Source organism: Xiphophorus couchianus, chromosome 4 (genome assembly GCF_001444195.1).
Source record: "Xiphophorus couchianus chromosome 4, X_couchianus-1.0, whole genome shotgun sequence".
Classification (NCBI taxonomy): Eukaryota; Metazoa; Chordata; class Actinopteri; order Cyprinodontiformes; family Poeciliidae; genus Xiphophorus; species Xiphophorus couchianus.
The window spans coordinates 20,033,776-20,168,272 of NC_040231.1; the positions used below are offsets into that span (position 1 = coordinate 20,033,776).

The following is a 134,497-nucleotide window of genomic DNA, read 5'->3' on the forward strand; positions in this document are numbered from 1 at the left end:
TCTTTATTTATTTTTTATTTATAAAACTTGTAAAATGAGAATGTACAATCAGTCCTGATGCTCCTGTAGCACATTTCTAAGCTGTAAGAAAGGAACTTTGATGAAATAAAGCTAAATTCTTATCTTCCACCATCTGTTTGCTGTACTTTCTGGCTTTCACAATATTCTCCATCACACGGAGTATTCACGCAGCGACCATCACAAAACTGTTGCAAACTATTGTTTCCTTTATGTCTTGAAACAAAATCAGAAATTTAGATACCTTTAACCAAACTTCACCAACCATTTTTAGTGCTTTGACAAAAGCATTTTAACACATAAAAAAAACAAAGAGGCTACTGCATTCATGGTTGACAAAAACGTTGGAAGTCATAAAACTGCATGTGCTTATCTACTGAGTAACACAAAAAGATCCCAACAATGCAACAAGCTCCCATGGCAAGGTCTGGGTCATCCTGGCCAAAGTAATGCGTAAATGTATTCATTTAAAGGCAAGTTTCAAGGAACTGAATCTGAAAACAAGGTCCAGGTTCCTCATTTATCAGCATGTTGCTCTTGTTTAGCATGTAATGTGCACTGCATGTCTTTATCTCTCAGGCCACAAGGAACATAAAGAGTTACATCCTTTAAAAACCAAACTTTGTGGTGAAAAGTTATCACAGTAGCAAAGTTGAGTAACAAACCAGTTTAACACTCTTCAAAAGTAATATGTCCAATTTATATACTGATAATATTTTAGATAGTTTAGACTGTTAAATACTTGTGAAATAAAAGAAAATCTGCAAAGTAACATGATTGAAGGAGTAAATTAAAAAGACTCTTGTTGTAACTGTATGACATCTATAAAATCATGTTCCAAAACCCCTCAAATGCCAAGAGTAAAAAAAAATTTACTTATCCGATTAATATAAAATCATGATCATTTTTTATGACATTTGTTGCTCACAGCAAAAAAAAAAAACAGTTCTGATCACAAATAATCTGAAAATAGCAACTGGATCTAGAGTTTTGTTTGTCTTCCCTCATCTCAGAGAAAATGATTAGCAACAATCCTTCTTTCAGTGTTATCAACAGCAAATATTTTGCTTTATGCTCCATGTTTATTCTCAGATGAAAATAGATCAAGAAAGGAATTCAAATTTGCCACTATATTGTATAAAATATTGTGCATGCTGCAAAACTATAAACAATATTGGTTTATGTTTCACAAATATCTCATGTGAACTTGAAGAAATGTTCCTTCCAGGTGCACATAAAATGAAAAGAAATACATTTGCATCATCTTTTATTAATTCTAGAAGTTAGCACCATCATAATTTGCAACACTCACTACTTTTGCACATTACAACTACACTCAACTACAGCTAGCTTAAACATCTGAGTTTTAGCTTTCAAGCTAAATCCAGTTCAGTCTTTAGTCCTATCTCTCAGGTTACATTCAGTTTTTATCATCTTTATTGTTTTATTAATAACCACTTCAAGTTACCAAAGATGCTTGCCAGGGGATAGCCATCAGGCATTTTTAAAAAATAATTTTTCTTTCTATTCACTCTGGGTAATGAGAACCAGTTGTATTTGTCCACTAAACACAGTTTGATTCTCTTTTGTTTTACCTCGTCTCACTATTCCAGAGATTAACAATTAGTTTGACTCAAATGTCCTGAAATACCTCTTGGTTTCAGTCATCGCTGCTGATTCCAAAGTCTGACAGTTTCCTTGTGTTAAAACTGTCTATGTCATACTCGGTATCTCCCTGTCTACTGTCATAGAGATCATACTAATCATCATGGGAAACATTCACACAGTCAGCAGCACAGTTGCTTTAGGCAACACCATTATTCCATCCATCCATCCATTTTCTGTACACCCTCTCCCCTAGTAGGGTCGGGAGGCGCTGGTGCCTATCTCCAGCTAACGTTCCGGACGAGAGGCGGGGTTCACCCTGGACAGGTCGCCAGTCTGTCGCAGGCAACACCATTATTACTTTTTGTATTTATTATTTTAACTGTCTTTACTCTCATGGCCAATGTCAAAAATGCCACTGACTCTACTTTTACCATTGAACAAAGTCAAGATTCTCTAGTTGATGTTAATTTCTACATAATCTCTAAATGCTACAACTCTTTTGTTCCATTTGGCAACTTGCCCAGAATAAGCTTAAAAGTGTTAAGCCACAACAAACCCCAGCCCTGGAATTAACTCCTGCTCTTTATCCGTACCACTAACATGGTAAACATGAAGACTGGTTTGTTTCATATTTTTACTTTCTCTTGATCAAGTGTGTTGAAATGTTGTCTTGTTCTAACAAGTCTTAAAACTAAGTGTTTAGAATAGTCAAAAGTAAAACGTCCTCTTACTGTTATTATTTCTGTTATTTCCAAGAGAGACCAACTTTTTTCAAAATGAAAGACACGGAGGAATTCAGTAAACAGCAAATACTGAATCAGCAGATACAATACAATTTCTTGGTACAAAAGTGAAAATAGTCTAGGAGTGTAGGGAGTTTGAGAAAATAACAGTACAAGCCTGAAAACCAGAAATGTTTGTGATCTTAGGAGCTTCAGTCAACACTTGATAAAAAAAAGTCTATGATTTGAGCAAGAAAAAGACTTAGACCGTTTCTGGATAGTTTTGGTGTATATAAATGCAATTTGAGTCTTTCTCATGCAAAAAAAGGAAAAAAATTACAAAATAACATTTTTGGATATTTTTGGAATCAGTTTATGCTCAAGAAAGCAGTCTTAGATCATTTGAGCTTTGCAATGTGGTGGATTACCCTGCTGGAACTGTCCATGCAGAAGAGGAGTAGAGTATGGGATGGGCATGGTCAGCAACATTACCCAGGTAGTCTGGGACATGGAGTAATGTGCCATTGGTAAGGGGCCATCGTGTATGAAGAAACTATCCCCCACACTATTACACCACCACTAACTTTCCTCCCTGTTATGTTGCTGTAGTTAAACTTCTGGAAGTCGACTCAACCAGTCCTTACTGCCATGTCATTGACTATTTTGCAACGGAGCGTAACAAGCAATTGAGCAGTTGTAGCTAATTTGTTCCTAATGTGTCAACATTTTCTTAACCAAGATCTCTAAAAAAAAATGTTCATCCGATATACTGCACATGTGTTGCATCTCCACAAAGCTCTACAAAAACCTCTATCTATCTTTTAAAGCTCAGAAACATGTAACATTTTAAAACTCCTGTGATAGGAATTTTAAAATGTTAAAACTCCTATAATAAACTCCTACTATAGGAGTTTTAAAATGCTGTGCTTTACAGCTAACTACTCCCCAAATTCATCTGGTTTGCTAATTAGAAATGACTGATAAACTGAGCTAATGTTACACCCATGTTCAGCAACCTTCACAGATGCCACGTAACATTTTCTTCTGTTATTGGCTCAATGTTGATATGACTTTTTATTTTATTTTTGTTTCATGCTTGTATTAAGCATGAAACAAGCCAGAATCTAAGTTTTGGATCAACTAAAAATAGTCATGATGGAAATAGTGCTGGTCTAGCAGTAGCAGCAGCAGCAGCAGCAGCAGCAGCAGCAGCAGCAGCAGCAGCAGCAGCAGCAGCAGCAGCAGCAGCAGCAGCTCTCTGTGTATTAATACAGTCGGAAAATGCTGCTGTATCAGTTATGCTCAGCCAGCTGTGATTAAGACGGCCCAGTGAAGGGGTTTGGCCACACTCTGTGTGGTTTTAACAGCTCTCCAAACAGCGAACTCTAACCAAGATGATCTCTCTACAGTTGAGTTGAAAAAAAAAAAAAAACTCAACAAAAACGCTTTTTCGCATCATATAAACATAAATGCTTATATATAAACTCATCTTTATCTAACACACATGCTGCTGAATTATGCAATGATCATTCATCTCCCTTTTCTCTGTATGTTTAAAAATACTTTGTCTTTTGTGCATAGAGGAGAACTCTGCAGATCAAAATAACTTCAGTATTTTAAACATACAGTAAGTAATCTATTCACTGCTCTGTCTTATCACAAAGCTGCATTCTTCCTCTTGAACAAGCAGCCCTAATAATACACATTCAGATTTGTGTCGAATGTTTACTGTACTATTCAACTGGTAGTTTAGCATAAAGGATATGTGTGTTTATTTTCAGCTGTTACAGTGGCCTCCTGTGACACTTGTCAAAGACACACCTAACCATAATGTCAACCAGACATTCTGACCAGAGTTTAACAGAGCGTATTGCACATAAGCATGCTGATAGATGAAAAACGAACCATCTTTTATCAATTTGCTAGTATGACAGAAGAGCTGTGCAGTTCCTCTTGTGGATGGTTCCAAACAGTGACTTCTCTGTGAACTGCTGCAACACTATAATCCTAATCTTCATTCACAGCTCAGAGTGGTTTCAGCACAGAGACTGTACCTTCATCTTATCTTCCAGCTGTGCATGGGGATATGTTGTGGCTCTGCAGAGAACGGTGTGGGGTCCCGGCTTATATTTTTTATTTTTTCTAAATTAAAGAATTTTAAGAAGTCTGTTGGTGCAACAAGACTGCAGAATTGAGAAAAAACCCTTAACAAGAGGAGGGGACTAGAAAATGTGTTATGCATATTTTAATGTATTTCTTTGAGGTTGTGTGTGGGCGTGTGCATTTTTAGTGCATCTGACTCAGGCAGTCCATTTTTAAAGTCTAATTCAACAAATTACCATCTTGTGTCTTCTTTCTCCCATTTGGACCCACTAGACATGATACAAGTTATTCTTATAGGGTGTTGAGGAGGATGAATAGGATGAATGGTCACAGAAATGTCCAGATAGTAAGGAGATATATTTTATATAAAAACTTTGTTTTACTTTGTTTTGTCTTTATTTTTTGTTCACCTGGTTCCTATTTGGGCTTAATGACTCCTTTAAAGCCTGGCATGTTGAAAACTTTGATGACACCTGAATAATTTTTAATTGCCACCTGTTGGCTTTTAGAGTCACATAGCCACATTTAATTAAACTAAGCTATAAGTGGAAAACAGAAAATTACTTTCACTATGCAGTTCTCAAAGTACCAATGAAAAACTCGCCTGGCTTCCCCAAACAGAGGCATAGTTGGTGCAAATTGACCAAAACTACAAAGGTATGAAATGGCAAAATAATCAATCTACTTAAAATGTCCCTTCTGTTTACAATACTAAGCAGTGGGTTTCATTTTTGTTCTGTTTGTTTCAGGTCTGCAATCAGAATCCAAACGCATGATGGCTTACCATGACACACATGCCACCCAGTTAACAGACAATGGACAGTATCACACCATAATAAATCATTACTAAGGCACTGACATGAAGCTTTTCTATGCATGGGAAGGAATACTGCTTTCAAGTTTGTCCAATAGTCAGAACTCGTGTCATTTAACTAATTTTATGTGTAGGAACACGCAGCAACATTGAATGAAAATCTCAGGGGTGCTTCTCTGTCTCCAACTTTCCTAACCAGAATTCCCACTTTAGCGGGCATTCATGTTTTTTTTCCCCACTGGGAACCTCAAAGATATTATTTCTAGTTTCAAAGACATTGCACCCCAACTCTCAGTTTCTGGAATGAATCTCAAAGCTTCTTCCTGCTTAGCTGGGGGTCTCCTGTGCTAGCAACAGGAAGGAGACCCTTTAGATTTGCTGCACAAGTTAACAACAACTTAATCGGTGAAGCAGATAAGGATTTACATTGAAATTTTTAATTTTAAAATTTGGCCTTTGGAGGATGTGTTTTGGTAAATCTAATTTTAGACTTCCTGTATTAGCTTTTGCTAACAGTATAAAATGTTTCTGACAGAGGTTTAAACCCTTACAACTGAATAACAAGCTTTCTTTAAGCTCCCACGACACTAAAAACTGTCTATTGTGTTCAAAATACATGAACATACATAGATGTCCTGATATTGTGCATCAAAATATCAAACACTGTTTAAAATTAATGTGCAGAGTGTAAGTTTAACAAGTTAAATATATTCACACAGTAGTTCACAGTAGGCTGTTTATCACCTGTGAAGCAGACCTTTGAGTGAGAAACTGTCGCTGAGGAGAGTCCTTGATGATGATTGGCCACTGAGGGAGGGGACAGTATATTCTTCACTGATAAATGTGAAGCTTCATGATCTTCTCTGACAAATCATCAATAGCCAGGAACCTGTAGCAGGCACACTTGAATGCTCCCACCCACCGACATTTTACAGAAGTTAAAAGTTCCTTTTTCATTTCACCGGCAAACAACAACGAGGCCTCGTTCAGTTTGGTCTTTGCCTGACAGAGCAGCAGGCCTACGAGCGCGGCTAAGGTCACAAGCTTCTGCTATACAACAAGAGTGAGGGAGACATTTTTTTTTTGGAGTTGGTTTTTGTTGAGTGAGAGGAAATTTTGAAACATTGTGCAATGGTGCCACAAAAGTTTTGAAAGGTTGTGAGAGCGTTTTTGCCAGCAAAGCGTCTGAGAGTCGGGTTGCTGAAGAAGAGGTCTCCATGTTGCATCCATACAGAATGGAGAGCTATCTCATCCCTCCTGTAAGTATATTTCTTTCTTTCTTTTTTCGTTATCGAAAACCTCAGTAGTCTTAGGTTGTGACAAGTGAAGCAGTTCTGGTTCAGTCTGATTTAAACCAGCTTTGACAAAGACTGAAAAATCTATTTCATAAACATGAAAATGGATATTAGATTTTTTTCATATTAGTTGACTTATTGTGGTCTCTGCTTCAAGTTGAGTGAAAGACACAAATTGTAAGAGTCTTTTATACTACAGGCGACATGAAAATGAAACTCAAAAGTTCGAGGGAGTTTCAGAACTACAAGGGCAAAAAAGAGAAAAAAAGACTCTCACAATTATTCATGATTACATTTAATTTATAGTCATTTTTTCTCATTTCATTTAAATAAAGGCAGCTGCATTGTTTATGTGAAGATTTCACAAAACATAAGTCTTGTTTAATTAAGTTTATAGATTGATGTTTTGTAGGAACACGCCGGGTTTAGAATTAAATACCACTAGAGGAGTAACAAAAATGTGTTTTCTTTCCCTATGTTTCTGAAAACAGTTTTTTCTCTTTCCATATGTTCTTTCAGCACACAGAAGAAATGTACGAGTCTGACATCTACAGACATCCAATTGCAGAATATTATAATCAATATGTATTAGATCCTGATATCCAGGCAGGTGAGTTTTAGTTCAACATCAATATTTAAAACGGTGACATTATAGTCAAACTGAAAAAAAAATCCCATCTGAAGCTGAAACAAATACATATGAATTTTTATTTATAATTATTAATCCAATGAAGGCAGATGGTTTCCAACAAATTGGTCTTACTGTTCAGAAGATCTTATTTTTCTTTTTTACTTTGCCAAGTTAATCGTCCAGATGTTTTATATTTTAAGTCCATGACCCAAGGCGGTAACACAAACTTTTTTGGTTTATTGTACATAAAAAGAAAGCAGCGTGTGCAGCTGGAGCGCACCACATTAGGGTGTATGGAAACACAGGAAACAGATGCCTTTTCTTTCGGCCGCTACAGCTACAGACATAGAACAACTTTCGCCCCTTGGGGGTTTTGTTAATACATGAGAGGGTGCTTTACTTTCTCTTGAAATCAACTGTTTTGAATGTTGCACCAAAACAACTGAATTTGGGTGCAAGTGGGAGGTAAAAAATGTCTGATGTGGGCGTTGGATAAAGTTTAAAAACGATCCTGGAACAGCATCAGGTAATGGAAAATGCTCATGTGGATGTAGTAGTGAAAGAGTGGCTTTAAAGTTTTGCTTGAAGTTAGCTTAATTCAAATACCTTGTACTGTATTTGATCAACTTGTTTGTGTTGCAGCCCACTCTTTCTATTTTTAAATTTGTTAGAGTTCACACTTTAGAAGCATGAAACAGGTCCAATTCAACAATTGCACTTTCAAAGTGTAGGCCTTGTTGTTAAGTCCAACAAGCAGTATGTCTTAGCAGGGTTTAGTGCAACTCTATTGCTTCTAATGGGGTATTTTTAAATGTGCTCAACCCGACATCTACATGAGTGCCTCTGCTTTATCGACTTTTGTCGAGGGCATTAGTTGGGCGTGGAGGTGGGACTCTAAATTAGTATCTGGGGGTTGCCGTCAGTCAGAAGACAAGCTGAACATGTTGAGAACCACATCAGACACAGTGTGAAACAGAAAAAGACTTCTGCTGCCACCATTATCACTTTTTGCCATTGCCTTTGTTTAGATCACTGGGACTACCATTCGCACCCGCATGTGCACCCCGTCGAGTTTGACAACCTCCAAGAGAGCAACTTCACAGAGCTGCAGAGTGTCCAAGCTCTGCATCCACCTGGGCTCATACGACACGATGCCCTGCGGTTCGACCCAGAGAACCTCCTCGACCCGAACCTAGCCCCACATTCACATGTGCTGCAGCAACCAGTGAGTTTTCCTTGTCACCCAACAACTTGAGCAACACATTTTAGTTGTGTCGTCGTGAGGTGGAACCACAATATTAGCTCTTTTTGAGGTGATGACTACAAATGAGGAAAAGTTTTCCTCAGGAGGACGACTTTGACTGGTCTTAACGTTTACTTGCCACGGCTCTATCTGTGAGATAACAGAGAAATTATCAGTGAACAGAAATCTTATGTTTGCTATACACTTCTATCCTTGTACCACTAAACACCCTTGTTTTCTTATAGCTTAGAGTTTGGATTAAAATCACATGGGGAAAAAAAAGACAGATTTGAAGCAGCAGAGTCTGCTTTCAGGACGCGGAGCTAAAATCAGGAAGTGAATCTTTGGGTTACAAGAAACACTTCAATTTTAGTCTTCTTACTCTTTTTAATCAGTTCAAAAACAGCGTTTTCTCTGAATAGATAATGTCGACTCAGCTATGCTCTTTTCGCTTCGACCTCTTTTTGTGAGCCATTGAGCTATAACAGAGGCCTAAGGTTTTTGGATAACATTTCAGCTCAGCATTTTCAACAAATAAACATCCTAAGTCTGAAACGATTTCACTTCTGCACTGCGTATTTGCAGCATTTTACAAGCTACTTTTCCCTTTAATATAGCAGATGATTAGTAAAAACAACCTGCACTGTATCTCTGTGTCAAAATGTACTACAAAAGTTATACTTTATGTCAGAGTTAGCAGATTAGGGCTGGAAATTTTAAGGAATTTTACAAACAATTTGCAAAGGGCAGAGAGCATGTGTGCGTTCGGTAGATTTTGTAAGTTTCACTGGAAATGCAAAGAGTTCTTCCAGTGTTTAATGTTAAGACAATGTGTGTTTATTTAAGGGACGGGAAAATGAAAGGTGTCACTTCAGTAATAAAAATGTCATATAAAAATACAATGTGAAAACCACTGTTCCATTGCAGCTCCGTTGTCCTCCTTTGACTGTGTAGTTTGTTTTTTTTTAACAGAATGTTATTAATAGATTGACAAGCTTTACCCAGCTAGGTACACAGATACCGACGTGTGCACACATCACAGCTCATGCAGAGAAAAGTTTGTGCCAAAGTCTTTAACTCTCAGTGAGAAATACATAATAGAAACCCAACACAGTTTGGTATTTTTGTCCGCTGTTGGAGGTATGGTGTGAAATACTGCGTCTGTTACAAAGCAATGTAACTTCACCCTGAACACAGTCTAAAAAATATATTAAATCTTACAATCTTAAAGATTTAAAAATGGAAAACGTTGACATAATTACAGAGAACTTCATCAAATAGATACTATGTAAAATATAATGTGAATCTGAAATTACAAATGATTTTTTAAATTATTGTAAACAGGGATAATCTAACATTTTCTATACTTTAAAAGTATTAGAGAGTGACCTGAAACATGTTACATGTTTTAACAAAAATTGGCTAACAATGGAGATAGTGATTCAGATTAGGAATTTAAAATATGGTCCGTCATTTATTCATTTATTCATGTAGAGTTATCCTGTGTGCTTCCAAAGTGTGATGGTATGTGGGGCACCATATCTGTTAGAGATGGATAATACATGTTGGTTCTGTAGTAACAAAAGCTGCAATCCAGATAAGATTTGTTGTGTAACAGGAAGATCTTTCTTATTTAGGCAAGACAATGCAACCAACAGATATTACAACAGTGTGGCTTCTTAGAAAGACAAACTGGATTATTGTTGTTGCCATGACAAGACTGTGTACATTTTAAAAGGAAAAAAAGGATATCTGAATCTTTAGAGACATTATACATTACTGAACATAATTTTTAAGTCTGTGTATAATACAAAAATAGGAATAAGTCCCATAGCAAAGATAGTTTAGTTATTTTTAGGCATTTTTTATGACAAGTGAGTTTATAAGTGAATTGTACTGATGTGAGACTCTTTGATTCTCATATAGGTAGCCTTCTTCTCTCGAACTGTATATCCGCCCCGTGTATCCCAACGCAGCTCTGATGATGAGGACCATGGAGGAAGGAGTCCCCCGCTTGAAGTGTCAGATGAAGAGTGCTTCAGAGATCGAGTCCCTTACGTCACATCAGCAGAGCTCGGTAAGGATTCATACTTCCTTTTCATCTACAGTGACGTGTTCTCAAAAAGCCATTCATAAGTCTTAATTGTCTGCAAGTCAGAATTTGCATGTAGAAAGATTTGCTCTTAAAATAGCAAAGCCGTCTCTCTCTCTGTAATAAAGCAAATTTGAATGGAGCAATTTGCATTAAAAAAATCCCCAATATTAAATTATTTCTATTTAAACTGCACACTTTTTAGGGCGGTGTTCAATTCTCAAAACCCACTGTTATTTGTGACATGGAGATGGCATGAAACAAACACATAGGTGCAAGGAAATATTGAATGAAAAAATTAAATATTACCCCGCAGGGAAGTCTATAGCAGGGGGGCAGAATGGAGAAGTGCAGAGCAAGCAAGCGAATGCACAACCAGGACACCATCCTCTCCCCTTTTATAAAGTGTAGACGTCACATTTAAAACATCTAAATACATAGTAGAAACAACTTTCTGTGTTCCTGTTACACACAAGAGCTTGAGTCTTATCAGGACCCTGAGTTTACAGAGGGCAAATATTTTTCCTCTTTGAACACCTCTGCACCTGCTTGTGGTTGAAGCAAGGGCAACTCTGAACAGTGACGCATAGGTCCAGGTCGTTCATCTCTGCTGGACTTGATGAGAGTGTTTGCATTCACATGCCTGTATTCACTGCACTCTGCTCTGCTATGGCAATAGCCCACAGTAGAAGGACCGAACTTGGTATTTGAGAGGCGGTTTAGTTTTTCATTTTGCAGGTTTATTGTTTATATTTTTGTATAGCACATTGATCTGCTTTTATTATTAAGGATGCTTTATAAATAAGATTTATTGGTTGATTGATTCATTCTTTGATTCACTGGATCTACATCCATCCAGTCGCACTAAGAAATGTAAAGATTGGTTGGCAACTTGGGTTAAGTACTTTGGCTTTACTTTGGCTAGACAGAAATGACAATTGGCAGGAAAGAGAGCTGAAATCCAACGCACAACCTTTTGATTGCAAGATGACTACTTGCCTCATCTCTTAACTCTGAAGATGTTTCATATCTTATTAAAACGACTTAAATTCTGAACATGGGTTGGAGGTCTCAGGCTTATGCAACTTTGCAGACAGGATAATTGCACCAATATGATCACTGAATTTTGATACTTGTTTCCTTTGTTTAGAACTGAAGTCTCGAAAATAAGAAGTGAAACATCTTTAAGTAACTTAAGGAAGGGGTCCAATTGCCTTTTATTTAAACTCTTGGAGCAACCGTCACAGCTTGGTGAACTTTCACCCATCAGCCGAGCCTACATGTTACCATTTCCAGGTTGTTCAGGCATCAGGAATTTTGCTGTGTTATTGTTATTTATGATTGATCAAGTAATAGCATGTTTGTGTTAATCTTAATAAACTTGACCAACAAAGTAAGAAGGGAACAGACAAAAAGCTTTCTTATCTTATTTGTTTCTGACCTATGTTGAGTATTTACTCAGCTTTTTGTTCTGCTGACAACTTAAGCAAATTTTGTAGAATGGACTATTGGTTGCACAGCTGTTTTTGACAGTGCTGGTTTTCCATGTTTAACTGAGGAAACAATAAAACTACAGTATGTGACTACATATTTATTGTAGATTACAGGAATTACATTATATTTATACATATACATTATAAGTGTTTCAATGTTAGAATGTTTGGGGGATAATTTTCTCCATTCAGCATAAATGTGACTGTCACCTGTGTGTTTGATTTTGGTTAAATCCGCCACTGTGTCTGTCAGCAATATTTTTGTCAAGCTATTTGAACATATTCGTATTTATATAAAAATATAATAAATGTATATACGGAGAGAGAGAGAGAGAGAGAGAGAGGGAGTTGGTTTTAGCTGTGTTTAAGTTGAGGATTGTTTAACCACTGCAGTTTATTAAAATATTGTGGTGGCAGTTTCTATCTGAACTAGTCAAAGGAACAAAAGAGTAAGAGGAGAATGGGTGTTTGTGATTTGAAAATGTGATGAGATGTGTCATTGACACATGTGCTTAGTAACCAGTGGTTTTTTCATAAACACATGACCGAAATATTGAGACAAGTCGTTCTTCTTAATGTATTTAGGCAAAAGATTAAAAGTAATAATGCAACACCATGCTATTTCCAAAGGTAACAAAAAGAAGATCCGTCTGTACCAGTTCCTGTTGGACCTTCTAAAGAATGGAGACATGAAGGACAGTATCTGGTGGGTGGACAGAGACAAGGGGACATTTCAGTTTTCCTCTAAACACAAAGAGGCCCTCGCACATCGCTGGGGAATCCAGAAGGGAAACCGGAAAAAAATGACATATCAGAAGATGGCTCGCGCCTTGCGCAATTATGGCAAAACAGGCGAGGTGAAAAAAATCAAGAAAAAGCTGACGTACCAGTTTAGCGATGAGGTTCTCGGGAAGAGTCATCTGGAGAGAAAACCTTACATGTAGACTGTAAAGATTGTTTCTGGTGTATCTGTTGGATAGCATTATAGAAATGAAAAAGATGATGCTGTACGGTACCAGTCTGGTACTTATCCTAGCCATCCCGCTTTCATGATCTCCTGACTCGTTCTTTGAGAATATGTGGAGGGAAACCACTTGCTGAGCGTTTCAAAGAGACCTTTAGAGGCCAAACTCAGTGAAATGCATCAAATAAGAAGCATAAAAAGGGTTGTTTTAACAAAATGAAATAATTAATTTGACAATTGGGGGTAGCTTCTAAGTGAAGTGTTAAAAAAACACAAAATAAATTACATAAATGATTAAAATACAACTTCATAAACAAAAGCAACCAAAGCTATTAAAAATACATTTTGTTCCTTTTCTTTCCTTCATATTTCCTGTAATGCATTTTTTTCCTGTATTTGCCTTTTTATTTAAGAATACTTAAGGTTAATTGAGGTTTATTGAGGATCCTACGGTTAAGTCGTAAAACAAATTTTATGTCTGCAGCTAATTTGTTTATCTTATGACAGTCTCTGTCCTTCTTTACTGTCTGAATGTTATTAGGTTGTAGTTTTGTGCTTTAATAAGAGCAGCATCAACTTGAGTAGCAGAAGACCATTACATTTTGTTGGGCCTTGCTCATTTTCTCCACTTTCTGTGACTCTTCTCGTTTTTCATATGAACAAGTTCTCTTAGTTGTGTAAATTTACTGTGTTTATGTAGCCTCTTTATATAAGAAGGTTAGTATTTAAACAGCCTGGAGGCAAAGAGAGGAATATGTGTAAAGATATCCTCTGTATTCAGGTAATATTGTGCCTTGTTATATTCCAATAATTGTATAAACTGTACTGAAAATTGCTTGTAAAGAATAAATTGTGCATTAATTATTGTGTGTGTTGTTCTATTTGCAAAGATTACATGGAGGCAACTTCAGCAAACATTTGAAGCTTGAAAAGAAGAAGAAGAGATCAAATGTGAAGTTAAAGAGTGCTAAGTTGTTCAGATGAACTTTATTATCTATCATTACATCTTAAAGATAACAGCTAGACAGCTAAACTTTAAGGAACTTTGAGGTTAATGGAGGCCTGAGGAGGTGAAGTGTCTTGTCACTTAATGGTTACTATAACTGAATCCTAACAAACTGCAGGCATCGGCTTTCCGCTCGTGGCTGGTGTGACGACTCTGCAGTGACGCGTCTGATTTCTTCATGTCTGTCGCTGCAGTGACAAACTTTACGTCTGTGTCCAATTATTGTCTCTTTGTTTAGAGAAAGTGTTTCATTGAAGACATTAAAAGAGAGTAGATTATGTTTTACTGAATTCTCTTGAGATATGTTGTGTTTATTTCTTTACATAAACAGGAAATATACATTTTACAGTTTTATTTGTAGTATATTTAAAACCAGTAACAGAATTCACCTGGAAGGAATGACTAAATATTACAGACCTCAAAGAAATAATATTCTGTTTTAAAAAGGACTTACCAATTTTGTTAACATGTGCAGAGCAGTGTGCAACTATAAACCAACTCCAGGCTTCTTGAGAGCCAACAGCTCCCCACAATGGTCAGCTTGCATCCAATACTAAGAGATGAGAGCACTGAATGAAACATGACACAATAAAATGCAGTGTAGTGAGCTGGTCCACTTATTGAGCTGTTATACGTGTTGAAGGCATGTTTTGACCTGTATACACAGCTGTGCAAAACTTTTAAAACAACTCATCTCTTTTTTTTTTCAACATTCATGTAATTATTTTAATGTTTATATTATGTTAGTCTGTAGTTCTTTAAGGTTTCTAATGTTTAACACATTTTCAACTACAACCTCATTGGGTGTCAGTCACCTGGTTGGTGCCCAAATCTGTCAAACTGATTTATAAGAACTGATTTTTATGTGACACAACTAACAAAAACTATTAATTTCAGAAATTCGCTGTGTAATAAACCAACCAAAGCTCCAAGAAAAAACTCTGAATGGCCTTTAGAAATGAAAAACAATCAAATATAAAAAGAACAATCCATAATTATTAGTTCTATGAAAATAAAAATATGTTTAAAGTCTTAAGATGAGTTGATGTTTTCATTTATTAGCATCATGTCTCACTAATATTTGTTTTAAATATCTATTTGGAAGATATTTATTTGAAGTGCAAAAAAATCCATGCTTAGAAATAAGTTTGTTTTCACAAAATCACTGATGCCACAACGAAAACTAGCCTGAACATGTACAGAAGGATTACAGCATTGTTTTTTTCACGACTAAAGCATGCCAAACATTAATGTTTCTTATTTAGCAATGATGGACAAAGGTAAATTGTTTCATATAAGATTATTAACAGTGATTACTCACATGAAATGACATTTAAATGAATGTTAACATCACTGGTACAGAAAACCTGACAAAAGTCCAAGTCCAGCTTCCTGTCGCATTTAATCTGCCCCAAATGTCTTGAGAGGCTTCAGTAGCAACAAATATACGACCACACAACGCTACTGTCAAAGAAGTCACTGTTATAGCAGGGATTTCCCCAGCAGGTGCGCTTTTGTGGTGCGTTCAAGTACAATGGATTTAAGAAAAAATCTCCAAAAAGTAAAAAAAAATTTTTATCAAAATTTGGCATGAATTAATGAATTCATAATCTACAACAACAAATTTAAATGATTTATAGTAATCCTACTATACTTTGCTTATTTCCTCTTCAATCCAAATTTCCATTGAATTTTATTCTACCCCTTTTTGAAATATTTGAATATACTCTACATTGTTAAAACAATATTTATGTTTTTTGTTTGTTTTTCATTATTGAAACATACTGAATTTACTTATCCATGACTGAACTGAGGTACATGATTTTTGTGTACTGATTACACCTCTTGTCTTGTCAGAAGATCTTTACCCACCTCTGTAGCAGAATAGCGATTCACCATCAAATACTTGTTCAATTTGTAGCTAAAGTTTTACACCTGAGCTTCCAGTGAAATTTAGTGGTGGGTCCAGACATAATCCACAGTCAAAAAGAAACAACGCACCACCTTCCAAGTCTCCTTGTCAGAGGTAGATGGTGACAGGGTGCAGCACAAAACCTTCTCTTAAATTCTTTGTTCTAATTATATCCCCTGTGCTACATCCCTTCCTCACACTCTCAAGGCCTATCATTCAGCAGAGGTGGCGCGGAAAGGATAGTCGAAATATAGCTCAAGGTCAGACATGACCAGGGTTGGGTGGGAGCCAGGTCATTGCTCTGATGGAGAAACAGTGGGTGTTTTTTTTTTCTTCTTCATACTCTGTTAGGTCTGAGGTGGAAAATGGCTGAAGGAGTGGGCTGGGTTTGGAAACAAGACCACTATTAAAGGCTGAGGCTTGACCCCGGGAGCAAACTGAGTAGCACTGCAGAAGAGAGAGGATATCGTTCAGGATGCCAGAACCGGCCAAAAAACCAGGTATGTTTCTCCATTTAGCCGCTTAATGAGACACTCAACTTATAATAACTTAATGTCTTACCTCACATTGCGTCTGCTATTGTTACAGTCACACCAAATGTACGTTGTTTTTTTTAAGAAATTAAACAAGAAAGGAAAATTATTTCAATGCGCTAAAAATTTAGAAAGTATTTGTGTGAATTGGATAAAGAATGAGACAAATATAAAACTGCATCATAAGTAAAAAATAAAAGCTTGACATGAGTTCAAACTTAAAGTCACTGACAATATACAGAGTTAACAACAGCTGTAACTTCTACATTATAATTTTAGTTTTGCTAATTACATTTGTTTTTTTGTTTCATAATTCATACTGCTGGTTTTAAGATTTAACAATGCCCAGGTGGGAGCCAAAAGAAGCACACTTTTGCAATAATGTGCGCCATGTTCAAAGTGCTTTCAGCAGGAAGCGACTCGGTCACTTCAGGAACTCTTGTCAACGCGCTCCAAGGTGGAGGCTTTGTATGAGATGAACTCCACACTTGTCACATTTCTGACATGGCTGCATACACAAAATGATCCAGAGATCCACAATCCCCAACAGGATTCCAGCCTGACAAATGATAGCCACAGTTTCCCCTTTGAGGGTGAGGATGAGCTGCTTGTTTGTGCTATCGGATGGCACAGTGGTGTCCAAATGGCTCACTTGTGTGTGGTAAGACCTGCAGTGTGAAGGATTTGAGCAGCACAGAAACTGTTTGGATCATCTTGAGCCTGTAGTTAGACTAATAGCTGTTATTAACACCCTGTGGTCTGTGTGATGCAGAAATCATTTGACAAGCAAAGCTAAATAAGGAATCCACCTGCTATTATTTTTTTTAACAATATTTATTCAGCTTCTATTATGCTAAAGAAATACACCCACATTTACAAACTTAGGGAACATATTGACATTTTTCCCATGACCACAATAACTTAAAGTGTCTGTTTGTGATGTGAATAACAAGGTTGCTTAAATTTTTTCTATTAGTTTTAGCTTACTGAAAGGTCTCTCCCCAATAAAAAAATATACATGAAGCAATCCAGACTTCTTAAAAAATGCTATTCAGTTGCATTTTATTCAAGCTGCAGTATATAACTTTATTTAAAAATGTGTTTTCTCCATATTTGTTAAAGCTGGCACCATATCGTGACAGTTTGTTACGAGACAGATAATCTGTGAAAAGATCAATCTCCTCCCTGAACTACTATTACTGGTTAAAGTAACCAGTAGATTGATCTATTTTTTTGAAAGCCTGACTTTATTATTTTTCTAGGCAGCATAGTAACAGCCACAGTCGTTCTTGTCTTCCACTGACTGCTGCTGAACACCATCACCGTCAAGCGTGCTAAGCAGGAACGAACCAGTTCATGCAGATCCACAGGGGTGTTCAGGGCAAATATGGATGTGTGCTTTTTGGACTCGGAGGAGCAACATTTGATTTGTACTGCTAAAAGCTATTTTAGAAAGCACAATATGATTAATTTTGTAATTGACAGGGCCCAATGTTTTTTTTTATTTCTATGAAAAAAATAAAATAAAATAAATAAATTGTGGAGGGCCCCCTGTCGGTCAGGGGCCCTTGGAATTGTCATAACCTTTCTCCCCTATATGGCGCCCCTGTAAACCCCCACTCTCTGTGTCTCAGTCATTGTGACTGCTTTGTTTCTTTCAGATTGCCTCAGGGCAGCTGTGGCTACTTGTAGTAGCTGACCTTCAGCATGTGAATGGGTGGAAGTCTGACCAAACATAGTGAGAAGGACTTTCTAGTCCTCTGGACTAGGAAAAGAGTTATACAAGTCAATGCCATATTCCATTTATTTAACCCTGAACAGGGATAATTGAAAACACAGCTGAAGACTACTAAGGCATTTATTATATTTACAAAAACAAAAAACTGTATGAATTTAAAATTAATTCAGATTCTTTAAAACACTATTATTTTATGTTAATCTGAAATTATTTTTCCTGTGTATAACTTAGAAAAAAAAAAACTAAAATCCCCCATCTGCAAATATGAAAAATAGGGAATTAATCTGCATATGATGGGGTCTCATAGCAAGTTAATAAACAGAAATAGCTTTAAGAATGCCTGGTCAAAGTGCATTACAATGAAATTCATGGAAAGATAACATGCAGTGGAAAGTATTTTGACAACCCCTGTGGAAACCAAACTAGACATCCTTGAACATGGGTTGTGTTAAGAGTCTTCTTAAGAAGTGTGGCTTTCTATGTGACATGCGAGTAACAAAACAGCGACACAGGGAGAACATATGACGCAAGTTACCTCAAATATGGAGAGTAAATGTGGTGTGTTGTACAATCCAAAGCCATTATTGCACAGTTTATAAGATGCCTTTATGCAAGCATGTGGATCTGTGGAACACACCAGTCAAATTTATGACATTTGTCAGGTTGGAGATATTTTGAAAAATCAAAGACTGCACTATGGTGTGTAGTGGTTTGCACTACTCCATTACAGAAAGATCCACCCAACCATCCATTCATCCATTGGAGTTTAGGTTCCTACTTTTTAGATAATAACACCCTTGTAATATGTTGTGATGGCTGAAAACCATCAAAAATAATTACTGTTTTAATATGCCTTGCTGGAAAATTACAGTCTTATACGGTTGTATTTTATTTATTTTTTAAATTAATTTGTTAGTCTGATTTTATTATTTTTGCATTAATTTTAGTACCACATTATACTCCTATGCTGAATTGTCCCACATTTAAATCTGTAAATAGCATCTGTATCTATGTAACACATACATGCAGCTCAGGATTCCAGGCACACCATGCTGTGTGTTAAACACCTCCACCGTCAGAGGTTTCAGTCGCACTATTTTTAGACCCCTTTTAAAGACGACAACTGTTTGCCAGCAACAACTTTTCCAAACAGGGACAAAGCAGGAACTTTAACAGATGGCGTATTACGCAGGCACAGCTAGAAGACCTTTACAAGGAAATATCATGGTCAGGGTATCGTTCTTTCTGTAGGTCGTTAAAGACACTTAGTCTTGCCATTTTTTCTCTCACATCAGTTTTTTGAACATCTTGTGTTTCTGATATTTCAGAGCTTCCTATTTTTGATTTATGACACAATCAAAAGTATTTTAGCCCATAGACTTAAGAGACACCTTTATTTTCACCCTCAATCTGAAAATAATGTTGGTCAGCATAATTTAACATCAACTGCATTTCTTTTTATATCAGTTGGTGATTTCAGGGGCATCATTCTTGGGTATTTCATTTTAAAAATCTTCACATCTTCTTTGAGAGAGTTAGAATAAAGGGTCCGTTTTTTCTGCTGGGTGCTTGTGTTGCAATAGTTGGATTTCTGAAATGTGGGACGGAAATCAAGAAGGTTTATACATGTGTGGGTGTATGTGCAAGGAGAATGAATTAGTTCTTTTAAATAGGAATAAATAAGGAGGAACTAATATGAAAACTGGACATGAAACTAGCACAACACAGGCAAAGATAACAATGTAGAAATCTGACAAAGAGAAATGCTGCAACAAATCTAAAGAGAAATTTAAGACAAAAGACGACAGATGTAAGCACAGTGCAGAAATGGCAAGTAAATAAGATGAACGTTTCATTTCATTCTTCAGCACTAAAGCAAGAAAGACCAAATTTTTTGCATCAACAACGCCCCTTTGTTGGACACCACACATGAATAAAAAAAAGTTCTGTCCATGTGATATTTTGAGAACAAGCTGCAAGAATGACTAAACCAGGACCATCAGAACAAAATTAAATTAGGAGTGGACATCGTTACAACACGAGCAAGGCAGCAAGAAGAGAGATAATTTTGTTCTTGTAGCCCAGGGAGAGAGAATCTTACTTTGCAGAGCATGTACATGTGTTTAAATATGTGCAACCTTTTACTAGTAACCCAAAATAAACCCTAAAGTGTACAGGCAGATTTGGGTCACTTTAATAGGATGTAACATTGATGTATTGTTTTTAACAACTAGACATGCACATTTTTTATTTTGTTGTTTATAATGAGTCCTTTTGTTTATTAGCGCCTATGATGGCTCCGAAGCTTTTAATCTCAGCTTTCCCCTGCGAAAAGAGATCAACATAAGAGGAAGCTCCATATCTCTTTGGCATTGACACTATGATTGATTAATCACCACTCAGCAAAAGAACGAAGAACTGAATTCCCTAATCAAAAAGATCACACTCACTTTTCTACGCTTCAGTGAGTGTACTTTGACTCCAATGTTTTTAGTTTCAGCATTTGCCAAGAAACCAAAGACTCAGGAGGCAGAGGAAGGCTCCTGTGTGGTTTTTGAAGCTGAGACAGAGAAGTCTGAAGCTAAAGTAAAATGGCAGTGCAACTCAAAGGACATTGCCAGCAGCAATAAATATGCAATCACAGCCGCTGGAAACAAGCACTCCCTCACCATAAAAGACATCACCATGGAAGATGCCAATGTCTATGCTGTGATTGCTGGTGGTTCAAAGGTCAAGTTTGAGCTGCGGGTCGCATCAAAGCCAGGTGGGAGACTTTGATGCTGCAGCTGTGCATTTGAGGTCTCTGATCACTCATCCACAGCTCGTGTAGCCGTCACTGAGCACAAAGCACAGCACTCAATTTAGAAAACCACTGAGGCAGTAAACACTTGATGCACTGCATGCGCTTGATGTTACCATGATTCTAAATCCTCTGATCAAATTTCTGAAACAGCCTGATGTGTTTTTTGTTGTCGTTGTTGTTGTCAGTTTGTTGGCTTTTGAAGAGTTAGTAGAACATGTTGAGAAATTAACGTTTTCTCCCACTAAAGGTTTTCAACCAATAAATTAAAAGCCAACCTTTGATCAGAGTGAAAGCTACAAATTTTCAAAAAATCAGTAGCTTAAAGTCTATGTTTATAACTAGGAGAAAAATGGAGCAGCATTCACTTGTTGAAAAAACTAAAACATTCAAAAATAGAAGCTTTTCTTTACGCCATAATGAAAGAATTAATTTGCCATTTTGAGAAACAAGTTAGACCTAAAGTTAAAACAGTACTTCTTTAACACTCCACACGTTTTTAAATAGTTGATTATCCTTCTTCATTGTACATAAAATCACAAATTTCAACGTGAAGAAACCAGATGTGCAAGTAATAATAGTTTTTTCCTCCAGATGAAAGTAATAAACTAATGATGAGTGTTTTCTTCACGTTACTCGGTTGTTCATTAAAATATCTGCGGTTTGAGGAAATGCTCCTAATGTGTTTATTTTCCCCATTTGTTTAGAAATTCCTTAAACGTACCAAACAGTCCTTTAACGAGTGCCAATTGTGTTTCATTTCTTCCAGGATATTAGCACTGCATTTTCCCAGGTTTTGCTTGCACAACAAATTTGGAAGTGTTATTTCAAGTCCTAGGGAGTTGAATTCAACACTTTGAAAGTGTCTATATTGGTCCACTCTTGATTGTGTTAAAGTAACACTTTTGAAAGTGTTATTTGTGATAGAGTTGGAGCAACACTCTCGGCAGTTGAAACTTGACACACATCAGTGTTGATTTACTTAACACTAGTGTGTAATGTCAAAAGTTAACACTACGAATGTGTTAATCTAACAGAAATGTTAAATATAGATCATCATAGAAATCTGAATTTTAAACTACTACTGGTCGGGTGTGCTGTGGTGGTGTAGGGGTTAAGCACAACCCACATATGGAGGCCTTAGTCCTCAACATGGGGTCGCAGGTTCGCTTCCTGGCCTTTGAGGCATGTTTTCCCCCCTTCTCTCATTACCCATTTTACTGCCAATTCACTATCAAATAAAAGGCACTAGAGCCAATAAAACCTTTAACAAAAAATACTATTAGCAGTCAATAATCCCCAAATTCACTTTAAAAAACATTAGATGTCACTTGAATCTACAAAAACACCAACACAAGTTGCAGTTTGAATCTACTTGTATGTCAAAACAAGAACATCATCAAACAGCACTGACAGCAATATACAGCAAATGTCATACAGTATGGCAACTTGCCATGTTTTCTTTCCCACACATTTCAAAAAACTTCTTACTATAAGGACTGTAATAAACTAAGCCCTTAATTGGTAGAACATAAAACGAATTGTATTATGCATTTAAATGATCATACTAAAGACTGTCCACTCTGCCAGACAAAATAAAAGCAAGCACCTCAAGTGTCGTGCAAAAATCCCATCAGTGTTGAAAACTGTAGGTGAAGAAGTTGCAGAGGAATTCATGGTACTTTACACTGAAGGTGATGTGTGCTTTGAAAGTTCATCGAAAGATGGTCTTGTGATCTCTTATGGCAAAGTGTCTTTGGTGCTGCTCTTGTTTTCACCAACATACAGGAGGAAGGGATGTCCTGGTTGTCGTTCCCTCGCAGTTCTGTACTGATCAGTTATGCGGCATTATTGAATACTATAAGCCTTTCTCACGGTGGCCGTAGACCCTGTACTTTTGCGCAAACGGAAAATTAATGCATCCATAAAAAATAATCAAAAACATGATAATCTTAACATGTAACTTACCTTGTTATGATAAGCTCCAGACAAGACGCCATACTGCTGTCCCCGCTCCTCGGGCAAACATGTGACGTCACAGATACGTCACAATTGTGGGAGCAACTCTGTCTGGTGTTGATTTAAATTTAACTCTCCGGAATAGCAATAACTCTTTAGGAAAACTAACACTCATGTCGTTGAATTAGACTAAACAAGTGTTGAATTAACACTGTAGTGCTGTGTAGTGTCACTGACTAACATTGCACCAGTGGACTGTCACTGTGACGTACTTAGGATGTTTATATTTTATAATGTAAACGCAAATGTTTTGAAGAAAACCAGCTAAAAGGCAGCAGCTGTCCACTGTCCGCACTGCCGCCACGCTCACTCTTCTATCACGGTGACCTGGACGCGGACACAGGCACATTATTTCCTCATGAGTAACCAGCACTCAACAGGCCCTGAGCACTGTCAGAGAGGCCACTGATAACATGTGGAAAAGTTAGCCTGCCACTTAGATATGATAAGACAAAAGAAATATTTAGAATTAAAATTTTTAGCCTAGCATATTTGCCAAATAAATACTAACTTCCCAGGCAGAAATTTTACTTTCACTGCTTTTTTTCTCTTGTGTTTGCTATTGATGCCACCAAAAATAAAATCAACACAGAGGTTCCAGCTGAGGCTCCTGCTGGTGAACCTGGGAAAGCTGACCAGGCTCCTGTTCCACCTCCTGCAGCTTCCACGCAGGGAGAAACCTCTGCTCCAACACCTGATGCTCACCCAGCTGAGGGTAAGTTACTGTGTACCATCATCAGGCTTCCATTGCATTTTACATTGAAACATTTGTACAACAGAAAATCTCTTTACACTGAAACAATGTAAAGAGATTTTCTTCACATTTGAGTGCAAAAAATGAGTGTTTAATTGTCTGCAGCATATATATATAATTTGTTTGTTTATTTTCAGCAACTTTAACATCTGTAACTGTTTCTTAAAATATAGACTGAATTAGCCGACATTAAATGCAGATCTTTGTCATGAGGTTTGTTCATTTTTTACTTTCTTTCACTTTGTTTTTAATTAACTTGACCTCGGTTTGGATTGGATTTTTCTTTAGATGCGCACCATCCAGACACCAGACAGGACTTGACTGGACTCTTTACAGAGAAACCTCAGTGTGGAGAAGTCACTGTGGGTGAGTGGATTGGATGTACCAGACATTGTTTTGAAGGAAATCTTAATTCAGTGCTTCATGGTTTTAGTTTTACCAAGTAGAAAAAGTTCAATATGGTGAAGAAAAACAGAAATAGACAGATGCTGGTCTCTCATTACAGTGTTACCAATGTTTCAGTCCAATTACTGAATCAGAAATGCTAAGTTAAATTGCTGTAAAAGAGACAGACCATTGTTGTATTTCTAATTCGTTGAAAAACAATATAACATAATATGAACTCAAACTTCTCATTATTTTTCATTTCCTCTTCTTTTCTTTTCCACATCTTCACCCATATTTTTGAAGCAGCTTTAAGAAATGACAGAATACATTACTATAAGTAGAAATAATAATTTAGAAAAATGCAACAATGCTGCTAACTTTCAGAACTTCGTCATTGCTGTATGTGTATTTCTTGTACGAAGGTGAAAATATCACATTTGTGGCTAAAGTAAATGCTGACTCACTTCTGAAGAAACCCAGTGTGAAATGGTTCAAAGGGAAGTGGATGGACTTGGCCAGCAAGTGTGGAAAACACCTGCAGCTGAAGGAAACTTACGACCGCAACACCAAGGTGAACAGAAGGCATACTACAAAACATGTTGATTGTTCATCATTTTAGTGTTGATTGGTTGTATTTGTTAACATTTATTAGCCATAAGAATTTGTAGAAAACAAGCATAAAACTATTAGAGGCAACCTATTTGTAAATTCTGTACTTTTTTTTTTTTTTTTTTGCCAAAGTTAGGCAAGCTCTTTCTTCAGACACCTGTGCTAATCACATGTTGAACTGCATATGGGATTCTTTGTATTAACAAAGCAAAGTTGCAAAGTTTTTGGTTGTTTTATTGCGTGATATAGTTCAGTGTTTGTGTTCTTGAACCTTGTATCGTCATTATCTGTCGTTTCAGGTGTACACATTTGAGATGCAAATCGTTGCTGCTAAGCCTAACTTTGCTGGAGGTTACAGATGTGAAGTTTCATCCAAGGACAAGTTTGACAGCTGCAACTTTGACCTTGCCGTACATGGTGAGTGTTGCGTATACTTTGCTTTCGATGTATTATGATTAAAGATGTTTCAGGACAGCTGATCAGTTTGGGATCTGCTCTTGTTTCAGAGGCCCGAGCTCCTGAAGGTCTGGACATAAGAGCGGCTTTTAGACGCACGTAAGTGACTCGGAGTACATAAAAAGTTTTTATTTACATCAAATTATATAGCTTGAATTAAGGATCTGCTGATCTTTTGCTGAATTTGAGCTAATATTGTCTTCTAATGTTGTTTGAAAGAAATCATTTGATATTTTACTTCTAATTTGAAAAATCATAAACTTTAAAGTCAAACACAAAATATCTTAGTTAGAGGTTAATTCCTACTACTGATGTTATGCTAAAGAGACAAGACAAAAGTAAATTGATGTCTTACTAAACTATAAATGCTTTTGCTGGCTAAATGGAAACATGTTTATGTCTTATCAATGTATTATTCGATGTAAGAGAAAAAGAAGAATTTTGGCTTGAAGAGTAACACTGATTTTAAAGAAAATAAAGTTTCCTTTAAAAACTTCATTTTAAAGGAAAAATGAAGGTTTTTTTAAGGAAAATAACCAATATTATGGTTGTCTAACCAGAAATTACTTCAGTGTCAAAAAGCCCTTGCATAGGTGCTAGAAGGAATAGCTTTCTGCATGACTTTGTAGTTGTACTTGAAATCAAAGCCTAGCAGTAAAAAAATAATAATTTTCTCGACAGAATTCAAGTTAAGTAGTGCAAGTACTGAGTATAAAAATGCATTGGATTAATATTATAGTATGTGTGGTAAATATCTGTGAAAAATGCTAACTTATCAGGAGTGAAGGCGGTAAGAAGAGAAGTGGAACAGCAACAAGGTAGTAGAGATTTGGTGCAACCATGGAGGCTCGTTGTCAAATTCTAAAGACTTGGATTGTTTAAAAACAGAGAAATTTGCATCAGGAATAGAGGCTTTCGCTCTCTTTCCTGGACTCATTATTCTCTGCGTTCAAGCCAAACAATCCAGTGTTTTGGATTTCACAGCCGCCAGTTGACAGAGTTTTGAGACTGACCACAGGAGGAAGATCAACAGAGAGCTAAACCCAGAAGTTAAATACCAAAATTAACATGGTGTTAACCTTTAACTTCATGATTTGGTGTTCCAACCATTAAATAGCTGGCAGCAGCATATGTCAGCTTCTTCTGATCCCCTCCTGAGTCTCAATCAAAACAGCCGAGCCAGCTGCCCAAGCAGCCATGTGGCTGAGTGAGATTTGACGGTGGTGTTATTGTACTGAAAGTGCAGGATGTGCTAAGACATTCAGGCTTTTCAGCAGCAGACCACCTCCTGGGGGGGTTGCCTCACAGAGGAAGTGCAGCTACAGTGTGTTGTAACTTCACCACACAGAGCAGAGACTCACCTTCACATGCTGTCGGATCAGAGATTGGAGATTATCTCGTCTATGTCCGTTTTTATCTTTCATCCCACTGATAAGAAACAAACACACGCGCTACGGTTGCCTGCTTTGCTTCACGACTGTTTTGTTTTGTCATTGCTTGGGTTATGGCTGCAGCTTGGTGAGATGGTTTTGTGCTTTTAGGATATGTAGAAGGTCTTGCTACATATCGCATCTTTATGTCATGTTTTTCTCCCTACCACCTTTTTTCCTTTCTTCGCTAGGTACCATGTGACCTCCCAAAGGAACAATCACCTACTGCAAGACATGACCAAATTATGAGTTGTTAGCAGCTGATGCTGATGAGTAAAGACAGGGTTCCTTCACATTTTCCATTTTTAAATTCCAGCTGTTTACTGACTCATTTTAAAGCCTCCAAGATCGTGCAGAAAAGCCCATTTATAAACCCAAACAGCATGCATGTAAGATAGCAATATTTCAAGGTTGTCTTGTTTTGATCATGTTTCATATTTAATATCTTGTGATATAGAAATATTCATATCTCAAGCTTATTTAGCAGTGATAAGATTCTTATCTTTCCTTGACCTCCTTTCTCATGAGCTTATTAATTTGAGATAACTACATCTTAGGCTTTTTGTCGTTATAGTCGTTTAACAGTTCAGTTACCTCCAGATTACAAAACACCAGCTTGTTTTGTCCTGACAATAGTTTTCCTATCACAGTAACATGGCATAAAACAATTTAATGCTTTTTTTTTTTTTTGTTACCACAGTTCACTTATTCAATTATCTGGAGTTGTCACACAGAAAGTTTCATTATCACACAATACTGAGACCCCCAACTTCATTTGGTCATGGAAACAGTTTTCATCATACTATTATGTTAAAACACAGAGACCTTTAATTTGGCAATTGCCCCTCATTCATTTAAATATTCAGCTCTTCATCTTGTTATTTATATGAAGTTTCAAAATCTCATTTTATCAAGATAATTGTATCTCAAACTTTAGTAACAGTATCATGATTTTTAATTATCTTGAGGTAACATGACCTCATTTTGAACCAATGTTGAGAAAACTAGTGTTTAAGGGTTTTGTTGTTTTAACGGTTTAAGTTTTTTTCTTTAAGATAAGAAGAATCTTACATTTTTTTGCCACTCTAACTGTTCTATTGTATTGTTATTTTGAAATATCACAGCTAAAATTCACTCTTGAAGAAATGGATCATTATATTTATATCTACCCAGAAATCAATACATTGAGCTTGGCAGTTGGTTCAGTCTTCAGGAGGAAAATGTTTCCCATTGAAGTTCAAACAAGTTGCTATATGTTATTTCATTCTTTTCCATACTTATCCAGACTGGTAAAAGTTTAAAAGTATACTCTATACTTTGTCATTCTTCTGAAGCCTTTTCAAACTATTAAATTGGGAGAGACTTGTGACTGCAAAACCAACACCAAAACCGTTGTGTGCATCTCTGATAGAGCAAAACCACACAAGCCATTTTTAATTTTGCATAAAGCAAATGGAATATAAAGTGTTTAATTAGAAGGAAACATCTGCAGTGACACGTTTCTGTTCTTTGGAGAATCTAAATGATTAAGCCATATGCTAAACTGTTGATGCTTTTTGATGTCTGCAGTAGCACAGATGGCAAAGACGATTCAGGAGAGCTGGACTTCAGTGCCTTATTAAAAAAGAGGTGAGGAAATCAACATTTTAAAAAGTTCTACTCAGAACAATGATGACTTTTTTCGCTTTCATAAAAATGCCTGTTTTTTTTTTTTATTTATTTTTTATTCTTTCTGGGTGATCCTCTGTCCACAGAGAGTAAGTAATTTCTATAATTGCAAACTATATAACAGTAATCTATAGGAAACAAACTTCTGATCACTAATAACAATTTCACTTAATCTTTCTACTGAAAGTCAGTCTATATATACAGTATATATATATATATATATATATATATATATATATATAACTTCTTAACCTTATATTATCATAAAAATGAAATCATTGCAAAAAAAAAGCAAATATTAAACCTACTTGTTGCATGGCGTTAGCATGTGTTCCGACTCATGTTATTTGATTCTAAATGTGTGCAGTTTGCTGAAGTGGAAAGAGAATCCCTTCATTCCTAATTACATAATATCTGTATTTTTCTTAGTTGTCAGAATGCTGCTTTTGTTTTAAAATATTATTCTCTGCATGAGGGAGAGCCTGCTGACATGTTCACAGGTTGGGAATTGTATTTTTTTTTTTTTCATAAAAATAATTGATTCAGAAACCACTGCAGAAAAAAAGAAATTACTTTTGAAGATGGGATCATTTCTTAAGATTGTGTGAGCTTCATCCTGTGGTGTGAAAAACTACTACTTTATCTACTTTTATTTCAGTCTTTAGAGACTTGATTTGGACCAGAGGTGAAAGATTTGGGATTTGACTCCCCATACATTTGAGAATTATTTTAGCTTGGGAAACAATTACTTCTTCTGGTAATTAATTCTGGTAAATGTGATTTTCTTCTTAAACAAATTACTCTTAATCAGTCTTTGGCTGCTGCTGTTGGTATCACTGAGTATCTGGCTAAATATGCTACCCTGGTGGATAGGTGGATAGTCTTGCAGATGTCATTATCTTGAGACCTGGAGAAGGATGACATTTGGTCTAGTAAAGAGCACAATAACTCCATAGCATATCAGAACCAGCTGATTCAAGGTTATGCTATGCTTGGTGCACAAAACACAACACTGCACTGGAGTTGACTGTCTTGTGCAGCTGGAACCTTTTCATGTAATGTTTGCCAGCCCTCACATTCCCATCACTTCCAACTCTGTGCCACTGTGACAACGGTTAATTCCATGATTCGACCACCCATGTAAAGCTGTAATGGGATCCATGTCTGGGTTTAGTGACCTTCACTCACTACTGAGTGACAAACTCTTGAGAAACACCTTGATAAAACTCCAATCACTTTTGATGCCATCATTTCTGCCCTCTGGTGCTTCTTCTCAACATGTCAGCTCCTTGTAAACAGCAATCATGTTTAAATTTTTCTATTTTTTCTAAGTTTTTAGCATATTTTTTTAACCATAATATTTTTAAATATTGTAGATGATTTATTGTTTTAATGTATTTTGGACAAAAATTTGTACAACTTAGATTAACAAAAGCAGCCCTACTGGCACATATCTAATTAGTCTTTTCAGTTGTAGGTTTTTGTTCGTGATTTACGTTTCAAAGTCTTTGCTTCATGCCTGATTTTAACAACATTATCCGATTGTCTCAGGTCCATCAAACCGGCACACATGAACACAGATCCTGATGTTGACGTGTGGGACATCCTCAGTCATGCTCCCCCCTCAGAATTTGAAAAGATTGCTTTCCAGTACGGCATCACCGACCTGAGAGGGATGCTCAAGAGGCTTAAGAAGATGAAGAAGGAAGAAAAGAAGAGTGAAGGTCAGTATGCTGGGATTAAAACAGGCATTACTTCATCTGAACCTGCAAAAACTTGAAAGGCTGATTTTCATTTGCTATTTATATTTAGCATTCCTCAAAAAGCTGGATCCTGCATATCAGGTGTTAAAGGGCCATAAAATAAAGCTGGGAGTTGAGGTTGCCAATGAAGATGTGGAGGTGAAGTGGTTAAAAAATGGACAAGAAATCCAAAAGTCTGGAAGGTTTGAACTTGCATATAATAAGGACGTTCTGCACCCATGCATCACTATGTACTGTACTTAACTATGAATGTTCACTTCTCTCCTCTGCATCTGGATCATGATAACTTATCCTTTCATTACATCTTCAGCAAGTAAGTATCTTCTGAGTTTTGTTGAAAAATTTATATAGAGCAATGCCATCTTTTTGTGCTATGAAAATATTCTTGGTTTTCCAAAGGTATATCTTTGAGTGCGTTGGAAACATGCGCTACCTTACCATTAACCACTGCTCCTTAGCAGATGATGCAGCTTACACATGTGTCATTGGAGAGGAGAAATGCACAACAGAGCTCTTTGTTAAAGGTAATAAATAGTCAGAGGCAGTTTGGACCAAACCAACTTACAATTAACTTCATGTTTCTCATTTGTTTTGTCTTTAGAGCCTCCTGTTACAATTGTAAAAAATCTGGAGGATCAGATGGTGATGAAGGGTGAGCGGGTAGAGTTAGAGTGCGAAGTATCAGAAGAAGGAGCCAATGTGAAATGGTGAGATGTTTTTCTCTACACTACAGTTTTAGTAGTTAGTGGTTTGGCTTTGTGCTAATGATTCATGGCTAAAAAGTAAAAAAAAAAAAAGAAGTTGTAAACAACCATGTTAAACATAATTGCCAAAATGAAATCTGTTTTCCCACTAAAGGTGTACTGATAAAAACCACATTAGTCAAAAGCAGATGGAAATGTTTCCACAGTCATATCAGATGGAATTTACTTCAGTATGCCTTATTTTTATTGACTCTTAAACATTTGATTACATGTTTACCAATATCCTAATAACTTAGATCCCTTAAATCAGTGTTTCCCAACCCCGGTCCTCAAGGCACACTGTCCTACATGTTTTAGAGGTTTCCCTGCTTTAATGTGCCTGATTCAACTGATTGCAGTTCAACAAACGCCTGTTAATCAGTCATCAATTGAAATCAGCTGGACTGAAGCAAAGAAATACCTAAAACATGCAGGGCAGTGTGTCTTGAGGACCAGGGTTGGGAAACACTGCCTTAAACAACTTTAATAAACAATAAATGTCAGAGGTCTTGAGTTAAAATGGCTCCATTGTAAATGGGTAAAAGAAAACAAAACACTGAAGAAGATCAAAAATACCTCAAACACATGGATTGACATTATCAATGAATGGTGATGTATTTCTTGTCTAGGGAGAAAGACGGGGTTGAACTAACCAGAGATGAATCCCTGAAATATCGCTTCAAGAAAGATGGCTGCAAGCATGTGCTGATCATTAACGAAGCCACCAAAGAAGACGGTGGACACTACAAGGTCAAAACAAATGGAGGAGAGTCTGTAGCTGAACTGCTGGTGCAAGGTCAGTGTCATAGATTGGCTGTTTCTTCTGTCAGTGATGAATTGTCCAAATACACATCCCATCATAGCTAGCCAGTAGTTGCGCAGCCTTGTCATTCTTGGCAGGTTGACTTTGTGTAGCTTGCGTAGATCAGCACAGGTTCCAGCACCAGGAGTATGTCAGCTAAAGTTAGAAGATGTACATGTGAACATCTGAAAGGCAGAGCTCCATTTAGTACGTGCTGGTTCTCTTTCTCGGTTTCTCAACTCTCGGTGAGCTGTTTGATTGGAAGTGAAAAGGAAGAATGTGACCTCATTTATGGCATTATTTACTGACATTTTATCAGTAAATAAAATGTCAGTGATTCAGTCAGTGATTCAGATGTTACGTTTCCATCCTACATTAAAAAATGTTTGAGACAGTTTAAGCCTCTATATACAAATATACTCCATCTAGTTCCACCCATGACTTCAGTTCATCTCTTAAGGTACATGTCCTCCTTTTAAACTTAAAACAACTTTGAATACACGCATGGCTTCATAAATATTTTCACATTTTTGTTTTTCTTAAAGTCAAATTTTAGTCCAGTTGTTGCACTGCGGATAGGTTTCCCTTTATATTCCTGTCTTAAATCTGTTTTGATCTCCCAGGAGTTTCTGTGTATAATTTGAAGCCCAGTAGCTGCTCCTGCTGTTTATATCCCTTGTTAATTAAACTCTAACCTGCCAAGAATGACCAGCTGCAACACTGAGACAGGGATCAACACTTCAGTCCATGGCAGAGTTTCTAGTATAGCGCCATTCCTACCATATCTGCTTATTCTGCCTGGGCAGTGTGCTGACTAGCGTAGCCTTTGAATTTCACAGTGGACAATATTTCCAATGCATATTTTCTTATGATTTAATATAGAAATAATCTAGTTCTCCTGCATGTGTTTTTCAGGAGATACCCATTTTATTTTTCTTCACAAGTCATACACACTTCCTCTTTTGTTTCCGTCGCATTGCTGTATTATAGAAAACGATGCTTCACACTGGACCTTTATTATCACACCACTCCTCAAATGGTGCCCCTGTAACTTTTTCCATCGAAGTGTAAAGGCATTGATGATTTTCCTTCTGAGCTCCTTGAACTTGTGTTTTGTTTTTTTTCTGACTCCGCAGAGAAAGAACTGGAGATCTACCAGAGCATTGCGGACCTCACGGTAAAGGCAAAGGATCAGGCGGTGTTCAAATGCGAAGTGTCGGATGAGAATGTGAAGGGAACTTGGTACAAGAACGGTGTTGAAGTCAAACCCAATGCCAGGACAAACATCTCCCATATTGGAAGGTGATGACACTAAATTTGCTAAATTATGCTTGTAAGGTAACATGTACATGTTATGTAGATCTCATGTTCAGTGACATGATTTTCTAAATGTTTAAACACACAGAATACACAAACTGACCATTGATGAAGTGAAACCTGAAGATGAGGGAGACTATACTTTTGTGCCAGACGGCTATGCTTTCAACCTTTCTGCTAAACTCAATTTCTTGGGTAATAATTATTTCTTAAGCTTGGAAATTTTAAAGTCATCATTTGATCCTCACAAGCAAAATGTTTAAAGAATTTTTCCTTTATATTTGATCTTTCAGAGGTGAAGATTGATTTTGTGCCTCGCCAAGGTACACAATTGCAACCTTATACTCTTGCAGAAAAATAAAAGTCAGACCCCATTATAACCATATGCATTACTTTTGAAGATCCTCCTAAGATCCACCTTGACTGCATGGGCCGCACTTCTGATTCAACAATCATAGTGGTGGCTGGAAACAAACTGCGTCTGGATGTCCCCATCACTGGAGATCCTTCTCCGACAGTGATCTGGACCAAAGGAGAGAAGGTAAAAGAGATGTAACACCTGGTGTTGTTAATATTCTGACAGGAGCCATCTGTCCAGAGAGCTGTAGGTAAGATCTGGCATCTGAGGCCTGCTGAGAAAGTTTGTCATTCTACAATCCTGCAATTTAAGATGCAAACAAGAAAGCCCAAGCAGGTTCTAACATATTTATTATAAGCTCAAAGGATGCTAATCACTTTTAAAAACCGTTGTATTTTCATATATTCATTTTTGCAACAAGCATGCTGTGCCCCACTAATGTCAGGGAAACTAACGCATTGGCAGTAATCTTAGGTGAATCAGCGGTTTCCCACCCTCAGTTATCAGCTTTTACTGCTTTGCTGTCCTTAACTGTAGGCTAGCTCTGTAAAACCTGATGGGGAAGAAAACGCAGGGCTCTCAGCCTGTTGGACCCTAAATGATGGAGAGGTAAGTGCATGATTACACTATATATATATATATATATATATATATATATATATATATATATATTGTTTTGACTTATTTGGTACAAGTCTGCATGATGCCAGCATTGAGCTTGAATAGTCTATTTGAAGAAAAGAAAGGAGTCAAATTTCCAAAAATGTTTCAATGCAAGAAAGATGTTAGTTATGAGAAAAGCCATTACTTGTGACTTAGTTAACCTTTTATGTTTATATTTCATTAAAACCAATTTTAAATTTGACACCAGGCTCCTCACAATCTAAGGTGAATATTTGTCATCAGTTAAGAAAAAAAAACTTTTTTTTCATACAACTATATATTTGTCATGTTTTTTATGTTGAATAAGTCATCCCCTTTATGTACTGTAGATTTTAAATGTGAAAATGATTTTCATATCTTGACTTTAATTCTAATTTGTTGTGTTCATCAAGATGGTTGAATGATTTTTCTATTTTGTACATATGATCAATAAAAGTACTTGTGATGATGCTAAATTGGAAATATAAAAAGTTGAAAAAGCAAAGTTAAAACTGAGCCTTGTGGGCTGCCATAGATAATTTCTTATTTTCAATTATAAAAAAAAATATTTATTCAAAAATCATAATATGTCATGTGAAGTATAATGAAAGCAGGGTAAAATCTGGACTGGTTCAGCAATAAGTAATAAAAAAAACTTCTTAATATTATTTCAGTCTTTGCTTTTGTGGTTTAAGCTGTTTACAGCATAGCTTTTTTGAAAATTGGATTCCTGTATATATAAATTAATATAACTAATTTACAGACACAGGAAGAAAATGGCATAATCATTGTAAACAGCTAGCTTTGAAAATGCTATAAAATTGTACTAAGACCCTAAAAAACTAATGTTTCAACACTACCAATTTGCTGTTTAACTATGAAAAATATTATAAAATAAATTTAAAATATAGATGGTATTTTTATGTTCTTGTTCAGTTTTATGCACCAGTCAAAGAGCATGATACTAACAGCATGCATTATCTTTGATCAAGGTAAGCTTGTGTACTGAAGCCTCTCAGACAAAGATGACAGGAGACTGAGCAGTAAGTATGTTTTGCATAGTGGCTTTAAAAAGTATCAAAATTGAAAAAGAATTTTCAATTTTATTTTATATTCGTTAAATACCTTAAAACCCTAACTTAACACAGATTCCTGTTGTCCAACATTGATCTAAAGAAGTCGGTGAATGGAAAGTTTGATGAAGAGCTTTTTGTTTGTTTTTACTTCATTTCATCAGGTTCATCATGACACGACTGGAAAATGTTAGAAAAAGAATCAAATAAACTACTAACATAAATACTCTAAAGCTGTGCTGAAATTAGTTTTAGAATATGAAAGTTGGGTTGCACCATGGTACAGTTGTTAGCAATGTTGCCTTGCAGCAAAAAGCTACTGGTTTTGAATCCAATCCTGGCCTCTTTCTGGATGGAGTTTGCATGTGTGGGTTCTTTTTGGGTCCTCTCACTCCATACCAAAAACGTGACTGCTAGGTTGACTGATCCAAGTTGTCCTAATTTGCCCTGGGATGGCCTGTCAACCAGACCATATCCTGCCTCTTGCCCAAATACTACTGGCAAAAGTGCCCCTCCTGCACCTCCCCAACCCACACCTGCAATGATAAGTAAGTATAGATGATTGAATTGCAAAGTCACTTTACCAAGTGGCTCACCTCAGTGTCTATCTCTTTGACAATATCCAAAAATCCTTACGTAAGCACAATCGCCTCAGCTCAGGCAAGTTATAGTTAGTTGTTTGCCAACTGTTTTACATAAAAGTATTATACCACAACGTCAGGCCTGGGTTTTTGCAAAATGAGTTGACTCATTTTTAATGATTAGGTCATCACAGAAGGAGATGGCAGGGTCCATGTGGAATCCACCAAAGGACACTGCATCTTCACTATCGAGGGTGCCGAGAGACAGGATGAGGGGATCTACTCTGTCGTTGTTCGAAACCCAGCAGGGGAAGACACAGCTGATATCAGTGTCAAGGTTGTTGGTAAGACAAAGACACTCTGCTCATTGATAAAGATAAAATGAACTTTTACAACAAACATGTTCTAACTACATTACTGTCTTACCACATAGATGTTCCAGATCCTCCCCAGGCTCCTAAAATCCTCAGCGTTGGGGAGGATTCCTGCATTGTTCAGTGGGAGCCCCCTCTTTTCAATGGCGGAGATCCAATCATTGGTAACAACACTACTAAATTGTTGAAATTTGCCAATTTATGTAACCAATTTTATTCCATGTCATTTCAATACATTTTGGAAAAATAGACTTCCATGATATGCCTTTTTTTCTCCTGAGATTCAGAAGAAAAAAAGGTTTTGGTATTTTGTGGTTTTTTTCTTCATACTTTAAGTATTAAGGTTGAAAGAAACGTAATGAATTTTTTTGTCATAAAAAAATTATTTGGAGTTTATCAAATGTCTCTTATACTGGTCTTGCTTACATACAATTTGTCTTTACTTAATGAGCTTTTAAAACCGGTCAATTCCATTCATTTTCATTTTCTAAATGCTTAAAACAGATTCCTACTTTTTAAAATTGATGTTTTAAAGAAATTGCACGAAGAAGTGCTTCATAACTAATAGACTCTTTGCACCTACAGCACTGACGTCACATCCGCATGAGCGAAATGTGGCTTTCTTGCTTCCGCTTTGGTCTTTCCTACCATGACATCTAGGAAAGACAAAATTGTATTTCAGACGCAAATAAAGCAATACCATAAACATTGTTGTCTTCCAAATATAATGGGCTCTTAAGTTTTCATGGATTTCCAAGTGATCCTGAATTAAGAAGACGGTGGCTTGTAAATATTAGTAGCGACAAGTTAAAGCTAACGCCACACAGCAAAGTTTACAACCTTCACTCCGGATTAACTTCTTCAGCCTAAAACGACCGCGGGGAGACGGATGGTAAATAAATGAGCCGTCCCTGTGTTATTTCCATAGAATCACTTCTGTATTCAGCCCAAAAGAGCGAGTGTATGGGAATGAGTGAGCAGACCAGGTTCAGACAGCCGAGCAACTGATCCGCCTGTACACCCTGCTGTAAACACCAACCTATTTGAGGTCTTCATAAGGAGCATGCAAAAGTAATACAACTAAATAACACGGACATTTTTTTCTAAAAGCAACAACTTTGAACCTGCACACTCAGCTGAACTAGAACTCTGACACCAGAGCTGCCCCACTTTTAAGCTGTGGGGCTTGTTGTGCTTCCTCATGCTTCAGAAACAAAAAGCCCGAACCGTGGTCTCTGACACTAACGACAACAAACACAATTTCAGCAATATACATCAAAATAAAGACAAAGTAAGGTAAAAACATTTTCGGAAGACAATTCATAGAATGAATGAAAATGTTTAGATACTTAAATAGCACATTTTTATAATAAAAATGTTTGAGAATATTGCCTACTACTAGCATAAGCTAAAGTTAATGTTAGCCACAAAGTTTAAAGAAAGTAAACCTCACCTTCGTATCCGTGAATGTATAACGAGGCATCTTAAAACCTTTCTCCAGCTTGTTTGTTGGGGCTGTGGTTCCTGCCTTACAAAAACGTTGTGCATCGATAATTGTTAGCTTGGGCAAGCACCTAGTGTAAAATGCCATTTTCAATAGACCGGAAGTGACCGGGCCGCTTATCCCCGAACACGGAAGCAGACGTGGAAAGAGTGTTTTTGCTCAAAAAATGGGTGTAGTAAAATGTTTTATATGCTTTATATTGCATGTACATAGGCAGGAATATAATGTGCTGCTCTTGAATGCTAAGGTTATGTCGTGGAAAGGAAGAAACTGAGGAGCTACAGGTGGATGCGACTGAACTTTGACCCATACCCTGAAACAACCTTTGAGGCCAGGCGCATGATTGAAGGCATGGCATACGAGATGCGAGTCTATGCCGTCAACAACATTGGCATGTCTCATCACAGTCCAGCCTCCCAACCATTCGTGCCAGTGGGTGAGTGTTTTTAGGAATCTCACACCAAGTAATTTTCTTTTTATTCATACATAAATTACCTCATATGTTTACTAAATGTTAGTTGTTGGAAGTCTGTCATAAAGACAATTTGATTAAGACAGGAGGAACAAAAGAGATTTCTTCAAATGTCATACAATGATTTTAGAAATCTTGTGTCTTGCTGCAGCAATATTTGCTGTGGTTAGATCAGACTCAGTTTAGTCTGATCTAACTAAACTGAGTTGGATCAGACTAACTCTGATCTAACTGAGTTAGTTAACTAATCTAACTGATTAGTTTGATAACCACAGAGTGGTTACTCTATACCAGGGGTCTCAAACTCCAGGTCTCGAGGGCTGCAGTCCTGCAGTTTTTAGATGTGCCACAGGTACAAAACACTGGAATGAAATGACTTAATAGATAGATAGATAGATAGATAGCATTTATTGTCATTGAACAGAATTCAACGAAATTTCCATTGCAGCTCCCGTGCAAAAGGTCAAATATATACAGTATAAATAAGCAAACACACAATAATAATAATAACAATATATACAACTAAATTAACTAAAGGCACTCAACCACACCAAAGAAGTAGCAGCAGGTCCAATTATGGCAAAGTACAGATGATGCAACAGTGCAAAGTGCAGAACAATATGGCTGTGTGGGGGTGGGGGATATGTATGTGTGACTGCGAGGTTATGATATGTGTGGGAGGGGGGGACGGCAGGGAGTAATGGCTCTGACGGCTGTGGGGAAGAAACTGTTTCTCAGTCTATTTGTTGTAGTCCGTATATTCCTGTACCGCTTGCCTGATGGCAGCGGCACAAACAGTCTGTGGCCCGGGTGGCTGGAATCCATCGCTATGGATCCAGCTCTCTTCTTGACAATGACCTCCTCCTTGTGTAGATCAGTTTTCCAGAGCCTTAATGACCTAATTATTCTGTTCAGGTGTGGTGCAGCAGAGGCATATCTAAAATTTGCCTGACTGCGGCCCTCGAGGACTGGAGTTTGAGACCCCTGCTTTATACCCAAAAGAGGAATTAACACTGTGTAATGCTAACATTTCTGTGACTAATGCTAAAAGAACCACTAAAATCATGAAGCTTTAACATGCACATGATTCATCTTACTCTCTGTTCCTCCTGAAATCCCTTATTTTGATAATTTGAGTCATCATGGTGTATATGTTTATGTTTGCACAGTATGGACAGTTAAAGACTCTTTATTTTACAAGACAGATTCAACCGGGGGCTTGTGGTTGAAAGGCTGTCTATATCTAGAGCAGTGCTGTTTACAATCATACCTATCAAAACATTGCTGAAATCTTAATTTAATAGTTTTGCTATGTGTAGTCTGAGTAACTCCTTATTCAGAATCAGTCCAAGATTATTTTGCTTTCTAAAGTAAAGACAGCAAAAAGACTAAAGGAACTGTTAGAGACAATGAGAAGACGAACTCAAAAAACAGACAACGAAACACACAACATGCTTGATAAGCCGCCATACAGTCACTGGAAAAATGATAAAACTTCAGCTTCCCAAGGTAGCAGAGAAGAAACCAGTGGAGGATTTGATGCTTGTGGAAGCAGAAGAAGAAACCAACAGAGCCAAGAGCTCTTTAACTCCTGCAGCCAGGAGATTATCACCAACAGCACCCCCTGCAGAGTTAGCCTTCAGTCTGGAGGTGGGAGATCCAGCTGACAATGAGAAGCCAGCAGGAGGGAGTGCAAGTTTTCCTGCAGGGAAGGAAACAGTGGTCTCCAAGGTATCTGCTGCAGACAACATGTTTGCAGAAGGAATTATTATCTTTAGGTGTAGTTTTGTCTTGTTGCTTTTATATTCAACCTGCCAAACAATGCAGGAGTGTTTGTGTTTTAAAATCCAGATGATAGTGATATTAAAATGTTAGCTGAACTACAAGAAAATTCTTTCCATCTGAGTTTTATAGCTGATGGTGCCGGTTAAGGTTGTTATGAATCGTAACTGATTTGATTATGTATCGAGTAGTGCATAAAAACAGGTTTCAGGTCATTGTAACTCCATTTGCCTGTCTAGACTGGCTCAGCTGACAGAACAATAACACTTTGAAAAACAAAAGAATCAGTTGATGCCTTATGACCAGCTTCCAGAAACATGCAAAGCTCAATTTAGCAATCCATCACATGCTTTGTCTGTTTCCCTATCAATAATGCACTTTCACCTTTTGAGTTTTGCCCAAATAAGAGGCCAAGCTGTTTCAAAGGGATGTAACAGTGGTTTGCTTTTGGCACCTCTGCAGTTAGAGCATTGCGTGGTTGTAACCAATAAACCAAGGTCTTTTTATGCACATCAAAATCATGTCATTTTATCCCCACTAGACGCGTAGCACAGCAAGCACTTAGACCTCAGTCTGACAGTGAACTGCAGGTCAGACAGAGAGCTCATATTTCTCTGCATGAAAGAAGGCGCCACTCACAGGCTTACAGGGTAACAGACTGTTAGATAACTGGTGTCCCACTTAAAAACAGGCTGGCTGATTCCACCCGCTGTGTGTAACCAGTGACTCGTTAACAGAGATGAAAATCATGCAAGTCAGTCGACACTATGACTTTCACAGGTGCCCCTTTTTAAGGGGTTTTAACTTTACACATGTAAAGACATCAATGGCCACGTCTGGTGTAACTTTATGTAGATTCAAGCTGCCTCATTTGCTCTCATTTTTACTTGCATTTGTCTCTCTGATCACATTTAGTTTGAACATAAAAATCAATATCCAAAAACGTCTGCAACATCAAAATCATAAGACACCAAAAAGAAGAAATAATGATGATGCATTTGCATCATCAGCAATGGAGTTTGTTCTCCAGTGCTGCCATTTATTCATTAGAATTACTGAAACAAATGTACACTTTGTGTTGCATGCTCACCTGGTTACACGCGCATGTTAAGGCAACACGTTAGTCTTTAGTTCTCCTGTTCATTTTGATGTGAATAAAAAAATTCCAATAAATTCAAGGGAGATTCAGACATTCATACATGGCTGAATGCTCTGCAGGCATGTTAGTGGCGTCAATCAAACTCATCCACTTGTTTAGGTGTTCATTTAGTACCTATTGCTTTAATTCGTTAACCACCTAAGCAGGCTCTTTATCTACCCTCTGCCGCTCTCTCAGCCCCTACTAGCGAGCCCATCGGTCTGCACGTTGAAGACATCAGCGACACTTCTATCACACTGAAGTGGCGAGCTCCGGAGAGGATCGGCGCTGCTAAGCTCGAGGGCTATGGGGTCGAGTACTGCAAGGAAGGCAGTAAGTGCTGCCACCTGCATGCTTCTGATAAGGGCAGCTTATTTTAGAGTTTATCTCCCGAATGGAATACTTGCAGCAAAATGGCGCGTGAGCTGCACAACTTGTTCAGCTCATGTTCATAAATAAATAATGCAAACATGACAATTATGCGACTTTGACTTGTATTCCTCTATGGTGGCAGCTGATGAATGGATTCCAGCCAACCAGGGTCTTACAGAGAGATCATCGATGACTATCAAGAACCTGACCACAGGAGACAAACTGCTGTTCAGAGTGAGGGCCTACAACATGGCAGGGCCCAGTTCTCCGGCAGTTCTGGCACAGCCTGTGACTATCAGGGAGATCATGCGTGAGTATTTCTACAGTGGATTCTTATGACGTCCCTGCTAAGCTTATTCAGTTTCTCATTTTGCTTTATGTAAGCGGAGCAACCAGGAATCTGTGAGGTGTTTTGAGTTCTCCAGGGACACATTTAATCATTCCCAAAGTTTTCCAAAGCTACAGTGTTTGTTTTTTTTCTGCTCAGTTTCAGTTTATTTATACAGCTATGGATAAATTTGCCGAACACAGCCTTCCATCCGATTTGATATTTTTATTGTGACTTACCAGACCTTTTCCTTTTTAATTAACTACTTGACTAATTTCAGATATTTTTTTCTTGATTTTAATCTCATTGGTTAGTTGGACCTTTGGAAAAACAAATGTACCAGTCTGATAGACATAAAAAATACAGTGCACAATATTACAAATGAGATATAAGGAGTATTCTTTTAGTGTTGAAGGACAATATCCATAATCAATAATGAAGGTTGTTTTTTTTTTACTGTAGGAAGTACAATTTAGTTTTTCAGCTTTTACTCCCATGTATTCAAACAGATGATTGAGATTACTGATGTGTTAAAATTAGGTAAAGACTAAACAGTAATGACAAGAGTTTATTAAATCACCAGTGAAGTGACTGTTTTAGGGTATTTGTCTATTTTCAAGACATGCCGAGTTAAAGGTCCTCCTATGAGCCTCACAGGTTTCCTAAAAATGTCCGACTGCCCACTTTGGTCTTTTGTTTTCAACAGAGCGCCCAAAGATTTGGCTTCCACGAAATCTCCGGCAAACCCTCATCAAGAAAGTTGGAGAAACTGTTAACATTATGATCCCGTTCCAGGTGATTTACATTTAAATTTTACTATTATGTTCAAAAAACAGTAAATACCTCCCCACCCAGACAGCTAGTAAATATTATTATTAAAGACAATAGGAGTCATTGTCTAGTGTTATGATAAATTCTAGAGTCTAGATATCAATCAATCAATCAAATTTTATTTGTATAGCACATTTCAGCAGCAAGACATTTCAAAGTGCTTTACATCATTACAAACACAGAATCACAATGCAATATAGAATCAATAATCAAAACAAAGCATTAAGTCAAGTTCCATCCATAAATTTGTAATTGATTACATTTCAAATACAATTCTAAACAGGTGGGTTTTTAGTTGAGATTTAAAAGAAGTCAGTGTTTCAGCTGTTTTACAGTTTTCTGGAAGTTTGTTCCAAATTTGTGGTGCATAGATGCTGAAAGCTGCTTCTCCTCATTTGGTTCTGGTTCTGGGGATGCAGAGCAGGCCAGAACCGGAAGACCTGAGAGGTCTGGAAGGTTCATACAACAACAGCAGATCTTTAATGTATTGTGGTGCTAAGCTGTTCAGTGATTTATAAACTAACAACAGTATTTTAAAGTCTATTCTTTGAGCTACAGGGAGCCGGTGGAGGGACTTTAAAACTGGTGTTATGTGCTCTATCTTCCTGGTTTTAGTGAGAATGCGAGCAGCAGCATTCTGGATCAGCTGCAGCTGTTTGATTGATTTGTTGGACAGACCTGTGAAGACGCTGTTGCAATAATCAATACGAGTGAAGATGAACGCGTGGATGAGTTTCTCTAGATCTGGCTGAGACATTAGTCCTTTAATTCTGGAAATGTTCTTCAGGTGATAGAAGGCCGACTTTGTAACTGTCTTTATGTGGCTCTGGAGGTTCAGGTCAGAGTCCATCACTACTCCCAGGTTTTGGGCCTGATCGCTGGTTTTCAGTTGTAATAACTGAAGCTGTGCATTGACTCTAGATCTATAACTCTAGATCGTTCCTCTTTAGGTCCAAAAATAATAACTTCAGTTTTGTTTCTGTTCAACAGGAGAAAGTTTTGGCACATCCACACATTTATCTGTTCTAAGCATCTGTTCAGTGATTGGATGGGCTCTGAGTCACCTGGTGACATCGTAATGTAGAGCTGTGTCATCTGCATAGTTATGGTAGCTAATATTATTTCCTGTTATAACCTGAGCTAGTGGGAGCATATAAATATTGAATAAAAGGGGTCCTAGGATTGAACCTTGGGGTACCCCACATGTGACCTTTGACCTCTTTGATGAAAAGTTTTCAATTGAAACAAAGAAATTCCTGTTCTTTATGTAGGATTTAAACCAGTTAAGCACTGGACCGGAGAGTCCGACCCAACTCTCCAGTCGATTCAGTAATATGTCATGGTCAACAGTGTCAAAAGCTGCACTGAGGTCCAACAGAACCAGCACTGTGGTTCTGCCACAGTCCGTATTTATATGGATGTCATTGAACACTTTCACAAGGGCGGTCTCTGTGGTGTGGTGAGCACGAAAACCAGACTGGAAGGAGTCAAAGAGGTTGGTTATCGTTAGGAAGCTAGTTAATTGTTTACACACAGCGTTTTCAATAACTTTGCTGATGAATGGGAGGTTGGAGATCGGCCTGTAATTCTGCAGTAGTTATTTGTCCAGATTGTTCTTTTCTATAAGTGGTTTGATTACTGCTGTTTTCAAAGCCTGGGGGAAAACGCCTGATGAGAGCGATGAGTTTACTATTTGGATCAGGTCATCAGCAATAACAGGCAGGACTTTCTTAAAGAAATGTGTGGGTAAAACATCCAGACAGCAGGAACTGGAGCTTAGTTGACTTATAATTTCCTCTAAGGTTTTAAAATTAAGTAGTTGAAATTGGGTCATTTTTCCTGTATTTGTTTTGTTTGGGCACAGCATTGGTACTGACTTTATAGTGGATGTACAGATTAATCCTCTGATTTTTTGAATTTTCTCTGAAAAGAAGCTGGAAAACTGGTTGCAGGCGGCAATGCATTGGAATTCAGGTGGTAACGTCGCAGGAGGGTTTGTGATTCTGTCAACTGTTGCAAATAAAGCTCGAGCATTGTTAATGTTTTTGTTTATGACATCTGCAAAGAAAGCCTCTCTTGCATGTTTTAGTGTTAAATGATAGTTACGTAGTCTTTCCTTATATATGTCACAATGAACGTGGAGTTGAGTTTTACGCCATTTTCGTTCTGCCCTGCGGCAGAGTTGTCTTGCAGATCTAACTGTTTGTGTATATCTCCATGGAGATTTCTTCCTACCAGACACAACCTTCATTTTAATTGGGGCAATGGAATCAATAATATCTGAGACTTTAGACTGAAAATCATTTACCAACTTATCTACATCATTACAGCTTAAGGGTTAGGAAGAAGAGTAGATTTGATTAAAAGTTTCTGCTGTGTTTTCAGTGAGAGAACGTTTTGTGATGGTTGCTGTTTGTCCAAGTGGGTTAAAAGATAAAGAACTTTCAAAAATAACAGCGAAGTGATCCGACAGGGTGACATCAGTTACAGAGACATTGGAAATATTCACACCCTTACTGATAACCAGGTCCAGTGTGTGTCCTTGAGTGTGTGTTGCTTGTTTGACATGTTGTGTTAGACCAAAAGTCTCTAAAATATTAGCGAGCTTTTTTGCCCCTCTGTCTTGGGGGTTGTCAACATGAATGTTGAAATCACCAACGATTATTAAACAATCATAATCAATACATATAAGAGATAGAAGTTCATTCAAGTCAGTAAAGAAATTTTCCACAAAAGTTGGAGTTTTGTATAGAGTTACAGTCAAAGTTCGTTTGCGGCCTTTAACCTCAATTCCAAGATACTCAAAAGAGGTGAAATGACCCAAAGAGATTTTACTACAATTTATGGTATTCTTAAAAATTGAAGCCACGCCTCCTCCTTTTTTGTGTTTTCTATTCTCATTGAAGAAATTGTAGTTAGGAGGCGCAGATTCAATTAGTACGATCGATTCATTATTATCATTCAACCATGTTTCTGTCAGAAACATAACATCGATATTATGCTCAGTGATGAAATCATTAATTAATAGAGCTTTAGCACAGAGAGATCTGGTATTTAAAAGAGCTAGTTTAAGTGACTTGGAGGCCAAGAAATCTTCAGTCTGGGGTTCTTTTAGGCAGGGGATCAGTCTGATGTTTGAATTAGGTCCCCTATATTTTATGTTTCTGTTTCTTGTAAATTTTCTTGTAGTGATCCGGACAGGTAATGTCCTGTTCTGCAGTGCCGAGGGGCCAGACACATTCTGGAGCAAGAAGGGTGTAAAGATAAAGTCTTTATGTAATATAATATAAGATATATATATATAATAGTAACATGTGCATGTAGGCGTGGGGTGAACAATGACTTGTTACACATGTATTGCACATTAGTGTGTGGGACACATTATGTTTCATGTTATATGTGATGAATATTAAAATTGCACATTGTGAACTTTACATTTTAAAGTGGTGTACATTAATTCATCTGAGCACTGAGATAAAAAAGTCCCTGAATTCGGTGGCCCCTGCTGGAGGCTTGCAAGAAAGGTTGCAGGCTGATTGCAGTCTTTCATGATGCGTTCTGTCTTTATGAGACAGCTGGGTGGTGTAATTGTCCCAGATTGCTGAGAGAAATGTCCCAGTGATCGTCTGAGCTCGCTTCCTTCCATTTTCCAGAGCTCTCTTCTCCTGAGCAGAGCAGCTATCACACCAGGATGTGATACACCTCGTGATGGTTCAGTCCTCAGAACACATATAGAAACTCCCTTCATTCTTTAATAGTTGCAACAAAACAATGTTTTAGATCCAATTTTTAATCCTTGCACTAGACTAGTATTTTGTTTTAACAAAACAACTATCAAATATTAGGAGTCATTATTTTGTCAGCCTTTGTTAAACAGTATTGTAGTGGTAATGCTTAATTAAGTGTCATTTAAAGCTTTACATCGCTGCATTTTGAGCTCAGTCTTGTCTTTGTCTGCAGGGTAAACCCAGGCCAAAGGTTACGTGGAGTAAAGACGGAGAACCTCTGGAGCCCTCAATCGCAAGCGTGAGGAACAGCGATTTCGATTCCATCCTCTTCATCCGAAAGACGGAGAGAAAGCACTCTGGCCAGTACGATCTCACAGTGCAGATTGAGAATGTGGAAGACACAGCAAAAGTCATGCTGCAGATTGTTGGTGAGTTAGTTAATGGACAGCATCTAAAGTTTAGCTGGACTGAATTTCTGTAATTATTTCTTAGTCATTATAAAACGATACTATCCCTGTAGATCTCCCGGGGCCACCACAGGTCCTGAAGATTGTTGATGTGTGGGGGTTTAATGTGGCACTGGAATGGAAGCAACCAAAGGACAATGGCAACTGTGAAATAAGTGGCTACACTGTTCAGAAAGCTGACAAGAAGACCATGGTGAGAATCTATGCTCTTTGTTATATTGACCAGGTTGAAAACATCAGAGTAAAGTTGAAATGAATATTTTATTGTATTGCAATTAGATCTACAAAGCATAAAGCTTAGTACATCATTTTTGTGTATTGCTTACTCACATAATGTTTTCCTGTTATTTAAAATGTAATTTACTTAAAATGACATTTAAAATGTCATTTCTTTATTTGTTTGTTTGTTTGTCATAAAGGATATCACTGGTCTCGCAGCGCCACCTGTTTATTAATATGATAAAATGTACAATAATTGTGGATGTTTAAAATCTAGCTCACATCAGCGTGCCGTGGTGGCGTAGCGGTTAGCGCGACCCATATTTGGAGGCCTTGAGTCCTCGACGCGGCCGTCGCGGGTTCGACTCCCGGACCCGACGACATTTGCCGCATGTCTTCCCCCCTCTCCTTCCCCGTTTCCTGTCAGCCTACTATCATATAAGGGACACTAGAGCCCACAAAAGACCCCCTGGTGGGGTAAAAATAAAAATAAAAAATCTAGCTCACATGTAATTGTGACAAACACCTTCAATAGTGGAAAAACAAATACTAAAAGGAATGGTCATATTACTAAGACACCTAACACAAACAAAACTAACAAGTATTCTGTAGTATGGCTTTTGGTATGTTTTTATTAGAAAAAAAACATTTTAAAAAAACACAAGTAAAGTAGCAACAGCCCCTTGAAAAAGAGAAAGGACAGACTGACACTCAAATACTATTTAAATAGAAAAACTACCACTTACTTCCTTACAGTAAGAGGACAAGAGAGAGAGAGAGATTTATTCTTCAATTATCCAATGCCGAACATGCTGTCCACTATGTCCACCAGTAATGATGAACCAGTTGGCAAAGATCTCCTTCTGCCACCGTCCTCCACCTCAAGCTGCCAAGAACAATGTTACCCAGGAATGCCCTAATCTTATCCTCTCAGCCTTGACCCGGTCTAGATAGCCTGTGCAGTGACGCAGAGACATTGTTCGCCAGCCAGCATGGCGGTCAGCTCTTGTTTCACCGCAGTCATTATTAGATCAAATTAATTTTACTTCCAACACAATGAGCTTTTAGGTGGTGGTCATCGTGTTACCAATAAGTCTACCTGGTTCATGTTAGAGAGAAAAGCACTGAGGTCAAATGTGCTTTAAGGTTGCCTCATATCCTGTTTCAATCCTGCATCTAAGAAATAGCCTGTACCAAAACGCCTTCGGTTTCTGCAACAATATGAAGACAAGTGGAAGTTTTTCCCACATTTTTCATTAGAGTTAAGATATATTTTTGTCTTCTTCCGATTTCTCTTACTTTTGTAAGTTCAGTAGAAGAACAAAAAACATTTGAAATAATACATCCCTAAAATTGCACATGTAAAGGACAGACAGATAAGAAGTGATGTTTTGGACCTATTTAGTTTTATCAAATCGCATTGAAGCATTTTATGTGCTTCACATAAAGGAGTGGTTTACAGTCCATGATCACTACAGACGAACACACTGCGTGGCGTCCGACCTCATCATGGGGAATGAGTACATCTTCCGCGTGTTTTCCATCAACCTGGTGGGCCTCAGCCTGGAGCCACTCACCACAAAGGACAGTGTGTTCATCCAGAAATCAGGTCGGCTCTGTCTTAGAACTCGGGGAAAATGATAGGAAGTACAAGAAGAATGCAATAGAAGAAAAAAGTTACCTAATCTTTGTGTGTCTCAGCAGGTATTGACTACAAATCTCCCGCATACAGGGAGCATGACTTCTCAGAGGCTCCCAAGTTCACACATCCTTTAGTGAACCGGTCGATAATAGCAGGATACAACGCCACTCTCAGCTGTGCTGTGCGAGGAATACCAAAGGTATGTGTCTTCAAATTAGTTCACAAAAACTCAGGTTCTGTAATTGACTAAAAAGGATGTTGGTAATTTAATTTAATTTATTGCTTGAGCTTAAGGACACAGCAGAAATAATCTCTGGGTGCTTAATGAGACAATTAGATTCAATGTATATACATATGAAAAAAAACTGCAATTAATTTTGATTCAGTCAAATTCACTTTAAATAAAATCCTGTCAAACACAAATCTAAATCAAATCCAATCAATAACAAATTAATTCAGTACGTAGCAATTAGTAAAGAGCAGTTCATCTAAGGAAATCAGCAGCCACATTATATTGGTGCTAAGCTGTGAGGAAAGAAAATATACAAACGCACAGAGTGAGGCGTATTTTTTTATGGATAGAAAAACAACAACAGCAAAAAAATTACAAAAATATTGTCATTTTAGATTCAGGACACTGAAGTCAATTTAGTGAGGACACATATCTATTCTGTCCAGCATAAGTAGCTTAAGGCCTAGTTCGTACCCGCTAGTCTGTAAATTTCATTTTCTGTACCAATCCAGTAGGGTTTGCTAGGGATTTCTACGGTTATCTGGTCCAAATACTTCATCTTCCACAGCTTCCTGTTAAAGAAGTGATTAAAATATTTTACAAACATTTAGTTTTGACATTGAAACACCAAAACTATGCAATTCAGGGCACGGATAAACTGTGAAGACCAAACAATTCTTATTCAAAATGACTTATACTCGCAACAGAAAAATATATCTTAACAAATGGAATTAATAATAGATTAACAAATTATGATCACTTTAATTAAAACAAATTTACAACCAAGCATAATCTGTAGTTAGATTGAACCAATGATGGCTCAACCAATAATATTGTTAAATATAAGTGTAAAAATATCACATAACTGTTATGTTTTGTTCTGCCTCATTAGCCCAAAGTGACCTGGTACAAAAACAAAATGGACATCTCCAATGAAGCCAAGTATCGGATGCTGTCTAAGCAAGGTATTCTGACGCTGGAGATCCGTAAGCCATGTCCCTTCGACGGCGGCGTGTACATGTGCAAAGCTGTCAACGACAAGGGCGAGGATGTGGTGGAGTGCAAACTGGAGGTCCGACGTAAGTGGCATGCTGGTTGCCATCCATGTAAAGGTAACCCGTTTTTTTTACAGAGTAATAAACGGGTCCAGAAAATAAATGATTTATAGTCATATATGAATTATTAGAGTATCTGCAACATCCTGTCTCAAATTTCCATATTACCAAAAACATGATTAAAGTTTTTGCAGGTCTTCTTGTGAGAAAACTTACAGACTTGCAAAAAATTAATTCAGAAAATTAGGACTTTATATTTTAAAAAATAATAATATGGAACAGTGAAATTTATCTGTAGAGGCAAGGTGAATATCCTCAAATGTACTATACTAAATATACCAATTGAATAGAGTTAGTTAATTTTACTCCAAATCACCAAAAGTAACTTAATGCAGGTTTAATTTGTAAATTTCCATTCTTTTTTAACACAAAGGGGCAAAGAAACAATCAGTTTAAATTGCTGATTGTTCAGTTTTGCAGTTTTCTTTGTAATTTAATATATTGCTAATATATTTTAATGAGTTAATGCATATTTATTTCTGATTTGCAGCTCAGATTGCTAAAGAAGAAAAGAAAGAGGCCCAGTGAATGAGAGTTTTGTCTTTGAATGAAGAGGCGATGAATCGATCTTCAGCAGGATGACGGCTTAGAACCACAAGATGCTTAAGTTACATCCCTGAAAGTGCTTAATCAATAACATCTGTCTTTTTTCATCTGCTGACATTTTGGGTTTCTTTCAGTGACAGAATTGGCGCACTAATGTGTTATTTTGAAAGTACGTCATAGTTTTATCGGAGTAGTTGCTGCTCTATTCAAGCTACAAGGATTGCGATTTCTGTGTTTGAAAAGTATATTTGACAGATAATAAATATAAAGTGTTGGATGATGATGTATGGAGCAGTTTGTGGATAAAACCATACAAAAATCCAACTTGACTGCTGTTTTACTTAGTTGTGATTGAACGTTTCACCTTGCATAAAGGAATTTTGGGCACTTGCAAATCATCAGTGAACGTGTGAGGTGTTCTCCTTACGGTGCACAGCAGGATGTGTGTGATGGAAAGAATGATCTGGGACGTCTCCCAATGAAAACATTTGTCAGCAAAATGAAACACATGCTGTCTTTCGGCTTTTACAAGCTGGGGCAAGTTATTCATCTGATGCTGTGAATGTAAATATTTCCTGCCTTGATGTACAGCTGCAAAAGATCCACTGAACTTTCCACACGTCTCTCTGGCCACATAAAGGGCCAACAGTGCCTCTGTGTCTGTCAGGTGTTTTGACACTTAACCAGGTCTTACAAATTATATGTGCAAAGGACAGCAAGGTACTGAGAAAAGTTTGATTTATCAAATTAGTACCGAACATTACGTTTCTACTCATCATTAAGACAGAGAAAGATGGCAGCAATGGTAGGTTAGCATGACCACGCAAATGCTTTGAACCACAGCCAGAAACAGCAGTACTGTGACACCATGCAAGTAGGAATGTTCTTATTACAATACTTTTTTCAGATGCTGACAGATGTAAGACATAAAGCTGGTAATCCAAAAGTTTCAATGTGACCGAACAGGGTTTTTTAAAATCATGTTCTAAAAAACATGATTTTTTTACAGTTCAAATACTGTAAAAAATGTTTCAGTTCACTGCAGCCAAAGCATTTATTTATTCCAAGCCTGAATTCTTTTGCATACATATTTACTTTTTATTTCTCTACATGCAATTTTTTATTTATTTTTTTCCAAAATAGAAATCTACCTAAAAAAATAACAATAAACCAACACATTTGATATATAGACCACAGAACACAGAAGCCATATTTTTCAGGAGAGTAAAACACTAAAGCAATATTCATATTTAATATTAAATAATTTACAGTATTTTTCCGACTATAAGCCGCTACTTTTTCCCCACGTTTTGAACCATGCGGCTCCGGGTGTGGCTTTAATATGTACGTTTCCAGTTTTTTTTAATAAAAACTTTGTAGATGCAGCTTATAAGATGCGCTCTGTAGTCTGGAAAACACTGTAATATTTAATATTGTCAATATTAAAAACAACTAAACATGCTCACTTCAATACTGTTTTGCCTCAAAAGGTGCCAGAAGGTAAAAAGTATTTTTTTTTTAAATCAATAAACAATCATGTGACTCTTTCCTTTCTTGTTAAGTATCATTAACTGTTACTGTTGTAGTTTCCTGTATTTGCTGGCTGTGCTGCAGTACCAACACTAGCTTGTATGCAAGCTGAAACAAGTGGATATTTAACTACAGCAAACATATTTTATTATAATCTCTTTTTTACAGTGTACAAGTCTATATTGCTACCTGGTTGTGTTGTTTTTGCTGTCACTGAAATGTCTAAAATGCAACCGTTGAGATCTAAATTAGATTATGGTTTTTTCTTAAATCAAAGCCAAAACGTTAGCATAAAAATGTTATATTTTCTACTCCTCTGTTGATCAAAATGGATTCCTCTTTCAGCCACCACAAGGGGGAACTGCAGCCCCTGTAGCCACCCTTCCTGTGCTGATGGTGAGAACTGGGATTCAATCTCAGGAAAACAAACACCTGGTATGATTCATTTAGAGATATTTACCTACTTTACTCAGTTATCTTTTGATTGACCATGAAAACAGAGCAAGTCAGTAAAGATGCAGATATATATTTGTGGAAACAAAAAGCTTTTTTCCAGTGTCAAAGGATAACAGGTGTGATTCTCCCAACTGGCTGATCTCAGTACTGCTGACAATACAGAAATTGAGAAAAATTTGTGATTTTTAAAAAAAGAGCTTAACATTTTTCTTATTTCATTTTTTTAATCTCTTGTTTCCTTGCATTACTTTTTTATGTAGAAAAACTAAAGTTAGAGTCTGCAGTTTGAGAAGTTGAATTTGGCCAAAAAGTATGTTTTTTTTTTGTTTGTTTAACTTTAGAAACCGAATTTCTAAAGTAAAACTTACTCCTAGGAATGCAAGGAATAGATATATTGGCCATGTGCTATAATTAACAGTTCAATTCCACACAACAGTGTAATGAAAAAATTAACGAGTATATTTCATATTTAAATATTTAAAACTGAATGAGCATAAAATAAGATCCATGTTTTTTTGTTTTTTTCAATTTTATTCATTCACAATTTAAAGAATTCATTTACCTATTTGAAAAGAAAAAACACAGGGAGATTTGACACAAAACTACAAGTAAGATTCAAATTGAACAGAAATAATGTAAAATATTTCAGCTAATATATATTCTGTAATTTTGTATCTATGAGAGAAAAAAAAAGGTCATATTTAAAATTTGGTTAAGAAACAGGAAAAAAAAAATCACAGTATACAGTACATAGATTCCTCCCACAACTTGTACATTACTAAAATGATGCACAGCCAAGGTTAACATCATAAAGCTGAGGATGCAAACAGTGAAAAAAAAAACACTCTCTTTTACAAAGCACTGCTGGCAGCCTCAACAACCGAGGAGGTAGCTTCCTTAGCAAGCATCCCATTCTTGAGTTTCCTTTTCAAATAATTTACATTAAAAATATATATATTAAAAAAAATAAACCACTGACAGATTCGTACATTTTCAGTAGACAGGAGATCAGATGGCAAAACCAAACCAGACATTTTGGTTGATGCAAGAATCAATGTGTCTTGTTGTAAGATGTGTCTATAATAATCAAATTCAACGCAGACTGGAGCCTAAAGAAGACGTGAGAACGTCTCGGTGCTGGAGGAGAGCAGTTCCCTACATTGCCTGAATTCCTGAGCACTCACATGGCGTGCGCTTGTGGATACATGCTCCGAGGGTGTAACCACCTCAATGCGTGCAGTCATGCTTGAGCACACTAAACATCCGTCAGACTCTGTCACACCCAGTCTCAACCAGGTAAGGATGAAAAGACATCTACATTTATTCACTTTGTAATACAATAATGCTCTTTTTGTCACATACATAAAAAAACTAATTAAGGATACAGTAAGAAATCACCGATAATGGAACTTGACAGGAGAATAAATATGTTATCTCATACCATATTTTACCATTTCTTACCATAATGTATGCATTTCAAGCCACAAAAAAATGTGGATATATGTAGGAGCAGTTTTCCATATCTTCTTGCTGACTCAGCTGGTTGCCAGTCGTTAACCAGCACAGAAAGTTAATCTCATTCGTGAGTTTAACTTGGATGGAGACTTAATTAAACTGAATTGTACCATAACTGGCAAGGATTATTTAACGAGGCTCAAAATAGACAGAAAATACAGTCTATGCAACACTATTTCATTACATAGTCTGGAAATAGAAAAAAAACAAAAAAAAAAACAGAATGACAAAAACCAGGGGAAAAAGTTCAGTTTTAAAGAAGATGAGATTTTCCTAATTTGACCTAATGAAAGACAGGAATAAAAAGAGAGGCGCTGTTTTGGTGAATGCTTGGATTATAAAGACTTATTATTCAGAGGCCACCACAAATCCGCCTCCACCCAAACACTACTGTCTGCTTAAACAATAAATAACACGTGTCAAAGCGACAACACACAGTTGTTAAAACAGTGATATCTGCTACTTTTATCACATTCTTAGTATGAGAAGGTTAAAGCAAAATACTTTTTTTTTTCTTACAGACTGACCTCTACCATTCCTGCGCCGGTGTGCGACAATCACGTGCTCATTGGCTAGTAGTTATCGATGCTAAATCATTCAACTCTCACAAGGTGAAAGTCACCAGGGTTCCAACACACTGATTGTTTAAGAGACTCAACTTTCCAGCGTTCTTTTATATGTAATATTGAATTTCACTGAAAAAAGGGAAATGTAGGAAAAGAGACAAAGGAGGAAAGGAGAATGTCATAAGGTGACAATAAAGGAAGAACATAAGGAAGAAAAGAAGGGCGGTATAAGACAATAAAAGGAAGGGAAAAAAAAGAAACTGAGGATAGATATGGAACAAAAAGTAAAGACTGAGACTGAAGGACATAAGTGTGTAGGGAAGGAAATGACACAACGAAGAAAAGATGGACACAAAGTGGGAAGGATATAAGAAAGAACTCAATTTTTAGAAAATGGGAAAGAGAAGTCTGAAAACACAATTACTTTTCTTATTTTGGTTTTCCAATCTCATCTCAACCTGGAAAATGTGTCGGAACCCTGGATCACCTTAAACATTCACACATACACGCACACACACACACACAAGAAAACCCTAAAAAAATCTAACAATGATTATTACATTTGCTACATTTATATATAAAATCATCAAATTAAAAAAATAAACTTGCTGTGGAAACATGTTAAAATTTGATGCATGATACATTAACAAAGCTTATCAGTACAGAACATACACAAAAAATCATTACATCTTTGACCCCCTTTAGCTTGCGTCGTTATCATCATCATCATCATCATGTCAGTTGATCGTAAGAGGCAGGCAGGCACCGGTGGTCAGATTTTCTTTAGTTGAGCAGTTTGTAACATGAAGTACTCAGTTCATTTCATCTAGAAATGATCTTTCAGCTGGAAATTCCCTTTCAATGATTGGTTGCATCTTTGCTAACAGTAATTACAAACATAAGTGCTTGATGAATTGCAAAGGTAGTTGGCACATTTTCTGTTCTGACATATATATATGTATCTGACATACATATTTATATATAAAAATTACATAATCTTGAAGAATCTAAATTCACATGACAGACATATCTGTGCACATTGACGTACTGGAGCAATGAGGCATCCTTAGTCTTTGACTCGAGGTATGTTGTATGAGTAGTGTACAAGAGGAAGTCCTCTGCTTTGGCAGAAGCAGGCTCTGCCGCAGGCTTGAACCTGGTCTGAACTGTCTGAAACAAAAGAGTCCCCCTCATCAGCGTACTCGGACTGAGCAGAGGGCGTGTCGCTGTCTGCCCAGAACCCCTCGGAGCGCGGGCATATCGCGGCTCCAGCCAGAAGGGTGGGACAGCTGTGAGACTTCACTAAATGTCTGCAGACCGACGAGGCTGAGGGGGAAGAGCAGGTCCGGGCACGCAGGGCTGCCTCGCACTGTTCGCACACAGTCTCTCCACAAAGCTGAGAGTACACACCACAGTCAAAGCCCAGGTGGGAGAAGGATCCCTCGTCTGTGAGCTCAGACCCTCCACCGCCATCGTCGCAGCCGCTTTCAGTGCCGGCCTTCACCTCTTGTGTCAAACCCATGTGACCGCGCAGCCTTAACCAGTCCTCTTTGAAGGCTGGGCTGAAAAACACATACAACACCGGGTTCAGGCACGCGGGGAGGGGGAAGAAAATGAGGGTGACGGACTTGGCAATTTCTGGGCCACCAGCTGTAGAGCCGGTCAGGAGAGGGGCGAAGGAAAAAGCTGCGACGGGACAGAAGAAGATGCAGTTGGTGAAGATGAGCCAGGCGACATGACGGAGGGCGCCGGTCTGCTCTGGGTCCGCCAGCTCCACCCTGCCGAGGTGGCAGTAGAGCTGGGTGTAAACTGCAGCTGTGAAGAGGTAAGCCAGGGCGTTGAGCAGGACCAGAGTGACAGTGACACTGAGAGCCGGACTCTCCCCACCAGCGAACGGCAGGCAGAGAGGAGAAGACGACTGGTCCCTGAAGGTCAGAAGAGGCAGACATGCTCCGGCCGCCGCCAGCAACCCCAGCAGCCCCGCAGCCAGGCCAAAGCATTGGTAACCTCTGAAACACCTGCGATGGCTGCTGCCGTTCCTCCTGGGCGACATCAGCACTTTTCCTATGATCATCCGGACCGCCATGCTGCGCTCCACAGCTGCCAACGCCAGCAGCAACACCGACCACTCCGAAGAGAACACAGCAAGAGCTCCGGTGATCTGACAGCCGGGACCCATCTCCCACCACGCGCCGAACTCAGCGAAGGATCCCCACGTTGCCGCATCGAGCACGGTCAGAATGCCGACATACAGGCCAGTGAGCAGGTTGGCCAGGGCCAGCAAACCCATTAGCAGCCTGGCTGGTGACAAAGACGGAGTCAGGTAGTGGGAATAACCAGCGGCTTGATGAGCGGGCGAGAAGGTGGTCACCAGCACCAGGCTGTTGAAGACCAGCGACACCAGGCAGATAAACCACACTGTCAGACGAATCATCCAGTTCCCTAAGAGGTGCTCACAAGGCTTGAAGGCTCCTGAACACAGAAACAGTTTAGTGTTTAGAAATGAAAATGTAATAAGATAATTTAGGACTATCTAAGAATTCTTCAGCATTGTTTCATTAACACAGAGACAAGATTAGAGATGCTTGACTGTTTACCTGGCGAAGGTGAACAATGCATTATCATTGAGACCTGCTCACCATCTTCTACACCTACAATGGCACAAAAGTAGAGATAAAAAAGAATGATCAGACTATGTGAATGTGTATAATCAGCAGAGATGAACACAAATCAAGTTTTCTAAGTGCAAGTCAAATCCCAAGTCTTTCGCCCCAATTCAGAGTGACGTTTCAAGTTTCTAATGGCTTGAAATGAACATTTTCTAATCAAATCCACATTTAGTGCAGCTCCAACTTTGCATTGATGCTGTAGGTGAATAACTAAAACATTTTTCCTTAAAACTAAATTACCATGATAATTTATTTTAAGATTTATAAACAGTTGTCTCTTAATTATCTGATGTTTAATTTACCATCCAAAAAACTAACTTATATTATTTTGAAATTTGTTCCAATGCAAAATTTACACCATCTAAGACAAATTACAGAAATAAATTAAAACCCGTTCACGTTGAATTTATAAATTTATCATAAACAACGCTGTGTTTTGGTATCTTAATAATGACCAAGTTAACACCTGTTTATTCATGTCTTCATTTTGTCCAGTGTATCATAAAATATTGCATTAAATATAGTTTGGATGGTTTCCTTCTGACTCTGAGCCTGAGAATTGTTTTATAATACTGCGGAGTCTTATTTTCTAAATTCAGCTTTAAAATCTTTGTTGTTAACTTGTGCTGTCTCTCATAGAGGATGGATTCACGTGGTTTAGTTTAACTAATTCTCTATCTATAAATTAACAACAAAGGTGTCACGTCAGCTATTTATTTCTAAAAAGATGAGTGTCCATTCCCACCTGTGGATTTCTTCATGTCTGTTTGCTCAGAAGACCTCGTCACTGAGTCGCACCCAATAAACGCGCAGCATTGGTAGGCATAAGGGACAGAGATGGACCTGCAAACAATAATTTAAAATAAGGTTTTTAAGAGTCTGTTGTTGATTTGGGCACATCATCGTTAAAAATACTCCTAAAAAGATTATTAGAAGTGTGTGGCTCAGCAAATATTTGGGCTTTCTGATTGTTTTCATCCAAATATTTGGATGTTTTCCTAAAATAGCAACAAATATGCAGAAAACAGATTTGCCTGACTTCCTCATTAAATGTTAACACACAGTTGGATTCTGCTTTGCTGTCTCTTTGCATGCAATTTCTCATTTGTTTCCAGTGTATCAGCTAAAGTAAACAACAACAGAGCACTCAGTGTGAGTTTATGCAGTGCAGTCTGTATTACTCCTTTGGAGTGCTTGCGCTTTTGTGATACAATTTGTCCAAGTCCTAAAAAACACTCTTGCTACCTTAACCTTGGAAAAACACACATATCATTACGAAACACATTTCACAGGCTGATAAGGTTTCCTTTCATTAAATGTTAATGTTTCCATTTATAGATTTGTTATTCGGTTTTCTTTCTTCCTTTTCCCCTTTGTGGTTTGGTTTTATCACTTTTCAATAACTAGTAACTCAACATTTTATGTTACAATGTATATTTCAAGAAATCAAATACAATACCTTGCAGAAGTCAGTTAATACCTCTTCAACTTTTTTCCATTTTCTTATGCAACAAGCACAAACATTAACATATTTTTTGTGCTCTACCAACACAAAGTAGGGCATAATCATAAGGAGGAGAAAAAAATATTTTTTACACAAACGGAAATCTGAAAGGTCCTTTCCCTGATTCAATAATTTAATGAACAACCTTTTGAAGCAGTAACAACTCAAAGTCCATCTCCACCAGCTTTCAGAAACTGAAATTTTATTATTTTCTTAGGAAAATCATATTAATCCAAGCTCACAGAGGGCATCAAAAGAAATATGATTACAGGTTTAGGCCATTGTTGCACATGAACATGCTTTGAACAAAGTCATTCCATAGTAGTTCTGGTTGTTTGTCTTAGGAACGATTAGAAGGTAAATCTTTGCCCATGTATCAAAACTTTTGTAGCCTAAAAAAATGGTTTTCTAATTGCTCTCTCTTTAGTTTCATCCATCTTCCCATAAACTTAGTCTGCCAAATCATATGTTCGTATATTTGAAGTTATACCACAGTCTTTTTATTCTGAGATGATGAATTGAGCAGAGCTCTGCGAGACGCTCAAAAAACACTGAGGTGTAAGTTTATATTAAATTTAACCTGAAATGTCACAGTTCCACAGTCAATTCTGTCCTGGATGCTTTAAGCGCAAAAGGAAACACGAGTTCATTGTCACCTGAGTTTTGGCAGGTTTTTTGCAGGAAGAACATTTTTCATCTGTGGGTTTCCTGAAAGTTTCAGCTGAATGACGGCGCTCAGTCCAGTTGTCGGAATCACAGACAGGGAGTTCATACTCAGATCTCTGCAGAATCATTTGAATAAATCCAGTTAATGTTTATGAGACATTTGCAAAATGGACAAATCCATGCAGGAGATTTGTAAGAAGGTTGTACTCACAAGTTGGTGAGTCCAGTGAGACTGAGGAAAGCATCTTTGTGGATAACTCGAATTTCGTTTCTACTCAGGTCTCTATAAATTATCGTATTACAAGAAAACACAAAAACATGGAGTAAACTGTTTGTTTCCTTGAACTTAGTTTTTGTTATTCCGTGTCTTAAAGCACTTACAGCAAACGGAGCGCTGAGAGATCCTGAAAAGTATCTCTGTCAATTTGTTGAATGTGATTGTGCTGGAAGCTTCTGCAGATTTCAAGAAGAATTTTTGACATTTACTTTAGGAATCATTTATTGTAACAACTAATGGTATATTTACAAAAAAATTCAACTCACATCTCCTGCAGCCGGCTGCAGCCCTGGAAGGACGGTAACTGCTTCACCTCATTGTAGGACAGGTCACTGTTTAAAAGAAAAACCCAGAAACCTCAATAACAAGAAAACCATCAACTGGGGGGAAATAATTATATAAACTGCTTATACCTCAGAGCGAGGAGTCTGCAAATTTTAGTAAGTTAAGTTTTATCTTTTTAAGATGAACATGATTAAAATTTTACAGCATTAATTATGAAATAAACTTAACAATATACATATTTTTTTGTAATTCACTTGCTTAACAGCCTAAGTACCATAAATATAATGTTACCTAACTTTCTATAATGGTTTGAAAGTTTCATGATAGTTACTGACAACAAGCTTCAAATAAGATTCTTCATTACAACCCAAACCTCTTCAAATAGACACTTTCCTGTAATGATGGAACAGAATACCGTAATGTAAAAATAATAGCTGAATTTTGAATTGTATGTACATTTAATCTCAAACCAGTTTAGTCAGTTTAAGAAGCAGAATCATTCCTTAGGTTTGTTGGGAAGGCAGAAAGTCTGGAATTAAATTCATTTCAAGTGCTTCCCTGCATCATGGGGTTTGTAGTTCAGATATAGGATTACACGTTACATGTTCAGCCAGAACTACAAAATACAACATAAGGGCATTTCTCAAAAAAGATCACGAGAGAATGGGAAAAAATGGGCGTATTTCAAATCTTTAAGGCTTAAAAAAAGATCTATGACTTTAAGGCCTTACAGAAGTCATGTAGAAAATATGCTGCAGTTAGAAGATATGCTATCACAATTTTTACTGTCACTTAAATGTTCTTTTTGGTCTCTCACTCCATTAGATAGGTATAAAATAACACACTGTGCAATTAAACCCAAACTTTTCTAATAAGCATAAATACTTTTTGACCAGATATAAACCAAAATGTCATAGTAGCAACATTCAACTTGTGATGATACAGAGTATAAAAAATACATTAGTTAGTAAAAGGTGATTAATTCAGACCACCTTACTATTCAGCATTGCTGCTGCGACCAGATCAACATCGGCATTTAAGACAATCTGAAGCATCAAGCTAAAGCGAACAGGAGGAAATCAGAGGATGAAGCCCTGAAAGCCAGACTGGATGATGTCATTTACACTGACAATAGAAATACTCAGAAATTAATGGACCCCCTGCTGTCAGTCTGAGACGTATTTATAAAGTAGCGCTTCACAATATCAGCAAAACATGTACTTGCAATACTATTACTGATATTACAATGACAATGTTGATTACAATTAATCATCACAATGTCACCTCCACTCTGTCAGAATCAGCAACTAATACTAAACACCACCATTTGCATTGAGGACAATCCAAAAGGTCAAATTTATTACTAGCAAAAGTTTCATGCATCATCACCCTGAGTTATAATATACCAGTTTTTTGCAATTGTAATATTTCAGACACTAATACTGAAATGGTGGCCGTAATTGTATACATTTTCCAGTTCTAAAGAAGCGCATAATACTGTAACTGGAAAAGTCTCTTACAGTGTCTGAAGGAATTTGAGATCTTCACACAGATCAGCAGGTATGGATGATATCTTGGTACCTGAGAGGGTCCTAAAGATAAAAAGAAAGAAATAAACAAACAAACAAAAATCACACTATTTACTTGCATCTGAAACACAAATAAGCAGCAAAGAATAAAATGTTATATTACTCACAGACTATCCAGATTGTTAGTCCATGTGAGGATGGGGAAGTCCTTCATCAAACTGGCACCACGCAACATTCTGCAAAATGCTTAGAATTAATACTGGAATGTTTCTTGTAAAAACTGTGGTACATGTTGATGGAGATGACAGATAGATGCTATAAACCAAATATAATTAGCTTAGGATCTGTTTTGACAACAGCTGACTTGAAGAGGTCACACAGATAGTAACTCGTGGTTCATAGTCAAACTTACAGAGAGCGCAGGTCTGAGAGATTTTGGAAAGCTGAAGCTCCCACATATGACAGAGGGTTGTCATAAAAGTGTCTGAAACGAGATCAAAATAAGAGAGAAGAGCACAATGAGTATGGCACCATCTTCTGGACATTTGTTCTGTGCCTTAAACTTGTCTCCTTTAAAGATAAAACCACATGTAGACTATTCCTTTGTGTGAGTTTGACCTTACATGGTTCGCAGCATGGGGTTGTTATGAAAGGCCCTTTCTGGAATGGCAGCAATATCATTGCTGTGAAACCCACTGCAGAACAAAAGTCAAGGGACAGCAATTAGATGCTTATCACCACTGTCAGGTTAACGTGACAAAGACAATATAACGGAAAAGGACAAAATTAATATGATAAAGCAGTGAGCATAGTTAGTTCCATCAAATTAAGAAGAAGCAGAACAGAAGAAGCCAGAAAATATTATTTTAAAAATGAAAATAAATAAATAAGTGATTTTTCAACTGTTAGGTAAAGAAGCTTAAAGTAAAGCCTTCAAACTAACAGTCTGGAAGTTGAAATTTGTCTTTTTTTATATGAAATTAAGAAGCAAAATGTTGTTCGAAATATTCACATAATAAATGAATTACTTGTTCACTTGCAGATTTCTTTCATTTTGGGTTTTTTTTGTTCATCTTCTCAAATTTATAGCTCAAATACTCAAATAGTTGTATTTTTTAAGACATCCAACACAGCAAAAAGGATTAGTTATAGCTTTAATAGCTCTTATCTTAAATTGGTATATACTTACAGTTCTTTCAGTTTGGGCAAAGCCTCTATTGCTTTAGGAAACTCCTTCAAGTTGTTAAAATTAAGATCTCTAAACAGAGAGAGACAGAGAGATTTGAGTCACAGTGTTAGATTACTGCAATTAGTTTGTGTCTATGTAAAAATTATGGATTGCCTTTAAGGCAGTTTTAATCAAACTTAAGTAAAATGTGGGGGAAGGAAGAACCTATTAGATTTAAACAGTTTCAGATGGATTTCTTTAATTATCATAACAGGGATCATAACTATAGCTTTCATGAACACATCCCCTTTGTTCAATAATACATTTATACATAAACTGATTCCAAAATGTGTCTTGTTAAGCTTTTTATTGAATTATGAAAATAAGTACAAATAGAAATGTGCTTTCAAAAATCTGCTGTCAAAGTGTTTAAAAAAAGTCTCAAATGTTTCCAATGGCAGCCTCCAAAATGTCACGTATGAATCATCTTACAAAGCTACAAAATGTCTACGTGGTGGAATTAATTTTATTCGATACATTATATTTTATACACAGCCTGATGGTAACATAACGCATTTTTTCCAATATAATGAAACAATTGGTGAAAGTGTGAAATGATCACCATGTACAAAACATATCACAGACATTTTATTTTATTAGGATGTTAGACGATTTCTTAAAAAGGAAAATTGCCTTTAAATCTCCAATGTTCAAGAAATGAGCAACAACAGTTGAATTTCATATTTATCAGCTGACCATTCAGAGAAGATTAATGTCTTTGTCACTAGGTAAGGCTGTGAGCCAGTAGGAAGTGAACAGTTGGGAGGGAAATTTTGATAAGCATCATGTACTTTGCTCTATTTATCCTAGAGCAATTAAAGGAGGAAGTGGACACAATGATGTCTGAGGACTGTAGCAGAGATGGGTGGGGGAGCTGTTGGCACATACAAACAAGCGTCCAAAAACCCAAACTGACTCAAACTGATACATAAACACATGCAGGCATGCAAGTATACATCTGCACACACACATAAACAAAATGCAAAGTAACTGTGGACTTACAGTGTCTCCAGGTTCACCAATCCAACGAAACAGTTGGCTCCTATCTCCGTAATTCGGTTGTTATGAAGATGCCTAGAAAAGAAAAATAAGTTGCATCTCTGAGATATTCAACAAGACTTAATAAACTGAACATTTAGCACAAATATTTTTTATGCAGAGCAGGGTCAGTAAATGAAGCGTCTGTACTGTATTCGTACTCCACAGCAGAGCTGAACTCACTAATAAATTCAGGTCATTTCTTCCTGTTTATTCTGGTATGTTTATACAAACCTTCACCAGTACCACTCAGTGTGCATGGGTGCTTGGATGTTTGTGTTTGTCCAAATGTGGAACAGCAATAACAACTTTGGTGAAATCACACAGAATCTAATGCAAGCTCCCAATGTGGACGGTGCCGTTTTTCTCATTTCCTCAAATCATTATAGATGCTCTGACATGGATCCATCAACCTCCCAGGTTACATGTGTCACATAAGTGGAGAATGTAGGTGTTTTAACTGCCAAACGTCTTTGAATGAGATCCTGCAGTCTCACTTAAAAACTGTCCGTCCGGTCTGGTCCCTCTGTTTTGAGCTGATGATAGTTCTGCTGTTGTATTTGTGCCAACTCTCAGAGTAATGTTAATAGTTTGGAATGGCCCATTCTCTGATAGGGAATCTATAGGAGATGTCAAAAGGCCCCAAAGACTTGGAGTTCATCATCAAAGATAAATTGGGAGAACGAAAAAGCAAAAAGCTGGTCAGCTGATTTTGATTTCTGTAATGCCAAGAACACATTTCCACTGGCTATTATTAATAAGGGAACAAACCATTTTTTACATGCGACTTTAATATTATATATACCTCTGGAAAAAATTAAGAGACCACTTAAAATGATCAGTTTCCCTGATTTTACGTTTTATAGGTATATGATTGAGTAAAATGAACATTGTTCTTTTAATCTATGAATTACTGACATGTCTCCAAAAGTCCAAGCAAAAATTTTGTATTTATTTGCAAATGAGAAATGGTCAAAATAACGAAAACGATGCAGTGTTTTCAGACCTCAAATAATGCAAAGAAAACAAGTTCATATTTTTTTAGAAAAAAAACAATACTGATGTTTTAACTCAGGAAGAGTTCAGAAATCAATATTTGGTGGAATAACCATGAAGTTTTCAATGGGGTTCAGTCAAGTGGACTCTAATTTTATTTTCTAGAGCCAGATATGTCTGTCTCATTTGCAATCGGAAATAAACATCTTAGTTTAACAAAAAGCCAAATCTACCTCTGCCAGGGGCATAAGTAAGTAGAATTATTATTAACCGAGGTTCATAAAATGATCAGTCATTTTATGAACACTGACCTGTATTTATACTGCAGGTTAACCAATGATAAACAAAGCCAAAGTGTACTTGATCTAATGAACAAATTTAACAACTTATGCTGAAGACACCAATGTAAATAGCAAATTGCACTTCATGATCTGATGGTTACTCTGCTCTGTACACACCCTTCGCTATGGTAAACTCTCCAAAGAAACGAGTGAATCACATTGTAAACATTCAACGCCGCAGTGTAAAACCATATCCTAAACCACAATCAGACCCGAAGCTTAATAAGACTTACAGCACAACTAGACTAGTCAGATTTCCAAAGGCGTTGTCTGGTATATACAAGATCCGGTTGAGTGCCAGAGTCAGAGCTTGAAGATTTGACTGGTGTCTCAAGGAACTGACAGGGACTTCTGTCAGGTGATTGTCATCCAGCCACAGGTGGCGCAACTGTTGGAGACCTTCGAAGCTGTCGTCAGGAACGGTTGTAATGTGGTTGGCATCCAGGCGGCTACAGATCCAGAAAAAAAATTAGTGGATCAATCCCATGTATATGAAACTATACAGATATTAATGTTTTCAATGTCTTTAGTTCCCACATGATGAAATAAATGTATCGATTTTTTATTGAAGGGTTTCATTTTACAATTTCTGAAGTGCTCAGACTCACTGACACACATGTTGTCAATTTCCTTTGAGAACAGAAGCTTAGAATACAACAACAACCTTGATGTTTCTAAATATAATTTGCTGAATTAAAATAAACATAATACGATTCCATAAAACTTACGATGCTCATGTTTAAACGTTTTAATCAGAATGACCACAATCACAGAGCTGACTAATTATTACAGGGGTAAATGCAGGTTTAATATACGTGTCATTTAAATGTCTTTGAAAGTATTTCATTATTTTTTAGATGTGGTTTGTATGGTTGTAAGTATTCTGTTGAAGCTGCTGCTTTAAACAAACATCTCCGCGCCACTGTCAGGAAAAATATGACTGATACCAAACAACACTTCTAGATTGTACACTTGGACACTGCCAGTGTGCTGTGATTGCAGTTGATGGATTACAAAATAGCCACAGTAGTAAAACATTAGAAAGCATTAATCTGTACCTCCAACTGCTTATGAGCAAGCACTGTCAAATGTAAGGAGAGTAAAAGTCATGATGCAATCTAAGTTATAGGCAGACCTGTCCACTTCTTTCTTCTAATAATCAAAACCAAATTATGTCCACTGCAGAATCTCAACATAAAATAACACAAAATGTAAATTAAACTTACATAAGAGATAGGAGATGTGGAATTCTTACATTTGACAGAGATTTCAGATGGACAAACATTTCCCTTGAGATGATTGAAAAAAAATAAAGTTGTCTTTGTTTAACCTCTATGAGCGTTCTTTTCACTTGAACCAAGCAGTTTTGTCCTAGAATCTTCCCTGAATGCAAGTCTCACCCTCCCTCAAAATTCCTCAAGTATCTGCGCTGGAAGGAAAACAATCTTGATTGACATTTAGCTATCTAAGGCTTATTACTAACCAAGTCTTTTCTTTAGCATAGCATATTTCTTTAGCAACAGAACTTAAAAGTATGAATGAAAAAAAGATATCTGTTATAGACATGAAAAGGTAATTTAAAGGATACAGGAGATGTAAAGTGCAGGGGGAGGAAAAAACAAGAGTGATGGGTGAAAACTGAATTTTCAGCACATTTCGACAGCTGAACTCATTACTCCAAGTCCCTGTCAAGCTCAAAGGCACATTGTGGAGGGAGGCAACAGATACAAAGCTAAGACCTTCAAACTGTATCAAATATGAAGGCAAGTGGGGGAGGAAGCTTTGAACGATAACATTTTACACGCAGAAACAAGATGAAATACACAATCTTCTAAAAAAGAAAAACAGGACAAACTGAAAATGAGCAAAAATAATGCCTGAGTACACAAAGGTTATTGTTAAGAAGAGGAAAGTTGTCACATATAATCTAGCCTTCTCATAACAAGTGAGGGCATTTTGTGATGCAGTAGTTATATACAAGAATGTAAAACCAAAATTCAACATGATTAAGACAGTCTCAAATTACGATATTTGCCCCTCAATTGGATATTTCAAGTAAAAAAAAAACACCTCTTACAATAATCCCCAAGACTTGGTGATTATTTGTTTAGTATGTGAAATAAATGCAGACTACAGAACAGAATAGTCATTCAGGCAGATAACAAGTCAGAGTGTTGGAATGAATACTAGCAATAAAACCCTAACAAGGTCAGTGCAAACATTTTGGAATTTGGGAGGTAAAATGTTTATTATTGCGATGACACACGTCTGTAACATGTTATCTTGACTGTTAGCAGATAATCAGACGGAGTTTTGAATTAGATTTGTATAATCAACACTGAATAGAAAGCAAAGCTGAAGTGCTGGGGGAATTAAAGAGATTTATCTGTTGCTGCAGTGCTCATTTCAATGGTGTGAACTGCACATGCACTCTGATTAGAGCGCTCTGTACTTGACTTTAACTTTTCACATAACATGTACCAATTTATTTATTTTTTTTTACTGTGACAGCAGAGACACATAAACACATATGATGAAGATGCATATAAAACCTTAGTTCTGCTTTTGGAATAGCCTTGGATACTTGTGGTATTGTGTATACTTGTGGTATTACTGCTGGACAGGAAGCTCCACCCAAATATAAAGGTTTTGCAAAAGAAAACACCCATAAATAATTATGAAAACACATATGTGCATATATGTGTGTGTTCATACTGAAGACTTACAGAGACTGGAGCGAGTGAAGGCTTTTCAACGCTGCATTGGGGACAGATTTAAGTTGATTATTTTGCAGCATCCTGAAAGGAAAAAAAAACAAAAAACGATTCAAATGTCAACCAATGTCACACATCTAAAGCTTAATCAATGAACACAGGCAGGTGCAATCCAATTCAGTTGGTGAAGAAAACTGGACTACGACTTATTTATTTCTGTTGATATAAAATCAACAGAAATGCCCTTTGTGTATCTTTTAGGACATACAATGTGTGCACAACTAGTCTGATGCAACCTGGCTGATGAAGCACTAAAATTAAAGCAGTTCTTGTATTCACTGTTCTGTTGGTGCTGCCTCAGAAATTTTGGGCCGAGATGAACAAAATGCATGCTACACCAAACTTCACCGTTTACACTCAGCCTGTCATGCGGAAAACTTTATATTGCCATATTTGTAAGTCTGTATGCAGATGTTTGTGTACATTGGCAGGGAGGGAGCATGCTTACAGGACTTTGAGCTGATGCAGACCAGACAGGGCGTCAGGGTGGATGAATGTCAGGTCATTCCCAGCAAGTCGTCTGGATGAGATAATGAGTCAAAATTATATTTAATTATTAAGCTTGTACACATTTCAAAAGTACTCAAAAACATTCACTATACTTTATCTCTTTGTATTGAAACTGTAAAGTACAACAGATTTTTAAATTAATCATCGCTTTAGTTTTAAAACTCCACATGCCCCGGGCAGCTTAGGTTCCACCTCTCAAGCTGATTATGAAACTCAAAGTGACAAAGACATGTACCTTTGTCATGGACTGTCGTCACTTCTTCTATCGCCCAACACAGATTAGACCTGCCTATGGATAACTATTTCGTTAGATCCCCTTTTTTAGTAACTGCAACTTCAACAACCAGTGGTCCTTTCACAAAAACATTGAAAAAATAGTTAATCCCTCTTAGGGTTACACAACCTATATTCCAATGAAACTGTTATTATCAAACAGCTGCTTCAGTGCGTGTCAAAATTATTTAAGAGAGGGGACACCTCCCTTTCCTGCTGGGAACAGGAAGTAAATAGGAAACCTGGGTGTAAATAAGCATGGGACAAGCTGACTGGGACATGGAGCCCAAGTACACTATCTTGCCTGAGAGATTAGCAGGAGATTTATCGCCATGCAACATGAGTCAGACCAGGCTGAATTCCCAGCAACAAGAGCTGCTATGTGTGAAGCTGAGAACCAGAACTGACTATGTTAGAGCACCAGTAGGTGTGAGAGATTATGCAACCCTGGCCTGGAGTTTGTTGAGAGTGCTACCTATCTATTCGTGGATATTCAAATGGGGAGTTTTTTTAGTTTTTTTTTTACTTTGGTTTAGCACCACAGGCAAATAAACTGTGAGACTGCATCCTTTTAGAAAGTGTGTCTGTTGGACAACTTCATACTTTAGGAGGTACTAAGACATGTTGCTTGACTGTATGCAATATATATAAAAACTAAGGGTTTGAAAAAAACAAGAATGTGACTGATATCACAGGGAAGCAGAAACCTTTACCGTTTTTATTCCAGCAGCCCAAGTCAAATCAAGTTGGGGTTGAAAATAATGATCATTTCTATTAAGTATAGAAAAGTACAGCCGTCTTATTTTTTTATTATATTAGTTAGTTTGTAGGTACTTTTAAGACATATTTAAAACAACAAGGTAGCATGCAATTATTTCACTCAAAACATATATTCACTTTTGTTCTTCTATTCCAATAAAACATTTGAGATGTTTTGCCATCTTGCTTTGTAGGTGATAAATAAAATAAAATAATATAAAACACAATAAAATTAACTAAAATAAAATAAAACAAATATAAAATAGAATAAAAATGGCATCTAAAATGGCCAGTGGCTGCCTCTTATGACACTGGCTCAACTCAGAATATCTGCACATCATTAGTAGGTGGAAATGTAATTTAATCCCTCGTGTATTTTGCATTTGAGATATTTGTTATGAAAATAGTCAAGGTTTCTGAAAACCAACATGATGTAATGACATCTTAGTTACCCAAAGTCCCTGATAAATATTTGCTATTAATTTATGCTTACAGGGAAGCTATTAATTTAGATCATAAAATTCAAATCAAACAACTGCCAACACCAGGATATTAAAATACAGTGGCTGCCACTCCAAGTTAAAATGTATGAATAGTCAGTATCTTCGAAAAACATTTAGGAAAAAATTTGATTGAAAACCAAATTAATCAAAATAATAATCTTCAAAAAGACAGTAAAATGAACCAAGTTTTATTTGGTAACTGCAAATAAGAACAAAGGATTTGACAAATGTTTCGGTTTGGCTACCGGTTTCACAACCGAAAGTGCTTCTCTCCTTTAACCTTTCAGGTGATTTATCACCTGTTGCTCCAGGGCTTCGACAGCTGTCACGAAGAAGAGACACACTCTTCTAGTTGTGCAACACTACTCCAACAAGTCTACCTTACACTGTAAATTAAATGACAAAGTTTAAACTTTTTCTTTGGTACATCATTATACATAAAAACCAAACTCCACCTCACACACATACACTCTCGATATGTTTCTACATGTTCAAGACAGTTTTTGTACCGCCTGTTAAACAGGTGACACAAATGATGAAGTGAACAGTATGACTTCAATTCTTATGTGCATTTTTGCCAAATGAACACATCTCATTTCAGATACATACCTGCCCTGGTTTGAGTCAGTTTAATGTACATATAGTTCATAATGTTTCTTTACTACTTGCAAAAATATTCACAACTTTTCAACTTATTCCACACTTTTATGTTATAAGATAAATTTACTTTAGTTTTACTTTGTGGTGTAATAGCGAAGTAGAAGAAAAGCCAATAGATGGTTTTGAAAGTTTTTAGATAGTAAAATTTTAAAGAAATAAGGCGTGCATTTGTACTGCGCCCCTGGAGTCAATATTTTAAATTCAATCACCTTTGCACTTGCAGAGACTGACATTTTACCCATTCAATCAGAATTATGGCTGCATCTTTAGGTACTTGTACTGGAAGAACGCCAGCCTCAACTTAAATTTTTCAGCTGCTCAAACAGGCTTTTTCTATATTTAGTTCCCTCCATATTCCCATCAGCTCAGACCAGCTTCAACTTCCCTTCTGAAGAGAATCATCGCAGCAGCATGATACTGCCAAGACCAAGTGTGGGGAAAGTGTGTTCATGGTTAAACTACATGCAACAGTTTTGGTCTCACCTGACTAGAGCTCCTACATGTTACTTATGTCCCTTCCATCTCGTATGACTAGCTTCAAACTGGATTTCTTCTGGTTGTCTTGGTGATAAAATATTGTATTATGCCAGAAAATATTTTAAAAAACCTTTGCCCTTTATTGCTTAAACTCCTTGATTATGTACTAATTTGTTTTGGAGTGTCAGATAAAACCCCAACAAAATACATTAACATTATTAAATTGTAATGTGATAAAACTATAGGTTCAGAGTTCAAAATGTATGAAGACTGTTGAAAGGCATGGTATGTAGATAAGATAATCCAATTTAAAAAACTGTCAGTTTATGTTATATTCAAACAGAGCAAAATATTCTTCAGTACAATGAAAATTTACCCATATTAAAAGTTTTCTGGAATATAATGCATTTCAAATATAGAAAGAAAAATGCTAATTGTTGCAGATCACAGTACATTACTAAAACTGCAGAATCATAAGCAGTCCAATGTTAAAAAATATAATTCTATTTTTTTGTTTATAAATGATGCCAGAGCATATCACAATATCATCTGCTCAGACTGGTACTTGTGAAATGAAGTTGTGATTGCTACATGGATAGGATTATCAATTGCAGGTTACCATTAAGAATATAAACAAACTGCAAAAGGAGACAGACAATATCTCTGTCATCAAGTCTGTTGATCTTCTGGGCATTCAGCAAAAGAGGTTGCGTGACTAAAAAGGAGGAATATTTTTTTTCTCGCTTGCTTCCCTGTCTCAGGATGGCCTGCACTCTGTTTTCCCCCTCTTTCTGTCAGCTCACCCTGTTTTCGCCCTGAGGGCCAATGCTCCGGTTCATTGACAATGCTGAAGACCTGAAGCAAAAAAGTACTCCAAAGTTTACAGAGACAAGTCTTCTGATTTGTTCTCAGAGAAACAAAGGTTACACAAACACACAAATTAACTAAGGGTTTATGTCAATCAAACAGACCATCAGTTTTGATGAGTTAGGACAAGACACTCGTCGTGGAGAGATCAGGCGAGGTTTTAAGTCCTGTTGCGATGGAAACCATTGTTTTGCCCTTTTCCTTCCTGCCTTGCATTCCTCTGCACAATGCGATGAAAACTAAATTGCTTCTCAACAAAGAAAATTGGATTGGTGTAAGAAAAAGAAGCGGGTGAAGCTTCAGCCAGCTGAAAGATGCACAAGAGCTGAAAAAACATCTTAACAAAGGCCAAGTGGAGCAGGAACCTCTGGAGAATTTTAATTCATTGGTCATTTTGTCTTCAGAGAGCTGCATGTTACCTGATATCAGGCAGACTGATTTTTATCTTTGACTCACAGCAGAACTAAGCCAGACACTGAAGTATTTAAAGAGCAAAGAAAAAACATCCACCAAGATCAGATTTATGCCCATTCAACGAGGTCCATGCGCACAGATGTTTTTGTTTCTACCCTCATAATTCCTTAAAAGCAAAAATCCACATCGGATGTCACATGACTGTTGCTTCAATGCATGTCACCTTGCAACGCCTTTTTAGCTGAGCTGTATGACATGCTTTTTATTTAACCTCCCTGGCTCAGTTCATGAACGTTGAGTGATTTGTTGCCTCATGCCTGTTTTCCACACCTCAGAAGGAGGGAACGCTCTACACCGATGCCGTGCGTCCTGCAGTGTGAATTCAAATACCCAGGTGCGTTTCATAAAGAACAGCGCTCATGTCAACACTGTACAGAGTAAATACATCCTTAACACGAGAAAGAAGGGCATGTACTCACAGTTCTTCTAGGTAGGGGAACTTCTTGAATACATTTGCTGGAAGCTCAGTGATGTTGTTCATACTCAGGTCACTGTGGAGAGAAAATACAAAAGCAACACAATGACACATTAGCTTAGCAGTCATTTAGTTTAAGATCTCGATGATGCTTCAAGATTGAGCTAATCAATGAGTTGTTTTACCTGTTAGTGATTAATAAAATGCTTACTTTGATATTTTTACTCTTTTCTCATTTTGCAGTGTCCTAGTTTTCATTTTAGACATGGAATCAAGAAATACCTACCTTATGTAATTCTAAAATCAACATTGCTTACAGCTGTTTTATGTATCTGCATTAGTCTAAACTCAAGAAAACGAATACCATGAAAAAAGCCCTTCTATTTAGCCCCAGGCATCTTCCTTTTTCAAATCAACAAGTAAAAACAGACATGTAGCTGCATGAAAAGTATGCATTCAGTACTTGATTTACTTCCTTACTAAATCCACTGTAAGTTTGTGTTTTTAAATTTTTACAATAATTGTAAAAAAAAACTTCTAACATGAATAATGTAATGGCACTTAACAAAAGAATAAAAAAACAGAAGTTCGCCATCATGCCTCCTGAGGCAGAGATGTAAACAATGAGGGCAAATTCATGTTTCATCTTGATAAGAATGAATTCCCTTACCCGGCCTAAAGAAAAGATCCCTAAGATGACAACACAAAGGAATACATGGCAATAACTGGGGAAAAAACCCCTAAACAAAAGTTTAAAAAAACAAGCTTTTCAAATTAAGGAACCCTTTGAACCCTCCTTCCTTTTTCACTCCCCAACTGACCATCTTGAGTTTCATAGCCAGATCTCTCTCAGACCTTGTGTGTGGGCCCCTGAATCCTACAAGGATCACATTGCTCTTCCTCTGCAGACCCAAATACACACACAGACACATATGCACACACAGGCTTTAAAATATGCTCCCTGACAGAACCCTCATCATCTCAGCGACCTATGTCCCATCTCCACTTACCTGCTTATCCAATTACCCTACGGACTATTCAGCTACAACGTTTCTATCAACATCTAGCTTACCACTATCGCCTTTTTCTACCTGGACTACTTCTCTGGTGGTGGTCTGCGGACAAAGTGTGTGTTTAGCTGCTAGTATTCAAATGGGTCCATCCCTAATTACATTTTTATAGTTTGTCTAAATTCTCAATGAATTGTTTACTGGTCTAAACCTTATGCAGGGCCTGGATACTGGAGGCCTCACAGTGACTATCACACTCTTTCCACCCTCTGTGCCTGGCTGCTTTACTCATCAAGGTCCTGGCCTGTCCCTGCTAAAACAGATTTCAAGAGGACACTAAAAATGCAGCTGTGATAAATGGTGACAGGCTTAAATGCTTCCACAAACAGGTATCTGCAAATTCCTATCCCATGTGCCCTTTGGATTTATTTCAGCACCAAAGCAGCAGATAATCTGAGAGAGAAGTGAGGCATGCTAATAAAAAAGAAAACAGAGACTTTTAAGGGAGAGGCCAGAGTTAAACATCAACAACTAATGTAAAGACATCACAGCAAATCTACTTTACAAAAATGGTTATTGAAAATGTTAAGCTTTCAAAATTGCTTTCCCTCATTTTAAAATCAAATTATTCATAGAACCCTGTTTACTACCTTGCAGTGAATGGTTTTTAATATTTCTTTCAGACAAAATAAATGTTCTGCATTACAGGTGTTTTAACAACCACAAGCCATGTCAGACATCACGTTTTGTTGTCAGTACACACACTGACTACAACTACATTATGACCACTAAGGGTGCACAATATAACATGAATATATTGTTGATAATCATATTTTTTAAGTTATGAATTTTCATTTTCCATGCTATTGTAATATTTAGTCAGTTGGTCAGTCTCACAGCAGCAGATGCTCAAACTGGACACAAATAACATTACCCAAAATGCTCAAGATCACAGAGTGATGCATGCACAGTTGAGAAAGAGAGAAAAGATGAAAATAGGCATAGAGGACCAGGCATATATTGCAAGTGCCATTGTGATGTTAACCAATATTATCACTACCACAAGATTTTCTAATATCATGCAGCCTGAATGAGTGCCCAATTAACGTAAAGCTTGCCATCATCAGTGTGTGACAGTGTGCAAGAATGGGTGAATGACTGTAGTTTGAAGCGCTTTGGGGTCCTCTAGACTTGATGAAGCACTACACAAGTACAAAGCTAAAGTATATTTCTAACATAACTAACTACAAAGTTTTACCTTAAAGTTATTTTGATCAGTTTTCAGAAGCGTATGCAACATTTTGAAGCAATTATTCAGTTTTGCTTATAGTCAAGTGTGCATGCGCTTGTAAAAACCAATATCCTTTTAGTTTCTACTTTCTATCTTGTTGCTTGTTCTTCTTATTTGACGAGCACCACTCATAATGCCTGCAGACCGTTCTGGAAATGGGAATGCACACAACTGTCTGAAACAACAAAACACGCCCCCTAGGAACAGCGCGCTTCTGTATGTGAGGACAAATATGGTGGGTATAAACTAGATCCAAGGCACAATCGTTATCACAACATCAAATATCAAAATGGATGCAAGTTGGATGGGCAAAATTATTCCAAGTGTCATGCAGCAACATCTTGTCCATATAAAATTAGCTGGTCCGAAGAATTGTTACTGTTAAGAATCTGAAACTTACAGAGAATAGTGGGAGCAATGGGATGATGAAAAACGATAAGTGAGAGGAATGTGGACTAATTTCAACTGATGCCATAATTGCAATATTCAAATGAACAAAGTTAGTCACTAAATCTAACTACGAGATAGGCAAGACTTTAAAATTAGCTTAAGATAAAACCAGAGTTCACTGTCTCCCACAGAAAGTTTTTCAGCAAGATAACTAATACAGCAGTTGACCAAAAAAAAAAAAACCCTGTAGATAAAAAGCAATACATAGTGGAAAAAACGTATGTTAAAAATATGTATTCTAGCACTTAACCATCTACAATAATCTATATTGTAATTTTTATGAAACTATAGACCATATGATTATAGGTCAAACATGTGAAGAAAACTCCCAAAACTGCAATAAGACATACTATGTTCTGTCCCAAGGTACACTCCTGGCATACTCCCACTTAAGAAAAATATTACAAAGCATCAGTGTTCCACAGCTGCAGCCTAATAGCATTCAAGCCACGTTCATTGCTGAATCCTATTTCACCCCATCCTCGTCAGTCTAGGCCTAACTTATACTGTGTGTTCGCTTCAACGTTTAGGACATTCCAGCTGTTTCAGAGGTGTAGAAGAAGCCCTGCTTTCAGTCCACTAAGATTTTATAGTTTTAATAATAACCATAAAACATAAACAGGTACGGCTTAGGTGAAAATTTTCTTCATTAAATTACTGTTAGCCAAACTACATAATTCTGTACTTTGAGTTCTTTACAGCAATGTTTTGGCAACTCTGTTAATTATTAACATAACAAATACCAGAGGATTTCATATTTAAAAACATGTTATTGTCACAGTAATGACATGATTAGACTAATGTATGCTAATTTTAACAAGCAGAGAACAATTAAAACAAAACAAAAACAAAAAAAAACACTGTTGTACTTATCTGTACCATTTGTCATTACAACAAATACAACAACCAATGAATGGTGACGTCTAGTGCTGGCTTGATAACTGTTTATATGTCACATAGGAACATACTGAAGTTGAATCTGTTGTACAAGGAATCCACCTTAAATAAAGTGCGAAAGAAGGTAGGGTAAAGGTAAGCCTGGGTGTAGTAGTATGGTAAAATTCAGCCTGGTTTTTCTGAAGGCAGTCACTCCTTGTGATGTGCTGTAGATAATTAAACCAGTGAGGCTGGGTAAAGCAAAAGAAAATTTGTATAAACTGCAACTAGAAATACACAGCTATTCCAATTGTTGAATTACCGTCTTAGTTTGTCATTTAATTCTGAATCGGCCTGGTAATGACCCACTCATCTAAATCAGGTGATGGAATCACAAAAACAACTTTAAAACATGCAGAGCACTCTTTCCCGATGACCAGAGTTCAAGACCATCAATGTGGTGTTAAATTCTCATTACATCCCCATTCTTTAAAAAACATTACTCGTTCTAATAAAACTACTTGTCTATCCAGTTTTATACCAACTTTACCTGAGTCTAAAGGGTGTGATCCTTCTGTTTTTGACGCCGCTAAAATAAAATTCTTCCATGTTGTTTGACATAGTGTTGCATAATGATAAAGTCTTTAAGGTGGAGAAAAATCCCACTGTCCACCCAATTTTCTAACCTTGTTGAGAAGACACTAGCCACACAGTGTAATGGTCACTGTGGCACTAACAGAACACTACACTATTTATTTCTTTTTTTTATTATTTATTTGGTTTCAAAGGATACTTCATTTGACATAAAATGTAATAAGCATTGCCATTTTGTATATGCAGAAATTTCAATCTGCATCTTACTTGGGTTATGATTACTTTGAATAATCAAAATTTAAACATGTCTGCTAGCAGTGTTAAGAGAAGACTTCTTCAATAGAAGAAAGTGGAAAGCAGTAGAAAATTTCCAGTTGAATGTTGGCAAAAACACAATTTATAATCAGGAAGCACCATATGGCATATACATCAATTGCTCATAATTAGAAAGAATCCTGTGTTTAAGACCACAGAAATTTAGCATGGTGGGATGCTGACTGTTAGAGTTAAATCTATTATAAAACAAGCTTAGAAACTCGTTTGAAGGAGCTCACAACTCTAGTATGTGAGTTAAAGAAAATTCAAAAGAAATTTACTATCAGCTACTCCACGATACAGGAAACATACTACAAGTAAAGGACATTAAGCTTCAACTTTAGGCAAAGTACTTAAAAAGACATACCTTCATTTAACACATTACATATTACCAATTAACTAAAATATTGTTAATTCAGTAATATTTTTTTATTTTTATATTTTTTTTCTTGCTCACATCAAGAAAAATATTGTAATTATAACAATATTCAACTAAAATAATGTAAAAAAAAATTTCTTGCCCATATCATCCATCACTATATTAACATCTATATAATCTTCTGCCTTCCTGTATGTAACTTTACAGCTGCTATGCTCCTCTTTGTTTCTCTAGCCTGGAGGTTGCAGAACCCTATGCATAGCTTTAGAAAAATAGTAAAGCACAGCAAAAATAATTACAAGAGCAAAACAAGATACACTCAAAAATGATTTTTAGTTTATAGTTTTTAATTAAAGCAGAGCATTTTCCATAATTTAATAGAAAGGATGCATCTAAAACTGTTGCTGAACCAGTGTTGGCTTTAAAGTAGATAAAGTAAAATGAAGTGCTAGCCCATTTTTATAATTTCTGTCATGTTTATTCAGACAATACATATTTGAATATATATATTTATAAAGAGCATCTAAATTGTACTTGACATAAGTGAAAATAAGTCTTAAAAAGGGCACGCAGATCAGCAATAGAAATAGATTCCAATTCCACAAATATTTCATTTGTTAATATCATTAAAACAGAGATTAAAACAAGATAAAGAATATATATATAAAAAAAATAAAAAACAGGAAATCTAAAAGAGAAATGCAGCTATTTCTTTAAAGAGAATGGAAATTAATGTTTTAAAAGAGCACAATAGAGTACTGAGGGCAAAATGAGTAAGGAAGGTTAATATTCCTCAATTCACGCTGCTTTGCAGCAGGACCTACTGACTAGCTCCTTTCACCGCTACTGACCAAGAACAAAAGTATCATTCAAATGAAATGGACTGAGGGCACCAATGTTGAAGCCAGCAAGTTCCACCAGTTGAGTGCAAGACCACCAATACCACCCCTTGTTTTTCCCCACGTCTTACCATTCAATGGAAAACCCAACCAAAACTGAAATGTAAAGGACAGCAAAACCTTATATCTTAAACTGGACAAGAATCTGTGCAATCATTATATAAACAACATCCATTTGCCAAGAGTTAGAAAATGGTAAGCTACATACTTTCAAATAGATTGTTTGCTTTATTACTGGCTAAGCAGCTCCGTTTTCTTCTCCCTCATCTGCTTTTCTGTGACAGGGCTGTTGCCACTACTTAAGCCAAACCTCAGTCCCAAAGTGAGCTGCAGGTAAGATTTTATGCCAACACTGTCAAAAGATTTATTGCAGAAATGTGTGGTCTTCCATGAGCAGGTTTTTCCTACAAATCAAGAAGGGATTTACAGCCAAATAATCTATTACACAATCTTGTGACTGAATGATTTCCTTGCCTACTGGATACTAAGGTCTCAATTTAGGAAGGATTTTTTACTGAAGTCACAACCAATCCAGTTAAACAACTTGGCTTAATTTTCTAGCAGATTTTCACCTTTTTCAGTGTCACAGCTTTGTAGAATGTATTGATTTGAAATGCATTCAACAAATTCCAAGTACTGTAAAAACAGAGCACTTCTACGTGAGGTCTTTCTTTAAGACATCAGCATATCGCTGCGGGTGCATTAGCCCAGAGAGAGGGAGCATTTGCAGCTGCAATATGTCACACTAATCCATCATGATCCCTAACCCCACCGCTCTACACACAAAAGGCCGAGGGAGAGGGAGAGGACAACTAAAGTTCACCAGACCAGGAGAACAAATGAACAGAAGACAGAGAGAGGGACAAACAACCTTTTGCATACTTTAAAACGCAAAGGTGAACCTATTAAAAAATTCCGTATTTAAACCTGCCAAAGTGTATTAGGATCTCAGAATTAAGTATCGAAAGATAAAAGAAAACAAAAAGTTGAAAACATGTCTTTTAAAAAAATATATAGAATAAAACATTAAAAAAGGAGTCTGTAGAGATAAAATTTTCATCTTGTGAGTTTATTACTTTTTGTTGTAATTGAGGCATCAGAGTAATATGGAGTACGGTTCATTTTTAGGTTCTAAAAAGCCTAACCAATCTATGATAACAATACTAATACTCAGCATTTTGTCCTATTTGTAGGCCTTGTGTGACACATTTTCGTATCTGTTGTTGATTTCAAGTGACACACATTAGTTTTCGTCCATTCAGTCCTACACCAATAGGCTTAAAATGTATAAACTTTGTCTGTAATTAAAATATTTGCTACTGCCGTAACCAAGTCACGCACTGAGATAAACAGTCGCCTAACTAAAGTCATAATTTCTTTTATTTGTCTTTTGCGTAAGCTCATGGAGGAGCGGTTGGTTTGGTTTGTGATTAACCTGGAGATTGTGAAACAAACTGTTACTCTACAGGGCAATCATCAACTGAATCAGCAACACTATAAACACCTAACCTACCTGGTATCCATTTGCTTTAGTTTCTATGAAACTTAGTCACTTCTTTTAAGGTGGCTATAACACTCAAACTTTGCCAGGGAATGACATTCCTCCACCCCAAGTTCCCTCCTTTATTTTATGTGTCTAAAACATAAACATAAATTAACTTGGAACAAGTCCATGCTACCCAAAAGCCCAACAAAACACACACAGATTTATCTATGTGACCTTAGCTGTTGTCAAAATAGCTTACATAACATTGACTACTTATCTTTTTTTTTTTTTACCAAGAACCAATTAGCAAATCGTTTCATTTTGTTTTTTGTTTTTGTGTTAAAATAAAATCTTCCATTTAGTTAGCATTAATTTATTTTCCAAGACAACCCGTAAAAATATATTTATTAATAAACTGCACTGACTTACGTCTGAGTAGTTCAGTTTGTAATATAACATGCTGAGACAGCTAATATGCCGAAATACTATATGTTAATGCTGATGTGATGGTGTCCACAAATTTATGGTTTTTGGAACTTATAAACACGGATTAATGTGTTACTTAAATCACAAAAAGGGCATACAAAAACTCTAGGCTAGGAAAGATGTGCAATGTAAAAGAATGCTGCAAATGATTTATTTAGCAAAGGTTTGAGGTTTTGCTGTTTTACTGGACTACAGAGATTATACACTTAATGTGGTACACCTTAAACAGTACACTAAATTAACTAATCACAATCAGCTTAATTTTGACAACTAAATTACATCGAGTAGTGTAATTGTGTTGCTAAGCAATACAAAGATTGCTTTAAGTTCCTGGTATGTAGAATATTGCCCTTTCCTACTTATTAGTTAAAAGTAAACAGAGTGAAAAGAAAAAAAGAGATTAAAAATGTGTTGAAAATGACAACATCGAAAATCTTTAAGCAACAAAGTATAATTTACTCAACTACTGAATTACATATAGGGAAGAAGAAACAGCTCATGTTTCACAGCCTCATTTAATAGCAACTTGTACAATAAATGTGTGTGAAAAACTTCCTGCGTTACCTTTTCAAAAGTAGAGATGAACTAATCCAACAGCCACTGATTGAATTCAACGCAATTATCAATTGCAATCAATTCATTCTTCAACAGTGGTATTTTGTTGGACTGTAGAATCATTAACAAGAAGCAGATTATTAAATTCAGATATAGGTCAATCTTGTAATCAATTTTATTAGATCAATGGTACCTTTATCAAAGGATATGAAGCTCATTTTCATATTTCATGGTGACTGTTTCTTAAATTTAACAGTCAAACTAAAACAATTTTTAAACAAACATGTTGGTATAATAGGAATTAATCTGGCTTTTAATGGCCAACACCAATTTTTAGTATCATTTGCGATTTGGCCTGATAAATGACCCATATATATATTTTCTGCAAGGGAAACAAATGGAAGCAGGTTCTTTAGTAGAGCCAGTAGCTTTAAATCCAGCAAAAAATGAAGGAATTGCGAGACCATTTTCATTTACTCATCAAAGCATGTCATGCAACTTCAAGATGTTTTTTATTGAACTCAAAAAGTACATGCTGTTACTTGATGCCTGTACAGACCAATTATTTTGATTAATTGGCTGAGTGGGTTGGGGTTACAATATTCCAGTAATAAGCCAATCAATTGAAAATTAGTTAACTTTGAACTCTGTCCAAGGAACTGGTCCATCTAGTTTGTGTTTAATTTCAATTTACCAAAGTCAAAATGGGTCAGACCAGACAGACAACCAGATATAATTATTGGCCAGTAAAAAAGCCTGATTGGTGCATCTATTCAAAACAATAGTCTCTTGCATCATGCCCAATTTTGCTGCTGTCTCTCTCTTTTAATCATATTATATTGCAAAATTATAAAATACAGCACTTTTAGGGCATTGACTTCCAGCAACAACAGAAAGAAAAAAAGTTAGCACAGTGATGTTTAACACCATGTTTTACTTATCTTGTCAGAACAGAAACTTCAATTGGAAAAAAAAGAGAGTAACACAAACGTGGTTCAGGTTATGGGGATTCTCATTGTGGACGCTGATTAGTACTTACAGGTAGTAGGTGAAAGTGCTGAGCCCAGTTGGGACGGTGGTCAGTCCTCTCCCCGAGCAGTCTGCTCCCCCATCTTCATCGCAGCTGCATGAGGGCGAACACACGGCCGTCGACTGCCCTTGACCGGAGGCGCTTGGACGAATGAAGCACCACAAACATATCCAAAACAAATCCACACGCATGTTTTTGTTTTTCCCCCCTTTCCCTGTCGGCTCAGGTGGAAGCGGTGAAGAAGAAGAAGAGGGCCTTTGTTTGCGGTTTATTCTACCCCGGACGTCGACTTCTCATGTGGTCGGGTCGGTTGAGGCATGAAGAAGGGATGAAGCCCAGCCGTCGCTTCTTTCTTTTTTTTTTAAAACAATCTTAACGTCCCCAAAACAAACGCATACTCACAAGTCCGACCAGAAACGTGAACATGAGCGCACAGCTAGCTTAAAAGCCTCGCACAGCCATCGAGGACGAGCACGTTACCTTGCTGTGAAACATTTCCCAGCCCTGTTTATGTCGTATTAGTCCATAAAGTAGCTCTGCTGGCGACAGAAGCGGCAGCCTACCTTGCGTTTTTTTTGCGTTTTCGCTGTCCCATTAAATAGCGAACACAACAACTATGCGCAATACGTGTTAATGCGTCGCTAAAAGCCTGACCCTTCACAAGCTTGAAACGCACAATACGATATTTTGCGTCCTGGTTTGTTTCCTTGCAGGAGAGCACCGTCAGTTTTCAGCCATTCCTCACGTTTCCCCCCCTTCTCCTCTCCTGACATCAACAGCGTGTTGTGTAGCTCGACAGGCACCCTACCGGACAACCTGCAGCACTGGGGCCCCTGGCCTGCGCAGCTCGGAAACCTGCGCTGCAGCGTTAGACTGCCAACCAGAGCACACTCCCCGACCACAGGTTTCAACACAGTCAGGTAAAACATCTCTGCAGGGCCATCATGACTGCTTATGGGTGTCTCTGCATGTAAAGAAGGGCATGCATCGCTTGTATTTACCTTTCGAGTTGTACGTGTCACATTTCAGAACTAGTGCCACAGTCAAGCAGACACTCGATTCACAGCCAAGTCATAAATTAATTTTAGAGTTTTAAAGTGATTCACTAATTTTGATTCTGTGTAAATTTAAAACTTAACAGCTTTGGCTATACGTTTTGTAAAGTTTATGCTTTACTATTGTGGTTTCTTTGACGATTAAGGTTATTTCTCAAGTTATTTACACATTGATTTGCTCTAAGTACTTAATGAAAAAAAGCATTTATTTTCTATATTCAATCAGTTTTGTATGTTTATATTCAGAATTTACTCTTAAGATATAAATCCTTAAAATAAAAATAAACTATAGACACTTAATGACCTTTATGGCCACTACTGATTGTATTTTTCTAACAGTGGTGTCAAAATAAACTTGGGTCCTCTTGGGTCTTGTTCAGCCTTTATGAACCTTTTTTGTCTTATTTCTCTGGCTGTTTAATTGACTTTTCAACACATTTCTGCCTTTAGTGAATGGCATGATATCTTGTCTTATTGTGGAGCAGCTAGAAACATCTACTTCTGTGTCAGCTCATACTTGTCTTTCCAATATATTATTGTCTACTTCTGGTGAGCATAATTGTAGCCAATACCTAGTGTGGGACTTTGCTGCTGTAGACTATATGTTTACAGATTTAACAAATTGTTAATTCAGAGTTGGTGCCTGGATATTTGAACTATTATTTGAGCCCATTCTCTATCTCTAACATCTGAGATCAGTAATTGTCTACACAAGTACTCCTCTTTCTGCAAATATGAGAAATGCTTATGCTTGAAAAACCCAGTAGACCAGCAGTTTCTTACACAGTCAGACCAGCCCACCTGGCACCAAAAGCCATGCCACAGGAAAATTGAACAGGTGTACCTATTAAAGTGGCCTGTGGGAGTACATTACGCCAAAGTTCTAGTTTTCTCAGATGTTCACTGTGTAAAATCCCAACCAGTTCTCTACCAGGTAATGAAATGCAACTCATGCAATTAAATACACTACACTGTTTGTCTATTCTCGACTCCTTTTAATGGATCATAAGTATATGGTTTCACAAAGTGCAGAACTCCCTGTACTTGCAGGTACTCACACTGTGCTTTAACACCAGTGCTTTTCTTCACTAATCTGATGTGATGGATAATTGACTGGGTGGAGACCTTACAAAAGGAGCTTCATGATGCACAGAGTTCAGTGGAGATTACATTAAGTACGCTCGGATAAGTCAGTGTTCTGTATGTGCCACATCCCAGGGAATGTTTGGAAAATAATTAAATACCAAGAAATTAACTCACGCTGCAGCACATGTAAAATAATATGCTGATAAAAAGTACTGAAGAGTAAAATGTGTACAAAGGTGTTTCTAGCAGAAATGCCTCAAAAACAAGTCCACAAAGGGTTAACTAGTGCCAAGAATGCAGAGGCTAATGACTCCTGCCTCCAGTGGGTTACACATTGTTGTTTTTAGGATTACCTTTTACCTTGTTGTCTGTTTAACCCACAGTGCACAGAAGAGCACAGCACTGAAGGTTTAATTACCTTAAAAGTAAACAAAAAAGTGAACAGCTCCTCGGAGTCAGGTTAAAGGTTTCCTAGATGTGGTACTTTGTTTTCTCTGTGTGTATTTTTGAAAATCAAATTGTTTTCCATGCACATCTGGGAAAAATGTAATAATTTTAACATGAGATTTCCTTATTCAATTGGTACAACATTAGGAGTTGTTCAATTTATCATCCTAAAAAAAATATGTAAGTATAAGATTTTCTGGCTGATTTAAAAGTTAACTATATGCAGAGGATTCTTTAAAAGAAAAAAAAGAAGGTATTGTTTTAGATTATCTTAGTTACTTAGACAGAGGAGAACCAGAAGGCATTGCAACCTGAAGTCTTGCTGATACTGTGAATGTGACCAAAAATCATAAACTAAGAATTACTCAATTGGTCAGAAAGTGCTGTTTTGGTTCTAAATCAATTAAAACACAGAACTTGAACTATTAAAATAATGCATGAAATGCAATTTTTCTTTCTTCAGTGTTTAAATTTTTTTCTGATGACAAATTCATTCATAAATCTTCAGAGATCATTTTAATTTAATTTGCTCTCTGTTGGAGAGTTGGTTTAGTTTTGGGTAAAGATTAATACCAGGAGTTAGAACATCTTATTTTTTCTTACTCTAACAGTCTAATTTGCATGAAATGTGCACATTCAAACAAGTGTTACTTGTATTATGTTTTTTCCAGTTTTTGACACCTGCATCATTAAGACTTTTTTTTGTCTTTAACCACAAAGTTCTGACCATGACAGCAAGGGTTACTCCTGTTTCCAGGCACCCAAAGATGCTTTGTCACATGTTATGTAGGTGACATACTTGACCATTTCTTCTGCAGTGTGCCTTTGATTGTTATCATACTGAAATATTCCTCTCCTGCTATGGAGACTGGCAGGTATCTCATCAGCCAGCGTTTTGGTTTATCCACAGGAATTCATGTTGTTATCTGCATGTGCAATCTCCTCAACACCTTCCACCCCCATCCAGCTGCGTATCATCACTCTTGCAACTCTGTGATAAACCGTTACAATCACGCATTCACTCAGATCTTTGTCAGTTGCATGCCAAACATGCTGTGTCCCATCTGAGACTATAAACATTTTCAAGACGGTTGTGTTTTAACTGATTTTCAAGCCATAATCTCTTATCTTTGTCCATCCTTGTAAAGATTCACAATCAAATTTGTGCTTATTATTCTGTTCCATGAAAAGCAGTCTGGCAGGCATGCTGAGACCAGAGGTTGAAAGCTTTTAAAACCCTGGAGATTCACCAATAATTACAGGAACTCAACTTTCTTTGAATTTTTACATATATATATATATATTTTTACAAAAATATATCTAAGTTGAAGCTATCAATACTTAATATATTATTAATATTCCATATTACATTTATTCAATAAAGATTGAAATATGCAAATTAAATTGTAATGCATACAGATGCTGACTTTATCTGAAGATGTATGTTACTTTGTAAGCATCATGCTGTAGCCCATCATTTCTTTTTTTTCTCCAAAAATGTACCTGACTCTTTAGGAATGAGGTAACCAGCAGTGCATAGGGTAAAGGGCAGTCAGTTGAATCAAGCACAAGGTGCACAGGGTGTGGTGTCTATCGTTGGTATTTATTTAGCTGACGGCAATTACCACACCTGTTGCACATATAGAAACTAGTGTTAGATTACCACAAATATGTTATCAGTGAGATTGTTTACAGTATAGCATCAGTTATGGCCTGTCACATCAGCCTTGTTCAGCCACTTGATAAGGGCTGTGCTGTGATTTATCTGTCACATGAATGTTTTCATGCCTTCTTGATAGTGTGCAAAATAGAAACAAGACATCCTTGTAGCAGGAGTTTCATGTTTATTAGAGAGGATATTTTTTTAGCAATGCTAACATTAAAGATATTTGCATGCATATAAAACGTATAACTTCACTGATTAAATATATCGTAATAAGTGTAGAGTTTCACATGGGTTTTAGTGTTTCCTAAAATGTGGCAAATATTATGTGGTTTTACTGAATCAGACTCAGCACTCTATGCTGTGTTGCTTGAATATGAAACAGAAGACATTAAGCAAAAACTTTTGAGTTGATTTCAAGGCTTCTTTCAAAGCCGTATAGTTAACAGTTAGTAACAGCTAATTAGCATGACCCACAAAAATAGTTTTTTTAATTTTTTTCTTATAGAGATAGAAAAAATGGGGCCCCTGTCAGTTACAAAATTAGTCACATAGTGCTTTTAAAATTGTTTTAGCAGTAAAAATTAAATATTCCAACTCCCAGACTAAAACACACATCTAAATTTGCCCTGAACACCCTGTGGATCTGAATGAAATGGTTCGTTCCTGCGCTTGACGGTGATGGTGTTCAGCAGCAGTCACTGGAAGACAAGAACGACCGTGGCTGTTACTATGCTGCCTAGAAAAATAATAAAGTCAAGTTTTCAAAATGAGAGAGAAAAAAGACAAGCGTATCAATTTATAGCCCAGTTTTTCTCCAACAGAGGTGGGTAGACTCTGTGAGATTATCAACCATGTAGCACAGTTATATGCAGAGTACAGTTTGCCTCCATTTGACTAGCATTTAGTGAATTAAGGAAATAATTTAACAACATATTCATATATTTAACTTGTCTCTGTACCTTTTAGCAAAGTTTATTTATTACTCACAGAAATTCAAAAAAATTAATAAAATCTTCCATTAGCACACTTAGCAATGAGTGAAAGCGGACACCGCTCAGACTGTTCTCCTGGTTCTTATTGGTTGTTTTGGTCGGGATGTTGTTTACTTTAGCTAACAATTGTAGTTCAGGGAGGAGGTGGAGGAGATTGATTTTTTCACAGATTATCTACCGTCACAACATGGTGAGAGCTTTAACAAATATGAAGAAAACATGTTTTTTATTAAAGTTATATATGGCAGCTTGAATAAAATGCAACAACATAGCATTTTTTGAGAAGTCTGGATTGTTTTATGTATATTTTGCATGTTGCCTGTTACTGTTGTTGGAGGGGAGAGACATTTCAATAAGCTAAAACTAGTAATAAAAACAGTTTAAGCAACCTATTTACATGCAGTATGTGGACTGTAATTCAATAGTAAATATTGTCTAGTATCAGTATTGAACCAAAGAATCAAGGCAGTTGCAAGCCTTTAAAATTGTGACACTTTTGATGGGTCAAATAGACTCAAAAAATTGTAACAGCAGCTGCGAAGAGGGGGCCCAATTTAACTTTTTGTCATGGGGTCCAAGATTTCTGGCGGCGGACAATTTCTACATGATGGTCCACCTGCATGATGGACCATCTTTTTAAATATCCATATTTAAGTTCAAATTAACTCTTAGGGGGGAACCCAAACCAAAGTCTTATTGGAAAGTTGAGGTTAACAGGTGCATGCACTTCTGGTGCAGAAGCAGCATTCAGCTTCTATGCACCACAAATTTGGAACAAACTTCCAGAAAACTGCAACAAAAAAAAGCTGAAAAACAGAGTTCCTTTAAAAATCTAGACTACAACCCAGCTGCTTAGAGTTGCTTTTGAAACATAATCAATAAAACATTAATCAACAATCTGATGTGTAATGATGGCTCTTGACAAAATGTAATGTTTCCATTGCTGACTGTGTGTTCTATGACTTTGTATTTTTGTGTTTTTATGATTTAAAGCACTTTGAAATGCCTTGTTGCTGAAAGGTGCTATACAAATATAATTCGATTGATTACTCACGTTACTAGATTCCTTAAATAGCCAGTTTTAGTTAATATTTACCTCATTATTTATCAAAAAATGTTATCTCTTTAATTTAAAAAATGTATTTTTTTATACATAAGAAAAGAAATGAGCATGTTTAATTGAAACTTTGCTTCTTGTTAAAGTCAGTCACAAAAATCACTAAAATCCATCCATCCATCCATTTTCTGTCCACCCTTGTCCCTAATGGGGTCGGGAGGGTTGCTGGTGCCTATCTCCAGCTACGTTCCAGGCGAGAGGCGGGGTACGCCCTGGACAGGTCGCCAGCCTGTCGCAGTCACTAAAATCCATGAATATCAATTATGTAACATTATAAATATTTCATAAACCCCTCATTTTCTTTCTTTATTTTTGAAAGACGTTAAAAATAGGAAAGTAAATGTGCTGGCAAAATAGTTTATTTTTAAAATATTTGCAGGCAAAGCCAAGTTGTTTTGTAGAGAAACAGTACCCCACAGTGGTTAGTTTTTCTCAGTGCTCCAAAGTATTTTCCAGTTGTAAATATCACCAAACACCCCAGCACCACCACCCAGTCTCCCAGCCAACCCTAGGAATGTTGTTTGGTGGGATTAAAAACTATGTACTATAATAGAATACATTTCAGATTACATTTATATTGAGAACATTTTGAGAAATGTCCACTTATATAAAACAGTTCTTCTGTTTTTATTAAGAGAGAAAATAAGAGAACCTTAAAAGAGAACAATATTATTTATTTAAACAATATTCACCAAAAATAAAGGCAAAGAACTGAAATAATAACATAGTGCTAATATTATAGTCATGAATTAATTATATTTTTAAACATTTCCATAATTGTATGTGAGCATAACTAAGAATTTTAGTTAAAAGGTTAAAACGTTCAAGGCCGTCTCAATCCCCGCTCCAAAAGAAAACCTGTGGACTGAGCTGAAAAGGAGAGATCATTAAAAGACCCGGGACTCTGAATGATCCGGAGAGATTTTGAACAAAATAGTCAAAGATCCAATATGCTTCAGCCTGGCAACAAAGTGCACTCCTACACTGGCAAAAAGTTTTTTTTTTTTTTTACAAAGTATGGACATCAGGAAATTTAATTATTGTGTTTTTATTCAAACAATTATATCTCAACTTGGGAATGAGTATATGTACTCTAATGCAAAGATTGGTTTCTCAAAATTTCTATTACTACATCAAGCTATTTCAATAAAATATTAATGCTTTACTATGCTTTACTAAGGCTGCCCACAAATGTTGCCAGTACTGTACAGAGCTCTAGAACCAAACAATTTATAAAACATGTTTATTTCTCTTCACTGCATGAAGTTTTTAATCTGTGCTTACTAATAGTTCAAAGGGTAAAAAAGAGCAAAATCATTTGAAGAAATGAAAATAAAAGAACAATTAACAGACATGGGTTATGGGCAGCACTTCACCCACCTTGCCTGCTGGTGTTGGTCAGAAGACTGATGGCACGATATGGCAGCTTCACTTGTGCCAGACTGCCTCAGGGCAACTGTGGCTTGCCATCATCAGCATTTGAATGTGTGCATGAATGGGAATGACTGACTTCATTGTAAAGCATCTTTGAGGGTCATAGAAAGCACTGTAGAAGTCTGATGGCATTTGATTAATCATTTGATTCCCTCTGGCTGCTTTCATTTTACCTAAATTCCAACGTAATCTACAGTACTGTTATTTTCTTTAACTTGTTAGTTTCTTTTTCCTTAGCCTGAGTTATTCATCATTCACATACTTAATAGCGACATATCCTGTGATGTACACTATCAGAGAGGAGAAAATGTTTTTGTCTTGGTGGCTGCAAGGCTGCTCTTTATGGCTCCAGTGCTCAATGACGAAGGCAACCCATTAGGGACAAATTTATGCTGGGGCTTGAACAGTTGTAAGGATGTAAGTGACAGTGTGGCTGCAACGCCAGGAGACGCTGTCTGTCCTCAGAGTACTTTGACTTGCCATAATGATAGCCTTCTAAAATGGCCTTGGATGTCCGATGTTCCTCATTCTCAGACTATTATAAAGCATCTTTTGTTTGATAAGCATAGCTGAGACAAATCCAGAGCATCTCAGGCAAAGGATCATAGACCGGTAGCTGGATGTGATGTGAAATAACAAAAGTAAAGACTGGTGTTTCAAGTAATAAAACACTCATGTCTTTTCAAAACATATTGTATGGATAAGCTGTGAAACTAGGAATTTTCCCCCATTCCTTGAGGATGTATACAAGAACAAGTGCACACTAAAATAAAAAATATTTTCAACTTGCCACTGTTTCTCTTTAGTGTAGTTTACAACAATTTTCATAATTTGCAGTGAAGAGTTTCAATTAAACTGTTGTTGGCTGTAAATAGAAACAAAATTGGGGTTGTACTGACTTTGACAGATGAGGCTTGCAGTTGTGGTGACCTAGAAATGTTAACTATTATGGCCTACAGCTAACACACTCATATTAAAGGTTAGTCATGGATATAATTCCTCAGTAGCAATGGAGGACAGATTGCTCTAAAGAAGCATCTAAGTGTGATCTTAAAGCCACCACTCTCATTAAAAGTTACTCATGGGTATAATGACTTATCGGCAAACGAGGACAAATTGTTCCAGATTTTTAATCAGAGAATGGTTTGCATCAGTTAACTAAGACACACTCATTCTGTGTGCGTATTTATATTTAATTTGACTATTTGCTGAAAGGCTCTAAGTGTAAGAACTATGTGACACAAAATGTCTGAAAATTACAATGTTACATCCTGAAAAGACCCTTAAAATCTTCCTGAGATCATGCCCAGTAATTGCATTCATGCATGATCCTCCTATGAGGTCATTGACTCATCCATTTCATCTGTATAAATGCTCATTGTGGTGCTGTCCCCTCCAGCTATAGTCAAAGCATCATCAGGACAGTGGTGACTGTTGTTTCTCATCAGTTGGTGACATACGTTTGATGTAAAGTGAACAAGATGGCCCTTCATTAGACTAATGACTGTACAATTCACAGTGAAGTTTACCAGCGATGTGGTAAGCATAAATATATTCCAGTGTAAGTTATATGAGAGGGGAGATGGAATGTTTCATGTCCTAGTAAACTTTGATTCACACAATTTAAAGAATGCCGGATGAAAGCCTTTACTCCCAAAGGCATAAACACAGTGAATGCCATTTTCATCTTTCTAACATTAGGGTTTCATCTCTAGAATCCATCCATCTATTTTCTGTACACCTTTGTCCCTAGTGGACTCGGGAGAGGTGCTGGTGCCTATCTCCAGCTAACGTTTTGGGCGAGAGACTGGGTTCACCCTGGACAGGTCGCCAGTCTGTTGCAGGGCAACACAGAGACAGACAGGACAAACAACCATGCACACACACACTGACACCTAGAGAGAATTTAGAGAGACCAATTTACCTAACAGTCATGTTTTTGGACTGTGGGAGGAAGCCGGAGAACCCAGAGAGAACCCACGCATGCACAGGCAGAACATGCAAACTCCATGCAAAAAGACCTCAGGCCGGGAATCGAACCCAGGACCTTCTTGCAACAGTGCTACCAACTGCACCACTGTGCAGCCCCATCTCTAGAATGTGATTTTTTTTTTTTCAAGAAGCACATATCAAATTAGTGCTACAATTATTATCCACAGTCACAGTTCTTTTGAAATACAACATGATAAAAAAATCCTACTTCTCCTAGACACTGTTCAAAATGGGAAAGGCAAAAAAACGTCATTCCTGTACTGTAAGGCTAATGTATGTTGATCTTCATAAGACAGGAAATATACTGAAATGGAAGCTACAAACATACTGTTATTGCAATAATGCAGTATGCATATCAGAGAACCGCTTGATCTGCAATAAATGTTTGCTAATATTTAGGCAAAATGTATTCAGGCTCCCTTTACCAGCAGGATATTTGATGATACTGGATATTGGATAATGTATCACAAAAAATGTTAAGTGTTGGAGAGATTATGAAGGAGCTACAAATAAAATGTTTAATTGCCAAAACAGAAATCGCTTTTTTCAATAAAACATTTTTCTTGCAATTAAAATAATGATTTTTGTTTCTGTTCCAGCAACTGAATAGTTAAATCAGTATCTGGGGTCTATATTTGCAGTGAGCCCAAAGGAAAAAGACACTAACACGTTTTAAATATTTGTTTTCTCATCACAATTCATAAAATTTCAATATTAATCAGCATCATGACATATTGAATGCTTTCCGAATATTGTAAGGCATTGCCAGGAACTGGCTGCAGGAAAATAGCTGCTTTCCTAATTTTTTTCATTATCTACAGTCAGAGCAATAACTACAGAAACATTAAGACAGCAGAAACTGTAACACACAAAAGCTTGCAGTCACATCTAGTCTCCAATTTGGAGACAACATGTCAGATCACGTTTGCTGTTTGATGTCTGTTTAGGTTGCATGCCGTTGAGAAGTCTTCCCTGCTATCAAAAATTGTAATGAAACACAAGGACATTTTTAATAAAAATCATCATCCGTAGGTTTTTCATTAGGATTAATACCCAAAACATACGGCCAGATAAACAGAATTGGTTCATCAGACGTAAAATTAAAAGATTTTTCATGATCGTCTCTCTAAATCCTATAGAATATTTTTTAGAGAAATTGTGTAAGGGGGATGGTTATAAAGCTTTTCCTTGTGTGTGATTCAGCCTGTTAGCACAAGGGAATCCGAATTGAAGGCCTTGTAAATCTTATAATCAGAGCTACCAAATAAGTATGGCTGCCAGTAATGATATTAAATGTATGATCAATAAGGTAAATCAACTTTGAAAAATTTACTGGCAACAGGATAGAAAACAAGCTTTTGTGAGAGGAAAAAAAAAAATCACCACATGGAACAATAAAAGAGACCCAGCTGACAACAAAATCTGGACCCTTTTAGCCACAAAAACCAACCCAGTGTGAAACTTTGGCCAAACAGTCACTAAACATAATAACCAAAATTCACAGAGGCAGGAGAAGTGTGGAAACTCACATTAGCCCTCCAGTATGTGTGTCCTGTAGCTCCAGGCCGTCTTTTGAAAGCATGCTGTCAGATTAATTTTTAACCTCTGAATCTAAAAGTCCTGCTGATGGTGAGGTTCAGCTTATCCTGCCTGTTCATTGTTGGAATACATTGCAGTTCATAGAGCATCAGAAAACCATGCTGATTTCTTTTTGTATGGCAACAGAGTCCACTGGATGTGTACAATAAAATGAAATGGTGGTGCAATCTGAACAATGTGGTGTGAGAGGAACAGGGGCTGAAAATAAGTTAAAAGGTTGCTGCAAGTATTGACAAACCAAACAGGTATGGCACGATATGTTGCATTTTAGCAGAGAGAAATCTTATGAACATAAGTTAATGCTGCAAAATCATTAAATGTTGATCTTTACAAAGATAAATAAGGCATATGTCAATGGAAAAAACGTTAGTGAGTTCCTGTGTCATATAAATTTTTAGAATTCAGCATTTTAGCTAACATTTTATCCATTAAATATTTTCTATTCTTTACTATTTTCTATACACATTCTGTTTTTTAAAAAAAAAAACAGTTGTTTTTTGTGTGTGTGTTCTTTCATTACCTTATTTTCCCTTATTTTCCATTACCTTATTTTCCTCAAGGTTTGTATTTTCCTCAAGGTTAGGATAGAAAATAACATGACCTACCAAAAAATAGCAAATACCTGATCTAGCAAAGGTAGGTTAAAACAAAACAAACAAACAAAAACAGTGATTGGCTTCATGCTGACTGGAAAACTTAAAAGTTGGGTGACTGGTTTAAATAATAAACTATAGAGTCTATAAGGAAGCAATCACTAAAGTGTAATTATGAGCATTGTTGCCAATTTATGACTTTTGGTGGAATAACCTTCTAAATTAAAACTGAAATCCCTTTTGCCACAAACACAAACTGCGTACAAATTAAAAGGGAAGGGACAAAAATATCGGTCATACCGATCATCGATTCTTCAAATTGTTTCTATCTCTGACGCTGAAAACATGACATGTTGCATTTCAGGTATAAATTGTGCACTGTGTACTAAATCCTAATGCCTTTGTGGAACGATCCTGACATACATTGCATAAGACAACTCCTCCTTGTTTCTTAAATCACCCGATTTCCTTTTTCGTCCTTGCAGAGTTAACCCACTCCCTGGTGAGAGAAAACAAACGATTTTCTATTAGTTCTCAAGATTCAAACAGTGAGTGTGACTCACCGTTGGCTTATACAACACAAACCTTCATAGTTCTCTAATCTCTCCTCTGCTATCCTCCCTCCTTCTGTCACTCTTCTGATTCTGTCTTTCTTTCTCCATTTTCCTCAGCATCGTGCAAAGTCTCAAGGGTAAACCGAATGTCCTCTTCCATTTGGCTGCTATTTTGGTCTTCATGTCAACAAGATATGAGTCACCACACCCTTCAGAAACATGGCCATAATCACTAAAACATGGCACTATTAATATAGGGATCAACTGGTTCATTTGCTGCTCAACCTTTACTCTATTTCAGTCATGCACACTTTTAACAGCCGACTCAATAAAATGGGAATAAAAAATACCTATTCAAGCTGGTGAAGTAAGCACAGATATTTCAAGAAGATTAGCCTATTTTTACATAGTGCTATTGAACAACTTTTAGCAATAGTAATACAGAATAATAACCAATATGTGTCTCCATAAAAACTTTGAGCTGTAGGTGTACACAAATTGAAAGGTGGTAATTGTCTTATGTGAGGCTTTTTTGCTTGAAGGAATCTTGAGAAAACTGAGGGGTAGATTAAGACCGAATTCCTCGTCTTAGTCTTAAATCGATCCCTATCGCTTTGCTGACAAGAGCTGCAATTAAAATATTCTACTGGGTGAGAACACTCTTTAACAAACGTTTTATATCATTAGCTGTTTTCGGTCATTTTTGTCACACTGATGTGACTTGAATATATCCACATGATGTATGTTATCCAAAACAAAAGCAAGCTAGCCTATAACAAACTCAAACATGCCATGTAAAATTAGCATGCTTATTTATATGTATTGTTTCAACGTACCTAATGGTATTACCTTATGGTATTGGACACTCCTGTAGGGCTAGCTCCTACTTAAGGCCACTTACAACCCATAATTTAATCCATACAATGCATTTAACGAGACAACATCTTTAATGCAAAAGAAAAAAACAAAGTAACAATAATTTTGTACATTTTTATTACCATAATCTGCACCTTTTATATGTGATATTTTTTGCCAGTTTAATTTTCTTCAGTTAACAGGAGCGTTTCTCTCCAGTAACCGGGTGAGAGACAGGGTACACTCTGTACAGGTCACCAGTGCATCTTTTTTTTATTTTTTAGAATAGAATAGAATAGAATTCATTGTGTTTGCACTGTCACAAGTACAAGCAACAAGATGTAGTTTGCATCTATCCAGAAGTGCTCTACAAGATATAATATTTATTTACAGATGTACAAGACTATGTATGTATGGACTATAAGGGGTTATAGCAAGAGATATAGATATTGTGTATACATATAAATATGGGAGCTATATGCACAGATTATACGGATTATACAGAATATATAAGAATGTTAGGGAATGGATTATAGATAAATAATGGCAGATAAAATTTACAGGTTGTATGTGTGTGTGAAGAAAACAGTCCGTGATGTGTGTGTGTGTGTGTGAGGATAGTCCATGTGTTATTGTTATATGAGAGGATAAGGGAGTACAGTCCTTATAGTTTATGTTTTAAATTCAGGAGGCGTTCAAAAGCGTGACAGCTGTGGGAAAGAAGCTGTTCCGGTGGTTCTGGTGGTTCTGGTCCGTAGGCTTCTGTAACGCCTCCCAGAGGGCAGGAGGGAAAAGAGTGTGTGTGCTGGGTGAGTGGAGGCCTTTGTGATTTTCCTGGCCCTTTTCAAACAACGCTTCCTGCAGATGTCCTTGATGGCAGGGAGCAGTGCCCCGGCGATATACTGGGCAGTTTTTACCACCCTCTGCAGCGCCTGCCGGTCGGAAACAGAGCAGTTCCCGTACCAAGCTGTAATACAGTTGGTGAGGATGCTCTCAATGGTGCAGCGGTAGACGTTCGTGAGGATCTCTGAGGACAGGTGGTTCTTCCTCAGGGTCCTCATGAAGAAGAGGCGCTGATGCGCCTTCTTAATGAGTTTGGAGCAGCTGGTCATCCACGTCAGGTCCTCGGAGATGTGGACTCCCAGGAACTTAAAGGTGTCCACACGCTCCACCACAGTCCCCTTAATGTGGGTGGGTGGATTTATTCAGGACAATAGTACAGATATAGAATTGAACAAGAGACATAATATAAAAACAAACATTTAACTTGACAAAAGTGACACTGGCTCCATGTTGCTCAGAGAATAGATTTTAAAATACTTTTCTTACTTTATAAATCATTGAATGGCTTAGCACCAAGATATATTAAAGACCTGTTGTGCGAGCCTTTCAGACCACTCAGGTATTCTGGTTCTGGTCTACTCTACAACCCAGAACCAAACATGGCACATTCTGGAGAAACAGAACAAACATGGAGAAACAGTATTCAGTTTTCTGTGTTCCTCTAATCCGGAACAAACTTCCAGAAAACAGGCAAATGTAGTGAAACACAGAGTTTCTTTCAACTCACCTATTTAGAGTTGCCTTTGATTGATAACTGGAACACTCAATATATTTGATGCCTTTGCTTGATGATGATATTGGACAAATGTAATGTTTATTGCTTGTTTCATAATTGGTTTATGCATTAAATTGTTATGGTATTAAACACTTTGAACTGTCTTGTTTTTAAAATGTGCTATACAAATAAACTTGACTTGACTTTATTCTATATCTTTCCAGATAGAGACTGCAGTTTGTCTTTGTAAAATAGCAAAGACAAACTGCAGCTCGGAAAGTCTCTGTAAGAGCACCAATTTCTATCGCCTTTTCAGGGATTCTCAATTGAATTTAGGTCTGGATTTTGACTGACAATGCCATATTTTGATCTAAAATATTCCATTCTATTTTCATTTGTTGTCCTGCTACATAGTGAACCTCCACCCAAGTTTCAAGGCTTCTGTAACCTTTAACAGGTTTTATGAGGATTGCTAGATAGTAATTAGCACCATCCATCTTCTCTTTAGCGCTACCCATTTTCCCTGCCCCTTATATAGATTGAATTAGGCTGGAGCTTAAGGGGACATTCAAAGAAAGCAGGTCAAGCCAAACCCTCTTTTTTTTTAAAAAAAACCTTTTAAACATGGTTAAAAAAACAAAACAAGGATTGCTGGAGGAGGAAGGTATCAGGATTCCACATGTAGAAATCACATAGATTAGCCCCAAATGGAGGCATGGACTCTGTTGAAGTTTTGCATTTTACCCAATCGCGAATGTTTGGCTGTGATGAATGTAATGCACCACCCTGATGAAGCTTACCAGAAATTGTGTGCACTGTAAACAACCCTATGGGGAGTAGAGCCACAGCATCTTTGCAAACATGGACTGAATGGCTTCATTCACTTCCACTGCTGCCATTGCCAAACTACAACCATAGAGCGACTAAACTTCTAAAACACGCAGAAATGGACATCATGATTCACCACTCCACCTTCTGTTCAGTGATTGCCCTGGTTGAAATTCAACAGGAGAAATGTAGCTCAATAGGAGGAATATGAGACGGAGCACTGAAGGGAGATGAGAATTGAGCAGAATTTTCGTAAGAAGGCAATTTTATGCTAAGGTATAAGATTGAAGTGGGAGTGGTTTGGACATGGTCTTAAACCCAAATTGTAGTCGTACCATGTTGGACGAAAGGTTGGAGAACTCTCCATGAGTTGACCAAAACTTAAGATACTGTATGTTTGTTATAAATATAAATATTTAATATAAATATGTTTGTTATAAATATTCTTTAGAAATAAAACCTTACTTTGTGTGACAATGTGTCTTTTTTCTTTCAATTTCACAATTATGTGTTAATTTCTTTTGTACTTTAACACAAAAAAGAAGATGCAATGAATTTTGAGGCTGCAATGTGTGAAAGTTAAAGTTGTATTATCTCTTTTCCAACACACTGAACGTTGTCAACTGCATTTGACAAACTTGTGAAATTAAAACACTGAAGAAAGCTGAAGAGTTCAAATATAAATGATGTATCAAGCCTCACTGTCTAAGAGAAAATATACCACACTATGAAAGCCAAGTATAGCAGAAACTATCTCCAGCCTACCACTCATGTGCAAAGCTAATTAATAATTTCTTAGCTGATGTCCTCTGTGAAAGACATCAGAGGGTTGAAACACGTCACTGGGTCTCTGTTGCGTACACATTTCTGCAAGCAGAGTTCAGCAAGGCTTTTCTAGAGACCTCTAGGCGTTTCTACTCTGATGAGATGCTGGTAAAGGAATTGGGAGGCTGTGAAATGCAGAGAGACTGAAGGGGATTAACATTGTTTAAGTCGTATACTGTATTTTCACATTCACTTAATCAACTCAGCGTGCGCTTCTGAAGAAAGCTTTGCATGTTGTGTAATTTTATAATTGCATTAATAGAAAGAAGTTTTCTGTTTTTATTCTCCCCAAAAATGCCAGTTTTCCTCCAATAAGTGATGATGTGCATCATTGAGAATGAATACACACCGCCAATTCACACATAAACTCTTGAGTTCTCGTTTGCAAAGTTAGCAACACTTTTTAGAATAAATGTGTGGAAAATGTTGCTGTGAATCTTGCTTGTATTTGTGCTGAAGACCAGAGCAGCTTGACAAAAATACACACCATATTATTAACACAGAGATGATAAAGACTTCAAAGCCAAAGGCTCAACAAGGAATAAAGGAAGGAGGGGTGATTTATGCTAAACAGTGGTGTGACTCTGTGGAGACAGGACCAATTTTAATTTTATCCTAGTGACACTTAACCTGACCAGGAATAGCATGAGTCATCGAGACATGAACTCCTAGACCTATGAGGGTGTGTTGTAATATTTGGCACCAACATATTAGCAACAGATACAGTGGGTCCAGTATGCTAATAAGGGGCGCTTCAGAAGTTTAAAATGGTTTGTCCAGAAAATTCTTTGATTTTTACTCAGATTTAAGGATGTTCAAAGTCAAGGCTTGTTGAAATGCTCCTCAATCCATTCCTAACAATACCTGCTTTGTGACAGAACGCATTAACCTGCCAAGAGATACCACAGGCATTAAGGAATAGTTTCCAAGAAAGGATATACATTGTCTTAGGTAGAGAGGACATGTGCATGTGTAGAAGCTGCACATGTGCAAGGTTAGTCAACAGAAACCTTCTCCCCATAGTGCAACCTGCTTCTATATACTCTTAAAGTGCTCTATCATAAAACGGATATCACAATGTTTACATACATTACAATATATGTTAACTTTTGTGGGGCATATTACTGAATACATTTTTACAGTGAGTAGGACACAACGTGCTTTATGTTTTAATTAATTTGAAGAGACAGCTTTCTCTATATTTTATCATCATTATATCAAGAGCTATTTTCTTTGCCCCACCTGGTATAATTATTTCCATCTTCTACGGATCAGACTGATATGCCGGTCTGCTTCTAACCTATCCAGTCACAGAACATAAATGAGAGTTTTATTTTTGACTGAACTAAATGTTTTTATGTGGGAATGACTTGTCACAAAATTTCCGTTCTGTGCCACAGCTGTAATGATGCGCTCGCAGGTGTCCATCTGCCAAAATCTGCTGTTTTTCTGCATATATTGTCTGTTTTGTCTGCTTCTCAATTCATTCTGGCTTCAAGTCAGACTTGTCACAGTTTATTAGTATATTCCTGAAACTCAGGAATCTTTTAAAGGTAAAATAACCAATTTTAATCTTTACAGTAATCATTCCTTGATTTATGTCGGAGCAGAGAGCAAAGCCTAAATGTAAATTATTGGTTGAGGTGGATGTTTTTGAAGGGACGTGTTTTTGAATAATAACTAAAATTGGAAAAACTTAGGGAACTCTCAGTATCGGTCTATCTTCTAATGCTTTGTAATTTTCCCGCTGCCTCTCTTACGCACTGTGAGCCTTTTCTCTCGCTCTCATTTCTTGGTACTTCTTTACACCATTCAACACTTAGACTCATGCGTCATCCTCTTTTTCTTTGAAAGTCAGCTCACGGGCAGTCCATGTCATGATGACATTTCGTACCCAGAGCTTGGATGCACCTTAATTTGAATTCACATATTTTCCAATCATTCTTCCTCCTGTACGTTTCATTGACATTTCATCAATAAAGAATATTCTTTTATAAAATAATTAGCAAGAAGTAATATGCTGGGCAAATTTTATATGATTCATATCAGTTTACATTCGGGTGTATGTGAATTCAAGCAGCATGAACTGGGGGAAACAATGGAAAAGTCATCTTTTTGTGAAATAAGTGAGGACCACCTTTGAGGTCTTGCTCATAGTACGTGCAAGAAATCTATATGGCTGCACACAGGTGGTGGAAATTTGCCACTGACAAGGAAAAAGAAAGAATTTGATGACCATGTTGGAGTTTTTACTCTGAAATTTATAGATGGAGAAAGATAAAGTTTTTTCCACCATAATGAAACAGTTCAAACAGCGCTTTATATTTTGATTTTGCTTCAAGGATTATTAGAGAAACCTGGAGATATTTGCTACCAATCTGATGTTATTTTATGAAATGGATGTGCACGCATTCCTATTATATTCTATGTGTTTTCCAGGCACATAGTGCTATTTTATAGCGTTTGTGTCACTGAGCTAGAAAAATAAGTGTATTTTATTATTGATATTTTTTTTTGGTCTCATTTTTGAAAAGCCCCAAAACTAATAAGATCTCACAAAAGCAAAACAACTATGTTGGAACAAATGCTTTCTAAAAGGCAGAAAAGAAATTGTTGCACAGTAAACACATTCAAGGTCCACCAAGAGAAGAGTAGCCATCCTTGCAGCTGTGGTAACACTCGTTTCCCATGCTGATACATGCGAGAATCAGAATTCACGTCCTTGTCCCCTTCCACCTATTCAGAGAAACGATGTTCCCATCCTCCGTAGCATCTCTGTAGCTGCAGTGGGAAGGGGCAGAAAGATGCAAATTATTTCATCAGAAAATGTTACAAATAATGGTCTAAAAAATGGAAAATGTTAAGATAAAATGTTTAGCAGGAACGTAACCTCACAGGTCTTCCTCCAGTGTTTTAAGTGAAACGCTGGTGTGATTAGTTAGTATTTTAAACATTTTAAGTGACAAGATATTTTTTTTGTCACACAAGTAAATTGCCACATAGTAAACTATTTGCTGAAATTTAATAGCCAGACTCCTGTTCCCCTGTTGTCAGATCTTATAATAAGCAAAGCTTATCATCCCATTATGCTGCTTTTAAAATAGTGTTGGGATTTGCATGTAATTTACTTTTTATCTAGAAAAATAAGCTTCTTGAGAACTATTCTATCAACTGAAACAAGCTGAGGTCTGACACTTATGTACCAACAACTTGGACTTTCAAAAACTAGTTTCTCACAATTTTCCATCATGTATCTCATGTCTTTTTCTATATTTTTGTATAGGCAAATTAAAACATTAAAGAGGGAACTATATGTCACCATTGTCTTTATGACAGTCACACTTCTGCATCTCTGAGGTGTGTGCCATTAAAAAGCAATATTTCCTGCTTTAGAGTCTACTTGGTAAATATGTCCAAGCTGGTAACTCTTCTAGATATAATGTTTGGCAGTTTTCAGTTTTTGTGCGAAAGGCTAAAATTGTGTCGATTTTACAGACATGGATTCAACAGCTCTCAGTTAATCAAGTCATGTATTGTACCACATGACATACAGTCGAATTAACCAGAAAGCAGACATATTGATGAACAAGAAGCTTGTAAATTACCACCAACAGACACAGTTTCTTACAGTTCATCATAAACTGTAAGAAACTGATCACCTTCAGGTATTTATGATGCACTTTCTGGCTGTCATAAAAAAAAGACCTGCTTTTCTGGTCCTCTCACCACATTCATGAGTGCCACCAGACTTCCCCCTTCCTTTAAACCATATTGAAACTTGTTAGTTACATAAAAGTTTATAGTTTGAGATATAATAAGACATGTGGGTCAGAAAAAACAGATTAAAGGTTAATCCAAACCCCTTTCTCTCCCTATCTCTGATCCTTTGGGCACATTGTCCTGTAAGTTGTAGATTTCCCTGATTGATTCAAAGGAATGAATTTGGCTCATCTTGTTAAGTTCAGCAGAAGGCTAACTCATCAATTTCACAAAGGTGCACAAAGGTGTGCTGAAACAGGAAAACGTCTAAAACATGCAGCGCAGTGTGACCTGATGAACAGGGCTGGAAAACACTAAAAGGAGCCAAGTAAGATAAATAAAGAAAATCATTTTGCTATGAGACACCCTTCACAACAAACACTCTTCCAGCAGCTTTTAACTAAGAGAGCATTTGAAAAAAATAAAAAAAACCCATTGCTGTTAGTATTGGTGTCCTTCATTTTCCTTCAGGGTTCACAGTGATAGCAACAGCGTATAATGTGTCTATTAAAAAAATACAAGGAAACATTAAAGAAATAATGATAACAAAAAAACATCAGGGACTCAAAATAATTAGCATTTGAGATTTTTGGCAATCCTTTCGTTATTCATATGAATTAAGTTACACTACTGGCTAAATCTGATTTTGCAGTAAATCAATAAATATGCCTATTATGTTTAAATTATACAAAAGGTTAAAACATGTTCTTTTTTATTTCCTACAAGAGAAAGCAGTTGTGTCCTATTGTCTACTATTCCAGGGGTTCTATTGAAAACAATCATTAGGCTAGTAATAAAAAAAATGAACCAGGAAAACTGAAATTAATTTCTGGGATTTAGTTCAGAAGCTCATTTTCTCACTATATATTATGTATGTGCATTCTTGTGATCATGTGTTTCTGTATATTACCTTCTTCCAAATCTCTATATAACTATAAAACCCTTGTCAAACACAAATCTCATTTTAAAGTGTCACAAAGCAAATGGCTTCAATCTGACATGCAATCCAAGTTTCCAAGATTCCCATTACAGAGCACCCCTTCCTCGTGATTTCCCCACTCAGCTCCTTCAGACTAGCCAGCAGCAATTAGCAAACACCTTTCAGGAACTGCACATCTGCTGAACTCATTGTAAGAGCTACTTCTCCATGCAAGGCTGGTAAATATGTTGTTAAAGTGTTATTAGAGAAGCAATGTTTTGATGATTTGCTTTGGATGATATGTAATGGACAGAGCAAGACTTTCTTAAAGAGACAAAGGCCCAATTCCAAGGTATTAAATTACAAAGTCAAATTTCTTTTAAGTCATGTTTGATATATGTAACATTTTTATAACAAGTAAAGGTAACATAGTTACTCGATTGCATTGTAAGATTATTCTATGTGGCTGTAAAACACACAATGCTGCCCCTTTAGCTGTTTATAAATTTAGCCACTGTTGAATAAAAGGCAGATTTGAGGAAAATACAACCAATATTTCCTTCTGTCAACTGATTCTCTCACCTGAACAGTACATTACTGCAGCTCCTCCAGAGTTACCATGGGCATCTTGTCTGCTTCTTCGAATAATGCTCTGTTTTAAATCCTAATCCTTCGCTAAACTCCTTCACAAATGTAACCCCTGACATGTTTACTGTGTTTCTTTGTCTTCACAGTTCTCCTTGTTCCCCAATTTTCTCTAAAAATATGACACAAGTGGAACAGATTTGCAAATTTCTTGTCTTTTGAAGATAATTGATCCAAGTGTATTCTATTTTCAGGGTAAAAGAGTTAAAGCTGCTTTATACAAACATATGTACATATGTACAGACTGTATACACATGACTGAATAAGAGTTTACATTACTAATTTAACAATGTTTAAAACCATTTGTTCTCTTTTCACTTTACAATTAAGCGCTATGTTTTGTTGTTCATTTACAAAATATATAAAATTTCAAACATTTTAAGTTGTATTATGAATTTTTCAAGGAACTTCAACTGAAGTGTAATAAATGGAAAAGCCATACGGTCTGAACAGTGGCGCATCACACACAGTTTGTCTGCAGGATTCTAGCAGTGAAAAATCAGTCCTTTTTAAAATGGGTCCACAGTTAACCATTATTTTTTCTGTAATGTTTGGAAATGAGGTCATTTGGGCTGGGAGTAAATACAGGCACAGAAAGCAATCCGGTCCTAGCGGAAATTTGCTGGATATGGAAGGGAATACTCCAGGAGTGACTCATATGTCTGGTTGATACGAAGAATATAAGCGTGTCTAACATGGTTATGCATTCTAACGGAAACATTTAACGCAACATTTACATTCATGCTGTTACAGCAAAGTGCAGATGACATGAACACTGTACATGGCAGCAGCTCCTAACCCAGACTACTGATTAAGGAAAGGCATCTGCGAACCTGAAAGTGATCTATGTATGGAACACATCTCTTCATTTTATGGTGTTAAACATTTCAAGGGTGACTATTAATGAGGTGCTTTTGGAGTTAGCAGACCTTTTGCATTCCAGTGATTCTTACGAGAAAGCACTTGTGTCCAAGTTCAGTGTAAGACTAAATGGGATCTCTCATAGCTTGTCTTCCAATGTGCTTGTTTTCTTTCTGTCCCTGTCTTCCTCCTCCCCTCAGTGTTATTCTCACCTCCAGCTCCCAAAACTGCAGCCTGGCTGACTCATCACTGGCCTCGCTATTAGGCTCTTGCCAACAAGCACTGATTAAATCATAAAGGAAAAGAAAAAGAAATATTATTGAACACACTGGGTCCTATGCATGTGCCAGTAATTGAATGCCATAAACAAAGTGATAAAACCTGTGCAGGCAGCTGTTGGAGCTTTCTTCCAAGCCCTTTTTGAATAGTCATTTCTTTCCAGTGTATAGCATCAATTATAGATGTATACAGAGTGGACAAGAGACAGCAGATGTGGTTTATAGTCTAAATTCAACAATGACCACAAAGAAGATATCTGCTCACGAAGTTGTAGTTATTAATTTCCTACCACTAGAGGGCAGAATAACTTTAAAACAAACCGATATTTATAGCCCTAAATTATCCTTAACTAATTTTTTTCTCAAACACAAATGATTTTTTTACATGCAAAAAATGCAAAGTAACATTTCCATGTTTTGCCAGAAGTATTTCTGCTATTTTCTGTAAAATAAAAAAATAAAAACATTTGAATTGATATTCTTGTCACCAACCCATCAGCATTTTCCGTACATAAAAATAAGCAGTTTACTTTTTCTCACTTGACAATTGTTTTGTGGTGATGCAGTGAAACTAAGTAAATGAAAAGAAGTGACCTCGACACAATATCTAATTTTTATCCTGAAATCCTAAAACATTAGAAAACAAAGTACACCTTTGAGGCTTAGAGACACTGCTATGAGCACAGCATTTTTGTTGGAGCCAGGTCTGATCTTAAGCTGAGTGCAGTAACACTGTGATATTTCCTTTTTTAGTCACTTTCTTGTAGATTTACTGCTGTAACTGAGATCACTGTTGTGTCTCATAAACCAGTGTGGGTAAAGCTACAGCTGTTATACTGGTGGACACGCAATTGACCATAAAATACTTTTTTTATTTAGAGGACTTCATATTGAATTCAGTGAGTGCGGCAGATTCAGTACCAGCAGTAGAAGCACACAATCAGCCCTCCACCACCATGCTTAACAATTGGTCTAAGGGCATTTTACGACACAACATTTTTTTGGAATATTTCACAAAATCTTGGTTCACTCGGCAAATCCAAACATCTGATTTGATGTTGTTTGGCTGAAAGACATTGATTTTGCAACCCTGTTGATATGTGTCTTTACAAACCCAACTGTGCTGCCATGTTCTGTTTAGAAAGACAAGGCTTTCCCCTTGCAGCCCCTCAAATTAGATGCAGTGGTTCCGTCGTTTGCTAATTGTACTTTCATGAACTTTAACATTTAATATGCTAACTGAGTTCTGACTGAAGCTAAATGAGGTCGGCTGAGCATTACATGGTCTGACCTCAGAGTGAACTTGCTGAGACCTCCCCTCTTGGGATTTTTTAAAATACCTTAGATTTTTTCAACATCTGAATATGTTTTGCACTCCGTGTAACCTTTCCTGGATTCATATACAGCAACAGCTGTTCTCTAAGGAATTTCTTGATGTCTTGTATTCCCTGGCTTTGTAATATCACAAGGCTGACTGACTTCAGGAAATTGCCAACACCCTCTGATTACACACTCACTGGCCAATTTATTAGGTACACCAAATATATTGGTGTGAATCAACCAGTCATGTAGTAACACAGGCGACTTGATGAATTACGACGTCTAAAAGTGGTTCAAGCTGAGCGTCAGACTGGAATAGAAGGAGAATTTAATTGACTTTGAACATGGCTTTGTTGTTGGTGCCAGATGGAAATTAAATATTGGATGTTTACACAAAAACGAACTCCAAGCAGTTGGAGTACAGCAGGAGATGACCAGACCAAGTACCACACCTGTTAGGTAGAACAGAAAGCCAGGGCTATAATTCACAGAGCCTCACCAAAATTAAACAATAAGAGGCAGGAAATATACTGAATGGCCCCATAAGTCTCAATTTCAGACATTGCGATGGTAGAACCATGTTGAACCTTACATCAACATTTCTGGCATGTGGTCCAAAGTTTTGGTAAATATTTTCTTGGCAAATTTGTTGCTTACTGTTCATGCCATTATGACCACATGTACCCATCTCCTGCTGGTCAACAGCAATGTGAAATTGCTCAACGTCCTCAAAATTGCTGTGGAAGAAATCAGGGGTTCATTTCATTTTTTCACAATTTAAGAAATTTGTGTATATTTAACAAACCCTTGCATCGTGCCAAGTGGTTTTTTTAACAGGTTGAGTATCACAAAGAAAGTTACATTTAACCCAATATAAATAATTTGTAGAATTTGAAGAACTTTTTCTAAAAGTATGATTGAAAGAATGATAAATATAGATTACTAACCTACAATGCAATGTAATTATCACTGACGAGGTTCAGCAGTCTTAGAATTGATGTCAGAACATGGAGATAGATATCACAGCTGTGTTGCTGTAATGGTACTTGAAAGTGCCTCATTCTTCATGATCAGATAAAGATATTTGCTTCATTAGTCATTATGTATGTTGTGGTGTGGGAATTATGATAACTGATCTCTTGTTCTACTGTTGTCTTTAAAAGATGCATAATTTCAACTTCAACGTTTGATCCAGAGCTGTATTTGCTGCTTCACATTCATAGTCACAAGTTAAGCTAAGCTAAGCATAGCAATCAAAATTTTAATTTGTCTTTTTTGGACGTTTTTCAGGGGTGTTGTTGGTGTGTAATATGGACTCGGGTAATCTGTTTGATTAGGTTTAGGCACCAAGACAACTTGTAAAACATTTTAGTTTGGCTTGAAAATATTGCATTTTTCAGCGCTAACTATGAATAAAAGTAAAAAAGAAGAATTTTTTTTGTTTACTTATTCTGACTTTTGCATGAGTTCTCACGATTTGATTATAATCGATATATAATCTGACAAATAAAAGAGACGATTGTTTTGTAAATCGTAAAAAGCCGGCATCACACATCTTGTCGTGACTTAAAATAATTGGGTTTTAAGAAAAGAGCACTTTCGGTTTGACTGAGAGTTGCTGAGATTTTCAAGAGCAGTGCAACATAAATAGATGGTACGTTTCAAGTTGTGTGGGGCACAGACAACAGTAGCTCTTTGATTCTGGGAACACCTCTGGCTTTTCATATCTTTCCCTCCCAGTTTTGATCATAGTAACATAATCAGCTGTCCCAAAATAGCTCTTCCTATACATTTTCAGGTCTGTCTGAAGCACATATTCAAACACCTGCCTAAATATTCTTTAGAAACATTGTTATTCATGTCAGATGTATTATATGTTCAGCATATTTGTCTTTGTTGCCAAACCGGTTTTCAATTCCTACAAAATTTTCCAATAAATATGCATGTAATCCTCTGTGGTTTACACAGACACTCAGGAACATTTGACAACCATTTGTTACAGATTGTACCTTTTGCATTGGCATCTCAATTTCATTATAAGGTGTGTGCACTGAAGAACAATGGAGAATGAGAGCTGCTCCTTGTAATAAGGCAGGAGGGATGAGTCATCAGCGGAAGAGTTGCTTGGAAATAGGGAAAGTGGAGACTGTGGCCTCTGGCTGAGATGAAAATCTCTTGTTCTCTGAAACAAGCACAGTCCTGTGCAACTGAGGTGCCCCACAAGGACTACTAGATCCCTTGCCGTCTCATTTGAGTTGCACTCATTTTAGAGAATTAATTATGGTTATAATACCTATTGGCTACAATTCTGATGAGTGAGTCATTCTACACATTAATGAGGACAATATTCACAAATATTGTCATTTTCATGAAAACAATACTATTAACACTAAGACGAAACCAGCTGGATACTTAGTGTATGGAAAACTATCTGGAAATATGTAACGTGTTCCCTGACTTTTATTGTCGATAACTTTTCTGAGTAGTAGTTTATGAGTGTCTTACTTGCAGCAGATGACTGTCTGGATAATCTCAGAAGAAACCAGGGGACTTTTATACAGTTGTGATGGACTTAAAGCAGCTTTCATTTTGTTATTTTCATTTTATAACTGACTTTATCTAATCTTACAGCCTCATCTCAAATCTCCACATCCCCAGTTTTAATCTCATCTGAATCCACCTCAGCCAAGACCTGAACTTTCACACCAACAACCTGGATGGGACCACAACCATGTCAGTCAATATAATAAGCACTGCCTCGACAAAGAATTTCTGCTTAAATTAAATTATAATGCCTTGACAGATTTAATTATGACCATATATTCATGTTGCTTTTAATACTATGACTTTATACTTAAATGTTCCAGACTTTATTCATTTTGTCAACCTTTTCTATTAGGATGCTGCTATACAAGATAAAGTCTATGACAGTAAAAGAAACTTGCGTCAGTTTTTCTATTCAGATATCCTCAGTTCGCCTCCTACATGAACTTGAAAACCTTTTGTTCATTACAAGATGTGCAAACTGAATACTCAAGCTTCTTGATTGTTTCTAACTTAATAGAAAAACATTCAAATGAAAGAAAATGCCTCAATATTTTTTTTCCAAGTATAATGTGAGACAGCTAATCATGTAGAGGTTTTGAGTCCTGTTTGGGCAGAGTAGTTCAATGTTTAGTAGGAACACCAAATTATTGTGCAGAGCACACAGCGGTTCTTTTAGAGAAGTCACCCCATTGAGTTCATCAATGAACTGACGCCAGCCTCTGAATACGCCTGTGTTCTGTCATGCAGAGACGTTGGCCGACACCAAGGTCTTGTGAGTCTAAATAAAAGTGATCTGCTTCTTTTCATAAATCAGGCTTGAAGAATGCATGGCATGTGCAGCATTTTACCAAAGAGGTAAGATGCAAGTCGTGCATGCGTCATATATAAAAAGAGAGGAGAAAGATAAATCATGAGAAGCCAATTATTCACCCTCCAACCTTTCGACATGATGCTTCACGATTAAGGTAATGCAATAAAGGTTTACTATGAGGATAGAGGGGCTGGTGAGTCATAGGTCAGCTGTGGGTGTAAGGTGAGAACATTGGAAAGCCTCAAGCGTTTAGGGAGATAATGAGACCTCGTGTATCTCCCAAGTGTCCCAGCATTAGGAAATATTACTTCCTCTTTCCTCTTGTAGGTACAAGCGGCTTGTATCATTCACTGTCTGGGTACAGCTGCTTTAATCATGTTCACAAAACTGGCAGCGCTGTCTCCTTATCTGGGGTCTGGGATTTTTCCACGTGGAAACAAAAAAACGAAGAAAAAAACCGCTCAAGAGATCAATAAGGAGGAGAGGAGCATCACAAAGGAAGCGCTGGTCATTTCAAAAGGAGAATTCACTCCATAGGAGGCAGGGCTTTACTGAAAACAGCCTGGCTCATTGTTTTATTGCCGTTATGACGCTTCACTTATGTCATTTAGAGCCACCAGAAAAGTTTATATAAAACGCCATGCTTAGTTTTCTCACAGGTAAAATATGTATGGGACCTCCCACCACACATTGTGATGTGTTTCAATATTTACATTCTTCTGTGGCATCATAACGAAGCACACTTACCAAAAAGAGGTTGTATGTGAAGCAGAGCCCTTGCTTTGTTATTCAAAGAGAAGCAGGTCTTGATTCTTGAAGCATCTCAAGTACTGTCACATGGCCACAGTGGAATCTGAAGCATTTTCAGGCTATTAATTTAGAGAACACAGTGATCTTACTTCTGAGATTACATCATGTTGTGCTTGTGCCTGAGAGGATACTGCAGAGAAGTGGAACAAGCTTCAAATACACACGATAAACCACAAACATATATATACATATATATATTTAAGCAGAAATTCTTTGTTTTCCACAACTAGAAGCTTTGCTTCCATTTAGCATGTTTTATTAACTAAAGTATAAAGAACATAAATTTTACCTTAAACTAGCCACTGGTGGGACTTGTGACAGCTGAGAAAATAAAAAATCTGTGTCAAAGCAGCTGCAAACAGATGCGCAATTGTACAACGTTACATGTTTGACCTCGAGTCAGTTCCCAAAAGCAGAAGTAGAGCCTCCTGCATGGGAAATAAATAGATGTATATATGAAACTTGTTGCCAAAAACACCTGTTGGGCTCAAAAACTTGCTGATGGCTTACACCTATACTACTACCTTTATATCTTTATATACTCTTATTCTACAGTCATTCAGCGCAAAGGAGTTTGTCATCAACCACGCATTGTTTTTATGTCCTTGATTGTACGTATACCTGACCTGTTTCCTGCCTCCTGACATCACCCTTGCTTGCCTCTTGTCTGCCCTGTGATTCTCTGCCTATAGCTCTGAAGCCAGCCCCATGTGCTTGGACCTCAATTGCCTCTCAGATATTGGATCTGTTTTGCCCTCGCTGCCTGCTCTGTTGCTGAACTGGATCGTTTACCCAAACCACTGTGTTTTGGATTATATACCAAACCATCATCTCCTTGCGATGGTGAGATTTAAAAGTTGAATATCTTTGTGTAAATTCACCGAATCTGTTATCACAGTTTCCACACTCTGTGTTATCCCTTGTTTCTACTGTATAGAGTTATCCCCTCTATATGGTCCTGTGGGTAAACCAGGCCCTAATACAGGGACAACACCTATTCCTCACTTTCCTAGAGGATCCAGGTTAGTCAGGGTCTGAGTCTTTCACAACAATCTTGTTGGAAACCAGTCATGTCGGGTAACCATACATTACAGTGTGGTGTTGTTAAAGCATGTAAAAGAGCCCAAAAAAAAACATTGCATAAATGTTTGCTAGAAAATTTAGTCAAGTGTGATGACTTGGGACGCTTGGACTGTAGTGCGTGTGATTATCATCTTTCTAAAAATGGACAAGTGCTTTTGTTCAGATGTTTAGTGATACATAGTCATATTTAATAATTTTAAATAAAATTCATCCATTATCCAGCACACTTGTCAACGAATGAGAGGCAGGGTACACCATGGAAATCTCGTTAGTCCATCACAGTAATTAGAAATATTTATTTCAGTAACTCAATTCACTGATGAAACACATTTCATAGGTTAATGAAATCAAAATGGATGCTTTCAAGTCTATTTCTCTTCATTTACTGCTGACAGCTAATAAACATGCATGAAACATCCATAAATAAACAAATAAAAGCAGTTTTAAAACAGAAATGTGGATTTTATAAAAACGTGTGTTAAATACTGGATTAAAAGCTATTCTTAAAATGTACTTTGAAACAAACCTTTCTAAAAACTTGCCTTCTTGGAATGGATCTTATAATTTGTTAAACATGGCTACGAACCTAGTTTCTCATCGTCCCAGTTTTTAAACTTGTGCTCCTAAAGTCGCCAGTTGCGAGTACATAAAAGAAGGATCGACAGCAGAAAGCTGAATCCAATTTTTACTCTACTTTGCAGTTAAATGGAAAACAAAGTTATCCTACTTCCAAGGCTTTCCGACTTTGTCTTTCCCATTGTTCAGTGACCAATGCATCGCACTTTTATTCTCAGATTTGTTGTGCTGTGAATCATTCTGTTCTCAGAAGAAGGGGTATCCGCCTTGAAGTCCTGCTGGGTTTTGCGTTCATGAGTGATGCTTCAGCAAGTGACGGTGAGTGGAATCAGGTCCAAGTGCCGAAGCTCACATACTCAGGTATGATTCAGACTCTAGGGGTTTATTGGTGGGAACACAGAGGCAGCGGAGGTGAAATGAGGTGCAGGCATGAAATTTGAGGTAGTGAAAGAGTATTGTTGAACTAGAAATGTTAATCAAACTCATGCGGCCTCCCCAAACTCTTTCTCACCACTGTGTTTCTGATTAAATAGTCATATCCTGTGCCCAGAGGAAGGAGATAAATTCTCTTATAACAGCCAGTTAAATATCTCTCAAATAATAGCATCAAAAAATAACATGGGGCCCATTGCTAATAAAGGTCCCAAAACACGTTCGGGTGGGTTAAATTACCAGCAGTGCAGGAATAATAAATGAGGCGAATACAACAAAATCACTTCATATTATCCTGTTTTTTATCTTTTTTCAAACAAAATAGCTTTTTGCTATAATAATGAATGAATTGGAGCCCTTAAAGTCTTGAGGAGAATCCTGAAACTCTATTGATATTTGAGGTAGGTGGTTAACTAGTTTGTAATAAACGTCAGCCTGGGGTGTTTTGGTTATCATTCTGGTCTCTGCCATGGAAAGGATTATTCCAGCTTTTAAACTACTGTAAAAATGATTCTCAACAGCTTTGCTTACGGCACTTCAGTTTGTTTTGTTAGGCTTGTATTATTTTTCATTTTAAAAATATACATATTCTGACTTGAAATCTGTCCTGGTTCCCCTCTGCATGGAATTTGCAGAGGGTTTATACTGGCTACTCCAGCTTTCTCCCACAGTCTGTAAACATCCATGTTACGTTACATGGTCTGAAATTTCCCTTAGGTATGAGTATGTATGTGCATGGTTGTTGTCCTGTGTGACTGTGAACAAAGTTTAGTTTACTGAGGACAACAACTACCGCAGAAAAATACAGAAAAACATCCTTTGTCTTTCGCTTTTCCAGAGTTTGAGGGGGGAATCATATTTATCTATTTTTATTTGACCTCTATTTAGTCAGGGAACATCCATTTATGATTAAATGCCTCTCCAAGGAAGACTTGTCAAAGGCAGATAGCATATCATAAAACTCCAGCTGACAAAGTTGCACAGGGAAAAATGACAATAATGATAGTAAAAAAAACAAGATATAACAGTTTGGATCACAAGTGGATTTCTATAAACAAGTAAAGAAATAATCCAGCTTTCTGTGATCTTACAAAACAAATGAATTAATAAAGACTCCTTTTAACATAATTTTTTTTAATTCGACAGACAAATGCGAAAATGTAAACAAAGACTTCCATTTCATTATGGTGTCACTTTCTTGACCTGCTCGCAGTAAGTTTTCAATAATGTCCACCTCTCAAATTTAGCTCCCGGGGAGTTACAATGCTGCTCATCTTGTCATCTTTGGAGCCACTCGGTCTGAACGCAGTGCTACCATTTATTTATGTCTCTCCTCACTCTATCGCTTAACTCTCTCCTCTGAAAATCATTTTTCAGCCTTTAAAACAATTATAGATCATGACGTGTAGTTGCTAACGAACACATGTCCTTAAAACTAAATATTCTGTTACCTTTTAACAATGTCAGATTTATTTTGAATACTCAGAGTACTATGAAGGCAAGCACTTTCACAACATAATTATTAAATTCACAGCAATTGTTTTTTGGCTGATTCAGATTTGACATGGAGTACACTGTGTGCACAGTTATTATGCAAGTTGTAGCTTTGAGGATTAATTTTATTGTTGAACAACTACAGCACTCTCGGTCGATCCAAAATGTTAATAACCTCTCAAGCCTGAATATTTAAGAAAGTAAAAGTGAGAGTTTGGCTTTCTTAGGACAATATCTATGTGTGCACGATTATTGGGCAATTATTAGTGTGCAGAATTATTACACAATTGAATTAAAACTGAAAATTTTCCTGTCTCACTTGTTTATTGTCATCCTTTAAAGTGAGAATAATAAACATGTAACTCAAAATTGACAAATAAACATTTGTGACATTTAAAAAAAATTAATCAGAGACCAATATAGCCGCCCTTCTTTTCAATAGCAGTTATAAGCCTTCCAGTTTCTTGATCTGTTGACAATCAACCTTTTGTGCAGGAGCAACCACAGCCTCCCAGACAGTGATCAGAGATGTGTACTGTTTTCCTTCACCCGGCCCACAGGTTCTCAATGGGGTTTAGGTCTTATGAGGAAGTGGCCCTCTTCTTTAAGCCCTTACAGGCTAGCCACATAGTGGAGGACTTTGATGCAGGATATGGAGCATCGTCCTGAGTAAAAGTCATGATCTTCTTGAAAGATGCAGACTTTTTTCTGCACCACTGCTTGAAGAAAGTGTCTCATAAAAATTGGCAGTAGGTTTGAGAGTTGATTTTGAGTCCATCTTCAACCTGAAAAGGTCCAACTAGCACATTTTTAATAATACCAGCTCATTCTAGTACCCCGCCTTAACCTAGCTGACGTCTGATGTGAAGTGGATCTCTGATCTCCCATTACCGATCCAGCCACAGGTCCATCCATCCATCTGGGCTGTCAAGAGTCAAAACTACACAGTTTGCAAACATTAAAGTTTTTTTTGAACACATCTTTATCAAAGTTACAAATACATGTGAAGGAAATTGTGTAGATTTGTATCCAGGGACTAACTAGAGCAAAAGCAGGGTTTATATGTCACTGTAATTACACTGCCTGAAGATTATATCTTTGGTTGCTGCAAAAAGAAGTTGCCTTTCAGAACTTAACTAAAGAGGGAGAAATAATAATAATAATAATAATAATAATAATAATAATAATATCGCCACTTACAACATGTGGGTATTTCTAGATCATTAATTATTAGCATTTATTCCATCTCATCTCTAAAACAAATCAGTTTGTATATAACTTGTCAATATTTCACTGCTTAAAAAGCCACAAATCCTGCTTAAGTCCTGATTAAGAGGAGCTAATTCTCCTTGAGAATGTGCTGCCAAATCTGATTTAATATCTTGACTCCACATATCTTCTTGCCATGCAAAGAAATTCACCAAAAATGGCAGATGAAATCAATTTAACCCGACCAAAATGTGTGAATAAAATAAGAAAACCAAGCAAACAGGTTGTATGTTGCATCAAGTTTAGCAAAACTCGATGCAAAAATCACCATTACAGAGCTCAGATTTCATGACGTAAATAAATATTCAGATGTGCTGGCGTTTTTAGAATGACGTAAATATGGATACTTATGTTTGGTACATCAAATCCTCCACCACTGAAATAAGTTTTACATTCTGAGCCAGAGCAACAGTATAAATTTTCTTTAATTAATCCATTCCTAATTATCGGCACGCATCTGCAGTCATGGAAGACATTTGTTTTTGTGGTAATAAAAAGTCAGCCTGTTTATGTGCCCTCCTACCATTCTAGACTATGACTCATTTCTAAGCCTCACTGCAGAGAGTTATATGTGATGTGAATACTTATCAAGGCAACAATTCTAAACTTGTTTCCACACTTCAGCCTCATTGTAAATCAGCAGGAGGACATCATGTTTTCTTTTAACATGCAGAGTATATTAATAGCTGCTAACATACTTTATTCTGTGGAGACACGAAAGAAGTGTGACATAAATGCAGAAAGAAAACGTCCTTATACAAAAATACAGATCACCTCCAAAATAGCAACAAAACACCTGTTCTACAATTGTGCATTCAAGAGCATTTATTTATAAAAAGCGTTCTCTGTGCTGCTTGTGTGCTAAAAAGAGAGTTTTATATTTTGAAGTCTGAAAGTTGTTCCGTTATTGAGTGTGTTTTGAGATGGGAGGGGGAAATGTTAGCTGACCAACTGAAATAACTTATTGACGTCACAACTTTATTTTTAGAAGGTAATATATGGGTGTGGAAGTGCCTTTTCATGTTAGAATCAAAATACAAACACATAACATACACACTGTGATGCTCTCGTGTGCACATGACGCAGACAATGTGTGCGTGTGTGTCTATGCATTCATGTCCTAATACCAGAGATGGCCATGTTCCCACCTGCTGATGAGCAGGACATGTGTGCACGTGTCGGTCTGCACCAGCTAAAGGGGACTGGCGTGATTATGTATGTGTGAATTTTACAGAGTCAAAAGGACATGGAGAAACTTCAGCTGCATTAGACCTGAAAGGTTTTGGAGTTTATTTCTGGCTCTCAGCAGTAGGATCCTCACGATGGTGAAAGCTTTAACTGGGATTATCCTGTTGACTCCTAGCTTGTCACTGTCACCCAGAACAAACACATGACCAACATGGACACAATTCTGACAAGTTAATATCATTAACATCACATACAGTTGAAACCAGAGACTTACATATACTTTGCCAAAGACACAATTTTTTTTTCCCTCATTTTTATACCTTCAGTCACATTAAACATTTCAATCTGGATAGACTCACACAAAGAAAAATAGCAGTTAGAAGATTTATTAGTACAAAGTTCTTTGGCGCTCGAACCGGCAGATGACCAGTGAGCTGAGGATCACCAAGGGCAGATGATCGGATCGGGCGAAGCTCAGGGTAGTCTTCCCCCGGGTCAGAATACCGGTGGTGGAGCGGAGCCTGGAGATGAAGGAGCGCAGAGGGAGCCAGGAAGGTGTCCGTCGGGATGAAGGTGGAGATGGGGAGGAGATGGGGAGGAGGCGGGTCGAAGCGCGGCTGATGAGCAGGTAGACTCAAGGTAGCTTGTCCTTTTGAAGGGATCCGTGAACAACGATTGGCTGGACTAATTCACCACTGATAAAGACAAACTAAATCTTGCTTTGTTTTTCCTCAAAGTCTGCTGGGATCCAGAGTCAAAAAGCCATAAGTTGAACAGCAGCTCCAAAACCGTCTCTCATTTGATCGCTTCACTCAGCTCAAGCTGCTGCAAATTTAGTTAAATTAAAACTTTGTAACTGGAATATTTTTATTCTTTGTCTTTAGCCCCAAAGTTTTCTCTCTGGATCCTGTTTGGACTATGCTTGCATAAGAGAAAGGTGTAAAAAGCTTATACTACTAAATTCAGCCCATCATAGCAGCATGCTCCTAACCCACAGAAAAGCTGCCTCCAGTGTCTTGGGAGGTTCAAAGGGCGCAGAGCCAGGAAGCACCAACTGGCAAAGACAGAGCGGAGGTCAGGTTGGGTCATCATGTGAGGGAAAGAAGGGCAGATAGGGGGAACAGAGGACATGGCTGGCAAGTTAATGAAATGTGCATTTACTTCTATTTTAATAACTAGTGAAGTGTTTTCAGATGAGAAAAGCCTGATTAAACCACAAAAATGTAGACGACCTTATCAAATTATGTCCCCCTTATTTTTTAAGTTTGGGTTTCAAATAATAACAAAACCTTATCACCAATAGCATCCTCAGAACTGAATATACAAATGAATTTATATAAATATTTATATAAATATTGCAATATAAGTACAAATATGTCATACTAAATATACTAACTGATTCCATTCATATATCATTCATTCATACTTAAAAATTTTAATGAGAATAAAACTGAGAATAATTCAAACCTGTAAAACTCTAAATGGTTTATGAAGCAACATATTCAGTATTCAGCAGCTAAGCTCCAATGAATGACTTGCACAAACTGACCCTGAACTTGCTGGGGCGGTTCTGTAAGCCTTGGCTGACATCAGAAGAGTAACGGGGAATTTGGCTAACATCGCAACTGATCCTTTTTGACTTTGCCATACACTGCTGCTTGTCGACTATCTGGAAAACAGGCAGTCCAATCCGTGTCAGGGGGTGTGGCAACCTGACAATTCTTTGAAGATGGAGCAGTTCTGCCACATGTCGTGGTATGTTGCAGTTGCAGAGCAAATTGATCTGTGCTGACACTTTTTGTGTTTGCAAATGCCTTACTCTAATTATTTGTTTGAATGTGTTCATACAGCTTGAATCACACAGATAAAATTCTCAATGCCCGTTTTACAAAACCTTTACAGAATCAAACAGCAAATGATACTCCCAAGCTGAGCGGAGAGTATCCTTTCCACTCGTCTTTCATTTGAAGAGGACAACGGAAATGTGCTGTCCTGAAAACAACACTTTTCAGGATGTCAGTTACATTTGTAAAGACATAGTTGCAAATATCACTAATGACATGTGCAACTGTCATCAATGAGTTACCATTTTAGTGTTACTGAAGATTGTTTAGTGCTAAAAACATTGGTTGCATACATGGGCGACAATGTGGAAAACTATTGAGTTAGTGCAGATGTCAAGTAAAAGCAGACTCCCTTCATCTGCAGAAATTCTTCAATAATTTTGGATTGGAGACTCAACAGCGCAGCTGTCTACAAGATAGGACAGAACAGAATTTCCTCATGAAGTAAGCCTAGGTCCTTCAAGGTTTGTAGAAGTATGTTGTGGAGAGGGCGTTGTCCACTGCCATCTGTCTGCTGGGGAAGCAGCACAAGGCAGCAAGAAATCAAGACAATTACAGACAATCCTGAGCATTTTGATCATAGACTTTTTTTAGATTTGCTGTAATGCAAAGCCCTACAGGAGATCCACACCAATCAGCATCAACAACAACTGAAGAAAATTGAGTTACAACCACATTTTATGTTTTGGAACTAATTTTGGAACTAATTGTATATATATATATATATATATAAAAAATACCACATACAATAGATATAAATGTCGGTAGGTATGTTGCAAATTAACAGTATCAGGTATATTTGGACATAGTAGTAACAAAACTAAAATCTTTGGGATTTGAGACCGAGTTTCAGCTTGAGGTTTTGTGCAGTCCATCCCAACAGTATCTCAAAAACAGCTTGATAGTCTAGAATCACAACTGGATGCTGTTCACAGTCTGAATACAGATAATGTTCATGTTTGTTCCAGAATATCCATTCATTGTCTATACCTGCTGCTCCGTGTTGTGGGGGTCCGGTGCCTCTCTCTAGCATTCATTGGTTGAGAGGCGGGGTAAACTCTGGACATGTTGCTGGCCCATCCCAGGGCAACACACAGACTGGTCCAGAATAATAAGCTGAAAATTAGTATGTCCAGTTCAGATTTCATCTATAAAAAGGCTTTGTCAACCTGCTCAATCAACTTTGACACATTTTCAACTAATTTATTTACCGGTAGATGTTTTACATTTTTATTGTCTTTTTTTTTTTTTGCAAGACAGCTTTGCTGCACACTTGACAGCTTCTTAAATTTGCTTTGAGCTTTCACAAAACATTTCACAATCTCTAGCAATAATGCGCACTGAAATGAAGCAATTTAATGAAAAAGTCAAGACATTTTTCACTTCTCTAAACACTGTGTAAGTGTGACTCAAAACTACGAAAAGCTGCACAAATAAAAGCATTTATGTTTAAATGAAATTAAATGTGGCTGTGGTAAAAAATAAATACATTTATGAATTAAATTAATGTGCAAAATAAAGGAATAAAGCTTGTCTCAGAGTTTTATTAGCTATTATTATTATCATTATTATTATTATTATTATTAGTAGTAGTAGTAGTAGTATTTTCCATATAGAAGAAACTTGTGTGCCACTAGTGATACATGTACCAGAGGTTGAGAACCATAATTCTGCTCTCTGCATTACTTATTTACAGTCAAAGTTTATTTTATTCTTATTCAAATTAATTTGTCAAATGGATATTATCTTCATCATCTCGTTTGAAAAAATAATTCTGAGCATAACAAAGCGATTACTCTTAAAATAAAGTTTTTCCTTAAAAAAAAAAAAGAACTGAGTATGGAGGGTGACATGAAAGCAGTCAGCTGATGCAGCTTATAACTGATCAAAAAGCAGCTGAGTTTACAAAAAAAATCCTATTTTAATGATGGCCATATATTGGGAAATACATTCTATACACCATGTCAGCTATATATAGAAAATGTGTTAATGACATCACACACAGACACATATTCAAACTCATTGTGCATTTTTATTTGTCTCACCGTTTGAAGTAACTCAAAGTGAATATGTGATTTGTCAATTGATTCTTTTGCTCCCAGGCTATGAATAAAATGCTTTAATTATTTATGAACTGACGTCAGATGTTCGCTTGAATGTTGTATGTGGTGCAGACCTCTTTCTCCGGGCAAGCTACTTCCCCCGCCCTGCTCTCAACCCAGCACCCCCACCACCACCACAACCGTCCCTCCCGCAGCAGACGCCCTCCCACCCCAGCTGATAAACGTACCCGCCATGAAGACTGGAACAAGTTGTGTGCAGCTAACACACCGATATCAACCGATGCAAAAACTATTTCTGCAGCTCTGCATCTGCCACTCCTCCCAACCGGTCCTCCTGCAGTTGTACCCACCAGAGGGACAGTCATGCCAAGCTGCCCAAGCAACAGTACTAGACAGGAAAACATATTTTATATGTATTTTATATATACACGTAACAAAGTTGCACATAGGGTGAAATTTACACTTCATTATAATCTTTTCAAAGAAATCTAAGCAAATATTTTCCTTGCATATGAAGATTTTGGTAAAAAAAAAAATTGTTTCTCTGTTGATCTTATTTGTTGACTGATAAATGCCTGGAAAAAATCAATTATATAGAATAATTTCCTAGCTAATAGTTTTCAAAGCTGTCACATCAAAACAACTTCCAATTCACACACATCAAAGCGGTTTGTGTGAGCCACTTTGACTGAAAGCCACTTTCACATTTGCATTGGAGGGATATTTACACAGTCGCTCCTCCTTGTTAACAATGACAATTGCTGCGTGTCACCAATTGTTACAAATTTCCATTTTAAAATTATTTTCCCATGTGAAATATGTATTGCTAAATACATAATTATCTTCTTGCTGTCAAAAGATGTATGTATACAACAAACATTTTGTTATAAATAATAACCACAAAATGCAACTCTCTGTTCTGACAGTGAACTTTAGATGTTTTCTTACCTTTATCCTCATAGGAAATGGTGGTGAGATAAACGTAGTTCTAGCTTTCTCTTTTTTATAAGTTTGCAGTCATTGTAGATATTGGAAAGTCAGGTAAGCACCTATTTTATTTCTGGTCATTTTCTGAGCCGAGAAAGCATAAACACACCTCTATTTGGCAAATGTGTGTGTCCTTCCCATTTTGAAGAGTAGCAATGAAGAATAGGCCTTTTTCTGAAATTATGACAAAGCAGTAAAAGAGTTTGCAATTTAGACTTTGACCCAACTTTGAGTGTTCACCGTTGACATGGACCCGTACTACAAAAACGTAAACCTCGGCTAATGAAGAGTCATTATCTTATGTAATCAGAGGTAAAATGAAGCCTGTAATTGTAGCTCATTTGAGCAAATTGAGCAAATGATTAAAGTTTTCCTCTCTTTGCTGCTGCAGTGTAAACAAATAATTTGTGTTGATGATAACAGCGATAGTTCTCAACAGCATATTCCAGTACTAAAAGCAGCTTTCCAGGTATACCATGTTTTTATAGTACAGGTAGAGTTTGCTACCTTTGAGCAAACTCTTCACCACGAAGAACTGTCCATTCAGATTCATCCCTTCTCCAGCACACCTGAATCAAATGAATTCCTCGTTACATGCAGAGCTGAATGACTGCTAACGAGGGAATTCAGCAATTTGATGCAGGGATGCATCTAAAAACTAGCAAGTCGCTCTACAACTTGAGCACCACAGCTTTACAACAAGTAAGCAACTAACATCCACTCTGACAGATAGCAGCATATTCTCCGCTCAATCATGTGTTTAATGTATTAACCTATAAAGTTTGGGGTCTGTGGGTCATTAATGGCCCACGACAATCTGTTCGTGTTTGTTGTCGTACACATGATCCTGCCATTGACTATTAACCTGAACCCTTCAATTCAAAACAAAACAACTTTACTCACCTAATTCATCTTCTTAAGCCAGCATCATCAAAAAGGCACTTTGGGGGCCCACTTGGAGGCCTCAAGTCCTCGACGCGGCTATCGCGGGTTCGACTCCCGGACCCGGCGACGTTTATCGCATGTCTTCCCCCCTCTCCTTCCCCCTTTCCTGTCAGCCTACTTCATGAAAAGGGACTCTAGAGCCCACAAAAATACCCCCTGGAAGGGTTAAAAAAAAAAGGCACTTTGGGTTCTTCCGAATGCAACCACAAATCATAATAAACATCAAATTAACATTGCATAAAGAAGAATTAGTTAAGAAAAACCTGTGATCAAACAACAGTTATGTACAATGTCTTCTCAACAACAAAGCACCTTTTTATAATGAGGCTAGAGGGTGAATTGTTCCTTTAAATGAGGCCAAGGATTTTCATTTACTTCACAATGAGCCTCAACTAAATGAGATATCTGTGCTTACTAATGACAGCACTGTGTGCCAGTTTCCTTGATTTTGAATAAGTAACAACACTTTCTATCTTGCTACACAGTACAGAGAAGTGTGCAAAAATCTTGAGTCACTCATCAAGACAAGCTGTCTTTATTTCCTTCTTTAGTCCAATCATTGGATGTTTTTTAAAGACACATTGTAGACTATGCTTTTTCAGTCAGGTACATTTAGATGAGAAACAAGGAAAAAATAAATAAATTTAAAAAATTATAAATAAAAGAGAAAACCTTATTTTATCTATATGATTACTTTAAATATCCCCAAAACTATGCTTAGCAGCAAAACATAAAGATCTCATATTTGGTTTAAACTTTTGCACAGCACTGTCTTGCATCGACTTCCTGTGCACACTAAATTGTATGAACATTTTCAGCAAACTTATGATATATACACCCTAAAACTGCAAATGACTAAAATTTTAATTTGTTGCATTTCAAGGAGTAACAAGACTTCAAACTCTTTATTTTGGCAATAAAAATGCATATTGATTTACATTAAAAGTTTAAGGTTAATAAGTGATAACTAATGGTAGTTTGTATTTAAGCAAACAAAAATTGTATTTTTGATGCCACTTTAACAACCTGTAGTGGACTTTTGATCATCATTATGTGTAATTTAATGATGGTGAAAAACAACATAAAATATTACAGTGCATTGATGTTTTGTTCACTAGCTTTATGAAATGTTTTCATTCATTTAGTTTGCATACAAAACATATAATGTTTACCTCTGTACACTTTGTCATGAGTAAGACATCATAATTCAAAAGGCTATGTTTTATTACTGAAAAATTAACCCTTGAGGGTTTAGGAATGATGACAGTAAAAGTTCCCCATATGTTGTTAATCGCTTCATTATCAGTCAGTGCTGTTTGGGTGAAAGCTGCTGGGAAATGCCCCCGGGGGAAAGGTAATCAATAGAGGTTTATGGGGTACATTTTGTCTGAGCGGTTCGACTAAATTATTTTAAGCGTTGTTCTGCTGGTGATGGGTGAATCATCCCTGCACAGATCCATCACCAGCAGTATATTCTGCATTAATGAGCTCCTCATCAACATAAATGTTCACCGCTGATGCATCTGCTCTCTTAACCTGAGCGTAGTCAGGGATGGAAGATGTTAAAAGATGCTGGTTTGTTGTCTGGCTAATAGTGCGGAGCAAAGGTGTGACTCATTGTGCTTGCACCACTAAGCTGTTTGTTGTCTGAACACAGTCAGAGCAAAACCATATCATGTCGACATTGTCAGAATATCTAAAAAAAATAAATCTGTTTTTCACTCATTGTTTGTTGATGATGGTCCCTCTTCTGTTTGTTTTTGTTTTATTTAACACCCCCGCTCTCCAACTATAGTTTTAAAAAAGGAAAGATCGCTCGCCCCATAATTAGAACTAAGAACATTTCATGCTTGCAGAACACCCACGACAAAGTGTGCAGAGGGAGACAAAGACAGACAGGCAGAGCTGGGACTGGCGTATGCCATGGATGTGAAGAGATCCTCCTGAGGCGGTGGAGGGATGGAAGGAGGCAGAGGCACATTGAAGCAGATGCAGAGAAATGTGAGAGGGTGTCAGTGAGACTGGTGATGACGCGCTCATGGCTGCGGAGAGCTGGCGAGGCCGCGGCCCTGGCTCTGACTCACCTCGTCCCCACGGGGCCTCCTGGTTGACGTCACTCAGTGTGCGCTGTGGCATTTCTCTGCTTCAACTTCTTTGTGTGCAGCAGCCACACTTGAGCCTTTTCTCATATCTGAGACTATGAAAATCTATCTATCTATCTATCTATCTATCTATCTATCTATCTATCTATCTATCTATCTATCTATCTATCTATCTATCTATATAAACTTTGCTTTCCTAATCCTTGAAAAAACAATCTTTTTACTTCCTGTTTTCTTTTCCTCTAGTCAAACGACTTCAGTTACATTCACATTTTAGGTGGGGCAGGTGAAAAAAACAGCCACCTACAACATTCATTGTGATCTCTCCACTGACTCAGACTGCTGGTCATGTGTGAAAATGAAACATTTTCACATTGTAAACACCAATAAGCAGTGCTTATGTATCATCCACTCGGATAAGATTCTCAAAACTGAGAGAAAAAGATGAGAAATTAAAGAAATCAAAATAAATTTGGTTAGAACTGTGTTTATTTTAGATCATATTTGCTTGCTGAGTTTTGGTATATGTATATGTAGAGTACCACCTTTCCATGTTGTTTGTAGATTTCTATCTATATGCCTGTTTAAAATGTGGATTTTGGTGATAGTGTTTCTTCATAAAGGATGTGAAAATATCGTCAAATATTCATCAGACATAATTGCTTTTTTGTGGTTTATAATATCCTTAATATCTTTATGACTTTGCAGACTATCAGCAGTGTGGAAGGCAGTGGCGCCAACAGCACCATAAATTGGTGTTGTGTAAATTAGTTTAAGTGACACTTGGTGCTGGACAGGAAATACAGGACCATCTGACTAATCCGGGTAATTACTGTAGTTGTCATTATTAATTTGTTATACAGTATCATTGATGAAAGTGTAAATGGTAGCAAAGCTACAATCATCAAGCATTAATAAAGGACATAATGTGTGCTGGTAAACATAATGATTTGCGATAGTTGTGTTTGTTTTGTTCAAATACAAATGATTGCCACCAACTTTAACTCTTTCCTGCATGAATCATGTTTTCCTCTCTCAGCCTTTTCATGTGTGCTTTCAATCATTTTTAGGTACACACAAAATTTTTCAAACTTTAACTTTCTAAGTTACTTTCTGTAACTTTAAAAAGACTGGCAAAACATTCTCTAAGAGCTCTGTCTGACTTTCTTTATGACTTTGCAGACTGAAACACTAGTGCAGTCCAAATGAGTGGTTTATAAGAAGAAAAATTGTATAGTTATTCTAGACTTTAACTATCTCCAAGCTAACCAACCGTCAGTGCAAAATAACACTTGTGAACATGGTGAGAAAGAAAAAAATAATCTGTGAAGCCAAACTGAGATGTCACATGTGTCTGTCATGTGTCTGACATGAGTAGAGTGATGATCTGTTGGCGTCCAGGAGCCACACAGCTCTCTGACCAGAGGGGAACACTCCTCTCTCACTTCCTGCTGGTACACGGGAAGATCCTCACCCACGGGTCTATCCCTGATGTCACACAAACATCTTAAAGAGCGCCACCTGTCAAGAACCGGTCGCCACACATCTTTATTGGGAACATGACACATCTGATGCAAATTCATTGCCCTCATCACTAACAAGACACATCCTAAGGCACTACCAAACAACACTAAGCAACTATTACATCGAGGCCTCCACAGGCTGCAGAGATCATTTAGAGCTATTAGCAGGGTCCCTCCAGCATCTAAAAAAGACTTAATTTAAAAAAATAAAATTGGGGTTGTATTTGGTTCTCTAGTATTGTAGTACTGTAGTGCTTAAACAGTTGATTTATCTGTGGCACACTTTTACAAACATGGTGTTTTAGCTAAAGGTTTTGACAAACTCTTTGTTTGAATCCTTGTCGATAAAAAAACGGCAGTTTTGTTTTACAAATGCTACTGATTCTATACAGGGTTAAACTCATAAGTACCAAGCAATATATTATTGGTTCAAAGTATATCCAGGAACTAGAGTCTTTCTTCAGATTTCTTAAGATTTAGCAGGACTTGATGCTGAAAGCATAAAACATTACATAAATTTTCAGTCAACTTTTGGAGTTCAATAGCCTGGCCATTGCCTTTCTCTACAATGCCGTTTGAAAAAAATCTTGCTTATATCACAGTCTGAGGTTTCTCTGCTAGACTTGGATTGTCTTTGGTAGATTTTCTATCAGGCCAATCAGCAAATAGAAGGAAAAGTTGTGAACAACTTTTTCATTTTCTGCAGTGTTTCAGAATTGTAGTCTGCCTGTAGTTTTAGCAATGGCAGCCGAGGAAATGATCAAATCCATTCGGTCCGTGTTGGCCACACTTCCAAATATTGAATTACCATTAACAGTAGCCTCGTTCAGCTTGGCTCTTCTCTCGTTGCAGTGCAGGATGGTTGTTTACAGCAGTGTTTCCAAACCCTGGTCTTCAAGGCACACTGTCCTACATGTTTTAGAGGTTTCCCTACTTTAATGTGCCTGATTCAACTGATTGCAATTCAACAAACTAATCAGTAATCAATTGAAATCAGCTGGACTGAAGCAAGGAAATACCTAAAACCTGCAGGGCAGTGTGTTTTGAGGACCAGGGTTGGGAAACACTGGTTTACAGCACAGGCAATTTCGGGTAAACTTCACAGAGTCGACCTGCCACATTTCATACGTCACAGGCAAACAACAGCAATTGGGTAAAATTTAAAACCAGCTGAGAGCTCAGGCCCAGTTTACAACATAAATAGAGTACAACAAGGTGCTGGTTTTAGGAGCACGATGCTCCTAAAACCTTGCTCCTATAATCCCTTTTAAATTCCCTATAATCAGGGTATTATTATAATTAAAGGTTTGTGTTTTTATGTTTCTGTACTTTATTTCAATTTTCTCATGCAATGGTTTCTATTCTGATTTTTATTCATGATTAGTTTTCTCTTCGTGGACTTTAAATCTTTTTTTGTTGGTGGACTCACCAACCTTGTCTATTCTATTTACTTCCTGTAAATAGAATAGACAAGGTACTCTTCAGCTGTTTTATGTTCTGTTGAGATTTCTGATTTTTGTGTTCCTTTTGTCTTTACTATTCCCGGTCAGTTCCGGGGTGTCATAGTCCAGTCCAGAGACCAGAGGTCTTGCACCTTTTTAGAATAATCCAGAATCAAATGGTCAAATTGCTTCCTCATCATGCATCCCGCAGAACGCTGATAACCTGCAGCTGTTTCCAACCTAAATAAGAAACAAGCATATTCTTCCAATGACAGCTGAATGTACATTTGCAGCATAAATGTGCTGGTTGTGTAACTGGACCAAATGTATACATTAACCTTGGTACCAACCGTTGAGTGTGAAAACAAAACACGTCACGATTTTGTCCTTAATAACCCGGCACATGCCACGGCTTTATCTGTGCAAAACCTTAAAACACAGCCTACTGTATACATTGTTTCTTATTTTAGACATTTTATTAAACACTAAACACACTAAAAACATTGCATAGACATAAACAACTCACTAAAGCAGTGCCTTTTAATGAATCTTTTTTATGCACTGATTAAATTATAATTTTGTCACAGATATTGGTTTAACATAGGGCAAAAAGGGTTCCAGATGTTCAAATTATTACCCATATTTCAAAAAGACCTCGCCGATGAGATCCCAGTTGGTGTTCCCTGGTTATCATCATTAGGTCATGAAATGACCAAACTATCACCACAGATAAGAGTCATTGATGTGTGAGTGAATAACAAAGTCCCGTGTTTACACTGTCGCTGCAATTTCCTCGAGCCAACAGTGCATGCACTGATAACCATAAAACGAGAAGGTGTCCATTGAAGGCCTGAGTGATGGTGTCCTGTGTTCCTGAGTAAATTAAACTGGAACAAACTCTATCATTTTAACCCCAGGGTGACTGTTCAGCATGTGACCCCTGTTTCACTGTTGTTGTGGAGAGTGGAGCCTTTCTAAGAGCCAAATGGACGACTGCTGGGAATATTGCAGGCTTGTACTCAGACAGGCAATTTTCACAATGTTGGAATAATGGAAAGGAGGAAAGATTTACTCATACACGGCACACCTACTTGGAGGGTGGTGATTTTACTCTGCTCTCACAGCATCCAATGTTTCGGCTCATTGGTGCCGATTACAGATAGGCCCTGGTTTTTAGACTTTACTTCAAAATCATTTGAAATTAGCCTAAAAACTGCAGAGACACAAGCACATCTGTTGACATTCAAAAGGAGTGGACTTACAAGCCTAAATATTGAAGAGAAAAATTAGGAAGAAGTGTTTCAAACAGCAAAAGATACATAAAAATATTGCATTCATATCTTGTCATTTATATTTTTTTAACTCTCCCCCAATCTCAAAAGACACAATAGATGGATAAAACTTTCTATCAGATTAATGTAGCCAATATTCTTCCTTGTCTTTATATGCTTCACACCTTTAAAGTGTCTGTCATGTCACAGAATGAAATACCACGTCATATTTGCTTCAGAGTCTTAATAATATTTTATTCATTAGAGAAATTTAATTGAGAACCGAAGTGTAAAATTTTACATTCCACTACTTTTAAAAAAGACAAAAAAACAACAAAAATCTGAGACAACTACAGAGTTGTCAAACTCTCCCTCCACAGGTCAGGGTAGGACGGAGAAATCTTAAACCAGCATTAATTCAGAATATCTCAAAGTTATTACTGAGGTAGATGAGGAGCAATGCTGAGAACATTTATATGACTGTTGGGAGTTCAGCAGCATGTATGAGCCACAACAATGTGAAGATAACCTGTCGAGCAGCAGAGGGACCAGCTGCCTCTGCAACTCAGATTGGGATGTTTTAAGTAATTCGTTGTGATTTTTTTTTTTTTTTAAGTAAAATGAGGTTATCATTTTATAGATGATGAATTTACAGCAGGTTCCTAAACCCTATCCTGGAAGTTATTGTTTTTGTCATTTATTAGCTGAATTCAAAAAAGTATTTGAGTGTGGAAAAGAAGGGTTCATTTCCAGCTTTACAAGCAGATGGTGAGTTTGAGCATCAGGTTGGGTTAATCCTTAAAATGTCCCAGATGGCAGTTTATGAGAACAAGGTCCAGCAGCAGACATTACGGACAACAGATTCTCAGACCAGTAGAGGGCATGACCAAGATGATTACCAACTAACTGGATGCTCCCTCGTTAGATATCTACTTTAACATCTTAAAAACTTTCATCCCTAATTTGAAAAATATTGAACAGCAGGAAGATTTTTTTTTTTAAAGTGGAAATATCCCCCTTAATAGATACGATAAGAGGGAAACTGGTCAGGGAGTCTACCAGAGTCTGACAATCTTACACTCAAGGAGCTGCCAACCACTAGGTATGTTCAAAGTGTGACAATAATCATCTGCTTTATCCTTCTGCAAAGAAACGTTGCTGTGAAACATAAGCTGTTTAAAATAAAGTCACCACCTAAATATCTTTTTGGGTGACAGTGGCATGATAAAACCAAATTTCAACTTGGGACCACAAAGACAAAAAGTATATTTGCCTCCACAACTCTAAAAACACCTTACCTACCGCAAAGCCTAGTAGTGACACTATCATGAGCTGAAATGTCATTTTTTTTCTTTTCAGATGGAAATAGGGGTCTTTGATATTGCTTTGTGTATGTAAGTGGTTTAAAGACCCAAATGCAGGCATGAGGGAGGCAATCCAAAAACAAAACAACCCATAAATAAATATAACAAAAAAAAATCAGAAGATTTTTACTACATTAATTGCACAAGACAAAAGGAAAAGAATGGATTACGAGCTGGTAGATGGTGGCCAGCTGAAAGAAAATAGGATGTGTAAATTCTGGAAAGATGACATGATGAGATAGGTGTGCAACTCTCACCTGTTTCTCATCAGTGCAGGTGAGCACACCTGTAATTTGTCACTGTGATAAAATGCAACTGTGCAAAGCTGGAAACAACAGAATCTTTGGAGAATCCAAAGGAACATCCTAAAAAGTCAAATGAGACTCAAACAAAAACACAAAAGTCTTCAATTCACAAAAATGCACAAAAAATAAAGAAAAAAGTTCAATAAGCTAAAATGTAAGCTTTGTCAGTTAGTGATCACATGGCACAATGTCCAGTGACAGTAAAGCTGTGGCCTGATTAGTCCAGAAGCAGAAGAGACTTCAGAAATCCTTCTCAGTTGATTTTAAAAATAAAAACTTTAGTTAACCGAATCACAGTAGTGGACCTGGCTGGACTGTAACGTCACAGTAACTTTTTTATCACACTATAAGCTACCCATGAGACCTGCAGGTCTCGCAAACAATATTCAAACAGCTCCAAACTCTGCGTATTGCTGTGAAAGATCCCTATATAGCAGCTGGAGGAGCTGAGATGGGCAGGTAGCTGGAGAGGAGGGAAGATGTGGCCTGAATGAGCTCTCTGTTTTCTGAAATTCAAACGCTTTTCTGTCTGTCAGAGGGGGAGTCACAGAATGACGCACGTCTCTTTCTTTACACTGAGAGTTAATGGTCACAGCGCTTCACTCCCTTCTGTCAGCCACAAGTGGAGGAATAACAGAATACTACCGTCAGGGCAGGATGAATATCCAGAGGAAGTGCGTCGTCATTTATTTTGTGAGAGTGCTGAAATACTGCCTCATCCGTTAGCCCACTAGACATTTCTCTCCAAGCAGCTGCCTTTTTGTTTTGTCTCGTTATAATAAATCTCCTCCGGTTATCTTTTTGAGCTTTACTCTCTAAACAGCTGTGTCATACAAATCTATTTTAATAATTTCTAAATAGTCTACAGTGACTGTGCCGAATAACAAAGAAAGCGAAAATACAACTGGAGTCCCAGTTGGTTGGATTAGAGCAAGTTGACAGGGGGTGAAACCACAGAGCTTGCAGTTACAGTTAAGGACATTAACTATGCAGATTAATAGGATTGTAACAAAACTGAAAATGTCACATTATTTTTGGTTGTCATATTATTGCATGGGCCAGTAGCCGCTCGATGAAAGTACCAGTCCTTATCATCTGTTTCCAGTTTAGAGAATATTATAGTAATGAAGCAAGAGCGCTACCGAAAAATGCATTTTAGCCCAAGCCGTTTTTTTCTGGCCATAAAATGGTAACTTTGAATCCCAACATCACTTAAATTCAGATTTCTTGAAAACAATTTTGAGAGCTTGCTAATCATTTTTGAAAATATTCAGGTTATTTCCCTAGTTAACATTTTTAATGTAATAAAACCTTGGGAAGCATCTCTAACATATGATAGAATCGAGGTGACACTTTTTTCTGAGTCATAAAATGGTTACAGTTCTTGGAATTGGCTTTTGTTAGGAAGAAAACTAATCAAAGGAACAGACAGATAGCTGGAAATTGTTGTTTATTTACTGATTATTCTGTGCGAAACTATCACCATGGGCATAACTAGTAAATCATTAACAAGCTGAATACTGATTTATTGTTATAGTTGGCAATAAAATTATTGAACCCCAACAGCAAAATAAGTATACTGACAAAAATAAAATTGTTGGGATTTGAAGTTAACTGACCATTTAAATAGGTAATTTAAACAGGTAAACAAGCAAAAATTAAATATAAATCCAACACAAAATTGTATAATGCCCATAACAATACATATTTGCAAATCAGGTGTCTTGATTAAAAACATCTCATCTCCACCCCGGGGCTTCAAACATTTGATTGATTCACTTGATAATGAAAATTGAGGGTAAAAAAATATCACATTATTATATTATATAATATTTTATTTATTCATATTATTTGAAGTATGGTAAGCCGCCACAGATTTTGCAGACATCTCTACGCTGGAACAAACTGCACAATTTGACACATTTAGAAGATGGGTTGAAGTACTCAGTTTAACAGCCTTTGATTTAATATTAGCCTCATTTATAACCTTTTTGAGGCCAACCTCACATATTTGGCCTAAAGGGGAATTTGCTCTCGTGTACGGTGCAAATATCTACATTAAAGTGACAAATAGCACACAGCAACACTGTCCTATGTTCCCTGCACAGCCAGAAGAGGCTGAAAATTCACTTTATTATCTATGATGCATGAAGATTGGATACATATGAGGCTTGGTGCATTTCAAAAACGTGATTCTGCAACAGCTGCTAATAGTTTTGTTACAGGTAGTCAATTTATGGATTGATCTGAGGATTTAATAATAGCACCACCTTACATTTTATTTACTGTTATCTCTCCCTTACTGTTTCCATGGTGACTGAGAATCACAGTAACAGATGAGAACAATCTGAGGGTAAGAATCTCAGTTATGATCATCTTCTTCATCAAGCAACAAGTCCCGGTCATTTCTATGCAAAAGTGGTTTGAATACAAAGAGAAAAAAAGGGGATTTTATTTTAAACCAAGTCCACTCAGAAACGTGATACACACATGGGCGTGCTTTGGTCAAATCATTGCATCTAGGTAGAACAATCAGATTGTATATCAAAACAAAAGAGACCAAGGAGCCAGGCATAATGAGCATACATTTCTTTGAAATGAGGTCTATTTTGCCCCACTGCAAATGGTACCGCAATCAAACTTCATTTAGAGCTTACAGTGCCATTTCATGCATTAGCAAGGCATCCGCTGTGTGTAGTGGCTTGTTTTTTTTTTTACTTACTGTCTGATGATCCAGCAACTTCCTGTAAATATATTACTTCACTCGTGTGTTACTCGCCCTGCCCTTTTGTGTCACTTCACGTCATTTATTTACGCATCACTGCGTGCAAAACACATTAGATCGAAATCTAATTATTCCTCCAGGGTGCCTAACTTTTTTCTTAACATTGACTCTGGAAGTGAACTTCAAAAGGTAACTAAAGACAGTCCAAACAACTAGCAAAACTGATCAAACAGCAGAATTAACAAGGTTAATTTACAAATAGTTTAGTATTCCTACATTTGAACTACAGTGATCTGCTTTTTGCAAAACATACAGTAAGGCGTGTGACACTGTGCTACTGAAATAAGAAGAAAATAAGCAACTTAGAAATGCATCTTCATTGCCTCAAATAGTTTTTTTCCAGATGGTGCAAATTATGTTTGTCATGCGCATTAATGCACATATGTTGGTTCTCAAGTGTCAGCTCATAACAAGCTGGATTTCGCTGTCATCACCTGAGACAGATTTGTGCCAGCTGTCTGAAATAATAAAATTCGGTCGCAAACAGCATTTTTAATCACCTACATGCCAAAACGTACTGTTCACAACAGCAGCTGTTATAGCATTTAAATTAAATATTTGACATAAACTATGTTTGTGACCTTGCTTGGTACTTTAGGACGCTCCAGCTTTTAGAAGTTGGCTTAGACATGGGAGGCATGTGTGACTGTACCTCGTATTTCCAAATACATCAACATATGCATTTCTATAAATACCGAAAAACTAAGTAATAAATAACAAAACTGAAGAAAGGACATTTTAAAAAGTATTTATAAAATGCAATACAAAAATGAAATTTCTGGTGAAGAATCAATAAGGACACCTCTTCATTAATTCTTACTTAAAATGGCTTAAATCAAACCCAAACATATCACATCAGATGGACATGATAAGAACATTATTACTCTGCCTTTTGAAACAGGTTTGCCCTCTCATGTTAAAAAGCTCTGAATAATTGGTAACACTTTATTTGACGGGTTGTGAATAAGACTGTCGTAACACCGTCATAAACATGACATAACACTTGTCATGAACATGATATAACACCGTCATAAACATGACATAACACCTGTCATGAACATGATATAACACCGTCATAAACATGACATAACACCTGTCATGAACATGACATAACACCTGTCATGAACATGAGTAAGTCTTCATGAATATTTATGACTGTTGTCATAAAGTTTCTTTCGGTAAATCATGATACTTTTAATACAAAGTTGACATTATTCAAAATGTCTTTGTTATGACAACTTAACATTAACCAAGAAATCATGATCT

General features: G+C 37.0%; 3 protein-coding genes across 5 annotated transcripts; 2 read left to right on the forward strand and 1 right to left on the reverse strand.

The window, feature by feature from the left end:
* Positions 1-6,116: 6,116 nt before the first annotated feature.
* On the forward strand, positions 6,117-13,847 carry spi1b (Spi-1 proto-oncogene b). Its single transcript, XM_028015713.1, has 5 exons — positions 6,117-6,524; positions 7,080-7,170; positions 8,220-8,416; positions 10,361-10,511; positions 12,650-13,847. The coding sequence occupies exons 1-5, from the start codon at positions 6,483-6,485 to the stop codon at positions 12,961-12,963; spliced, it is 795 nt and encodes a 264-aa protein (XP_027871514.1). The 5' UTR covers positions 6,117-6,482; the 3' UTR covers positions 12,964-13,847.
* A 2,413-nt stretch (positions 13,848-16,260) lies between these two features.
* On the forward strand, positions 16,261-50,651 carry mybpc3 (myosin binding protein C3). Of its 3 annotated transcripts, XM_028015356.1 has the most exons (32): positions 16,261-16,401; positions 20,667-20,936; positions 23,584-23,706; positions 24,034-24,111; positions 24,555-24,703; positions 25,041-25,158; positions 25,248-25,296; positions 28,197-28,256; positions 28,382-28,384; positions 29,847-30,019; positions 30,108-30,240; positions 30,369-30,371; positions 30,458-30,582; positions 30,660-30,765; positions 31,431-31,597; positions 32,740-32,905; positions 33,009-33,115; positions 33,214-33,243; positions 33,322-33,461; positions 33,816-33,887; positions 35,759-35,918; positions 36,008-36,112; positions 37,700-37,888; positions 41,043-41,177; positions 41,359-41,526; positions 42,251-42,339; positions 46,336-46,531; positions 46,624-46,763; positions 48,239-48,398; positions 48,494-48,630; positions 49,556-49,742; positions 50,269-50,651. In XM_028015356.1, the coding sequence occupies exons 1-32, from the start codon at positions 16,377-16,379 to the stop codon at positions 50,304-50,306; spliced, it is 3,801 nt and encodes a 1,266-aa protein (XP_027871157.1). In that variant the 5' UTR covers positions 16,261-16,376; the 3' UTR covers positions 50,307-50,651. The 3 variants fall into 3 exon arrangements, with proteins under 3 accessions (XP_027871157.1, XP_027871158.1, XP_027871159.1); XM_028015357.1 differs by lacking the exon at positions 33,816-33,887 and having other exon boundaries at positions 16,262-16,401; XM_028015358.1 differs by lacking the exon at positions 20,667-20,936 and having other exon boundaries at positions 16,265-16,401.
* Positions 50,652-53,607: 2,956 nt separating this feature from the next.
* lgr4 (leucine-rich repeat containing G protein-coupled receptor 4) lies at positions 53,608-82,921 on the reverse strand. Its single transcript, XM_028014461.1, has 18 exons — positions 82,017-82,921; positions 72,641-72,712; positions 68,147-68,218; positions 67,651-67,722; positions 65,158-65,373; positions 63,552-63,623; positions 62,511-62,579; positions 61,945-62,016; positions 61,734-61,805; positions 61,489-61,557; positions 61,313-61,384; positions 59,774-59,839; positions 59,612-59,683; positions 59,442-59,513; positions 59,221-59,346; positions 57,806-57,903; positions 56,989-57,042; positions 53,608-56,863 (listed from the first exon to the last, which is right to left on the reverse strand). The coding sequence occupies exons 1-18, from the start codon at positions 82,196-82,198 to the stop codon at positions 55,458-55,460; spliced, it is 2,934 nt and encodes a 977-aa protein (XP_027870262.1). The 5' UTR covers positions 82,199-82,921; the 3' UTR covers positions 53,608-55,457.
* Between the last annotated feature and the right edge of the window lie 51,576 nt (positions 82,922-134,497).

What these genes read in the sequence shown, in the direction of transcription:
- spi1b (XM_028015713.1), top strand. Translation starts at nt 6,483, where the DNA reads ATGTTGCATCCATACAGAATGGAGAGCTATCTCATCCCTCCT. An exon ending in AGATCCTGATATCCAGGCAG is followed by an intron (nt 7,171 to 8,219) that starts GTGAGTTTTAGT and finishes GCCTTTGTTTAG; the next exon opens with ATCACTGGGACTACCATTCG. An exon ending in CACATGTGCTGCAGCAACCA is followed by an intron (nt 8,417 to 10,360) that starts GTGAGTTTTCCT and finishes ATTCTCATATAG; the next exon opens with GTAGCCTTCTTCTCTCGAAC.
- lgr4 (XM_028014461.1), bottom strand. Translation starts at nt 82,198, where the DNA reads ATGCGTGTGGATTTGTTTTGGATATGTTTGTGGTGCTTCATTCGTCCA. An exon ending in AGCACTTTCACCTACTACCT is followed by an intron (nt 72,713 to 82,016) that starts GTAAGTACTAAT and finishes TTCTCTCCACAG; the next exon opens with TGACCTGAGTATGAACAACA. An exon ending in CTCACTGGACTCACCAACTT is followed by an intron (nt 59,347 to 59,441) that starts GTGAGTACAACC and finishes ATGATTCTGCAG; the next exon opens with AGATCTGAGTATGAACTCCC.
- mybpc3 (XM_028015356.1), top strand. Translation starts at nt 16,377, where the DNA reads ATGCCAGAACCGGCCAAAAAACCAG. An exon ending in AGAACCGGCCAAAAAACCAG is followed by an intron (nt 16,402 to 20,666) that starts GTATGTTTCTCC and finishes CAATGTTTTTAG; the next exon opens with TTTCAGCATTTGCCAAGAAA. An exon ending in AACAGAGCTCTTTGTTAAAG is followed by an intron (nt 30,583 to 30,659) that starts GTAATAAATAGT and finishes TTTTGTCTTTAG; the next exon opens with AGCCTCCTGTTACAATTGTA.